The 144179-nt window shown below is 38.3% G+C and overlaps 1 protein-coding gene across 7 annotated transcripts; it reads right to left on the reverse strand.

Moving 5' to 3' along the window:
* Nucleotides 1-6234: 6234 nt before the first annotated feature.
* SCEL (sciellin) lies at nt 6235-111895 on the reverse strand. Of its 7 annotated transcripts, none has more exons than XM_021697946.1 (33): nt 111751-111895; nt 95653-95714; nt 94827-94944; nt 91789-91848; nt 88323-88391; nt 83181-83249; nt 82337-82375; nt 81038-81118; nt 78754-78819; nt 61013-61093; nt 58487-58552; nt 56722-56781; nt 52735-52779; nt 51706-51765; nt 51346-51405; nt 47221-47280; nt 46632-46688; nt 46190-46249; nt 45023-45082; nt 40430-40489; nt 39725-39784; nt 38778-38837; nt 36432-36494; nt 32378-32437; nt 32175-32234; nt 31970-32026; nt 23700-23762; nt 17612-17704; nt 16850-16921; nt 14919-14990; nt 11174-11282; nt 8832-8934; nt 6235-7410 (listed from the first exon to the last, which is right to left on the reverse strand). In XM_021697946.1, the coding sequence occupies exons 2-33, from the start codon at nt 95693-95695 to the stop codon at nt 7394-7396; spliced, it is 2103 nt and encodes a 700-aa protein (XP_021553621.1). In that variant the 5' UTR covers nt 95696-95714; nt 111751-111895; the 3' UTR covers nt 6235-7393. The 7 variants fall into 7 exon arrangements, with proteins under 7 accessions (XP_021553621.1, XP_021553622.1, XP_021553620.1 ...); XM_021697947.1 differs by having other exon boundaries at nt 36432-36491; nt 46632-46691; XM_021697945.1 differs by having other exon boundaries at nt 46632-46691.
* Between the last annotated feature and the right edge of the window lie 32284 nt (nt 111896-144179).

Below are 144179 nucleotides of genomic sequence, written 5' to 3' on the forward strand. Positions count from 1 at the left end.
TCATGAATTCCTTTTCTCTTGGGAAAGGAGGTAAAATTAACAAACTGTGACTGCCAAGAAAGTTATACCAAGATCTGAATGTTTCTTTCCCCCAGATACATTATTCATATCGCAACAAGGGAAGAGAACATGTAATGTTTACAAAATTCCTATGAGAAGCCTTTCCTAGATCAGAAATGATGCTGGCTGTTTTATGTTTTCACTTGGAAAACGGAAAGGGACTTAATCCTTAGTGCCTCAAATGAAGTGAAGAAAGGTCATACCCAGCTCATGGTTTCCACCCCATTTGCGGGCTGGTTCAGACCTCCCTCTCTCCCATCACCACCTTGGGCACAGTCACCAGAACATGCCTATTGGCTCCTTTATCCAAGTGAGCACTTCAGCCTGAGGTCCAGGATTTCAGGAGCCATTTGGTGTAATCCACCCCTTGCAGAGACTTTTTGAAAGCTATCTGAGTAATATTTGAATATTCTTTTGTATGAGGAATAGAGGAAGCTTAAAAAGTTTTGGCTGGTCTTTGCCTCCTGACATCTTTGAACTTCCATCTTATTATGTTTAAAAGGGGAAAATGCTCTGACTTTGGCCAATACTAAAACCTAATCAGTGTTTTATTTCCTTCATGGGTCTTATTGGTTTCAGAAATTACTGTGTTTATTTTCCATCTTTCAAACTGCTCCTTTAGAATATAAGTACCATGAGGGCAGGAGCCTTTGGCTGTATTGGTCATCTCTAAGATCTGGAACATAGGATCGAAATGAAGATTTTTAAGTTTATTGAATAAAAGAACAAATGAATGAATGGATGGATGGTAGCAGATTATAAGCCATGCATTTTTTTATACAGCACCTAGAACAATTCAGCAATTCAGTGTTATAAGGAGAAGAACGTATCAAAGAAACTACAGAGGCAATGATGTGAAAACATCCTTCTCGTATCATTCATAAGGCAATCATGATATTTAGTTTCCTCTCTTCTAGTGAAAAACTGAAACCATTACCCAACTCACGTATTTGAACATTTCAGTAATATCTCTCAGAGACATACTTCTCAAATGACAGGACAAAGATCCAGTAAATAAGGTTCAGATGGTGCCAAACCTTTGTACTGTGACAAAGCCAACATGCAATTCTAAAGTATAAGAAGATATAACATGTGTAAATATTCATGCAACCAACATGGGAGCACCAAAATATATAAAGCAAATATTAACAGACCTACAGTAAGAAATAGAAAGCAATTCGGTAACAGCAGGGGACTTTAATAGCCCACTTACATCAATGGATAGATCATCCAGACAGAAAATCAATAAGGAAACATCTGCCTTAAATGGCATGTTAGACCAGAAGGACTTAACAGATATATACAGAGCATTTCACTCAAAAGCAATAGAATACCCATTCTTTCTAAGTGTACATGGAACATTTTCTAGTTGAGATTATATATTAGGCAACAAAATAAGGCTTATAAGTTTGAGAGGATGAAAATCATATCAACCATTTTTTTCCAAGCACAATGATATGAAACTAAAAATTAATTACATGAAGAAAACTGGAAAATTCACAAATATGTGGAGATTAAGCAACATGCTACTGAAAAACAAATGGGTCAAAGAGAAATCGAAAGAAATTAAAAAATATTTTGAGAAAAACAAAAATAGAAATGTAGCATACATACCAAAATTTGTGGGATGCAGCAAAAAATTTCTAACAGGGAGGTTCATAGCAACAAATGCCTACCTTAAGAAACAAGAAAAGTCTCAGATAAACAACCCAACATTACAGCTCACGGAACTAGAAAAAAGAACAAAGTCCAAAGTTAGTAGAAGAAAGGAAACAACAAGGATTAGAGCAAAAGTAAATGAAATGGGACTAAAAGGACAATAGAAAAAAAATCAATAAAATTAGGAGCTGATTCTTTGAAAAGATAAACAAAATTGAAAAGCCTTTAGCTAGACTCACCAAGAAGGAGGACTCAAATAAATTAAATCAGAAATGAAAGAGGATATGTTGCACTGATACCACAGGAGTACAAAGAATCATAAGAGACGACTAGGAACAATAATATGCCAACAAATTGCACTACCTAGAAGAAATGGATAAATTCCTAGAAACACACAACCTAACAAGACTGAATCATGATTCAGCAGGGAGCCTGCTTCTCCTTCTCCCTCTGCTGCTCCCCCTGCTCGTGCTCTCTCGCTCTCTCTGTCAAATAAATAAATAAAATCTTTATAAAAAAGACTGAATCATGATGAAATAAAAAATCTGAACAGACTGATTACTAGTAAGAAGATTAAATCTGTATTCAAAAACCCTCTAAGAACCAAAAGTCCAGGACCAGATGACTTCACTGGTGAATTCTACCAAACATTTGAAGAATTAATACCAATCGTTCTCAAACTCTTCCAAAAAAATAGAAGAGGAGAGAACTCTTCCAAACTCATTTATGAGGCCAGTATTACCCTGATACCAAACCAGACAAGAATGTTACAAATTATATGCCAATATCCCTGCTGGACATAGATGCAAAATCCTCAACAAAATATTAGCAAAATGAATTCAACAATAGATTAAAAGGATCATACATGATCATACCATGATCAAGTGGGATCTATTCCAGGGACACAAGGATGGTTCAACATCCACAAATCGATGTGTTTATACCACCTTAACAAAATGAAAGATAAAAATCATATGATCATTTCAATAGATACAGGAAAGCATTTGACACATTCAGCATCCATTTATGATAAAAACTTTCAACAAAGTGGCTATAGAGGGAATGTAATAAAGGCCATATATGATGAGTGCACAGATAACATCATACTCAACAGTAAAAGCTGAGAGCTTTTCCTCTAAAATAAGGAACAGGACAAGGATGCCCATGCTCACCAATTTCATTCAACACAGTAATGGAAGTCCTAGCCAGAGCAATTCGGCAAGAAAAAGAAATAACAGGCATCCAAATTGGAAAAAAGTGTCACTATTTGCAGATGACATATTATATATAGAAAACCCTAGAGACTCCATCAAAAAAATGTTAGAACTAAAAAAACAAACAAACAAAACAACTCCCCAAAAAACTGTTCGAACTAATAAACTCATTCAGTAAAGTCATAGGATACAGAATTGATACAAAAAAATCTTCTGCTTTTCTATATACCAGATAACCACAATGAGATATCACCTCATACCTGGTAGAATGACTATTATCAGGAAGAAAAGAAATAATGAGTATTGGTGAGGCTGTGGAGAAAACACCCCTGTTGGTGGGAATGTAAATTGGGGTAGCCACTGTGGAAAACAGTATGGAGGCGCCTCAAAAAATTAAAAATAGGAGCACCTGAATGGTGCAGTTGGTTAAGTGTCCAACTCTTGGTTTCAGCTCAAGTTGTGATCTCAGCAATGAGATCAAACCCTATGGCAGGCTCCACACTCAGCATGGAGTCTGCTTGAGTTTCTTTTTCCCTCTCCTTCTATCTCTCTCCCACTGCTTGCTCTCTCTCTCTCTCTCAAATAAATAAATAAAATCTTCTAAAAAAATAAAAATAAAACTACCCTGTAGGGGCACCTGGGTGGCTCAGTTGGTTAAGCATCTGACTCTTGGTTTCAGCTCAGGTCATGATCTCAGCGTCATAAGATCGAGCCCTGCATCAGCCTCTGTGCTCAGTGTAGAGTCTGCTTGAGATTCTCTCTCCCTCTCCCTTTGCCCCTCCCCTACTCACACTCCCTCTCTCTAAAATAGTAAACAAATAAACGAACAAACAAACAAATAAATAAATAAGTAAAAATAGAGCTACTCTATAATCCAGCAATTCCACTTCTTGGTGTTTATTCAAAGAAAATGAAAATGTGATTTGCAACAACACAGATGAAACTTAAGGTCCATGCTAAGTGTAGTAAGTCAGATAGAGAACGACACAGTATGATCTCTTTTATATATGGAGTCTTAAAAAAACAAAAACAAGGAGTGCCTGGGTGACTCAATCTCTTAAGTGTCCAAACCTTGGTTTTGGCTCAGGTCATGATCTCAAGGTTGTGGAATCGAGCCCCACATTGGCTCTGTGTTCAGTGAGGAATCTGCTTCAGATTCTCTCTCCCTCTTCCTCTCACCTGCCTTCTCTCTCTCTCAAATAAATAAATAAAATCTAAAAAAAAAAAAACCTAACAAAAAACACCCAAAACCACCACCACCAACACAAAAACAAGTTCATAGATACGGAGAACAGATTCGTGGTTATCATAGGCAAGGGTTGGGGTGGGGGTGGGAGATATGTGTGTAGAGGGTCAAAAGGCAAAAGGAAAAAATAAAAACATAAAACATTCAACAACCCCTAGGTATCTAAAGAAAGAGATCATCTCAGAATGGGGTAAGCAGCAGGAATAGATTCACAGATCCGTGCAATGTTGGAGCTGGTGGGTACATGTTGTAAGCATTCTAAATCTCACACTTTATTTTTATTAAAAAAAATTTTTTTTTATTAGGTAAACTCTATCTCCAATGTAGGGCTTGAACTCACAAACCCAAGATCAAGAATCAAATGATCCACTGACTCGGCCAGCCAGGCACCCCTAAATCTCATATTTTAAGTAGTGACTAGGCCCACGGGGGAAAGGGCATGCCCCAAGTTAACAGAGAAATTTATGGGTGCCCCTGGGGAATGCTGAGTACTTAAGAATAGGTGGAACTCTAATACCAGCTTATTTACTTTGTTACAAAATAACCAGTAAATTCAGTAGGACACACACACAAAAATAAAAACCAACATCGGCATTGTTAGTTTGCCATAATGTAGACCAAACAGTCGCTTGTTTTGGTAGAGCTCTGAATCAAGCTGAATAGGAAAACATTCCAACCACTCATGATTTTCTATAGTAGTAAACAAGTCAGAGACCGCAGTGACAGTGAGCGTTGGACCATATCTCAGCACCCTTATCTAAGGACAGGAGTGGGTGCAGTCAATTAGGGTGTACAAATTACTTCTTGACTACATTTTTATTTCTTAGCCTTATTAAAAGAAAGAATACTATCTTAACAAATCCGATTTCTGAGATGATTGTATTTCTTCCATTTTTCTTTTTTAGAAGGATATTGTCATGTTGCAGCCATTCTTTTTAGAGGTATCTCTTAATTAGCAATAGAATTCAGGACCTGGTATTCTGAGATTTAGGCGATTGTGCCCAGGAAAAGTATGCCAGTAATAACATAATTAATTGGCTGCAAAAAAAAAAAAAAATGTGATCTTCCAAATTGTCTTAGAAATCTGTATTCTGATGGTACAAATAAACCCAGACATAATGAAGTGGTCTTAGTGAATTGGAAGCCCTGCTTTCCCACTCTGTATTTATTCCATTTTTACAACAGCTTTTGGTTTAATTTAATACATTATTATAGAAGAAAGGGTCCATTAAACAGCTACAGAAAAGTGAGAAATATGTTCCTTTTAAATTTTTTTAAATGAAGCATTAAAAAGTAGAATACTTCTAAAATGATATTCAAATGATTTTTAATTACTACAAATGCATTGAGATGTTAATACACTTCATATAAAAGGGAGGGATACTCTTCCATCAGTCCTTTTCTGCCACAAATTCCAACCCTAAGAAAATTCTTTCTTTTGATCCACTCTGTTAGCATGTAATAAAAGAACAATAAAACATATGGCTCAATTACCACTGCTTCTCATCAGGCATGAATTAATGAATATCCAATTATTATTAATTGTTTTTTCTGGCTTCCCCTCCATAGGACAATTATACATTGCTGTATTTTGATAAGCGTTTTGTACTTAACGCTTTGCAGACCAGTCTCTAAAAGGAACAGATTCTTGAAATCATTACACACAAGAATAATTCTTTAAATTTATCAACATTTGGAAAATACATGATGATCATTTAATCTCCCTAGTTGATGTCAGTTTTTCACAACTACCTTAAGCTTCCCTAAAATTCCGCCCTCTCTTCAATATTCTGTACGCCTTCCTTTGAGAAAGCAGTTGCTATGTGCATATAAAATAGTTTATATTCAATTTCTCACAATAATACTAGTTCCTCATATATGATTATTGAATTTTCAATTCCTCAAGAAAAAGCTCTTTAAAAATAAAAGCTATATGGTGCCTGGGTGGCTCAGTCAGTTAAACAACCCACCCTTGATTTTGGCTCAGGTCATGGTCTCAGAGTCTTGAGATGGAGCTCTGTGTCGGGATCTGCACTGGCCGTGGAACCTGCTTGGGATTCTCTCTCTCCCCCCTGCCCCTCCCCCACTACTCTTCTCTCTCAAAAAAATAATAATAAAATAAAAGCTATAGCTAAAGTAGTTAAAGAATTACATTAACCAGCATGGCATAGAATACACAAAATTATGATCTCTGTAACTGACAACATTGATATCAGTGAATGATATTTATAGACACTCCACAAAAAGGTTCTGTGTAACTGGTAGTTCATTTTATTTTTATTTATAAGCTGTCTGCAACTGTAAAGTGCTATGTAATATGAATAGATGCGACAAGCAAAAGAACATGTCTTTGTAATCCACAACCATTATTTCTCAGAGATTATTCATATACTTGGATTTTGAAATGCATGCAAAGAAAATCTAACAACTTATAATATGTAAACTATACACATCATGTATAATTTTACCCATTACTCATAAATCCATGTTTCTGTTTTTAAAACATTCTATAAAAATTATATCTGTGGCAAACTGAAGGATAACATTAAATTGGTTAGATGTACTATTTAGTTCAATATGCTTAACAAACACATATTCAAATATGCTTTTAAAGAGAAAACAACACTTGCTTTAGAATCAGAAAATCTGGGGAGCAGAAAGGGACCAATCATTTTGTATGGAAGGGTCAAGTGATCCTCTAAGGTTCATACAACTTTATATGAAACATCTTTCTGCCAAACTTCATAAAAAAATTTCTATCAACATTTCTTTTGAGCATAAAAGAAATATATCTTGCTTTTTTGACAGTTTGTCAGGATGTCAATAGTATCTGTAAATACAAATCCTTAGGGAAACAAAGATGGGAGAAAAGGAAACTTGTCTATAACGGCAACCACGATGTACAGCCCACTTATGGAGCAGAGATGGACCTAGTTAGGGTTGACACAGCTCACTGCCATCAGAAGCATCATCCCTTCGACATTGGTAACTGGAACCACTTGAATTTTTCATGGCTAAATCTAGCCAGATACCAGATGGCTTCCTTTATGTATATGACCTTATTGAAGGCAATTAGACTATTTATGCAATAGCAGAATTGTTAGTTGTATACAAGGGTCAATCTTCAGTGTAAAAGCTTTTTTAGATGACATATTCTTAAAATAAAATTTAACTTCCTAATGAACACTTTTCTCTTGATTTCCATGTGCCAGAATTATTGAATCCACTTTGCTGAAAATTTTAAAGAAAATAACAGTTAGAAATACAACTTCAGTACAAACATAAGCCTGTAATTAAACAATTTTAAATAACTATTCATCGACGGGGTAGTGGTAGGTGAAGCATTTTACTTTTTCTTTCTACTGCATTCATCACTATGGCTTTGGGTCAGATGCCATAAACACAAAGTTACCAATGCCTGGTACTTGTACTTATGAGATGCCTGAGAGTCGAGTCTTGCCAACCAATATGTACTATAAAATAGGCAATGCATACGGAGTGCACCTAGACAGGGAGGAAGACACAAAGATCTCTGAGTCTTTTGGTAATCATATCTCCTAAGCTGTTTCATGGATTTCTAGAAGACTGAAAGCTTGAGAGTGCCACCATGCACACCAAGGCCTTTGATATAATACTGGATCATAATAAGGCTGCTAAATTAGGAAGAAAATGGAATATGGGAACTGGCTGGGGAAAGCAGAAAATAGAAAGCCAAGTATGAATATAATTAGGTTTGTTCTTGTAATTGATACTGCAGCCTGATGGAACGTAGGTTTCTGCGTATTTCTCAGAGCATTTTCCAGATGCAGCCTCCCAGTACCTCATTAATGTCACACATTTGTCATTAAATTCCGTATTTTGGATCCCATGTAAGAACTGCACATGCTCCTCTTTTATTTGCCACGCCAGTAAGACATCAGGGAACTTGCCCTCTCATAGTACTGTTGACCTGCTATCCAATATCATCTCGGTTATTCTATCTACGTATCATTAAATTAAAAATAAAATCCTGATACTGGCTATTAAAAACTAATCAAGTTTCATAGGATTTTATTTTGCTAACTTAGTGTACTTTGTGCATAACTTTTAGATCAACTTTTGAAGTTTTTACACTGCTTAAAGAAAATGAGTTAAAAATGCAAGTCCTTAGTGCTTTCTTCTCATATCATTTATGTCAATTAAGAGCTCATAAAAAATACTTAGATGCTATACTTAATATAGAATTATATAGAACTAGCTTTAAACTTTCCATTTAAAGATAACATTGAAAAGCATTTAGCGTAGTAACCAAATTAGATACAAAAGTATACTTCAGTGCAAAAATAAAAGGTCATTCACAGAAATGGACTTCAAACAATTATTTGAGCAAAGAAGATCTTTTTTTTTGTTTAGAAAAAATAAAAAACTTTCCAAAATAAGTGACCTGTTTACTTAGTTGTATTATGCCTGGCCTGATATCAGGAGACAATCATATCTGTTGACTGATTTTATACCTTAAAATACTATGATAGTATAACTACCTTCAGCTGAATTCTTAACTAAGTGTAATTAATAAAATATTTTTAACTTTATTGAAATCCTTCATTTCAACAATATTAAGTGCTCATTAATATTAGTAAAAGTGATCATTTCTTAAAGAGCTTAACACTTACCCATTACTTTAGAGTAGCAAGGTTCACAGTGTATTGTCTGTCTATAAATCCAAATACTGTCACCTGCCTGTAGGTTTTCCAAAGGCCGCTTGCATATTTCACACTAAAGAAAAAAACAGTATATGAAGTTTATACACATTATATATGAAGTCTAGATTCTTAGTGTAACAGGATAGAAAAGCCCTTTCGATTCATTCAGTACCATCCTACATAGCAACACTCAGGTGAAAGAGAACCCACAGGGAAAGCGAGAATGTACTTGTCCAGGACCCTAATGTTGAACTTTTCAAATAAATTCTCACAACATCTCTCTACTCTGAAAATGTGCATTTCAGGGCATATATAGCACTGAAGCTTCTACTTAACTCACAATAGAGTAGATATAAATTTTCAAAAATTGGTTATGCCAAGGATAAGATCACTACTCGATATCGCAAACAAAAACACAAAGCATATTTGTTTGCTTACTAAGGGGGAGTTATGTTGTCCAATTACAGTCTGACTGGACAAAACAGACCTCTGCTATTACATAGGCTTTAGGGAACAGTTTGTTTTGTGTTGTGTTTGTTATGGAGGCAGAAAAGGGTTGACCTATGTTCTTTGGAAACAAGTTCACTGCTGAATGGCTGACTTCCAAGCATGAGGCTGTCACTGGATGGCTTTCAGAGGTGAGTTCATTGAAGCAAATTGTCACTGATCAATTCAATACGTTTAAACAAGTCCAGGTGGTTCTCTATTATCATGACTATAAGAGTAATACATCTTTTCCGAGGACTGTGGGGACATTTTTATCCTCAGTAGTATTTTATAATTAAATCGAAAATGGAAATAAATCATCCAAAATATAATAAATGGAAATTATTGTTATTTACCAAAAGAAATAATTGGGAGAATGATCTTATTTTAAAAAGTTTTCTGGGGTGCCTGGGTGGCTCAGTCGTTAAGCGTCTGCCTTCGGCTCAGGTCATGATCCCAGGGTCCTGGGATCGAGCCCCGCATCAGGCTCCCTGCTCCGCGGGAAGCCTGCTTCTCCCTCTCCCACTCCCCCTGCTTGTGTTCCCTCTCTGGCTGTCTTTCTCTCTGTCAAATAAATAGAACCTTTTTTTTAAAAAAAAGTTTTCTGCATAATAACTTTAAATAAAGAGCTATGGACTAACTTTTGTTTTATTGAGTAAATTTTCATAACTAAAAGGAAATTTCATTTTCTTATAAGTAATTGTGCAATTTTCACATTTATTTTATATGGAATTCTATAAATTATGGCCTAAAATTGAATTTTTTTCTCAAAACGAGGCATCATATATCTGATTGCTGTGTGTCACTGTCTGAAGCTAATTGAAGGAGAAGCAATCAGTTGTCAAAGTATTACATGTACTTGACTGCATTAGGTAATTTATATCAACCACAGAATGTCAGCACAGAAAGGACCCTTGGATTTAAGCAAATGATTCTTAAATTGGTTGCCCTTAGAGCTTATCTAAGGAGCTTTTAAAAATACCAATGCCCAGGAATCATCTTTGAGATTTTTTTATTTAATCAGGGCCGGTCCCAAGCATTCTGTTTTTCTCCTAATTGCTCCCAGATGATTATAACGTACAGCCAAGAGTTGAGAACCACTAGTCTAGTCAGCTACCTCATTTTACAGAGAAGGAAACTGAAGCCAAGCTAACTGGTCCAAAATGAGCCACAGTTAGTGGAAGTTAGAACTCGTACTCAGGCCTTCAGATTCCCAGTTCAGTGCTCAACCAGTTACACCAACAACTGTCATGTTAACCTATTCAATATTACTGTGAGAAGTAAGAGAAATGGCGTATGACCACAAACTGAAGCATTCTACTATGTAAGCTTTATTTTTATTATACTACAGCCACAGTTAGTTATAACTAATCATGTTCTCAAAAGCAGACTGACTTTCAACTATTGTTAAAGCCTATCAGTCCTGATTTCACGCCTCATGTAAAAAGCTGCTAGCTTTCTTCTCAACAATTTCTTTTTCTTTTTGGATTTCACGATTTTTTTATGCAATGCATGATTCATTACAATGTTACAAAAACTTTTATAAAGAGAACAAGTATTTATATTTTTACAGATTTAAATCTCTAGGGTAAGAGTAATAAAATGTGTCAGTAATCAACTCTAAGCCCAAAGCCAAGATAGTAATTATAAACCTTTGAGGTTCAGGCTGAACTCTGAGAAATATTTAAGTAGTATATTATTAATGTGGATTAGATTATTTCTGAAGGCTTTAACTTCATCTCATGTATTTCATTAAACAATTATTTTTATTCTAGTCATCATTACGCAGGTCTATATTTCATTAACTGCAATATACATATCCTTACCTTGAAGCAAGTGGAATGGCAGCATATTTGTAATTCATCTAAAATCATTTTTGTTTCTGTGCCCAAAGGTTTCCGGCAATAAGTACACATATCTCTTTCAATGACAGACCTATAGGGATGTAAGCAATTACAAATAAATTTGTCATCATGCAAGTGATGGATGTATTCCCCATAAAGTCATGTGGAAATGACATGTTAATTTTGTTGATACTTTAGGAAATCGTATGAAAATCAAGGAAAGTTGGGGACTTACTTATTCTATTAATAGAATTGATTCTTCTAGTTACCTCAAAATAATATCAAAGAATTAACATGAAGGAAAGTCTCAAATTATTAATTCATTAGCAATCAAGGGTGCATCTGGGCAGGGCAAAGATGTTCACAGTTTCCTAATTGAACTAGGTCATGAGTACCCCTTGAAGCTAGAAGAGGGTTTTGAATTATTAATTTGCATATATCATAGAAAAATTATGCTGTAGATTAATATAAAATTTTAGCTCTCAAAACATTCAATAGGACAACAATACAAATCCACTCAAAAGTGTTTTGGTAAGTTCACAAATGGTGGGGCCGTGGTACCCCAGACTCTAGGGTCTAGAGTCCCCAGAATGCTCCCCTATAACTGCGTATAATCTCTTGGTGTCTTTTAAGACTCAGAATTACAGGGCTAGCTTTCATGACAAAATTTATGTTCTCCAACAAGATATAACCCCTCCACAAATTTGATGAGGAAAAGAGAGTTTTGTTTTTTATTTTGGAAAAATAATGTTCAATAACAAATGAACCACAGATATGATCAGCAAGTCCAAAAAGTCACACTATCACCCCATGAACGGCCAACAGCTCTGTGATTCTTTTCCTTTGGGAAGGTATTAGAACTGTCTTAAGTAGCACCTTGCAAAGTTTATTAGTTTCAGGGTGTGAGCAGCAGGCCTGAAATTTCCACAGTAGGGCACACAATGGGGTGGTAAAAGAAAAATACCCAATACTGGGGCGCCTGGGTGGCTCGGGCGGTTAAACATCCGACTCTTGGTGTTGGCTCATGCCATGATCTCAGGGTCATGAGATTGAGCCCCACATCAGGCTCCATTCTCAGCGTGGAGTCTGCCTGACTCCCTCTGTCGCTCCCCTTCACCCCTCCCCCTCTCGTGCGTGCTCTCTCTAAAATAAATAAATATTTTTTTAAAATAGCCAATGCTTATATAGTGCTAATATACTTTATACAGGCAGTGTGCTTTCTACGCACATGGCTCATATAAACTCATTTATTTTTCACAACATGTCTGAGAAGCAGGTACGACTATTTTTACATCATTTTACAGAAGAAGAAACTGAGGCTTAGAAGGATAAGAAATTTGCTAGGTCATGCAGACAATTGAGTGGCAGGGGCAGGATTTGAGTGAGGCAGTGTGGACCCAGAGTCCCTGGGCTACCCTAGGCCTGCCCATGAAGACTACTGGGCTCCCTGTGGGAAAGTGAACTAGTCGTGCCCAGGAGCCTTGATCCTAGGATCAAGCCCAGGACTAGAAGCAGAGAGGAGAGAAAAACAGATGGAAGGAGGAGGTAGATGAGATTCAAGCAGATGAAACTTGTCTGGTTTTATACTTTCAGTCATTCTAACACCCTCTTCCAAGTCCTTATATATATATATCAATAAATATTTTCCTCTTTCAATTAACTCTAAAGGTACTTCCTTACATATTCCTGGCAAATACTTTCCTATGCATAATTCATATATATACATGCATGTGTGCACACACACTTAAATTTCCCATGTAAGACTGTAAGCGCTTCAAGAGTAGAAAACAGGCACTCTCTACTCTGCTTCCATTGTAGAGGCACTGAGGGAAGAGCTGGGAATATAAAGAAGAGTGAGACGGTCTCCTTCCTTCCATGAGGGCAGCCAAGTGTATGATTCGATGATCACAGCATATTACGGATACATGGAGAGAATTAGGAGAGCATGGCCAACGAAGCAACTCTTCCCCGGCGTGGAGTCAGGGAGGCCTTGTTGGAAAAAGTGCCACATGAGTTAAAGCTTGAAGACAGAGGGGCTTTCAAGGTGAGCTCGGTGAGGTGCAGAGGGGCAGGGGAGAGGAATTCCATGCAGAGTGAACAGGATGTACCCAAGAGAGTATCTGGAGTGATTAAACACCAGTCAATATTCAGCAGGAGCAGGTTTTAAAGGCCCATAAATAATTGTGCAAAGGAATTAGTCTTTATCCTGTAAAATGTGAAGCCACTTTAAATGGGATTGAAATGCTTAGATAAAAACTCTGGGAATTTAGTTAATTTTACACAATAATCAACAAAAAAAAGTTGCTTGACTGGTCTTACAGAGAATTGACTTTTGCTCTGATGACTAAGAAAAATTTCAAGGACCACTTGAGTAACAGAACTGAAATTCTTCATATTAAGAGCAATACTTCTGTGAAGAATGTTTTCCTTCCTTAAGTTAACAGTAACAACATGAGCCCAGGGACAGCTCTGATGTTGGTGTTGTCCTTATTAAGATCATACTGTTAATCAAAGACCTTTTTCAAAGCATTATGAAAAAAAGCTCTGTTTTTTATTTGTTAGTTTGTTTTTAGTTATCTAGACAGTATTTGCAGCTTTAATGCTTGCACAGATGACTTTATCCCTCAAGGAAGTGTAACTTAAAGGCAAGATACTCGGAAGATCCCTGGTACTACAAGATCTTATAAAATTGACAGAAAGAGGATATAATTTTGATGCCTGGCCCATCCGTGTTTTTCTTAGCAAACAGAGCATTAGTTTATTTTTTCTGAAAACATTTACTGAGTACCTGTTAGTTGCCAAACACTGCATTACAAGCTGAGGCTGTGCATAAAAATAAGATATGCCCTCACCTTCAATAAGTCATATGTCCCGCCTCTGTTATAAAGAAACACCATCCATAAAACGTTGTACCTTTGCATTACAGCTTGTTTCCAGTGGTTGGGTTGAAATGCTAATTATTTTCATTTTGTCCACTGGAAATCTGCAGGCTATATTCTCATGAGCATCACCTATGTGCCTCACTGAACATTAAATGGTAAAAAAGGATCACCAACAGCAAGAGCCTGGTGTCCGTTTCCCAGAACTAACTTGATATGCATTATAACCCCTGTCTTGAGAAGTGAGTGTGGGCCCAGAGTGCATCATAGCAGCATATCCATGCAGCTGTTTGTAAGGTAAGCTGGCTCTGGAAAACCACAAGGAGGGAGGGTTGAGGGCACAGTCAAGTGATGCAATGGAGCCTAGACACTAAAAATGTGGCATTAACAGGGACTCCTGGGAATCAGCAACAGCAGAGGAGCTGGTCTGGGAGATAGCTGGAAAGCATGCAAAACTCTACTGGAATGAAGTACATCAAGTACATCAAAATCAGAGAGCAGCAACACACAGGAAGCCAAAGAATTAATTCCTGGATGCAGAGGTTGTTGTACGTTGTTCCATTCGTACACATATATAACAATCACCTTCAGGACGCCGTCTCTAAGTACAATGGACAACAAGAATCACATATTTCAATGTTATATATATAATAAAAATATATCAGATGTGGATATAAAATATATATTATATGTGAAAGTATATATATGCATATATACATATACACTAAAATACATAAAATATATATCATAATGGAAGTATATATACACACATATGTATATATAAGTGTACATATGTGCATGTATGTGTGTATATATACTTTTAGGTGTGGAAATATAGACATACTTACCTATCTGAAGTCGAATAAACAGTTTGTATGTATTTTCCAGAGATATTCTGATATCCATCCTTCAGTGATTTTCTAGAAACAAACATATATGGATGTGTGAGAATTGGACTATTTCCCTAGTCTTGTTGTACACACCCGTATGCAGGTGACAAAGCACACACGGCTCCTCATGCAGCCTTATTATTCTTCTCTGTGACTGTTACAAACATCATGTACTAACGTCTTTTTTTTTTTTTTAATATAGAGATGAGCTAATACACAAGCCACCTCCAAGGTGACATAAGTTGACATATCTACTGAAGTAAATGGAGAATAGGGCGAGGAGCACAGGAACAAGTATGAACAGGAAAAGAAGTTACCATTTCTCATGAAATTTATACTTGCCCCTCCCTCATTCATTTACTAAAAGAAAGCCACATGTAATCTAACAGAGAAAAGGAAATACACAAAGCATAAGCCAGTCTAAGCACATACAAAAATCACCATTCAGGTAGAGAAGCAGAGACTCTTGAACTTTTAGAGAAAGCTATAGAAATGTTTATTTTTATTTGAAAACATCCAAGAAAAAATAGTCCAGAATGAAAGCAAAAAAAAAAAAAAAAAGTAATTTTAAGTCCTCTTTGTTCCATTTCTCAGACTGCTCCAGTTTGTAAATGTCAGTCTTTCCCAGAGACAAATGAAATCTGCAATGCACTAACCAGCTAGCAGCTCATAATTGCTTCCCAAGACTTATGCTACCTGGGAATATATTAAGGCTGGAAGCAATACATTCCTATTATTTCATACAGTGAGTGGTAATTCCACAACCTTCACCTGGGATTTTTAAATAGGAAATCTCTCTCTCCCTCCAAACTACCCACAGGCAGACTGTTGTCAGAATCTATTTGGAATATGTAACCCATAATGCTAAGTAAGAGTATGTACACATTTGTGCAGGATAAATATATTATTACTCCCATTTTATTGATGAGGAAACTGAGATGTGAACAAATTAAGTTGCTTTTGCCAAGACCACATGGTTAGCAAATGACATAGATTCAATCCCAGATCTGATGCCAGGATCTCTACGCTATACTGCAACATCAGCATACAGTTTAGGGAGAATTAGATTCAGCAGAAAAATCAAACTTGAAGCTGAATTTTACAAGGAAAATGATGTGTGGTTTTGAGAAACCTTTTTTTGGAAAATTGTCCACCTTCTGACATATAATGATGCCCCTAGAGTCCTTTCAGGGACTCCTCTCCAGAGATGTTCTCCCTTCTTTGAAACGGGCTCTGATGGACACATATGTCACATAGATCACATTTGCATTCCCCATCAGTATATTACCCCACAGTTAGGCTAATTCTTGTTTTTGTACTCCCTGAAATGGAATGGGTTGTTTGACATTTTCCTCAGCACCCATTTTCCTCAACACCCATCACTCCAAGCAGCAGATTTTTGGGGATATCAATTCTCTGTAATTTGGGCCAGAGCATATCTACTAAAGGTAATACCCCTTATTTCAGAATAAAGGCAAACAATAAAAGAACCAGAGTAGTATATAGAACTATTTAAGTGGGACTTGAAGTCAGTAAAGGAGTATTTGTGTAATTTTGTGTATTTTTGTATTGTGTAATTTTATAAAGCTTGTTATAAACATACAGTTACATACGATTATGTGAGAACTGACAAATGGTTATCCTATTATGTATACACTTGTTATATTCAAGTATTCGGTTCATCCAATCACTGTATATGATTATTTGCCAACTACTTGATATTGGAAACATTATAAAGAATTATATACCTAGAACTTAATATACTCCTAAATGGTCTTCTATTTGAAAAAAACCAAGCTTACGCCAAAATAATAGCATCTCTTCTTACATACAGATTATTTCAAAATTACAATAAGTGTAGCAAAATATTTTAAATAAATTTCCAGTACCTGTTCTCCACATACGTCCTTGTATACACAAAGGTATCCTTTGGTCCTGCATGCCTGGTTTCAGCATTGAAGCTGAAATTCAAACCATTTACTTAATGTTTAAAATTTAGTTACAAGGCTAATGAAAACAATAAGGCTATTATCCAATTCAATGCAAACAGATAGTGCTTATCTATTCCTTTTAAATTATAACTTTTGAAATGTAATTGTTAAAGGGGTGTTAAACCACTTCTGCAAAATGTCTTCCTATCTCCTATTTTGTTCTTAGCTTCCACTGTCTTGGCCTACTTCCAGAATGCTGCTATGAAAATTGGTCACTCAGAATATCTGCTGTAGAGCATGAAGATTATTTGGAATATTTGTATAATACATTTTACTATTTGTTTCCCTGGTGTCTCATTCATATTTCCAAACCATAACTTTCCCCATAAATCTCAAAAAGTTGACCTTAATGAACTAACATGATAACATGTAATTTAATGAAACCTTTAAATCTACCTAAAGAATATCAACACCAATGTCACAAACAGGCTCGTAAAAAAAAAAAGTAAAATTTTCAGGGAAAAATCACATTTACACTTTCCTATGCAGGTATCAAAACTTCCCAGTGACTAAGCTGTTAATGCCTTTGTGTGAAGCGGTTTACATATAGTCACGGATAAAATTAGAAATTTCAAAGGAGGGGTCAGATTTCATATAAGATGATTTTTAAAAACAGAAGGAGAATAGTCCTGTCATTTGTTTTATAATTGGCTACAGTACCTGAGATTTCTCCTGGCTTCATACAAATGGGCAGGAGTTCTAGTGAGCTGGGTGTTTAAAGCATCCGTGGATCCATCGACTTGGCCATCTAGCCTGGGAAAGCAAACACAAATATTTGGCATTTCTAAGGCCACTTAGAAGTTTTTTGTTTTATTAAAATTCTGTTCAATTGACATTCTTTACATACATGAACCTCTTTATGTTTGTCTTGTTTCTGTGCAGATACAGAAATAGAATACATACACTGTTTCACTCTCCACAGCGACCACTGTCTTACCTTTAAGAATAATCTACAGGCATGTGTCATATTATCTACAGCTGGGCCACTGTAGAAAGCTTCTCATGTATAATATATAATAATAATATATAATGTAGAATATATCTTGAGAGTTTATCAATTTGATGAAAATTATCCAGGGGTTGCTTTTGGAAATTACAGTTTCCATCTTGTTTTTAATGGAAAGGAATATTTTGAAGATTACAGAATCCTGACCTAGATTTCTGCTAACTAAAAAAAATATCACTACGCTTAGAAAAGTGTAGGCATATTTTATTTTTCCTCTGGAACAAAGGAAAATTTTAACGCAGGAATTGTAAAAATTTTAGCCACATTTCTCCCTCCAGGTTAGTAAACTCTGATATAGAAGAGATGTGAAAACCAAGAGGACAGTTTAGATCTTAATCAAGCCTTATCATTTTTAAACACGCTGTTCCTTCCATTCCCTGATAGCTCTTAAAGAAGAGGAAAACATTTGTTCACATATTATCTCTGGCATACAGAAAATCATCTTCTAGTTTTAAGACAGATGTTTCACAAAACATACAGCCACATTAAAATGATACTAAGTAATGAGAAAGTAGAATTAACATCAGGTTTTCTAACGTGATTATTAGAATATGTCATTCTAGGAATTATAAACCTAACTAGCAGTTTTGGAAATATTCAAATCATATCATATACAATACAAAAACCCAATTTTAACAGATAAACAGCTTCAAAGAACAAGGGTTGTCAGTGAGTCTGAAATGTGCTTGCACCATCCTCAGCAGTATAAAATCAAATATCACCAGTTAGCAAAATTGGCAAATAGAAAAAGGAAATAATTTTCAAATAGTACTGTTATGGACTGAAGTGTCTCCCCCCAAAATTCATATGTTGAAACCCTAACCCTCAATGTGATTTGCAGACAGAGCCTATAAGAAGGTGAAAAAGGTTAAGTGAGGTCATGGGTGGGGCCATAGGACTTGTGTCCTTTTAAGAAGAGGAAGTGACACGAGAGATCTGCATGTGTTCTTGCAAATACAAAGGAGAGGCCATGCAAGGCCACAGTGAGAACATGGCCATCTGCAAGCCAAGGAGAAAGGCCCCAGGAGAAGCCAAACCTGCCAACACCTTGATCTTGGACTGGCAGCCTCCAGAGTTGTGAGAAAATAAGCTTCTGTTGTTTAAGCCACTCGGTCTGTGGTATTTTGCAATGGCAGCCCAGACGGAGTGATAATACAAGTAGCATTTCCTAGTTGTGTTTATAATGAGATTAATGACTATGCCTTCATGAAGATTTAACTTGTATAATTGTGAATAAAAACCAAATATTAGTAAACAAATTTGAAATGTGGAACAATAAATTCTTTGATGGATTTTACTCCACCAGTAGGTTTGGAAGATGACAGATTAAAAAAATATAGATCTTTTAGGGCGCCTGGGTGGCTCAGTTGGTTAAGTGACTGCCTTCGGCTCAGGTCATGATCCTGGAGTCCCTGGATCGAGTCCCGCATTGGGCTCCCTGCTCAGCAGGCAGTTGTCTTCGCCCTCTGACTCTCCCCCCTCTCATGTGCTCTCTCTCATCCTCTCTCAAATAAATAAATAAAATCTTAAAATATATATATATATATATATAGATCTTTTAGACCTTTTATTTTGGAGTAATTTTAAATGTATGGAAAAATTGCAAAGACAGTGTGGACAAGCCGTGTCTACCCTTCACCCAGCCTCTCCTAATACTGATATGATACATAACCATGGTACATTTGTCAAAACTAAAGAATCAACGTTGGTACAATACTGTTAACTAAACTACAGACTTCATTTGTATTTCATCAGTTTTTCCACTGATGTCCTTTCTCAGTTCCAGAATCAGAACCAGGGTGTATCTTCCACAAAATCATCATGTCTCTTTAGTTTCCTAGGGTCTGTGATCATTGCCAAGTCTTTCTTTGCTCTTCATGAGATAGTGATGATGTTACACAGGAAATTCTATCTTGATGCCAACAAGTGATCTATTTTTTATTATTATTTAGAACCATAGAAATAGTTAGAAAATACTTTGGCAGTGAAATCACCTGTAGTGCTTTTTATAATGCTACAGGGTCCCACATCCATATATTCTGGTTTAATTAGTTTGAATTACAGCTTGGGCACTGGGCTTCTTTTAAGCCTCTCCAGTGAGTCTCACGTGGAATTTAAGGTTAAGAACCACCACCTTAGAGGTTGGGCAGTCCAACATCTTACCCAAAAGAGCACTGGTTCTTAAAGTATGATCCCTGGGTCAGCAGGTGGTTGTAATGTACAGTAAAGTTTGGGAACTGGTGCAATCAAAGAATTCTGCCCAAGCATTCCTCTCAAATGCCTTAAATAATCCTCATAAAGGAGAACTCTAACTCACAATGTTTGTTGTTTAACAGTTTTATGGTTAAGAAGTTATTCTTCATTGAAACAAATTGTTAAATTACAACTTCCAATTAATGGTCATGGTTTTGTTTCTTAATTAAATAACAACTCTACAAAATATAAACTCAAACACTGTATATAGGACCTTACAGAATTCCTAATGGAATTACTCTTGAGAAAATGTTTCCTGCAGTAGAAATTCACCTTGAAAATTTACCTATCTGCAACCCTCATACATTGCCAAAGTATAAAATGGTACAGCTGATCTGAAAAACAGTCTGGTGGTTCCTTAGATGGTTAAACGTAGAGTTACTACACAATCCAGGAATTCTACTCCTAGGTATATACCCAAGAGAAATGAAAACATATCCCAAATAAAAAGTTATATATACAGCATTGTTCACAATAGTTAAATACAATCCAAAAGTCAAAAACAATTCAAACGCCCATCAATTAATGAATGAACAAAATGCTGTTTAGCCATACAATGGAAAAAATACTATTTGGGGATAAAAAGAAATAAAATACTGATACATGCTATAATATGGATGAATCTTGAACACCTTACACGAAGTGAAAGAAGCCAGTCATAAAGGACCACATATTGTATGATTCCATTTATATGAAATGTTCAGTATAGGCAATTCATAGAGACAGAAAGTAGATTAGCAGTCGCCTAGGACGAGGGGTTGGGGAGAAAATGATGTGTGACTGCTAATGGTATGGGGTTCCTTTTTGAGGTGATAAATATGTTCTAAAACGGATTGTGGTGATGGTTGCACAACCACATGAATATACTGATTAGGAACATATATTTACTTGGATATCCAATTACTATACAAAGTGAATGCGTTCATAAAGTGAATCAAGTTTCAGTTTAGCAGATTGGTCCAGGACTCTTACTTGGATTTCCATCATCTTACTAACCTAGCCTTAGCAGCCTGACATTAAAAACCATAAAACAATTTCAACTGATAAATATCTATACCCCTGCAAACTTTATAAATCTCTTTTGCAAAAAGAATAAAATCTTATTAAGAGCCCACTGTTTTGTATCATATGTGTTAGGGTTTACTTCTATAAAATGTCAAGGTCTTAAGCTCTTATACAAATTTCAAATTTTAAGTATTTTTTAAAAAAGTACTCTACTGTTGGGGCGCCTGGGTGGCTCAGTTGTTAAGCGTCTGCCTTCCGCTTGGGTTGTGATCCCGGGGTCCTGGGATCGAGCCCCGCATCGGGCTCCCTGCTCCGTGGGAGGCCTGCTTCTCCCTCTCCCACTGCCCCTGCTTGTGTTCTCTCTCTTGCTGTGTCTCTCTCTGTCGATTAAATAAATAAAATCTTAAAAAAAAAAAAAGTACTCTACTGTAAAAAAATAAGAGAGGATTTGCCGCCAGAACACATAGGTTCATCCCACCTCTCTAACTTACTAACCTTCCGCACTTGGTCAAGTCTTACTCTCTGTGAATTTTCTCTATTTTCTTTCTGTTCCAGATTTATCCATTGACCCATTTTGACAGTCCTTTTCGCAGCCAGAATCCATGGGCACAGAAGTTTGGCCCAGAGATTTCTTCTTTCCACTCTTCTCCAGGTGAAAATTTTTATTATGATTGCTGTGTCAGTGCTAGGGTGGTGGTGACATTTTCCATTTAATTTTTAGATAGCAGAACCATGGGAAATCGTACATCTATAGGACTGTGATAGAACTGAAGGAGAATAAACACCACCTGAAAACAACTCAGGGATCAACAAACGGTCTTGCAGTGGTGGTAGTTAAGGCCTCGAGATGTAGTCACCGAATGTGCTGATTCCTGTCTCCCTGGGGAGAGAGTGGGTGTGTTTGTGCATGTTTCTGTCATTGTTGGATTATGTCAGGCAGGAGACACAGATGAAACTGCAGGAAGGGGAAGGAGACTGTGTGAACCTTATTGTCAACCATGGTGTTTTCCATCTACACACCATCTTCAATGCAGATGGCCACACCCACACTGCCTTGTTTAGAAAGCCAGACAGACCACGGAAAGCTAGAGTAAACTCCAGGTATGAGGAGGCAGAAACTGGGAGGCAGCAAAGAATCTTGGTTATCAAAGAGATATAGAGTAGAGAATAAGGAGGCCAACAGGCAGAAGGAAGAGTGGGAGGAACATGGGGAGGAGCCAAAATTCAGGGAGTAGCTGAGTTATAGCAATGACAAAGAACCAGGGTTAATGTTCACGGATTCCTGATGGAATGTTCTCTGGCCAAGAAGGAACAACCTTCCAGTTCAGGCCTCTATGAGGCCTGGCCAGGCTACCATTCCTGCTCTTGAATTTCCATAAAATTTCATTTCTTCTTTAATCCTTCCAATAAAACCCATTTCATGAAAAAGCCATACTGAAATTGGAACACCTGTCAAGTCATATTAAATGAGAAGTTCCTTAATCATACATGATCACTGACTTGAAAATTTTTTTACCTTGATCACTTCCAAATAATACTTGAATTATCTGGAAGACTGATTCTGTAAGCCCGGTCCTATTCCCAAAGTAGTGGATGTTTTTCTAAGATAAGCAGATCCTATTGAAAATTTACCCTCCCTCATTTTATCAAAGGCTTTTTGTGATACAAGAAGAAAAGGCAGAAGATGATTTAAGGAATTAAGGTAACAGAAAGAAACTACCCATTAGATGCAAATCTTTTGTAGACATTATGGGGAAGAAGTGACCCAGATCTCTTCCTGCTTTTCCACTCTCCACACACAATGTTGACAATATCATTTCTTCGCATAAAAAAAATTAATAGAAAGGACAACTGCACCTTACGAAGGTAAAAAATAGGAACCTATTGGTTTTGGGTCTCCCATATGTGGGGAGGGGGGATTGCAAAACATGCTTTCTTAAACAGTCTGTAACAACAATGAAGTATAGCTTCTTTAAGCTATACTTTCCTTGTAAACAAACAAACAAACAAACAAACAAAAAAACAAAGTACAACAGTTTAATGCTATTATACTCTGTGGTGTAAAGAAATTTCAAAACTAGGTCCTGTCTTATAGCTGTGATGAACCCGTGCATTCTTTTAGAACTAGGTATCCAAGGAAGAAAGTCCCAGAGTGCTTTCTGCACCACTGAAGAACTACCAAGCAACAATAAGTAAAAATAAATTTTCACAGCCCAAGTGCAGAGCTTTGAATTTCCATGATGCCTTTTACACGAAGCAGTTGAATAGAAGCCCCTTTGTCCAAAATTCCAATAGAATTTGAATTTTGTTCACTTTTTTCCATATCAACTATTAAGTACCCTGTATATTGATTTTTGTATTTCAGTAGTATTTATATCTATACCATAATACAATTCAACTCCTCAGCAAATCTTCTAAGGTTATATAATTTATGTAGGCTTATATGGGATTGATAACAAAAAAGTAAATTGTAATAAGTCTTACCTTCCATTTTTGTTTTTAGGCACATTAGAATTTACTTCAATTACATTTTTCAGGTCTTGGTCTCTATAGGAGAAAAATATATATAATTAATATGTATAATATAAATATGTATAAATATAATATATATATTATACGGGACATTGGAAATCTGACACTGAGCTAACTGACCTATACAACTCAAATATAAGAGTGTGGATTATGTGTGAGAGAGAAAGAACTAATGTTCTATAAGTTTTAAGAAATCTGAAAATAAACAACCGATTTATAGTCCCATTCAGTTAACATTTAATGATTACTAACTTTGTGTCACAAAGTACTAACTATGTATTTTCACATGGATGATTTCATTCAGATCTCACAAAATCCTGTAGGACAGCATCTAGGGCTCAGGAAGGCTAAGTGAATTTTCCAAGGTCAATTAACTAATTTGTTAAAGAGTCAAGATTTGAGGCCAAGCCACCTGCCCATCTGAAATCAATTCTTGGATATTTAATTAGAGACTTCATTCCAGCTTTGTAGATCACAGAACACAAAAACCAAAATTTGAGTAAACAATTCATAATGTGGAGGATAAACGAGACAATTAGATTCTTGAATAGAGTTGCAGTAATGATTAGATACACTTTCATGATATACAATATCCCCTGGTATGTTATTCATACATTAGTTATTTATATATTTGGTTGTAACACTGGTGGCTCTTGATTTTTTTTTCCCGTGAGTTTAGAAAAGCCTTTGCCATGAACCCGATTAATTGGGAGCCTTGTTTAGGAGTCAAAACAATGAAGTCATCTCTTTCCCTATTTCCTTGTTAATCAACCTTCCTAATCTTCCTTTTGTAAACTAGACTAATCATATTTAATTTCATAAGGTTGCGGTGAGGATGAATGAGCTAATGTAAATAAAATTCATGGCACAATGCCCCCAGTCATGCGTGAACTGAATAAGCGTAAGTAAATGATAATTACTAGAAGTTCAGTGACACAGCAGTAGGCACTATTGATTCCAATATTTTGATGGACTACCTTTTCATTTTTATTTCTGCTCTAATTTTTTTCACCTTGGGAATTAGCTCTAGTTTTCAGAAATCTCCCTTCTCGTGATTGTGAATAGTAGATTTAAATAAGGTTCTTATACATGGAATCAGAGTATGGACTCTTACTTATGAAATTAATATTGATAAGGATGAAAAATACTATAAAAAAGTTCTTGTAGGGGCGCCTGAGTGGCTCAGTCGTTGGGCGTCTGCCTTCGGCTCAGGTCATGGTCCCGGGGTCCTGGGATCGAGCCCCGCATCAGGCTCCCTGCTCCTCGGGAAGCCTGCTTCTCCCTCTCCCACTCCCCCTGCTTGTGTTCCCTCTTTCACTGTGTCTCTCTCTGTCAAATAAATAAATAAAATCTTTAAAAAAAAAAAAAAAGTTCTTGTAGTATAACAAGGCTTAATACTCTTTTTATATAACATCCAAACCATCAATAATTGCTAAATCTGCAAATTAGGCAGCATTCCATAGCCACACTTAAACTTCACATTTAAAAAACTAGCTGCATAATTTTGAAAATGTAGAAATTAGATCATTTTTTAATGTGAGTTATAGTCAGGAAAATATGCTAATTAATACATGTCAAAAGCACAAGATTTCAGAAGTAGCTCAGAAGTGTAGCAATCATTTGATTCTGTAGGCTGGATGATGTAAAATTCAGAACTGACTCCCCCAACGACATAAATGCTAGAACTATGTAAGGAAACCTCCCAGATCACATCGTTCAAATTTAGAAATGGAGACAGAAGGCTTTTGCTGAACCCCTGATGGTCCTTCGCTAATTATTAGAGCTACCTTCTTGGCTGCAGGGGCCACTGTACTATTTTAATAACCTGGCATTAAGTGATCCTCCTTTTATCATTTTAAAATAATACTTCACTAAATACTCGGGGATAATGAAATAAAATGAAGAGATGTATCATGATGTTACATAATCCAGTTTCCTAGGATGGTTGGCAGTAGTAAATAGTGAGAGATCACCAGAACTGTGAATCTTGGGGGAATTAAAATTTTGTCCCACAAATGATTCTCCTTCCACTGTTAACCTAGGATGAACTGAGTGCCATTATTTAAGGACACTGGTGGTTTTCACTACAACTTGAGAGTAGAGTCTCATTACCATGGCCTTACATGACCTCGTACACAGAAGCTGCTCCAAACATATTTGGGAAATTAAGTTTAAATTCTCTTTTTCGACACCTCCAGGGGAAATCTTTAACTACCTTAGCTAGCTCTGGGAAAAGATATTAAAGGGGAAGACATTAGACCCTGAACCCTTAAGGCAGTCAGCTCTACCCACATCTAGGCACACAGTGTGCACCATGACCCTGTAGAAAAAGATCAGTAAAGGCAGTGATGGATATTTCATCTCCCTTGGTGTCAGTCACCCAGAGCCTGCCTTACTTCACCCCTGAATTACATATATTTCTTTTTTTATACAGCTCTCAACTCTGGCTTTGTTTCCTTGTTCTGGGGAGGTTGTTACAGGTCAAATGGTGTTCCCCCACCAAATTCATGTGTTGAGGTCCTAATCAGAATGAGACCTGATTTAGAGATAGGGTCTTCACACCGGTCATCAAGTTCAAATGTGGTCATTGGGGTGGGCCCTACTCCAGTATGGCTGGTGTCTTTACAAGGAGAGGAAATTTGGATGAAGACACACACAGATGTAAGACAATGTGAAGATGCAGGGTGAAGGCAACCCTCTACAAGCCAAGGAGAGAAACCTTGGAATGGACTCTTCTTTCTCGATCTTCAGAAGGACCCAACCTTACAGACGTCTTATTCTTGGACTTCCAGCCTCTAGCACTGTGAGAAAATAAATTTCTATTTTAAGCCATTCAGTCTGTGGTACGTGTTATGACAGCCCTAGAAAACTAATAGAGATCTGCTTCTGCCCTCACAGCACAATTACATTTAGTTTGTGAGTCTGGTCCTGCACCGCCTCGCTTCTGCTGGTACCTTCCATTCGATCCTGGCTGCTGCACATACTGGATCTTTGCATGTCGTCCCACCCTTGCCTCGGGACCCAAGCCTTTTTGGATCCCAGCTATCATGAGGGAGAACAGGAATGAGCTTTGGCCTGAGGAAGAAGAAGAAGCCCGAATCTAACAAATCCAGTAATTACAAGTAGGTAACTCAAAGTTGGAACCTATGCCATACATGCCTTCAAAGGAACATACCCCCAACACGATAGAACCATGAATCATCGGCTAAGCCGTATTCTTAGTGGTTTTTTAGAATTTTTGGTGTTTTTATTAAACAGCATCACATATCAAGTTTGATAGAGTGGATTATAAGATTTTATTCTGAATAATCTATACTAATATTTAAAGCAAAATGAAAAGTTCCAGATTATGAAGAGCACAACATGTGTATTTGCTTTGGTTGTTCACCCTGATTGATGTCATCAGCTAGATCTGAAGATCCAATAAAAGAAGTTCAGATTGCCCATAAACTTCCCAAGTTGAAGGATATAAAAATAAATTTTCACTCTTTATTATGAGCACATCTATTACATCATGTCTTCTACACTGTGGTGGAAAATGAAACACCTTGAGCCAAAGTGTGACACGTAGATTTTTCTAGAAGCCCAGCTCCATGCAGCAGGGTGGAGCAAAGGCTGGATTCCAAACCCTTTCCATGGCAGTTGCAGTGGAAGGAAGACTTGTGTACATTTATGAGTAGTTGGAATTAGCTCCAAGGAAAGTTCTCCGTGGACACAGTGAGAAATGCTAAAAAGAAATTTTAACCTTTGCGACCAAAAATGCTTTTTTAAATGTAGATTTCAAAATTTGGGGAAGGGAGAATGAGTCATCTGTTATGTAGAGTCATAGCACAACTTTTGAATATAAGCTATTTATCCAATAAGCCAATAAATGTAATTTAAGCCAATAAATATACAATATAAGCCAATAAATGTAATTTATTTTCCACTGTCCCATTAAGGAATATAACACTCCCTTACAGAGCAGATTAAGAAAAAAAATAGGTATTACTATGTCTGCTATTATGTAACTTTTCTCAAGGTAAGTGCTGCATGAGAGAAAGTTAACAGATCACTCACCATTGCTCTTCCTCTCTCATGAGGGTGTGGGAGGTATTTATTAAAAGCTGCAATATGTTTCTCTCTCTACAGCTTACTTAAATTGCTTTTGTAGAGTATCAAACACATTTGCAAAATTAAGAGCCTCCATATAAAAAGTTTACTGTGGCACTTCTTTTGTGCCAAGAACTAAATCTTAGGCATTAAGCTTTAGTTCAAAAGGAGTATTTGGCTCTCTGAAAGTACAGAATACAGTGAGATAACTGGTATTAATTCTTCAGCCCTGTTGACATGGCAAAATGGGCCCAGATTTGTATATCTTTATAGTTCTTTTCAATGAGAGAGTCTTAAATATTTTCTATTAAATAAATTAACAGGTCCATAGAGAAATTGGACAATGTAGGTATTTTAAATATAAGATGTAACCAAGGATTTTAGTGGCTCTAATTCACCATGGTTGATTGAGATTCTGTCATGAGCAAGAGATAGTCATTGGCTTAAGCAAGCAGACCAGTCATAAAATATCAGATTTCTTCAATCTGGTTTCACTCCTGGGGGCTCAGAATGTTAGAGCTGGAAAGCAGTAAACTTTACTAGCTGGATGATCAAAGGTCCTTGATTAGTTTGAGATTTTAGCCTTTGATTCACAAAGTATTTGTTAAGCACCTAATATGGGCCAGGCATTATGTTCTACATTGTAAATAAAGAAGTGAATAAAACAGACCCAATCCTTACCCTCAAAAATCTTACATTTGGGGAAAGATGATTAAATAATAATTCCCCCTATGAGACAAATGCTATGGGACAGGATCAGAGAGCTTGAGAATGTCTAGAAGAAGCACCTGATGCAGATGTGGTGGGTCCAGGGGACCTCCTAGAGCTAAGTAAGAGACAGCTATTTTGAGACCTAAGGGATAAGTAGAAGTTATCAATGCAATACAGATGAAAGATGGGTGGGTTTGCTTGTGGGGGGAGCATCATGGGAGGTGGGAGGGGAAGCCTGTGGAGGCAGAATAAGGTAGGCTTTGGAAACCATGTTAAGGAGTATGGTCATTGTCCAATGGCAATGGAAAGCCACAGGAAGATTTGTTCAGAATGACGTGATCAGATTTCTGTTTGAGGAAGGTCACTCTATACTGTGGCTGATGGACTGAAGAACAGGAGGCAAGACTGGCAGCAGAGGGACCAATTAGAAGATGGAACTATAGGGGCTCCTGGGTGGTTCAGTAGTTAAGCGTCTGCCTTCCGCTCAGGTCATGATCCCAGAGTCCTGGGATCAAGCCCCGCATCCAGGCTCCCTGCTCCGCAGGAAGCCTGCTTCTCCCTCTCCCACTCCCCCTGCTTGTGTTCCCTCTCTCGCTGTGTCTCTCTCTGTCAAATAAATAAGTAAAATCTTAAAAAAAAAGAAGACAATTATAATCCAGTTACGGTAGTATCGGGGAAGATGAAATGTCTTAGTTCCTGAGATAGAAGCCTCCAAAGTGACCTACTGATTATGTGAGGAATGAAGCACTGGAAAGAGTCAAGGTTACCCCTCCCCCCAGCTTTCTTTCTTGAGTAGAAATATGAGCAATCTGCATCAGGAAGATAGGAAGAACCTCTTGTCTTGTTGGAATACTAGAACTTGGAGGTGTATGTCTTAGCCAATAGGAAGTCCTTAAAATTATGGAAGTATAATAATGTAAATAGTTCAGAATATTTTTTCTACTTCAGATGAAGGATGCCTTTTCTAACTGTACAGGTCTAAGTGGCACGAGCTATTTTTCAATCTTCAATTGGGAGCAGCAGTTTATGGGCTGCAGATAATTGAACGTCTTCCTTTTATATTGGTTCGTGAAAATGTGAAACTGTCACTGCTAAAAGCCATGCAGTTTCTCCCTGAATAAATGAAAATTCTGTGCACATCTGCATTTGTTCAGGTTGTTGTGTTCCTAGAAGGAGCTCAGGGACACCTGCTTACATTCTGATCGATGACCAAAGTTTATTCTGCCTCTAACTGTGAATTAAATATACAGCTGCTAGAAATGTCAGCAAAGTCACATAAAAAGGATTCTGATTCACTGCTGTTCTACTATTAAATAATCAGTGCTCCTGTCACATTGAATTGAATGTAAAACAGCCTGTGGCTGTTATTCCTCTGGGAAATCCTTTAAAATGCCCCCTCTTTATCCCCCATTAAAATCAAGTGGACAGGGTAGATACATTATATTACAGGTGGCTGAACCAATTGAATGAAGTCACTTTTTTCAAATAAGCAGCTTTCCTGTTTGTTCTGCTCTAGTTCTTGAACAACCTGGCTGATTAAATCTAGTGTCACCCCTAAAGAACAATCAGACACTGCCTAGGTTTAGATTCATGGATCAAGCTGCTGTCTAAAAGCAACATGATGGCCAATGTTTTTAAATTTCCTTTTTTTAGGAATCTCACCCATATAAGGAAAATGTCTTCTTTCTATAGAAATTGTTTTAGAAGTTGCCAAAATACAAACTACCTTTTTATAAAATTAGCGTCTTCTAATAAACAAAAGGCAGAAAAGTTGCCATCCTCTGTCAACAAAGCACATTTGCCAGAGAGAAGGAGGGAAGGAAGGGAAAGTGAGAAAAAGGGGAAAGTGTGAGTGTGCATGCTCACATGTGTGTGTGTGTGTGTGTGAGAAAGAGAGAGAGAGACAGACAGAAATGCATTTTGTGGAATCAGCCATGGAGGGAAGAGTTGGCCACAGTAACCACTGTTAGTGATTCCACATGTGGTTTGTAAACCTAACCCTTCCTACATGGTAGGGAAACTCCTCATACTGCTACTAATGAAAAGAAAAATCTGTCCCCACCAAAACCACTATGAAGAAATGGTTTTACTTAACAAAGATATTTCCATACAATTCTCAGTGGCAGGGTCGACAGCAAAAGTGTGTTGTCATTTCAGCTATTAGGAAATCTCTAGGAAACAACTACTTTTCTCCCCTCCCTGTCACTTTAGTGATAATTTTCTAGAATAAATGTTTCTAATTGTAGTCCTTTGGCTGCAGGGTGGGAGGGGGCCTTAGAAGGGAGGAGACTGTGGGGAGTATGAAGGGTGGGAAGAAGAGGGGAGTCTGAACTGTTTTAGCCACAGATTTTTTGTTTTTCTTCTATTTAGTGACATCAGAAGGGCTTCAGTTTAGATCTGGGATGGGTTTTCTTTCTTAATAAGGTCACTGAATGTCTTTGAGCTATAGTTTCCTCTTCTATAAGACAGGGTGTGTGAATATATTTCGCCTGGGGTAGCTGTAAGGATTAAATGTATAGAAATTGCCAGTCACACCAGAGGTGTTGATAAATGCTACTCTCAGTAGGACGGCTCTTCAAGCGCCTTTGTGCCCGGCTGCTCCAAAGACCCCAGCCGCACAGTGATAAAAACATACAAACAGAAACAGCAAAATCATGCACTAATGTAGACAACAAACTAGGAGATATAAGAGCTGGGCCAATGAGTGTACTACACGGTCTTCTTTCTCCTAGCGGGTCCGTAGCACTTCTCCATATGTTAACTTGCTTTCTTGATCTTAGAATATTGAGACTATGGTTCTCAGCTCTATGTTTATCATGATAACATTGCAGGTCAACAGGACAATTTGAATTGCTAATATAATGCACTCTGGTGCATTATCTATTATTACCTTATTGTTTATTAATAAAGCCCTTTAGGCAAAAGGTATCACATAAAGATAGTAAATCATAAGATATTTGCAGAACTCAAAATGGAAGTTCAGGGGTAAAATCAGCTGTAATATTTTGTGAGCCCACACAAGCTGTGGATCTGTGATTTTGAGGACCCTACATATCCTCTTTGCTGCTCTACAGTCATCTATATAAGCCACCAGTTTGGTTCAATTTCTTGAGATACTTTTTCTTCTTATTTGATTGCACTCAGTTTTCATGTCAGCCCTAACACTCCATTTGCTACAGACAATGAACACTAAGTTGTCTTACTGCAAATAAAAAGTACAGAACTGAGTCAATAGTGCTTTGGTTGTTGATTCCAGAAGAATGCAACATGTTTCCTTGCTGACAGGAGACCCATGAGTTATACTTGCGTCTTCATTTGAACACTAAAGAAGAAGAAAAGACTTCTTTGAGAGAGAAGGAAACAAAATTCCTAACTAGAACCTTGAGACCACATCAAGATAGTTAGGCAAAGTCATTTACCGCTCAGGGTTTCTGAGAGCTGAAGATTTCACTTTAACGAGATTGTCCAAGCCTTCACTGTTCGAAAGAGGAGAAAAAAAAAAAAAAGTTCAGATTAGGGATAGGTTTTTGGTTGGGCTAGGTCAATAAAGCGACATTATAAATCCACTCCACCCAGGGGCGACAGGCAGATGAAAACATGAAATGACTGCTTTTATCTGATTACCCCTGACTGCTTCTGGTCACTGCAGGATTCACTTTGATGAGGTTATCCAGATCCTGGTTTCTTTAAATAGAAAAATAAAAGGAGAGTAGGTTAATGATAAAGTTCTTTTGGCAGGAGGATTCAGGTTACAAATCTGCTTGAAATAATAATAAAACAAAACGTTCTCCCTGACCAAAGCACAAAAATGAATATAGTTCTATTACCTCTGGTTGTTGGTGAGAGTTTCAGGATTCACTCTGATGAGCTTATCAAGATCTTGATTTCTTTAAGTGAAAAAAAAATTAGAAATTTGTTAATTTGTGTTAGAGATAAGGCAGGTTCAAGTTGGTTGGAATTAGAAGAAAGGATTAGCTACCTTATCACTTAGTATGATACACACTGGTTGGGCACAGAACAGCCTTGAAATAAGTTTCCTAGCTTTAGGGGGGACAAATTTTGCTGGATTGGAAGAGAAGCTGCTCTGACTTAACATACTTCAAAGCCAGAGCACATCCACGGGGCCACACCGGCAGGCATTCACAGCAAACATCTGGTGATTAACAGCTTTGCACTCTGCAGTGTTTTAACATTATGGACATACACTCTGATTTTCATGTCCTTTTCCTTGTTATTTTTAAGATCATATTCACCAACTGAAGATATTTTTTTTAATAAGCTCTAAAATTGGAATTATACTTAGCCTAAGGCTTGGCATGGAGAATTCCAGCAATCCATTAAATTGGTGACTTTTCTTTCCTTTACAATAAATAAAAAGCTGAATTAAACGCAGCTGTTCATGGTCAAATGACTTACAGACTCTGAAGACTTCCTATTGGAAGCCCCACCAGTTTCTTTTTTCAGTCACAAACAGTATTTCTTCCCACATAGTTTGCTGCCATTCACTGCCTCAGTGTAATACCTTGTTTTAAGGGCTAGCAAGTGATGATTCTTCAAAGTGTTCCTTTAAACCCCTTTTTAATATTTATTTAGAGAAATAAGATAGTCTGTCATGGCAAGAAATTACAGGACTGAGAACACCTGCTTTTCAGTACCATCTTGGACAACAACCTGCCTGTCTTCCCTACACCCCAACAGCAGTCCTTTTTCCTTATAGAAAAGTAAGAGACATTTTGCCTGTCAAAAAGATTGAAACAAGGTTAAGGACTGAAGGGGAGCCATTTAGAGCTTCATCACCAAAAAGTTCTAAGAAAAGGTCTGCATTTCCCTCGCCCAGTCCTAATATTCCATAGAATGTGCTTCCCAGCTTCTGGCTTCACTCAGTTCCTTCTTTCCATCATCATTCTCAGATTTTCATGGTAGACAGAAAGCCGCTAATTGAATTTTCACTGTTTTGAATTATCTCCAATAATAGTATTCGCAATTAAAGATAATCAATTGATGTCTCCAATACCATTAAAGGAATGATTAACATATGACAGCTATCCAAAATATAATTTCCTTGCATGAACTGATTGCAAATCTGTTATAAAGCTCAACTGTGCCTAAAAGACAATAATCTCTAAAGTGAGGTTATTGTACACCTTAAACTAATGTAAGACTGTATGTTAACTACACTGGAATTAAAATAAAATAAAATTAAATTAAATTAAATTAAATTAAAGTGAGGTTAATTTTACATATTAGAGGAAAAATACAAAGAATAAAACTTTGTAGAGGAGATAATAAATTCAAAGGCCACAGTCTTTTAACGTATAAATTAATCACAATATTTCTTAGTGTAACTACATATAATATTTGTGTACCAGCATAATTAGAGTAAGCTGCACACACAACCATGAGAACTTGCATTTTTCACTGTTCTGATGAGCACAGAAAATCTGATTTATCCAATAGCCTAGAACAGTGATATTCAAATTACTGTTTCATAAAGCCCATTAAGAAATACATTTTGTATCACAGCCCAATACTCTCTTTCCAGACAGACAGACATACATAAGCAAACACAAATTTCATTAAATAATACCTTTACTACATAAGAACTCTCATATTTTCCATTCTAATTAATTTTATTTAATTGGGAAAAATACTGATTGCCACTCACTACATTAATTACAAGACCCTTTAACGGGTTTTGACCCACAGTTTGAGAAATCCTAGCTTAGAAAATATAGAAATGTATGCTATATTCTACCACTACTCCTAAAAAGACAGCACGGTGTTTTTAACAAAACAAGGATCTTGGTATCAGTTCTGAATTGCCTTGATTGATAGCATCATGCAGTTTATCTCAATGAATTGAAACTAACAAATTTATACACCTTTTTTTTAGGCCCTGGATCCCTGCACACACAGGAATCTTATATCTAAAGTTTATCCAGGAAAAATGTAACTCTTCCTACTCAAGTGACTGCTTTCATTTGCTTTTGCTTTAAGGATGTAGGAAAGAGATGTATTAGAATATTTAGCTATTATTACCTCCATGTAGTTGAAGAGCTATAAAGTTTTGCAGTCATTTGCACATTTGTGCCATTGTCATCTATGAAGTCATATTTCAAGGGACCCTGTGGAGCAGTAAAGGACACTTCCTGGCTGTTCCATGGCAAAAGCAACAATCCTAGCTTTATAAGCCTCCACTATTTCTGGAGGTACTTAATTAACTTTCATTTACTTTTATTTTTTTAAATTTTTTTATTGAAGTATAGTTGACCTATTAGTTTCAGGTATACAACAGTGATTTGACAATTCTATACATTATGAAATGCTCACCACAATAAGTATAGTTACCATCTGTCACCATGCAAAGTAATAATCTTATTAAAAATGAACAGAGGACCTAAAAGGCTATTTTTCCAAAGACGACATCAAGATAACTTTCATTTAAGATCAAAGTTCGTGTGCTGTGATTTCAAGAACAGGAGTTGGTCTGGGAGTTAGAAAAAGTCACAGGAGACTATGAGATTTTTGCCCCTGGCCTCAACATTCTCATCTGTAAAATGAGGAGACTGGACCATTTCTAAGAATCTGCCTATCCCTAACATCTTCTACTCCTAGGAATCTATGAATATGAACTTGATTGCCTGTCATGTTTATTAAATTAGCTAGTCAATGTCTCTTTTTCTTTTTAAATGCAATGTCCTGACAATGCATTCTACATTCAGCAAGCAGAACATGAGTGTTCCAAAATGTAATATATTAAATTGACAACCTATTATTCTCTTGGAGTAACATCTCTGTGCCCCCAGTACATAATTAGCTTTAATCTATGATAATTGCCTGCTGTTAATAAGATTAAGTATGTCTACTGAATTCTCTTTTTGGCCTCCATGGCCTATAATTATACCTAATGTGCAACTAATGATACCTGGTTGTAAGCTTCAAACCCAGTAGGTGCTCAGTAATTATTCACTGCCTAGCAGATCAAGAACTACTACCGGTCTTCTACCAGTTTTCTCTGTGATCCTGGTCAGATCACTCAATCTTTGTGAGTCTGTTTCCTCTTCTGGAAATGGAATAGGTTTGACTGGAACAGTGGTTTTCAAAATTATTCAAACTAACAGGTCTGGGAGTTCTCTCAGGTTCCTTCCTTCATCTCTAAGATTTTGCACTTTTATATGTACCAACTAAATTCAATAAGGGAAATCATGAGAACATTCTTAAGAGATATGTGTGTGTGTGTGTGTGTAATCCCTTATATATAACATATATAATTCCCATATAAATGGGAGTAGTGTGTAACAGTATAAAAATCCTCATATAACCAGAGGCAAAGGTGAGTTTGATCATCTTACAGATACTACCTAAAGAAATAACAAATTTTAGGTCCCTAACTTTGCTGGGAGCATCAAACCATCTAAGAAACAATATACCTCATAAAATTTCCACTGACTACCAGAGAACACTCTTTAAAAATGAAGTACATGGTATTGCTGATGATGAATCTAATAAAGCATTCTAGGTCTTTTTAAAAACTATTATTAATACATTTTCATCAGTTCCAGAGAAAAGGTATTAACATCAATACTACAAAGAAAAAACAAATATAGCACATAGACCAGCTATGTTCCTACGCCAGTCACTCCCTTCAATTGCTTTACTTGAGGCCAAAAGAAGTGAAGTCACTACCAAATTATTTTCTCCAGCTATTGCTCTTTCTTGCTAGTAACAGATAGACATTTATTTCCGGGAACATATAAAAATTGTGACGGCTTTTCAAGACCTATATTCAGTTTGCCCACAGAATGACTGTAAACCATTTATGTTTGTATTGTACTTAAAGAGGAAAAAAACAAAACAGAACAAATAACATCTTTCTCTTACCCAGCCATGTTTTTGACAGCTTTGGGGCGCACATTAATAAGTTCATCAAGACCTTCTTTCCTGCTAAAACGAAATAAAATAAAAGTTCAAATTCAGCTGGAAATCTGCAAATTTTATGGCTGACATTTTTTTCTTTTGACACATGTGGATCATACAATGGGATCCTAGATAAAAAGTAATGTTTACCAAGTTTCTACTTTACAAAGTTTTTAAAAATCCTCAAAACAACCTACTGAGGTAGATATTACCATCCTCTCCTTACAAATAAGAAATAGAGCTTCATGGAAGTTAAGCCTCTCTTTGGGGGCAGGTAGGAAGAAATAACAGAGGATGAACCAGGTTCAGAACCATAGCAACTGGACCCTCACGCTCCTTCCCACTATCATCCTCCCTCTATGTTCACGGTAATTCCTTATATCTGCACCATGCTTTTTACCATCATCACAGTAATCCTGAGAGAGGTACCTTGGAGTTACTCTCTCATGCTTTTCTTGACCTTTGACCCCAGATATAATGAGTCTTAACTACTCAAGAAGACAGAAATATATTCAATGTCATGCGAAAATATTATGGTCAAGTATAAGAATGCTATGTCACCAATTTTCTCGAGTCATTTAAAAACTAATCCTTGGGTTTGTGAAGGAGTAGAAAGTCAATATTCTTTGTTTTATTCAGTTTTATGAACTAACGATTAACTATAAATTTATAGTAATGACCTAGTTATGCTATGATTGTATCAAAATGGATTTCTCAAGTAGTAATTATACAGAATTCGCTTCAATATTGTAATGAAATAAATTGAAACAATGAAAAAAGAAGAGTCTATCCAGCATCACTACACATCAACAAATCAATTTGTTCTCATTTTTTTCATGTCCCCTTTCAGAATGCCCTTAGCCAAATGATTAGTCTTATTTTTTGGCAGAAATTGGAGACTTGCTCAGGAGTCTTCAATAATCTTGATAAATCTACCTTGTGTTTGCTGAGGGAATGTGTTTGGATCCTAAAAAAATTATTCAAGTTGCAACAACTGGTAAAATAAATTAAAATCAATAATAATCTGTACATTTTTTTCAACTTTAATATTACATTAAGAAATTATTGCTAACTTAAAACTTTATCAGGGATGCCTGGGTGGTTCAGTGGTTAAGCATCTGCCTTCAGCTTAGGTCATGATCCCAGGGTGCTGGGATCGAGCCCTGCATCGGGTTCCCTGCTCAGCGGAGAGCCTGCTTCTCCCTCTGCCTGCTGCTCCCCCTGCTTGTGCTCGCTCACTCTCTCTCTCTCTCTGACAAACAAATAAATAAAATCTTTAAAAAAAAAAACCTTCATCATTACTTGAATTCTTTTTAGCCCTATGTAAAAGCAGATGGCTATGAATTCATATCTTATACAATTATGTATATATGAGAATTTAATTTAGTTTTATTCTTGTTTCTTTCAAGACAACCTCAAATTTAAATTGCTCTTAAGCTTTTTATTCTCCATATCACATTTTGTAGTAGAATTAGCATTTAGGATATTTTGGGAGGTTGTAACAAACAAGAGAAAAATATAAAATTGTTTGTCATTTCCAGGTATTCCTTGCTTCTCTCCCCTCCAAAAAATAACAAAAACAAAAGCAAGCAAACAAAACAACAAAACCTGGGACTTTTAAAAAACAGAGTATTTCCTGATTCCAAGGTATACAGGTAATATACATAACGTGAATGTGTAACATTGAGGCTACTCTAAGGTATTAATTAAATCACTTCAGAATTGCACTTCATGCAAGGCTAAATCAGAATAAGGAAGACTTTTGGTTTACATAAATTGTTTTTATTCTAAACACCCAAATAGGCAATCATAGCTCTAAAGAGACATTTCTATTACCACGCAATGGGCTCTCATACCAGCACTAACCCCTAAGGCCTAAACAAGTTGCCTAATTTGATATACATTATCATTGGGCACTATGTTATATATCCTGAAGGGAAAAAGGCCAGAAAGGTTTGTATCACTTAAGGAATGTTTAGAATTAACTTGTAAACTAATTTTATCATGTATGTATCCTTTCATGTAAATTATTGCATCCTATTATGTTGAACTATTATGCTGAAATAGAATTATGTTGAAATCCCAAGCATGGAACACAAACCCCATACTGATAAGAGATATTTTAAGAAATTCTTTATCCTCCATTAAAGCCCACAGCCCGGGAGCCCTGAGCAAGGACTTGAACACTAGGTTTATGACACAAAGCTGTTGGTTTTGCGTCCCATCACTGGTTGTCTTGATGGTAGAACAATGAATTACATTTTTTTTTAAGTTAAATAGAAAAAAACAGAAGAGTTCCATGAACCTCACCTTTGGTTAGTTCTGTTTGTTTCAGGAGACACTTTGATGAGGCTGTCAAGACTTTGGCCCCTTTAAAACATGGAAGAAATGATCAGATCAGTGGTTGATTTACATCATGTGGCTGCAAATATTAAAACCGAGAAACATTTTTTGTTATAAAAATATTTTGTTAGAAAATATTTATGAATACAGAGATCATCTCAAAGGATTGGAGTTTTCCAGTGCTGTGAATATGTATTTTTGGACCTACCTACTGCTGCATAGAAATAATAAACAATAACCACCGGTTTTAGAAAATTCATGATGTGCCAGGCACTGTTCAAGTGATTTACGTGATTTATATAAGTGAATCCTCACATCAATTATTCAATATAGGAAGTATTACCATCCCATTTTCTCAAAGGGAAAAACTGAAACAGAAAGATTAAGTGAAAGCACAGTACTCTAACTCAAGAGCGCTTGGCTCTTTCCATGATACCAACCATCGTGTTGGCACTTAGTAATTGCATTAGCACTGAAGTGACTAGACAGCACCTGGTCCAATTTCCTTACTGTGAGGACAAGGAAACAAGCCCTCAAAGGGGAAGTGGCCAATCGCATTTTGCACAGTTAGTGAGGGCAGAGCTAAGGCCTAGGCCCACATCTATGGTCTCCCATCTAGTCTCTTTCCCCCCTCCTGTGCCATCCTCTGCTTAAGAAGAATAACAAATCAATGAACATAAGTGTCTTGTCCATTCTTGGAAATCAACTGTGCATCTAATTAATCAAAGGTTATCTCCATTACATTAAGAATTAGTTGACCAAAATCTTCAACATTTTAGATATGAGGTCATGGAAGTCACATGACTTTTCTTGAGCTATTATTGAGCTGTCAATCTGCTAAAATGTTAATTTAATTATATTTTTAAGCATTGGTATGTATGAAACAAAAAAACCAGAAGCTTATTAAATCTTACCCTTGCATGCTTTTTCCTGTTCTTGGAACCACTTTGATGAGGTTATCAAGATCTTTGGAACTTAAAAACAAAAGACAAAAATGATAAGTAAAAATGGAATTAAATCAACTAAGTATTTATTTAAAAGATATATGTGCTCAAGATGAATTTTACTATTAAGTTTTGAGAAAAATCATACCAGTCTTTGTCCTTAATTTTTAAAGTACATATTTTGACCTCCATACAAATCATCAATATATGGCTCAGATTCCTATTTACCCCCAAAATAAAACCATAACTTTAGGGCAATATTGAGTTTTTAAAAAATCAATTAGCAACTATGTAATGATTTACCAAAAACTTTCACCTGCCCCCCCAACAAGTATTCCATCTAACACTGTAGCTGTTACTAAACTGTATTTTGTTAATAATTTCCATTTATAGTGCCTTCTTGCTTTAAAGGGATTTTATATCCATTATTTCACTTGATGCTTACAACAACCAAGTGACAAAGGTAGACCAGACAGTTATAAATGATCCTCATTTTATAACTAAAGAAGCCTCAGCTCAGAGTGTTCTAGGGACTTGCTCAAAGGCAAGTAATGGGAAGTAATGGATTTCAAGCTTTCTGATTCCAACCCAAAGATTTTTTCCACACAGCTTTTCTGATGAGGGACACAAATTGATGCAGGCGGGGAAGGAAGAAAGATAAGACATAATCTTCACCTTGCGTTACTTCTGTTTACTTCAAGAGTCACTTTAATGAGATTGTCAAGGCTCTGGCCCCTTTAAACATTGAAGAAAAATGATGAGGTTAATGATAGATTAATACCAAATGAATAAAGCTATTTATTAAAACTCGGAAACAGGACAAACACTGAGATCATGCCAAAGAATGGAAGATTGTTAAAAGCGATGATGCAGAAGTATGTAGGGAATTATACATCTCTGAGACTCAATGAGACAGTATTTTAATCTTAGAGCCTTTAGGTCAGTTGCAAACACTGTACTGGGACTCTGTCTCTATTATGACTCATTTAACGCTATGCTCTAAACCTTTGATAGGTGCACTGAACATTTTGTAGTAGTCTATATACGCAACTCATGGAACATTCCAGAAAGCATATCCTCTCTTAATATCAACCTCCAACATGCTGTGGGAATTTAAAATCAACTTTGGAGAATCCATATTTTGTAAAATTTACATTCATTAGCAGATTTTCTATTCACAACACTGGCTTAAGAATAATATACCAATTTGTTGAGGTCCATGTTATACAACCTGGTATCTGTGTCTGGTACTTATGTGTTCAAACTACAAATTTGGACTAGTTTTGTTGGCAACAAACAATAGGAAGATTAAAATCTATAGAGTTCTGGAATGTAAGCTATATTTACTATAATAAAAAAAACTCCATGTAGTCACTAAAAACATGTCAGTATTTTGTTGTTACCCTTGAATATATTGTTTCTGATCTTAATGGAATTTTGTTTTTCATATTGTTTCTATGTGTTTTCCATGAACACAGCACAAGCCAATGCCCCTCTGATCTACAGAGGATGCTACATGGGCAAAGGACATCTATAGAAGGTACACCCTGTTTCTCCATGCCCTGTGGTCCTACTAAGATTGTATCACAAAGTCTCTGAGGTTGCATCTATACAACATCAAAGATACAGATATTTGGAAGCAACCAGATGTTGACCCAAGTTTTTACTTGTATCCAGATGTCTGAGAATGTATATACCCAGGCTAAAAGCAGCAATAAAAAAATGCAGACCTTTTCCATGCAAAATGAAACAATTAACCCAACAGAGGCAACTATTCTATCCCAGAATACTCCTTGTTGATTTTTTTTTTTAAGGTTTTATTTATTTGACAGAGAGAAACACAGCGAGAGAGGGAACACAAGCAGGGGGAGGGGGAGAGGGAGAAGCAGGCTTCCCGCCAAGCCCGATGCGGGGCTCGATCCCAGGACCCTGGGATCATGATCCCAGGACCCTGGGATCATGACCTGAGCCAAAGGCAGACGCCTAACGACTGAGCCACCTAGGCGCCCCCCCCCTTGTTGATGTTTTTTTTACCTCTTGTTAATTTTTGCCTAAATGAAGTATGTGAGATTTGAATGCCAGAGTCTGAGAAAAAAATTCCCAGAATTCTATTTCCAGATTTGAGTACTTAAAAAAAAATAACACAACAGTTAAGTATTTTACCCCCTCCCTTGTCATACTTGTGTTGATTCTGGAGTTCACTTTGATTATATTGCCAAGAACTTGATCTCTTTAAATATATTAAAGAATATATAAGTGGAAGGTTATTTAAATCTCAAAGTAAATAAAATCAATAAAGTGGAGTGTGCTAATTAATGTAGTCATTTAAACTAGTATTTTGAGCTAAACTGTGAATTAATGCCTCATAGTATATATATCCTCAGTATTCATTCATTCTTTCAATCCACAAATATTTATGGAAACCTGTGAATAATACAGACATAGGCTTTGCCCTCATGAGGCTTCTATTCTAACTTGGAAAGAGGCAGGCAACATATAATCAAATATATAAATGAATGTCACAATTCCAGATAACAATACATGCTCTGAAGAAAAGAAGGACTGCCTGGTGCCTGTGGTGCTGGGGTTGGAGGAGGGGGTGGTGACAATTACAGTCAATGGTCAGAAATGACAAGATGGGGGTAAAGCCAGTCCCAAAGTGGGAATAGCATATGCAGAACTCGTAAGGTAAGAATGAGCCAGGAATAGAAAAAAAGATTAATGGGGCGCCTGGGTGGCCCATTTGGTTAAGCGACTGCCTTCAGCTCAGGTCATGATCCTGGAGTCCCAGGATCGAGTCCCGCATCAGGCTCCCTGCTCAGCGGGGAGTCTGCTTCTCCCTCTGATCCTTTTCCCTCTCATGCTCTCTGTTTCTCATTCTTTCTCTCTCAAATAAATAAATAAAAATTTTTTTTAAAAATAATTAAAAAAAAAAGAAAGAAAAAAAAGATTAATTTGGCTGGACTGTATTGAACAAGTAAGAGACCATTGCTGAGGGTTAGAATTGTAATCTACCTGAAACGGAAAAACACTGTAATTTTTTAATAAGAGAGGGAAGATGATATAGTTTTGCTTTTAAAAGATCGACAGAACTTAATTACGTGTAGTGAAAGAAAAAGACAACTACTGTCCCTAAAAGCTCTCATGAAGCGCGTGGGCGTGCACACACACACACACACAGTGCATACTCCCAAATACATGAACACAGATGCACACACATAGACATCCATGTACACATAAACTCATATACACACAAAAGCATACAGATATACATATATTTATGCACATGTAAGCATGTGTGCACTTTTACGCCATCACACACGGGACATTTGCAAAGACACGCACACCCATATGCATGTACACTGACATACACAGAAAGGCACACCCATACATATACACACACTCATGCAAACACAGGCACACACACATAAAACATTTGCATGTATACACATGTACACACATAGACATGCACACAGAAACACACCGACATATGAAAAACAATAGGTGATGATTTAAACTACTCTTTTAAATAAAAATTAGAAAGGAAAACATGGATTTTTCTTGGAGAATCAAAGTAAATTAAATATTTGAACAGTATGTAAATCATTAACAGAATATAATTCACCTAAATCTTTATTGTTAACAATTACTTATACCTACTCTGTGCCAGGCATGAGTGTTATGATCCCTATTTTGTGGATAAGTAAGTTGAAGCATGAGGACACAGCTAGCAAGTGACCAAGCCAAAATTTGAACCCAGAATTTGGACTTCCTGCTCTGGTTACCTTCCAGGACCACCCAAGTAGCCAAGGAAATCGATGCTTTCTTCTCAGTCTATTGGGAGTCTCTAACTCAACTCCCTGGGTCGCTGGGCCTCTGACCATGTCATGCTGCTGAGATCAGGACAGCCAGACTGTGTACACACCAGCTTTTCAGCTAGCTGAGCCCTTGCTCTGCTGACTGGGCCTGCAGGCATCAGTGACACATTTTAGAATCAACTAATAATATTATGTACTGAGTTAACTGAATGGAAAGAAATTCAAAGAAAACCACATGGAATTATTTGGTGCGCTGTTTGTGGCAACATACCAACAAGCTCAGTTTCAAATATATTCCGTCTGCTCTTTAAAAAATAAAAAGCAGGAGGACATAAGCTTTCCAGATTTACTTGACAGTTCATGGGTAGTGGAACTCTTTTAATGAAGTACCCTTTGTTAAGCTCTTCATCTTTAAACATACACTACACTATGTAGACATACATATGTTACACACAAATACACTAGACATGCACACATCATTCACACGTGAACACATCCACATATATACACACACACTACTTATACATCCACATACATACACTTATATATATTTATATTGTGTATACGCACACATACACTATATATATACACACATTTTGATGGCTAATTTCATATGTTAACTTGACTGGGCCACAGGGTGCCTAGGTTTGGTCAAACTTTGTTTTGGGTTTGTCTGGGAGGGTGTTTTGGGGTGAGATTAACATTTAAATCTATAGACTGAGTAAAGTAGATGGTCCTCCCGAACATAGTGGGCCACAACCAATCAGTTGAGGACTGGAATAGAGCAAAAAGGCTAAGTTTGAAGGGAGTTTGCCTGCCTGACTGCTTGACCTAAGACATCTTCTTCTGGTGTTGGAAGTTAAACCATCAGCTCTCGTGATCCTTAGGCATTTGGATTTAGACAGGATCTGCATCACTGGCTGTCCTAGGTGTCCAGCTTGCAAATTACAAATCTTGGGACTTCTCAGCTTCTGTAAGAGCATGAGCCAATTCCTTATAATAAATTTCTTTCTCTCTCTCTCTCTCTATTTATACATATCCTATTGTTTCAGTTTCTCTGGAAACCCTGATCAGTACACGTACATACTCTTATACCCAAACCCTTATACATACACACTATTTATATATACACAAATACAATAATAAAAACACACACTGCTTACACATACACACTTATACACACACACACACGCAAAGAAATCATTTAACTCAGCAGAGAAACTCAAATTCCTGTTTAATTTCTCAAAATCTACCTGATAGTTAGCTTCACCCAAAAATAAAATGTAAAAGATCACTTCTGGGTATCACTTGTATAAAACTGCTTAATATGATATGTTTGGGGAAAAGACAACTGGGTTTGAATTTCAATTTACTCTCCTGAATACAAACACTCAGGATTCCAATGTGCTTATGAATGCCAAACGGAAGGGGGAAGCTTTAAATGTCTTACCTCTTGATATTTTTATTTGTTTCAGGATTCACTTTAATAAATCCATTGAGATCTTGTTTGCTTTGAATAAAAAAGTGAGTTTTAAAGAATGTTATTAAGTAAAACACTAATCAAGTGAACAATGACTGGAGAAGTAATGTGAGTCAGATAAAGTTCTGTACTGGATCCAGACAGAATATAAATTTCAACTCAACAACAAATCAGATATAATTGCCTATTCTGTTTTTAAATAATAAGAACAGTGTCAATAATAATAATAATCATATTTTTTAAATAAGAATATATGTTTTCATATAAAGTCAACCATTTCCCTAACCCAAGCTTTTTAAAAATATAATTAGATTATGATAAATACAAAGAGCAAGAAAAAATACCTTACATGGTAGGAAAATTGACTCATTTCTTGGCGGGGGGGGCAAGTCACCCTCATTAAAATGCACTGAGTAGTATTAAAGGGGATAACCTGAACCCCAAAAAGAGAATACTGTGAGGTTGGCAGAAGTATCATGACTTCACGCCCCTGCCACGTTGACAGAGCCGTGAAGAGGAGAAAAAATGGCAGAATTTCCTTACTCCCAGTGGATACACCTGCCCAGCCCTCCCTTGGGCTGTCTTCTGAGACCAACATCCTTAGGGAAGCTGATTCACAAGAGTTTTAGTCAAGCCTCACTTTTGGCTATCTTTGTTATTTTATTTTTTTTAAAACATTTTGTATTTATTTGACAGAGTGAGATAGCGAGAGCAGGAACACAAGCAGGGGTAATGGGAGAGGGAGAAGCAGGCCTCCCACAGGGCAGGGAGCCCAATGTAGGGCTTGATCCCAGGACCCTGGGATCATTAAGGCAGACACTTAACCATTGAGCCTCACAGGCACCCCAGTAACTTTGTTATTTTAGAGATCCACCTTGAAAATGTTGTCAAGATCATGCATTCTTTAGAGGCAAAGAAACTCATCTGGGATAAAAGGCAACTTACTATGAAATGCTAGGACAGTTCTTCAAAAAATAAGTGATTTTATTAGGAATAAGAAGGGAAGGTCATGTGGCCCACTGTCATTGTCTATCTCCATGCTAATAAAATATGGTTATGAAGTTAAAATGCCAAATCATTTTATCTTATTGATTGTTACTTACAGAAATCAGACTTAAAGACACTAATAATTCTTACCCAGTGGCGTTTTCACTTCCTTTGGGCTTTGCTTTGATAAGATTATCAAGGTCTTCACCTCTTTAAAAAAAAGTTTAGATCTGTTTCAAAGTATTATATATAAATAGTATTATATATTATATATAAATAAACATTCCATATTATTGATGATTAATTAAAAGCTTTTGGAGAAAATTATTGTACAGGAATTATATTAATTTTATTATAAAAATTGTCTATCAATAACATAGTTAAATTAATCTCTGGGATTTTATATTAGCCAAATGTAAATTTATAGAAACTGTTGTAGAGCCTCTGAAGTGAAAATCAGGGTGGTAGGGATCAGACACAGAAGACAGAAGGCAAACTCAGAGATGTGACCCCCTCAATGTCACTGAGAATATCACACAGTGAAATTTGGGAGAAAACAACCAAGATTCAGAAACATCAAAACAGTTCTCACCCTCTCCTAGTTTTATCTGTCCTGGCATTCACTTTGATAATCGTTTCGAGATCTTGGCTTCTTTGGAAAAACAAACAAACAAACATGAAAACCTTGTGTTACTTAGGTTACACTCAGTTTTCTCTGAAATTTGTATAAACAAGAATGTCCCTGAAAGGATATCAGATGTTTCCAAGCCAAATGGCCAGAAAAACTTGGATGTAATTATTCTCAACTGAGCTCTGTTAATTTCCCCAGCAGTACTTAGTTTAAATCTGTTTAGAAGAACTTCCCAACATACCTCTCACTTTGCAATTTTGTCCTTTATATTTCTTAGTTTAAATATAAGACTTGGCTCATGTTTTAATTGTTTAAGAAAATACAGAATAAGAGATTATGTAGCAGATTTCCTGCACTTACTTCAATGTAACTCAAACATGTGGTCCTATGGAAACAGCATTCATCATATTCCTTTGTTTACTCTCTGATAGGCCTATAAAGTGCAACAGTTCATCTGTGACCAAGGAAAGCATAACACTCCCATTTCTAACGAGGTGTGAAAAACTAACTTGAAAAAAGAGAGCCGCAGCAAGGTAGGACTTTTACTTACCCTTTCTCATTTTTGTCAGTCCTTTGATTAACTTTAATAAGACTTCCAAGGCCTTGGTTTCTTCATAACATTGGAGCAGGGAGGACAGCAGAGCAACAGAAAGAGAGGAGAGAGAGTAATTCAATCTCTTATGGCAACAGCAGATTTCTCAGCACAAGAGAAAGATGTTACCAGTACTTAAAGCCTCAGAAGTCTTTAAAAATGTTTAATACAAGTGACTCTTCTTATGCAAAATGCTGAAGAGATATGCCAACTATTCTTATATTAAGGTCCCAGTCATTACTCCATTGTGATTAAATCACTTTAATGGAATAATTTTTAATAAAATAATAAACATTCCTGCTATTTAGAACTGAGTTGTTATGTTGACAGTTTATACAATGTTATAATCTTTAGGTTACTTTTATTACTATGCATCATAGCACCAGAGCCCAGTATCAGTATAAGGAGATCTGGATTCAAATCTTAGTTCTGATTTTAATGGGGTTTGTGACCATGTTCTTTCACTTCTCTGCACCAAGTTTCCTCACTATAAGGGAATTAGACTATGCTATTATTTATATTAATATATTTATATATTTTATATTTATATATTAATAATAATATTAAATATTATTTTAATATTTTATCCTTCATATTCTCAAAAGACCTAATGGTTAAAGAGCCTGACCTGTGGATTGAGGCCAAGTTAGTGCAAACCCTTTATTTTTTTACTTTTTATTTTTTTTGGTAAAGATTTTATTTATTTATTTGACAGAGAGAGAGAGCGGCAGGCAGAGGGAGAGTGAGAAGCAGGCTCCCCACTGAGCAGGGAGCGCGACATGGGGCTTGATCCCAGGACCCTGGGATCATGACCTGAGCTGAAGGCAGACGCTTAACTGACTGAGCCACTCAGGTGTCTCTTATTTTTTTATTTTTAAAGTAAATATAATGGTTTTATTTTAAGATTTATTTATTTATTTTAGAGAGAGAGCACGCAAGTGAGAGCATGTGCAAGTGGGGAGGAGGGGCAGAGGGAAAGGGAGAGAATCTCAAGCAGACTCCTTGCTGAGCGTGGAGCCCAATGTGGGGCTCCATCTCACGAACCTGAGATCATGACATGAGCTGAAACCAAGAGTCCCACACTCAACCAACTGAGCCACCCAGGTGCCCCAGTAAATTTAATGTTTTTAATTGAAATAGAGTTGAGGGGCACCAGGATGGCTATCGGTTAAGCGTCTGCTTTTAGTTCAGGTCATGATCCCAGGGTTCTGGGATCAAGCCCCACATCAGGCTACCCGCTGAATGGGGAGCCTGTTTCTCCCTCTCCCTCTGCCTGCCGCTCCCCTTGCTTGTGCTCTCTCTCTCTCTGTCAAATAGATAAACAAAATCTTTGAAATAGAGTTGACATACAATGTTCACATTAGTTGCAGGTGTACAACATAGTGATTCAACAACTCTATACATGATACGATGTAGCTACCATCTGTCACCATATAATGCTATTTTAATTTTAATACCATTGACTATATTCCCTACACTGTACCTTTTATCCCCGTGACTTACTCATTCCATAACTAGAAGCCTGTATCTCCACTTTCCTTCACCCATTTTGTCCATCCCTACACCACACTCCCCTCCGGCAACCATCAGTTGGTTCTCTGTATTTATGTGCCTATTTCTGCTTTTTCTTTGTTTTTTTAGGTTTCATATATAAGTGAAATCATATGGTATTTGTCTTTCTCTGTCTGACTTATTTCACTTAGCATAACTCCCTCTAGGTCAATCTATGTTGTCACAAATGGCAAGATCTCATTTTTTATGGCTAAGTAATATTCCTGTGTGTATGTGTGTGTGTATATAAATACACACCACATTTCCTTTATCATTAAACCATTTTAAAAATAAAAGTTCCCTTCAGGTCTCAGTTTGTGCTTTCTTTGTCCTTCCAGGGATGGCTGGTGGGAAGCTAACTTCAATACATTTGTTGATATACTGCCTTCTTTAAACATGAAAATCATTCATACAAGGGGTAGAAATTAGATGGTCAACATTTTAAATCTAAACCCTTTGGAAATTTTTTTTTAAAGATTTTATTTATTTACTTGAGAGAGAGTGAGGGAGAGAGTGAGAGAGAGCACAGAGGGAGAGGGAGAAGCAGACTCCCTGTTGAGCAGGGAGCCCGATGCGGGGCTCAATCCCAGGACCCTGAGATCATGACCTGGCCGAAGGCAGATGCTCAACCAACTGAGCCACCCAGGTGCCTCAACCCTTCGGAGATTTACACATGTCATTTTTAGCAAAAAGTTCAAGGTTCTGAAGTACCCTTGGAAAAGTAGAAATAAGTCTATGACGGCTCCAGTTCCTTATATAAATTGACTACAAACAATAAACCTTTTCCATGCAGATAGTTTAAAGCTATTAGGGAACATCAAAGTTAATCCCTCTAAATCCCCCAATTGTCCAGGGGTTGCCCTTTGTCATTTTCATCTGTCTCTGATTTTACTGTGATAAGACTATTAACATTTTAGTTTCTTTCAATATAAGAAAGAAGGCAGAGAGGGAGGGCTGGAAGAAGGACAAAGCTCTATGGACTGACTCAACCACATCAGTGAGTTTGGTCATTCCTGCATCAGAAAGCCAGTTGCTGTCAAATTATCCCACATTACAAATCACATCTCTTTTCTCCTCCTTACCAGCCCAGAAATGATTTACTTGAGAATTTCATCCTAATTTTTCTATTTTCTACCACTTTGGTGGACCCTTCCCAATTTCATTTTTTAAATATCTGAAATCTCATCTTTTCCTATAAAGCTCATATAACCACTCACAGAGAACTGACAGTTTTCTCACTTCATCTGTTCTCCATGAGAAGAAAACTTTTTACCTGTAATAATACTTGGACATGGACATTATAATAATATATTGTTAATAAGGATTCAGTATCTGTGAAACCATTATTGCCAATTATTTTCACATTATTATCACATAGACTTTAAGTGTTCTACATCAGAGACAGTTGAGAATGCATCTGCCAAGATTGACTTGGAAAGCTAGAATATCATTCTGGGCACAGACTGGCACAGATGAATGGCTTTAAAAGATAAGAGAATAGAAATAATTATCACGTTAGGAAGGCAAATCTGATGACTAACCAAGTACAAGGTAAACAGCCAATCTGGGGGAAAAAGAGTAGTGACCTCCGAAATCCTTACCCTTTGTCATTCTTGACCATTCTGGGATTTTCTTTCTTTCTTTTTTTTAAGATTTTATTTATTTATTTATTTGTGAGAGAGAGAGAGAACAAGCAGGGGGAGTGGCAGGCAGAGGGAGAAGCAGGCTCCCCACTGCACAAGGAGTCTGCCTCGGGGCTTGATCCCAGGATCCTGAGATCATGACCTTAGCTGAAGGCAGACGCTTAACCAACTGAGCTACCCAGGCATCCCTTTTCTGGGATTTTCTTTAATAAAACTGTCAAGAATTTGATTTCTTTCCATATAAAAAATAATATCAGTCATGTAAGTCAATTTTCTAGGATTTCAGTATCAGTCTAGAAATATAAAACAACATCTTTAATGTTATCAGTTCAGTTACTAATCATTCACTAACCCTTTTTATGATATAAAATAGGTAAAGGCATTACTCTTGACCCTGAGATATTTACAAATATATGTGAGATATACATATGAAGTGACTCAACCAAGATTCTAACTGAAAAGTGTCTTAGAGCATTATAAAGACCTCAGTGGGGAGAAACTATGCTCCCAGGATCAAAATGTCTTAGAGTAAATATATTTAGTTCATAAACCAGGCTATTGTCCACTACTTGTAACAGCCAGCTAGAGTTCCTTCATATTTAAATACAAAAGGGAACCTGGAGATCATCTAGGTCATGCTCTTCATTTTATGGGATGAGGAAACAGCAGTCTGCAGAGGTTAAGTGACTTGCCCAGGGTCATCCAGATTGATGTGGGTGGCAGAGCCAGCACTAAGATATCCACTTATTTCCTGACCTCCACCCCAACCCCCCATCCAAGTCCTGTCCCACCAGCCTCCCTGCCCCTTGTCCTGAGCAGGAGGTCACACGCTAGAAATGGCATATAGTCTAGGACTCAATCAAAAAGGCCTGTAAGAGTCAAATCTTACCCTTTTCCGTCTTTGTCTGTTCGAGTATTCATAAAAATGAGATTTTCAAGGCTTTTGGCTCTGTAAACACAAAGAAATTCAAATAAAAGGCTACATATTGAAATAAAATTGTGTGGTATCTTGAGAGGTCAGATACAATAAACATTCTTCATGAATTGCTCATTTACTCTTATTGAATGGAAGAGCAGAAATCCTTCCGGGCAATTATATCTGAGCTAAATGTACAATTCTGAGAGTACTTCTCCATCTGCTAGTACATTTCCATGCCAGAGGATACAACCCCCTTCTGGCGAACGTCTGAAAGAATAAAGCAAGCAATCTGGGAGATCAGATTTTCAGGTTAGGGACAGATGCACTTACCTTTTCTCTGTTTGCTCTGCCTTAGGATTTGCTCTGAAGAGACCATCAAGACCTTGATTTCTTTAAATGCATTGAACAAAAAAACCTCATCAGTGGTAATAATATATACTTAACTCTATAGAAATATAGACCAGTTTATATTTCTATAGATAGACAGGAAATAGAAGCTGAGTGGAAAAGATGAGCGACAATTCTTGAAATTGCTTTATTCCAAATAAGTATTTTCATAAACTCAAAATTTAAATTGCAGTGGACCGCAGAGAAAATAAGATAGAAAATACAAACTGGGGATCCACACACAACCAATAGGCACTGTATGGATTTCACAGAGTGTTTTGTTTTAATGTGAGCCAATGTTGACCCTCTGTCTTTATAGATGAAGAAACTGAAAAGCAGCTCATTTAAATGAGTTGTTGATAGTCAATCATATGATCACTGTTGTCAGAACAGGGTATGAACACCACACTTCTGGATGCTCGGAGCAATGAGGTCATTTGACATTTGCCTTGTTTCTCTGTCTCTCTGGTCCCTACCCATTTAGTATATTGGTAGGCAAAGTAACAGAGAGATAGCAAAAACTGCACACACTTCCAACACAGACCTCAATTACTATAATCTTTAAATTGTGCAATTATAAATGATTCAAAATTAAGGAGGTAAGGTTAACTAAGATAGTAAGTGGCTTTTGTAAAGTGTAAAACTGAAAGCATTCAGTGACCAAACTAAACTCTGACCACATACTAACATGTTAATATTTCAGGAAGAGAACTGTGGTTATTTATATAACTGCCTTACTAAATAGAGTGTGAAAATCAAAGATACTTTAATATTAGTATCTTTAGGTTGTAATAAACATTTATAGCAGTGATGAAATGATGATGATTCCTGCAAGCTTTTTATTCAAGACTTGTAGGCTATTTTTAACTCACCCAGTATGTGGGTCCTCATGCTCAAGTACTAAAAAGACATAAGAAGTCACAATGTGCAACTCAATAATAAAGCAAAAAAATGGATGTTTTCAAATCTTACCTATTCAAGCTTTTGTTCATTTTGATGAGATTATCCAATTCTTCACTTTTGGAAGAAAAAAACAAAAAACAAAAATCTCACATCATTAAAAGCCTGCCCCGAGTCAAAGGGCAGGTCCACCTTAAACCACTGTTTCTGAGTTCCCTGGAATACAACACATGCCACCAAAATCTTGCTTATCCTTCAAGGCTCTCTTCAAAAGCCTCTTTCTCCAACACATAGTTCCCAGTCCTTCAACGGCATAGAGTCCTCTACATTTTTGGAAACCTTGCTGCATTTTGTTTTTTTCCATCTCCTTTATGGCACTAACACTACTATATTCTGTAATATAGCAACTACATACTTGTCTCGTGTTCATGTCCCTGCTCCTACATCTCTCTCTTTCACACAGACACACACACACACACACACACACACCACTTAAAATTTAGAACTGTGTTTTACATTGGGTCCTCTTCAGTCTTTAATACCGTATTCTTTAAACAGTAAATATTTAATATAGGTTTTTATTTGAATCAACAAATATGGGTACTTTGACTAATTGTAGATTCTATCTTTATGCAATGTACCTGCACAAAGTAGCTATAGGAAAACACCTGTTCATCAGTAAGTCTGGCTGCTTTCTTAAATTGTGATCCTACTTCATTCTAACTACGCTAAATTTGCGATCTTGTGTCTGTATTTGAGAACTGCAACTTTCTGGCTGCTTCCCATGGAGCAACCTGTTTAGGCTAAACCCCTGGGTTCCAGAATATCCCTTAGTGTCACCTGAGTGCAGGTCTCTTCCCCAAGAAGGCAGCCTCAGTGGGTTTGTGGTTCCTGTTTGCTCCTCACAGCATTGTCTCTCTTCAACATTTCTGCCATCCCTTTGCCCCCATTTCTCTTGCCTTCCTAGTTCAGTTTTTAGATCACCAATCATGGTTTTCCCTTCTTCCTGCTCTAGAATCACACGTTTTCCACACCGTCTCAATGTTCCTCTTTCTTCTGCGTCATCCCTGGAGCTGACCAGGAGGCCATGAGGCCACGTCACTCAGTAGTTACATATTCAGTGTCTCAGGTCAGGGATACATGGATCCCAACCCAGGATTCACCACTTATTATCTGGTGACTCTGGGTGAGTTACCGAACCTCTTGCTGCCTCAACTTTTCCATCTGTCCGACAAGAATACCAATTGTACCCACCTGAGAAAACAATCAATAAGCTAGTGAGTATAAAGTGTGTAGCATTATGTCTGGCAAGTCATAAACTCTCAATTAATTTTGGCCATTACAGGAAACAGTTCCGAGTCTACTAAAGTTTTCATTTAATAAATGCTTGCTATGCTTATTTTTTAAATGCTTTTAGAGACATCAAGACTTTGGCTCCAGCTAGACAGGTATAGTTGCTGAGTCACTTATGTGCTTTGAAGATGCCTGGCACAATGCATTACCATAATAGCTTAGAGACCCTAAAAACATTTAAATTAACAGCCATCACATAGATGAATCCTTTCAAGTAATGTTACATATTCAGTGGTAGGATAAATACTGAAATATAAATGTTGCTGACCCTGACAAAAAATTGATTAACGTACTATCTAGTCCCTTGACACAATGCCCCATTGTTGTTTCTTGCTTGAAATTCCACTGTCCAGCTCTGAGAGTATGAATCTGTCTGTGTCTCCAAGGAAAAGAGCAAACCTAAGAATCCTGTAAAATTGTAGTCCCAGGCCTTTCTGACTAGTGTGAGTCACAGTGATGTGATGATCAGGATTTGGGGTTGCTCATGTTTATCACAAACAAATGCGCATAACTCATGAGATGATACTCTGTGGTAAATTAAATAAAATGGAGACAATATTCTGACTAAAGAAGTTGGACTTTTAAAATGACCTTACATTGAGGAAAGCTTTGGATATTAAATTTCACCATTCCATGTGCAGTAAATTAAATGTTCTTAATCAGGTAGGAGTCCACTTCACACTGGAATATCAGCAAGAGCAGCTCAGGTGAATAAAACTATTTCTAATCCCCACACAAGGCCCACAGTAATGGTAGTTGGGTATGTCGATCTCACAGACATTTCCCCCGGCCACAGCCAGAGCAGTAACTTTTCCCTGTGAAGAACACATCTCGTTGTGGAATTTGTGCATCATGCCTACAGAGAGGGGACAGGACTAACTGTAGTTCTCATTGTTTTTGTTGGATTTGTGCCAAACCATAATTTCCCATCAGCATCACTCACCCGTCTCTCCTTCAAACACCCCCATCACTCACAAAAAAACTGTTCAATCCCTCTTAAAAACAAAATATTAGGGGTGCCTGCGTGGCTCAGTCGTTAAACATCTGCCTTAGGCTCAGGTCATGACCCCAGGGTCCTGGGATCGAGCCCCACATCGGGCTCCCTGCTCCGCGGGAAGCCTGCTTCTCCTTCTCCCACTCCCCCTGCTTGTGTTCCCTCTCTCGCTATGTCTCTCTCTGTCAAATAAATAAATAAAATCTTAAAAAAAAAATATGACCTCAAAAAAGTAAATAGATAAAATTAGAGATCCAGGCACTTAGATAAGAGAAATGGAAATGAAACATTCAGGCTACTTTCTGGAGTCCCCGTCTAGATTCAGAGCTCCAATCAGTTTCGTTTGTACAGAAGAGCTACCTGTTGCTTCTGTTTCTTCTCTTTAGTTCTTTTGATTGAGACTGCAATCCCTAATCACACTTAGCATTGCTAAATTCCACTGAGCAAGGAGTATTTTTGTAGGAACTGGATTTAAACTATGGAATGTTTATACTCCAGGTTTCTGCTGTTCATCATTCTTTACCATAATCTATTATATAAGCACATACTTTGCACAAAGCAGCATGTCAGACTCTGCAAATGACTTATGGTCAATAGGTCAACAAAATATTTGCTCTAAGAGATTAAAGAGATGATAGAGAAGATGAGGTATTTACATAGATACCATGAAATAACAAATATGATTAGTTGTTATAACACATAAATAGTGGGGCTCTAATAGCTTACAGAAAAGAAGTCACATCTCACTGAATCATTCTGGGAAGACTTCACAGAGGAGGTGATATCTGATATAGATCTTGAAAAATTAGGTAGGACTTGAATGAATTGATACGGTGGCCTTGAGGCTAGGAAAGGCTGCCATATGGGTGGCATGCCATAAACAAAGGCAAAGTGTCTGGAAACTGTAGGAAGAAAGTGGTTTAATTTGGTATTGCATGTAGGGTAAATGTAAGGGTGAAGTCAGAAATAACTCTGGAGTGTTAGGTTGGAGCCAAGTTAACAAAGGTTAAATGTAATTGAACAGGCAATGGGGAGCCAGTGAAGCAGTTGTTCAAGGAGAATTTTAGGAAGAAAGCTCTGGCAGTGATGGGTAGTAATGGTTTAGGGGAGAAGAGACTGAGGGAATGTAAGTAAATCTGGATAGCTACTCTAATAACCTATGATGGAGTCGATGAGAGTTTGAACTGGGGTGAGGCCATGTGGGCAAGAAGAGAATTTTAGACATTTTATGCATATATGCCCGATACTACATTGAGGGGAAAGACATGGAAGAATCAAGAATGATTCCAGAAAGGTGAGGTTGGCTGAAGGAAAGAACAGAAAGAAGTGAGGAAATAGAGCATTTAGGAAGGAAAATAAATATGGCCGAGGACATTCTAAATGAGGGTTCTGGAAAGACAGATAAGTTGAGATCTGAGCCAGCAACATAAATACAGGACAAGGACTTGGAACAAAGTCAAAACCACAGAAAGCTGAGGTGACAAAGATGAGTACAATCACCAAAAGACAAAGCAGAGGAAGAAGAATATGGGTAAATGTCAGTCTCACCCATTTTTCAGGGACACTTATCTAGAGAGATTGATTCTTTCTTCTTTTAAATTATATATAGTAAACAGCATTGGGATTTTGTTTATATCTGGAACTTTTAAAAGTACTGGTTAAGCTTTTTTGAAACATAAAGAAAGGAAAAACGCAAGCTCAAAAGCTCTTACCCCTTGTTAGTTTTCTGAAGTGAAGTGGCCACTTTGACAATGTTCTCGAGATCCTGACTCCTTCAAAGGATGAAAAAGAAACACAAGTCAATGACAGCAGAGCTATCTTTGAAGTAGCTAGAAATTCTTATGTTTTCAGTAAAGAAAACAATAGTCCATGTGTTCAGGAATTATTGAGTTTAACTGCATAATGAAATTATTCTATCATATCAGCTTATGGGGTGTGTAGGTGGGGGTGTGTGTGCGCGTGCACACACACACACACACACACAAACACCAGTCATTTCACTGGGCATTGGCTGTGCCATCTAGTGCTCACTGAAATAATACAGTTTCTCCTAAACACACTGGCTTCTCCCTAGTTCTATACTTAAAGGATATGGAAAAGAAAGCAGAGTTAACTACATGAGTAAATACAGACGTGTGTTCAGAGGTTTTTTGACCAGAGCCAAAGAGCATTAAGCAACATGTCCAGATGATTAATTCATCCCTCACATGTGGTAAAAGTTTCTGTCTTCTTAGGCTTCCAAAGGGAAAGAAAGTACATTTTAAACTACAGGGTAGGTGGAAGCACCTGACACAGAGGGCTTGAATCCACACTAATCCCCCTAGATCATGGAAAGGAGTAATTGGGAAAATCCTTATTGGTGTCCCTGTAATTAAGACCTGTGTTTCACAAACAATGTCTCATAGAAGGTTAATAGGGTTCCATGAAGAAAGAATTTTGCAGTCAAGTAAATTTGGGAAATAAAACCAACTTTTGGGATTCTGAATGTATATAAGCACATTGAAGGTTCTAAGAAGTCCTGTGGTAGAGAACTCTATTTTATTGTGTCTCCTAAATGGGCTGGCCATTAAACTCTTCTTTCACAGAACATGCATTGAAATCTGTGGCACATGGGACACAGCTTGGGAAATGCTGAGATACAGTGGCACTTGAAGTTACTAAGTACAAGGGAAAGATGATTCTCCCCAAAGTAAGGTATCCATGTGATGTATGTTTCAAACTCAGACTTTTCTGAGAGTCAAGGGAAAACCCAAAAAGTATGTAAGTTTTGAATTTTGAAAAACCAGTTGGTCAAAATGGATAAGATGGTATATTTATTGTTATGTTTTTACCATAATAATTAAAAACTGCTTTATCATATTGATAAACCTGTAGAATATCATCATTTAAAACTAATTTCAAAGATAGGGGAGTTTTTCTAAAAAAAATAATAAAACCAAGATATAACCAAAATACATACTAAACCAGATGGGATGAGCAAGACAACAGGCATAAATCAGGACTGTTATGGGGAAACCTTACCCAAAGATCAATAGTATTTGTGAGCCTTTTTCTGATGATGTGGGTGGAGCTGGATATGGCCTTATTATACAGCCAATTCTAGCAAAGCTTTTGCAGAACAAATTCAATAAAATGACTATATTTACGCCTATTCATTTAAACATCAACACAACTCTATCAGACCTTGGAACAAGTGCTGGGAATAAAGAGGTATTTTCCTTTCTTAAGGGGTTTATTTTATTCTGTTATCATGTTCAGACAATTCTGGTTGTTTCTTAATGTAAAGCTAAGAATAGAAATAAAAGGAATAAAATTCTGTAGGTACATATAAAAATATTAATTACCCACTATATTGAAGCCAGCTGGAGAACTGATTTTGTCTATTTTATTATTAATTGTCTTGTATTTTTAAGTATTCTAATAAGGCAAACATTATCATTTCTACAATTACATAGATATAAATAGAGATCATTGTACCTTATATTTCTTTCAGCAGATCTGTTGGTTTCTGTATATACACCTGGTTTAGGTGGACATATCTGCCTATATTTTCAAAGTTAAGGATAATGTCTGTTAGGTAAGAAAACACTTCTCTGTTAAATATAAATTTTTAAGGAAACATTCATGTTCAAAAAGATCACAGTGTGTTGGATCAATAGCACTACTTGAGATAACAAACTTTAGCTCTTTTGGTTGGCTAGAACTCAACCATTTCTTTTTATTTTTTTAAAAGATTTTATTTATTTATTTGACAGAGAGAGAGAGGTAGTGAGAGCAGGAACACAAGCAGGGGGAGTGGGAGAGAGAGAAGCAGGCTTCCGGAGGAGGAGGGAGCCCGATGTGGGGCTCGATACCAGGATCCTGGGATCATGACCCCCGCCGAAGGCAGCCGCTTAACAACTGAGCCACCCAGGCGCCCCTCAACCATTTCTTATTTGAAAATCTGGAGTCCAATGTAATAATTTTGTAATTTGGCCTATCTCTTTAAATATATTTTTAACTACTAGATATATCTAGAAATATCTGTCCCAAATGTGTTTATGTTCATTTTATTTTAGTCTCCAGTCATCAATAAAGCATTTTCATACTTATCTCTTAAGACTCTTTTTATGTTATTAGGCATCAAATGGATGATTTTATTTTTCTTAAAGACTTATCTCATTTGAATACAATCCAGAAATATCTTTGCTCAGATAAGATGGGAAATATTTTAAATTTCCAACATACCCACCACATTGAGAATTACCACACTGAGTTGACAGAACAAGTTTATGATGTTAGGTTCTGTCACAATTTATGGTATGAGGTTTTTCTCTGTTATTTTCCTAAGTATCTGACTGACCTACTTATATATTCTTGCTTGTTCTCAAAAAACTATATTCAACTATTTTTTGTCCTCCTGAGGACATGTGTTAATTACATAGGAAACACTTCCCTTTCATATTCTTTCATTAAAATCATCTTGCTGTGATTAAAGTAATCAGGGTTTAAAACATGCAAGTTGTCCTAATTTTATTTTTATGATCACTGGTAGAAGAAAGAAATTAAAGTAGGAAAAATGGATTAAACCAATTCCCGTGAAATTTAGCTTTTTTTTTTTGACTCTACACAAGCTCACTGCTCTAGAGTCGCTGATTTTGGACTAGAATTTAGATAATACTAAAGCCAGTTTTTTTAAGCCCTCTAAAAATTCCTATTCAAATTAAGATTTAATGGCTCAATACTATAAAAGGAAAAATAATGTAAGATAGTAAGCTTAAATTATTTTAAGAGTATAATTATAACCATTGCACAAATAAAAAGTTATAACTTTGGTCTATATTTTTCATTAATTCAGTGAAGAAGTATATTCTTGGCTCATTAAAGGGAGAAAAAATATCTTCTCATCCTAAGGACAAAATTTCAAAGATCCTGCAAAGTTTCATTGAATAGAAATTCAGACCTCGGTTTTTAACTTAATAGGCTGAGTACCTAATGCTTCATAGCCCTGCTGCACACTCAGCATTTTCTAGCTGAAGTTACCCTCTTCCTGAAGAATATTTCTAGAATTTTCTTTCATGTTGTCAACAAAAATCACCATCAAAATGCAAAAATACAAAAGAATCAAAGGCAGGTAATCAAGTGGATCTAATATATTCAGTCTTTAATGAGATATCATTTTTTAAATCTCATAATAATAATGGAAATGTGCAATGTACGTCTCGAAAAACAGCTCGAGATTATTGAACGGTTTAACAGAAACGCATGGAAAATTTTTCAGATCTTTGAATTTGTTTCTAAGTATTAATTATAGAGTATCAGAGATTCAAAATGAAAAAGCAAGTCTCTTTTTTTTCTTAATTCAGAAACAAATTAATTAGAACATTTTTTAACTGTAATAGTTTTGAAATAAGTTGCAAATTCCTTAGCTAAAACAAGACTAAAGAGCTACCCAAAAGTATTTCTAACATAAGGAGAGTTTGAGCAGTAACACAAAGTTTTAAGAACATTTTTCATCAGAAAACGTAGCTTTTAATGGGAAACTTAACTAGGAGTAAATATACACCAAATGTGTGTGTATATATACATATGTGTGTGTGTGCATGTGTATACACACACATATATAGTTTCTATCTAGATTACATATGTCAAATACTATATATGTATACATATATATTTATGTATTTATATACACAGGGACAGAAAGCGATTCCTTATATAATGCTTCCTCATACATAAATTAGAAGAAACCAGAGGATGAATACTTCCTGGACATGAATACTGTTCAGTTTCTATCTTGAAGGTGTATTTCCATAAGACGGGACATGGCCATAAGTATTCAAAGGCAAACATAAATACGCATTTGTGTTGGTAATTAGAATTAGAAAAGCTTTAAAAGTGCTTCTTCTGTGAATGTGTGCACAAAACATACCCATGCTTTGCACAAAACAGGTCACAATTCATTTGCTTTCATTTCTTTAACTTCTTCATTTGAGCAAGAGATTCTGGAATGCCAGGTCTCACCTATTCTCCCGTCTCAGCTGGTTAGGAGATGAAACAGGAGAACTGGGCTTTGGAGGTATGGGAGGGTGAACAGTTCGTTCCCTTTAAAACAGAAAACATCAGTTCATTTCACCATGGAAACATGGCAAATTTTAGCATCTATTAACTGAATGTACTTATGGCCTATATGGAAATAACTCATGCGTCTTAAACCCCCCCCAACCACACCCCAGCCCCCTGGCAGGAGGTAGCTGAAAGGCCAGAATCTATACAGGACTAAACTTTAGAGGAGTCATATATTTAAATTACTGGTATTTTCAAAGTTCATTTAAGCAGGTTTTTGGAAACCCTATCCTCTTTCACTATAGTTTGAAATATAATGTGTCCTTTTAAAAGCTTAATATTTTGCTAGACTATCTAGCTCAAGCTGTGGCATTTTGGGTCAGCAGCACGTGAGAGTAGTAAATGGTTCTTGGGCATTAACATATAATCTTCTTTAAGAATTATATCAACCATCAGGCTGCTATGGAAACAGCAAGAAAGGTTTTCAGTTTTACAGACCTCCAGATAAAGTTGATTTGAAGCTCTTAACTAAATCTGACTTAAATATTGGCAGCACAGGCCAGTTTGCTGCTTGCAAAGCATGTATATGCTGTCAGCCTAAACTTTCCAACCAAGAGCCAAGGCAGCCTCTGAGCCAGCGTGATTTGATAACCTAGGAACGGCAGACAGGCATCATTTGGATGTCCATCATTTGGATGGAGTCAACACCTTACCTGGGGCATGTCAGCCCTCCACTCCCACCACTACCACCCCAGTGGCTCCTTATGAAACTCCATACCTAGTAAAAGGACACTTGTGGTCTAGACTCCAGGTACCCCTCTGGCTTCTGCAGCACACTAGGTGAGCATGGAAGCTCTGGAGTCCAGCTGTCTGAACTGCGAGCTGTGTGATAATGGGTCAGCCTGATACCATCTCTTTGTCTCTAATGACCTTTCTCATAGGATTGCTGGGGTGTTGTCAGGACTGAATTAGACCATGCTTTTTTTTTTTTTAGATTTTTAAAAAAATTTATTTATTTGACAGAGAGATAGAGAGCACAAGTAGGCAGAGCCGCAGGCAGAGGGAAAGGGAGAAGCAGGCTGTCTGCTGAGCAGGGAGCCCGATGCGGGGCTCGATCCCAGGACCCTGGGATCATGACTTGAGCCGAAGGCAGCCACTTAACCGACTGAGGCACTCTACAAGGCACTCTACAAAGTAGATAATCTGGGCTCCATAAGCCACCCCCTGCATGTTTTGCTAGGAATTCTTGGGCAGCACCAGTGGCTCAGTTGAGGTTTGTGGTCACGGAATTAAAATAAAGCTAGCTGCCATTGTTTTCTCTTGCCACATTCAGCTGCTTAGGGGGCAGAAACAGGCAAAACAGAGAGTTGGATTTAACTAAGTTTATAATTCAGACAAGTGAGTGCAACGGAGAGAATGGTGGCGAAGGAGGGGAAGGGGGATGTGAGGAAGTGATGATAAGGAGGGACCATGGGATCTGAGATGGAGAGGGAACAGAGGATATGAGGGAAGAGGGAATGTGAAAAGTCAGTGGATTGGTGGTTGGCAGGGGCAAAGCTGAGAAACTTCTGGAATCAGAGGACTGGAGAGAGTCGGCTAAATGCAGTAGATAGAGAGTGGAAGCAGAATGGGAAGATTTTGAAATTTTGAAAATTTATGGTTACTCACAAGGGCAAGATCTATGGGTGGCTGAGGTAGGGCAAAGGATGAGATCATTGGAGAGAAGATCAAGAAAGTGAGAAAGTCAGGGTGGGGAAGGATCTTCCACATGGATTTGGAAATCACCAAGCATTATGACAGGAGACGCGTGTGAGACAGACAATGAGCTTGGTGCCAGAGTCTTCAAAGAGTGCAAGTGAGTGACTCCGAGACCTGCAGATGACTGCAATGAGGAAAAGAAGTTCCTGATGCCACGATTTCAAGGAAGATGGGGAAGTTTTAGGGAGGAGAAAGCTAAAATTGATAAGTGGTAGCAAAGAGGAGCAAACAGGACCTTTCCTCCTCCTCTGGACTCGTGGAAGCCAAGTCCTCTGGGAGAGCCCAACAGAGGTGAGTGCCATTGAGTCGAAGAGGAGACTGCACAGCAGCTAGTTGTGATGATAATAGATGACACATCCAGGGAGTTACTGTGGAAGGTTTGAGTGGTTAGGCTACTGTTAGGTTGGGTCAAGCTCAGTGATAGACAGAGCTCTGTGGGGCTAGTCCAGGTGACAAGCAATGATCAGACTGGGCTTCTCCTGGGAGATCCGTGGCCATAAGGATGGAGGACATGATGCAATTAGTTCTAAATCTTTCTCCGCAGAGTGTGGTAGTGATTGGGTGATGGGCAGGCAGCGGAGCAGGGAGCATGGCGAATCTCCTGGCTCCTGTGTGGACGGTGGCACCGAAGCCAGGAGAAGGGCCTCCAGAGCATTCAAGCTCTGCCTGGCTCACAGTAAGTGCTCCCTCTATGTCTAGTGCTGCAGCTGGTGTTCCCCCACATGAGCCCCAATACTGGAGCTGTGCCAAAACGCTTGCACTCCTAACCACCCTCACCACCATATGCTCTCTGCTCTCTGGCCTACATGCTTCTCCCTTTCCCCTGGAATAATTCCTCCTTGGTTACTTCCTCCTTGCCCTTCAGACCTGGCTTGGGTGTTACTGTCTGTGGTGGTAACCAAAGCTGTGTTCGATACATCCCTATGTCTCCCCATAGCACACCCTCTTTATGGACCGTATCACACTGTTCTGGATTACACATAATTTTCTGTCTCCATACTGGGCTGAAAGCTCCTAGAAGGATAGTTATATCCCAAGTATTAGGACTGTGTATAATTTTGGTGCCCAATAAAGATGTGTTGAAAGAGGGAGTGACTGGCTGGATTTCTACTTGGTGGGGAAGGAAATGAGTACTGAAGAGGGGCCTGAAACTTATAAAATCTGTTCAAATCTAGCTGTCCCACTGGAGAACTTTACTGTTAATTCCACTACTGAATACTGAGTAGGTGCCAGGAGCTCAGATGAGTTATGGTGTTACATGATATGCCTGGAAAACAATTTACATAAGAACAGTCTCCCCGTTCTGGTTTAGTGTTAGATTTTACAACTAAATATTATTTTATTGGAAATACCATCATCTTCTCTTCTCAAAAAATATCTCTGTGTTGGGGATAATGGGAAATCACAAGTGATAATGTGTCTTTCGTGTATCTGGGTGGATTAGCTGGGTGGATTATTCTTCCAGGGATAGAGGAAAGGGGTAAGAAGGTGGTCAGTCCTGGCTAGTAGGTCTGCACAGGGCACTGGATATCTGAGAATAGGCAGGAGAGAGGTAACAAGATGGAAAGGAGGACTACAAAAATGAGAAATAGGATGGTGCCAAACTTTGCTTATGCCAGAATCACATTGATGAAAAGCTACATTTCTTCCATGTTACAATGGCTAAGCCCTCAGAGAGGTGGGTAAATATTGACTGGGTGTATCTGGGAAAGAGGTATGGGTAGAGAAGTAGATCTGGGTACATGGTGTCGATATGGTTTGGGACGACCCAGAAAGTAAAGGTGGGCATGCAGTTGTGCAGGCCAAGAGAAGCAGAGGAGCATATTTATTTCCGAGGGTGCTGCATTTAGACCCCCGCTGGGCCAGGGCTAGGCAATGCCACATTGACTTCAATTCACCTCAAAGGAGCTTTCATTTGCATCTCTGCAATGACAGCCACAGATGACAGAAGCCAAGCCCTTAGGGGCAATGAGAGAAGTCATTCATGCCATGCCAGGAGCTTGATGAGATGCCAAGCAGGGGGATTAAAATGCAAGAGCGAGGCAGGAAGCTGTGGCCTGGAATGTTTTGAAGAGAAGGAAACAAGGGACATGGATGTGGAATGATCCTGTTTGAATACCACTTTGAGATGCAATGTTTAAGCTTGGCTAAGTTGACCCCTGGCTCTACCCTCTGTCTTTCCCTCAAGCCCCCAAGACCTTTGCAGGATCGACACCACCACATTAGTGACTATGATTATAAAGAATAACTTTCAGGAATAAAAAGGCAGCTTTCACAAGAAATGGGAAAACTTGTAGATAATAGCCCAAAGGCCAGAGCTAATAGAAATAACCCTGTGAAGTGGTTTATGTTACTTTATTTTCACATGCTGCTACAAAGATCACTTCTTTCCATCATAGCTTTTTTGCACAACATGCCCGGCTCTGTAAATTCTGTTTGACTGCCTTTGTGAAGAGCATTTCATTACTGCAGCACACGCCCAGGTTGAAACAAGAATAATTGACTCTAATATTTAACTCTGAGTTTTGTTTTCACTTTCCATCACACTTAGCCCTTGTTTCCCACACACAGAATTTTTAACAACAACGACAAAGGAGATGGAACTTACATTTTTTTAGTTTCAGTACCATGCTAACTTTGCCAAGCTCTCACAAACATTATTTTAGTCCATCCATCCATCTCTCCCATGGAGATGCTTTTTTCAATGAGTCAAAAAGGTTGAGTAATTTTCCCTGCATCATGGTGCCTAGTAAGTAGCTCAGCCAGGGTTTCAACTTAGTTTTTTTGATGTTGAATCTCATGTGCTTTTCTCTATATCCTACTGCATCAAACCAATACTCTTCCCGGTATTCCCAGTGAAAATCTAATAATGATAGGTTGTCCTGGATTGCTTCCTTGCCCAAGGACTGCGTCATTAGCTCAACGGGCACTTATACCACAAATGCCCCAGGTATAATGTTAGGACACGTAGCAATGCAGAGCAAAATTGGGTGTTCAAAAACTAGAAAAGATGTGGTCTCTGCTCTCAAAGAGCTTATTGAATGCAAGGCATATGTTCAAAAGAATGATTACTGTAATGAAGTCTCACTTCATAGTGGCCATTTCAATAAACCATAACACAACAATAGAGCATGCACTGGACTCCAATTCCAGAGACCTAGGTTCTAGACTAGCTTTGCCACTAACTAGAAAGAGAGCTGATTCTCTGAACCTCTGCTTCTTTATAAAAGGAGAAGATCGGTCCAGGTCTGTGGCTGGCAAACCATTACATGACTGTGGGAAGGCAGCATTATTGCAAGGCATCTTCAACTCACAGAGCCCCGAGCACTTGCTGTAGACTAAGCACCTTGCACATTTATATACTGCACTTTCCAAATGTATGTAGATGCAACTGTGGTTAATACAATTTAAATTAACATAATTCATGTCAGTTTTATAAGAAAATATGTCAATATTTTCTGGCCAATAAACACAAGTGACACAAAATCTTAAGTATTGCTGACTCATAGCAGCTTTTGATCCTTAGATATTTTCTCAAAGACATAATAAAAACAGTCCAATTATTATCAGGTGAAGTTGTAGAAACTTTTAGCATTAAAAAGGAGTCTACCTTAGACCTATATATAAAACATACAAATACAAAACTTTTAGAAAAAAAATCTTTGTGGTCACGGGTTAGGGAGAGGGTTCTCAGATATGACACCAACAGTACAATTAACTAAAAAAAATAATAGTAACGTGGTAAGTTGGACTTCACTAAATTAAAAACTTTTGCTTTGTAAAATGCATCGTTAAGAGAATGAAAATACAAGCCAGACTGGGAGAAAAATATTTGCAAATCACGTATCTGACAAAGGACTTTTAAGCAGTACATGATTATTTAAAACTCAAAAGTCAACAGTAAGAAAATAAACCACAAGTGAAAAAATAGGCCAACGATTTGAACAGATACTTCACCAAAGAAGATGTACAGGTAACAAATAAGCGTATGAAAAGATGCCTGACATCATTAGTCTCTAGGGAAATGCAAATTAAAAACAGGATGAGCTACACTACACACCTATTAGAATGGTTAAAATAATTCTTTTAAAAGCTGACAGTACTAAGTGATGTTAAGGAAATGGGACAACTTGAACTCTCATGCATTGCTGGTGGGGTACAAAATAGTACAGCCATTTTACAAACTGGCAGTTTCTTATAAAGTTAAACGTATGCTTACCATATGACCTAGCAATCCCACATGTAGGCATTTATTCAAGAGAAATGATCATACCAAGAAACATGTATGCACTAAAACCTGTATGTGAATGTTTAAAGCCCATACAAACAACCCACATTTCCATCACCAGGTGAATGGATAAATAAACTATGTAGCTCCATATAATAGAATACTACTCAGCAATGAAAAGGAATAAGCTATTCATGCACACAAGAGCATGGATGAATCCCACATGAATTACGCTAAGTGAAAGAAGCCAGATTCAAAAGGCTATATATACTGTGTGACTCCATGTATCTAATATTCTGTATATTCCTGACAGAGGAAGAAGAAAGACCAGAAGACAAAGAAGTGCCACCAAATGTGCAGACACTCCTAAGTACAGTGTGTGTCTTTGCACCCCCTACGCACTTTTCCCTCCTCCTAGGCTCTTAGAAGCCCAGTTCCTATGTCACAGAATGCTCCTGTCACCCACACTACACCCTACCCGGGATGCCCCATCTTCTTGCTCCAAAGCCATCCCCTATTCATGAAATTCAAGCCACCATACCTCAGCATGTCTCAATTCTGCCCAGTTCTAGCAGAAAAGAAACATGATTTAGGTCATTGACACTAAGATTTGGATGACCAGAGACAGCCCCTTTAACCTCTTGGAATTTTCATGCTTTTTGCTGAGGTGAGATTTATCATCTCTAGTTGATAGACCTTCAACCAATACTACTAAAGGGTGAAATACACTTTTTAAAAAAATCAAACTGTTTGCTTTTTATGGTTGGGGCAGAGGGAGCTGTAACTTGGCAGGGCACTTGCCCCCAGGTATCCTGGTTCTCATAGCTTCTTCCTTGCCCCTGCTTCTGAACCTGAAGATGCCCCACTTCATCATACTTTGAGGGGCTCCCCCAGCAGCAGGAGAGGCAACGGGGGCTCTAAGGGAATAGGACTGGTGGAATCTGGATTGGGGGGGAGCAGGGATGCCTTTGTTGGTTGTGTTTGAATGTATGAATTACTTAAAACCAGTGTTATGAAATCAGAAACTATGTTGACCTCATAGGACTGAAAAAGCAACTAACTCGAGGCTAAAGGTTAAGCCCTTCATTGACACATTTTGAATAAGCTTTCTCCTCATTCTATTCAAACAACACTATTCAAAAATAACGTTATTCAAAACCTTATTTTAGGTTAACGTTTTAATTATTTTGAATGTCTAGAATGGGTATTTCTTTCTTTTCTTTCCTTCTTTCTTTTTTTTCTTTTTTTTTGAGAGAGAGTGTACTTGAGTGCATGTTTGAGCAGGAGAAGGGGCAGAGGGAGACAGAGAATCCTAAGAAGGCTTCACACTCAGCCTGGAGCCAAGGTGGGGCTGGATCTCAACGACACTGAGATCATGACCTGAACCAAAATCAAGAGGCAGACGCTTAGCTGGCTGAGCCATCTAGGAGCCCCTACAATGGGTATTTCTAGGCATTCGGATAAAATTTTAAAGTCACTGTACTTTGACATTTTACTAAGATTTTTATCTTAGTTTTTATAAAACAGATTCTAGTTAATATAAAGAATTTGGTTGAGTTAAAAATAAAATACATTGATTTAATTTACCATGACAACAAACTTCGCAGAGTGTTTGGTACCAATAGCGTTAAAAATGTAGCAGTATAATTAGAAAGGTTACATTTTACCATTTATAGTTACAGACAGAAAAATATAACTAGTGTAAAGTTGCCATGGCAACTCACATTTCAATCAGGATTTTCTTTCCTCCTTCAACTCTACCAATCAGCTAACTGAAAGTGAAATCCACTGAAGAGGAAGAGGTTGAAACAAATATGGATGAGAAATTATAAAAGTACATAGCAAGCATTTAACTATATGGTAATTTCCTAGGGAAATTTCTTAGGTGTGTTTCCACTATTTTAATTTTATCAAAAGCTATGTATTTTCTTGTCTGTCTTCAGAAATGATTCCAGAAAAAACCACATTGGTGTTTTGGTAGCAGTGGTGGTGGGAATGGCTTCATTGCTGGTCTTGAATCACCATAATGGGTAACACCATAAACATTTATATTGGCTGTTAAGCAACTACCTTATTTCAGCTTCTGTGAGTTTCTTAAATGAGCTCCACATGCCATTTAACCACTGAATCTCTAAGTCACCTAAACACATAGTTAGAAGCACTTGAATGTATCATAAACAGAATACACTGAATGGTCGATTCTGAAATCAGAAACAACTTCAACATCAACTTCCTAGAAATGCTGTGTCCACCTTTCATTGTGATGTGACTGAATATTTCTCATGAATGGCACTTATTATCCATGCCCTGTCTCAAGCTTGGCAAATGTCATCACTCTTTTGAAGCACTCAAAAATGAGGAAAAGTTTAAGAAGTTGGAAACTGAAGACATACACTAGATACTGCTAACAAACAGTTTTGCATCAAGCTTTCTGATACATCTTAAAGTGAAAGAAGTGGGAAAAGCAGCCTTCACTGACTCTTACCTAACAATTACCCATAGTGATGACATTTGCGCTTTCTTTTATATATTTCATGATCTCTAGCACATACCCAGAGCTCAAATTACATAACAGCAAAGCACTAACTCTTAAAAAAGAAACATGATATTCTGAAAAGGTACCTAACTTATCACAAATGATAGATTACAAATGGATATCTAGACATTTTTCCATATGACATTGAATTTGCAATTACTAGATTTCCTGCTACCACTAAGCATAACGGATAGAGGATGAATGCAGAGAATGCCTCTTGGATAGAAGTCCCATAGTTCCACACATGTAGATACATGGGTGTGGGTGTGCATGTGCGTGCATGTACACGTGCACATGCACACACACACACACACACCATGCTCTCTGGCATTAGAACCTTTGCTCCTCCACTCCTTTCTTCTTGGAATGGCTCCATCCCCATGTCGTCTTTATACCTGGCTTACTCTTGCTTATCCCACTGTACCTCAGACACATCCTCTATTGCCTCCCTCTCCATGCCTCCACATATTTTTGTGGCTATTGCAACATTTGTGTTTATCATACACTCAAGGACTCACTCTCAATTGGGGCCAATCTTCGTGTTTAGCAATCCTGGCTCAAACTGACTCCCTGATACACTTTGACTTTCTTGAAATTCAGACTAGGTCTCACACATCTCTGTATTCCTGGCTTCTAGCAAAGTGCTTTCCTAGCACATAGTCAGAGTTCAGTAATTGTTTGGAAAGACAGAGAGACAGACACAGACAGAGGAAGGGAGAGAGAGGGGGGGGGAGGGAGCTATTTAAACAGTCATCAGAGCTTGAGCACACAGAATAAAGCCTAACTACAAAAAGACAAATATCATAATGGGTTGAGGGAATTCCCTATCTTGTAGTTGCTAAGAAATATTATAATTCATTGATAAATTGATATTAATATGTACCTATTAACAAATTACTATGGATAAAGTCATATGGATGATTCAAAGAATTATAAGATTATGCCATCTAGTCAATGAGTATACCATGAAAATAAATAATGTTCTACAGTAATGGACAATTAATTGCCAAGTGAGGATTGTAGACAATGAGTTTTTTTTAGTTCAGATGACAAAAACAACCTCTTGGGCTGAGAAAGCTGTGGTGGAAGTGAGATTCATACTAGACTTTGAAGGATGGGCTGGTTTGGGATGTGGAATGCATCCACTTACTCTGCCTCCCCACTACCAACCTCGTATTACACTTCACCTTTACCATGCAATTGTACCAGTTACAGTCTCATTTTCTGGTGCCTCCTTCACCACTTGATGTGTAGACACACATCAAGGTTCAACTTTCATTCTCTTCTTGTTTAATATTTTCTCAATTTCTGAAGATACCATATTTAAATCTCTGGTATCGGGCACCTGGGTGGCTCAGTTGGTTAAGCAACTGCCTTCGGCTCAGGTCATGATCCTGGAGTCCTGGGATCGAGTCCTGCATCGGGTTCCCTGCTTGGCAGGGAGTCTGCTTCTCCCTCTGACCCTCCTCCCTCTCATGCTCTCTGTCTCTCATTCTCTCTCTCTCAAATAAATAAATAAAATCTTTAAATCAATCAATCAATCAATCAATCAATCAATCTCTGGTATCATTCCAAAACCTGGATCTGTGGCACCAACCTCTTCCCTGAGCAGCTCCCCCATTTCCCACTGTTTGGTAGTTACCTTCACAAATATATCTTTTCAGTAACCCAGACTCTACCTGCTCAAATCAATGCACAGCCTCTTAAAACCAATTGTGTATTCTCCATTCTGCTCCAGTTTCTTCCTGTACTGATAGGTAGCATCACTAGGCTTAAAATCACCCTGGGCTTGAAAACCTAGTATTATGTAATCCCTCTCTTCCCCCCAAATGCCACACCTCTTTCAGGACCTTTTTCCTGAATCCCTCATTAGAAGCTCTCCCTACCACATCAGAGTTCCCAGAGAATGTTGATGTTTTTCTCATGATCCCACAGCTGATCTTGCATTAGGATTTCTTTTGCATCCATACTACCCAAGTATGGGAGTCATAAAAGACCCCAAACCACTGCTGCCTATCAGAGTTCTCTGACCAAGGAACTGCCTGCCATGCTGCTTAGTGGCATCACCTAGATATGAAAGCCCCCTCCATGAATCTCCCTTTCCTTCAGGAGTTCCCTTGTCCTCTTCCCATTCTGGGTGGTGGCTCCTGTGCAGTTGTTTTTGGAAAGTCTTATGTGGGAGCAATTCCCTCCCCGGGCAAACCTATCAAAGCACCATCCAAATAAGGCTCGGAGTGCGCAACTATCCCCCAGTGGTCATATCCTTTTTCTTGAGTGGCACCCAAGTCCCTCACACTCACTACAATGACTATTGAAAAAGAAAAAGGAGACAGAGAGGTCAATGACAATTTTGCTGTTTAAGTGTGGGTGACTGGATGTTTATATGATTGTGACACAAGAAAATAATTTTATTTTAAAAGGTAGCATAGAGTGCCTCCCAAAGAGAGAATAGATCATCATGTTTGGTTATGGGGATGGGATTTTCTGAGAAGAGCCTGGCACAGCAAAGAACGAACTAAACTGCCCACATAAAGAATTAATAGAAATTGGATGGGTGGAGGGAAGAGGGTAGAGGAGAAGGAGGGGTAACGGGAGAGAAAAAGAGAGATGGAAGAAAGAAGGAGTGAGGGGCTACTGAGCAAAATAGCAACAAGATCAGGCCTGTAGAGAAATGTCAGCCAAGAAGAAATAACCAATAACAAGTGTGGCCAAAGAACTAACAAACAGGAATTTCTAATATTACACTTGACCTTGTTTGGGCTGGGCTTCTACAATGTATTGCTAGCACTTTCATCATCCCATGTTTTTATTAAAATCTTATGCAAGTGGTATTTGGACAAATCAAGGGGGGGAAGCTGCCGTCTTCTATACCTGAGTGAGTATGAAGCAGAGAGAACAGAACAGACGTGAGTCAGAAGTGATATTTTGAAGAGAAACCAGATGAAAACATGACCACAAGATTGTAAGTGCCTCCAAATTGGGGAGAAGACAGGATTCTAAGCAGAGAGGACCTTATATACTAAGGGTCTACAGAAGGTGGGATATGGTGCCTTTAAAACAGATTACATGACCAGAACAGAGAGCAAAGGGGACTTAAAAGGGATGGAAGCCAGGTAAGGGCAGGCAGTCAGTGCTAAGGATTTGGATCTTTATTCTAAGAAAAATGGAAAGTCATATTTTTATTTAGGAGGGTGATATGTTCTAATTATCCTTTCATAAATATCACTTGAGCAGCTGTGTAGAGAAGAGATTCGGGGAGTGGGTATCAGGGTGGATGAAGGGAGAATATCTAGGTAGCTACTACTGTAGTCCAGAAAAGATATGATGATAGAATTGGAAGGAGGCATATGGATTCAAGTGGCATCTTGCAGATAAATTGATAGGATTTGCTAAATGGATTGGATATTGGTGATTAAGGAAAGAAAAGTGTAAAAAATAAATTCAAGTTTTCAAGTGTCAATGGGCTGAAGGATGGTATTTTTTTTTAATTTTTTTATTAACATATAATGTATTATTTGTTTCAGGGGTAAAGGTCTGTGATTCATCAGTCTTACACAATTCACAGCGCTCACCATAGCACATACCCTCTCCAATGTCCATCATTCAGCCACCCCATCCCTCCCACCCCCCTCCACTCCAGCAACCCTCAGTTTGTTTCCTGAGATTGTCTTATGGTTTGTCTCCCTCTCTGGTTTCGTCTTGTTTCATTTTTCCCTCCCTTCCCCTATGATCCTCTGTCTTGTTTCTCAAATTCCTCATATCAGTGAGATCATATGATACTTGTCTTTCTCTGATTGACTTATTTCACTTAGCATAATACCCTCTAGTTCCATCCACGTCATTGCAAATGGCAAGATTCTGTGTGGGTTTTTTTGATGGCTGTATAATATTTCAGTGTGTGTGTGTGTGTGTGTGTGTGTGTGTGTATCATATCTTCTTTAGAAGGATGGTACTATTAATTGCGATAGAGCACCAGGTTAGTGTGGAAAATTAGGAATTTCATTCTGAACATGTTAGGTTTGCAATGCTTTTGAGAAATATAAGGGAAAGTGTTGAGCAAGCAGTTGGCTGTCCACAGTCACTCAGAGAAGAGGTATGGAGTAGATATAAGTGGAGTCAAGAGCACACACGTGGTCATTGAGGCCATGGGCATGGATAACCCGTGGAGGGGCAGAATACAGAATGAGAAGAGGGGAGGAACTTTGAGGCTTTAGGACCATCAACAATTAATGGCTGGTATAGGATGATGAAGTGGCAAAGGAGTCTGATAAAGAATGGCTAGAGGAAGGAAACCCAGGAGTATGTCTGGGGTGGGGAGGGGGAGGGGCAAGGGGGTTTCTCAAAAGATAAGGAGAGAGATTTCCTAAAGGCATGAATAGCCAGTGATGTCTTTTGAAAGGTCAAGTAATCATAGGGACTGAAATGTCAACAAGAATTTATCAGCAAGGTCATCTGTGACCTTGAGGAGAGCTGTTTCTATGAATTAATGGTGGTGGGAACCAGAAAATAAAGATGGCAAGTATCATCAACTTTTCTGAAAACTTTGGTTGCAGTGGAGAGATAAGGTGCCAGTCGAACGGATTTGTGTGATTAGGCTATGAACTGTTTTTTTTGTTTCTGTTTTTGTTTCTGTTTTTGTTTCTTTTAAGTAGGCTCCATACCCAGCAGGGAGCCCAAGGCAGGGCTTGAACTTAGGACCATGAGATCAAGAGTCAGATGCTTAACCAAATGAGCCACCCAGGCGCCCCTAGGCTATTCATTTTTTTTTTTTTGAGAGAGAGAGAGACCAATTGCACATGGCGGGTGGGGGAAGAGGGAGAGGGAAAGAGAGAATCTTAAACAGGCTCCACACTCAGTGCAGAGCCTACGTGAGGCTCGATCTCAAAACTCTGAGATCATGACCCCAGCCAAAATTAAGAGTCCGACACTTAACCGACTGAGCCACCCAGGCCTCCCTGGGCTATTAATTTTTTTTTTTTAAAGATTTTATTTATTTATTCGACAGAGAGAGAGACAGCGAGAGCAGGAACACAGCAGGGAGAGTGGGAGGGCGAGAAGCAGGCTTCCCGCTGAGCAGGGAGCCCGATGTGGGACTCGATCCCAGGACCCTGGGATCATGACCTGAGCCGAAGGCAGACGCTTAACGACTGAGCCACCCAGGCACCCTGGGCTATTAATTTTTAAGAAGCTTATTTTTTAAGATGAAAGGGGTTTGAACATGGAAAGGAGGGGAAACCAGTGAAGCAGGGATTTGATCACAGAGGTAGGAGGAGAGACAGATGACAGTAACAGGGAACAGCAATTATAAAAGTTAAATCTTGATTCAGTCTTAATTAAAATGAAAAGAAATAGGTTCTGGGGCATTTGATAAGAAGATTTCAAAAGAAATAACCTTGTTGACATAGGTTGGTCATTCAAAATACTATCCTGGTTGTTTCCCTTATCAGCAAGAAAAGGAAGAGAAGGTCGGAGAATATTTCCATTCCAATGACCAAGGAACTGCCTTAGCGACCATCTAGAAAAGGTTTTTTTAAGTTTCAAACTTTACACGCTATGTCTTGTTACCATAAATCACAGCTTCTCTCTTTAATCTTGTTTTATTAAAAAAAAAAAAAGGCAAGAGGCTTTCAAAGACATTTAACAATTAACTCCAAAATTCTGTTTGATCACCCAGATCTTAACCTCTCGTCATAAGACTAATGTATATCATACATAAAAGGATACCTGTTTTAAGAAATTGCTTTTTTTCTTTAGGCTATATGATACGGTTATTTTAGAAAATTAATTTTCTCATTTAATCTCTAGTTGAACTCACCAGCCTTATGTTAATTGTACACAGAATTACATGTAGGTATAGTTATAGGTGTAGATACAGAAAGAGATAAAGACGTAAACACAGTCCTATATAGTCATAGGTATAGGTATACATTTATGTATAAATATAGATAAAGCTATGATAGCATATGGGTTCCTCTGCTGGTAAAAGAGCTTGAGACCCTTTGTAAGGCCACTTACATCATGCCTGTAATAGATTTTATTTATTAATTTTTTATTTTTTTTTTTTAAGATTTTTTTTATTTATTTGAGAGAGAGAGAGAATGAGATAGAGAGAGCATGAGAGGGGTGAGGGTCAGAGGGAGAAGCAGACCCCCTACTGAGCAGGGAGCCTGATGCGGTACTTGATCCCAGGAGTCCAGGATCATGACCCGAGCTGAAGGCAGTTGCTTAACCAACTGAGCCACCCAGGCGCCCCGCCTGTAATAGATTTTAATCTAAACAGGATGTCAACACAAGTTTTCAATCCAAACACAACTAAGTTTGATTTTTCCATATTTTATAAGAAAGGAAACAACTGAGGGATGGTGTGATGCATGGTGTCAAAGGCCATGGAGAGGTCAAGGGGGAGGAAAGTTGAAGAAAAGGATCCACTCCGACAATGGCTGGGAAGTCTGGTGGTCTTTTCAAATGTGTTGCACAGACAGGGGTGTGTGAGAGAAAATGAAATCTCTGGAAAAGATCAGGTGATGGGAGAAATGAAGGTTCACAAAATGAAGAACAGGAAGGAGAGCAAGAGTGTCATTATTAAGGGGAAATTCTCTTGCAGGAGCATGGGAAAAGAGAGAAGATGACCAACATATAAGTGAGGGATGGGGGAAATATTCTTAGCATTGAGCTATTAGCTAGTATTAAAAATCATAGTCCCCCATTTTTATATTTTTTGACCTATTTTCATTTTCTTTGTGTTCTTCTGGGAACAAAGATCTCTTTTTGAAGCCTTTGCTTCCTCTTATCATTTAATAATTGCTCTTTTTCAGTCCTAGGAATGCACTGGCATTAAAGGTAAGAAACAGAAGCTGTACTCTGAGCTCTTCCAAAGAAAAGCACTTTAGAAATCAAAGGCATTGCTATATTGTTATTATTCCCTTCTTTCCCTGAAAGCTTGGCATGACATTAGCTCTGATACTCAAAGAGGAGTCTTTCAGTTTAGCCATTATATTAATAATCTGTGCCTCTAAAAAAGGAAAGGATATCTAAACTGATCAACCTAGTCCAATAATCGTCTCTTTCCTTTAGTTCTGGTGCTATGGATCTGATCCAGGAACCAGAAATAGGAGCACTGTGACTCATTTTATCTTCCACGTAAATTACATCCAACAATGCATAAATTGTAAGGGCATATAGCCAAGCTCTACCAGTTCTGCAGAAACAGAGATGCACAAGCTCAATGGGCATTGAAAGCATGAGATATTAACTCATGAATAATCCTTCTATATTCTTACACAGTTATATAACCAGTTGTTTATTGTAATGATAATTTACATCAATATTGGAATAATAAATAGAAGATGAACAAAAGATTTTAGAAATAAGTAATAAATATTCCTAAGTACAAGTTATTATCTATCAAGACAAATTGGGTGGATCTTAAAATCCTCAGGAAACAATAGTAACTAGCAAAACTCCTAGATAATATTTTCCCCAATAGGTAGCTCCATGAAAGGTGTCACTCATAGAGACATATCTAAATACTGCCTGAGGGGAAAGAAGGTTTTAAACTAGAAACATAATCCATACTTGGCAGTTCATATAATTGGAAGTCATCTATAGATGAGGAGGTTTAAAAAGAAAATTTTTTAACAGAAGGTGGGTGTAATTCCAAGTTGTAATTGTTCAATGTGTTTAATAACTATACATATATAAATAATATATAATATATAAATATATATAGAGAGAGAGATGCAACATGTGTGAAAAAAGCAACTTGAGCTCTTTGTGTCTATTAATCAACTGAATTTATTTACATCCTTATAAGCCAACCTAAATTGTAATAAAGGACATTTATTTTCAAATATTTCCATTATTTGGAAATAAAAGAGACATTAAAAGCCTATACAACAGATGACAATTTTAGGAAATAAAACAATCTAATGCTAAACAAGCACATTGTTTAATAACTCTTTTTTCCAATGGTTAAATTGGGAAAATAAGTCCCATTGGAACATGGAAATATTTGGTGAAGATATTCTGAGGATTGAAAACAACAACAGTTTTGGATACCTTAAAGCAAAACCAAATCAGAGACTTATTTTTCTTTGTGTGTTAGAGATGGCATAGATTATAGGAGTTCTGCACATATGTCTGCTTCTTTGAAGGTCAGAGTGTAGGCTCCATGTTTTGTTCACTGATACATCCCAAGATATTAGAACAATATCTGGCACACAATAATCACATATTAAGTTAAATGGTTGTTGACATTCCCAGCATGGATTTGGTAGAACAAGGTGCCCTGCACATGGTCTATAATTTTAGTTATAATTATTGATCTCAACAACAAAAATATAAAAGTAGAAAACACCCACTTATCCCTTAAAGTTTACAAAGAACTTGCAACTCATATTCCCATCCAGTCATTTGGGTTCATCACTGCCTGGAAGCAGTGGTTTACCAGGAGCCCACAGTGGAGCCCTGCCTGTTGCTTCATTCCATTTTCTCCTCTGCCACTTGTGGGTTGAACTGTGTGCCCCCCAAACTCAGATGCTGAAGCCCTAACCCACAGGGCCTCAGATGTGACCTTACTTGGAAAGAGGGTCATTACAGATGTAATTAGATATGTTAGGATGAGGTCATACAGGATGGAGTCGGATGGGCCGCATATCCAATATGACTGGTGTCCCCTTAAGAAGGGCAAATGTGGACACAGACATGCACTCAGGGAGGACATCACATCAAGATAAAGGGAGAGATCTGGATGATGCTTATACAGACTTGGAAATGCCAAATGGTGCCTGGAAACCACCAGAAACCAGGAGAGAATGTGGAACAGAGTCTCCCTCCCAACCCAAAGAGAGAACCAACCCTGCTGACACCTTGATCTTGGACTTCTAACCTTTGAAACTGTGAGAAGCATTTTTGTTAAACCACCCAGTTTATGGACTTTTTGTTACAGCAGCCTTTAGCAAACTAACACAACTACCTACTCCTCGCACCTTGTCAGATTTCCTTCCGGAGGCACTGGTAGCCTGACCTCACTCCCACTGAGCACTGTCTTGTTTAGCTCTCAGAATTCACAAGATCTCCTCCAATTTATTCCAAAGCTCCCGCAATGATACATTGTCAATATCCAATGCATTCTTCCATGACGTTACATAGCAATTACATCTGATACATTTCCCTTACCTTCTGCTTGCTCCCTTGCTTGGGGTGGTGCTGTAACCTGGAGGAGGTGGTGGAAACCAGGACTGTCTGTTAAGAAACAACATCAGTTATAAACATGGTGCTTGAAAGACCTGATCCCACCCACATGTCTACCAGGAAAAGCTGAAAATAATTTGACAGCTAAACGGTACTGAGATGACTTTTCTACAAGCCTTGGAAATAAAATTAAGACTATTTCATAAACTCAATAGGAAATAACTAAAATAACTATACTACAGTCTAGGCTCTCTGCTCCCCAAGTAAGCTCCTTTCCCCGTTTTCTTGACACTAAAATGTGGACATTTCATTAAAAAGAAATGTGAAGAGAATCTGGAAAATAATATTTGTTAACTCTAGCTCGTGGGTTGATGGGTGTTTATCATCAACATACTTCTTTTTCTATTTTCTGCATACCTGAAATATTTTATAATCAAAACCAATCATATGCTCTATTTTATATTTAGAGTTTTTTAAAAGCTCCATGATAATGGGGTGCCTGGGTGGCTCAGTTGTTAAGCGTCTGCCTTCAGCTCAGATCATGATCCCAGGGTCTTGGGATCAAGCCCCCCGTCGGGCTCCCTGCTCTGCGGGAAGCCTGCTTCTCCCTCTCCCACTCCCCCTGCTTGTGTTCCCTCTCTCGCTGTCTCTCTTTCTGTCAAATAAATAAATAAAATATTTTTTTAAAAAAAAGCTCCATGATAAAAAGAAAATTCTGAAAGTAAGAGTATTGAAAACATAAGTGAACACCCCACTAATGCTAACCTCAATTATGTAAACATATATATGTATTAATGCATATATACAAACACATATATATCCAATTAGAAAGATGTCTTCACATTACCAGGACTTAATTTTAATTGATAGAGATAGCTTAGGGGCTATGTCAGAAAGACTTAGATATGGACCAAAAATGAAGATGTTTAGAGGAGAGTGACATGTCAGAGGAAAGTCCAGGGAAGGAAAGGCTAGGATAAAGAAGCCAGGATAGCTGGCTTTAAATTCTTGAAGCAGGTCTATTCTCTGAGGCACCACAGGACTGAACTAAGAAGAGATGGGCATAAATTTCAACTCAATGTAAGTAGTCGATTCTACTCACAAGAGCTAGTACAATGTATATCACAAAAGTAGAGTCTTATTGCTGGCTTCAATGATCCTGAATTATGCTTAGCCTGTCAGAGGAAAGATTCTTGCTGTGGGGAGGAGATGTGAAATTTGGGTCCAAGAGAAAGGTGATCACATTTTCTGAGACTCCGCAGACACAACCAGAATTCCAACTGCAGGAGCGTTTTGGCAATCAGCCAGTCCATCAACAAACATTGAGCACCTACCCAAACTAGGCATGGTCTTAGGTGCAGGCAAAGAAAATAAAAACATTTTAAAAAGCACTGAGATTCATGAATGCTTGTTTTCCATTTGATCATGATTCACTAGCACTGTGTTCTCTCCAACAAGCAAAAATTGCTTCGCCCATCTACATTCTGTCTCATGAAGAATATTCTGCCACCACAGGTCTAGCTACTTCTCCATGCCTACTAGATAAATAGAAGTGTCAAGATGGGGACTTTGACTCTGTACTTGGAAGTAGGGTCAACCCAATCAACAGAGCAGAGAAGGCTGCAAGGATGCAGGCAGATTTCAGGAGCGTGGCAACATTTGGCTACCCCACAGTCGTAATTATTTCAGGGTTAGGCATTCCCTGTAGTAGGACTCTACTAAAGGTGTTACCTGAAGTAGCTTATTCTTTGCTGAGCTCTGTCATCGAAAACATTACTTAGATATTCTAGACCCCAAGGGACCTAGAGAAAAGACTGCATATTTGTTTGTTTGTTTTATTAAGATTTTATTTATTTATTTATTTATTTATTTATTTGAGTGTGAGCAGGGAGAGGAGCAGAGGCAGAGGGAGAGAGAATCCACAAGCAGACTCTACACTGAGCAAGCACAGAGCCCCTCTTGGGGCTGGATCTCACAACCCTGAGATCATGACCTGAGCCGAAATTAAGAGTCAGACGCTTAACTGACTGAGCCACCCAGGCACCCCAAGACTGCACATTTGAAATGGAAATGAGGAAGCAAAGGAACAAAGTTTGAAGACAGCAGAATCCAGTGGCTCTGGATCCCTGGAAAGGGAGGAGGGAACAAGATGAGAGACCAATTTCTGAATGCCACCGGGGGTCTTGGTGGATGGTTTGGTTCAGAAATTAATAAAGGACAGTCCTCTACAGAATGCCATCACAAAACAGATGCAACCAGCCCATCATACCTCTTTTTCTTTACAGGAGTTGTAGCAGAGGTGGGAGCCGGGGTGCTGGTGGTATTGGCATTGAACGAAACTCCAGGCTGCCTGTTTAATCACAGCCAAAAATCACATTCTTGAAATTTTTTATGCTGTCCCACCTTTGAAAGGTCTTATCATCTACTCATATTCCCACCTGCTCTTCACCTACCACAACATATTTCAATAGACAAAAGAAGAAGAGAAAACAAGTCCTTCCTTAATTTACCATTTTATAAATCGTCAGGTCTTCATCTAAGTAACTAGAACTGAAGGAAGTGAATGAAATCATTCATTATATGACATTGTGTGTCTGAAATCCAGACCAATAAATTCTGATGTGCTCTGGATTCATATTATATATTTAATCCTGTGTATATTATGACTAACAGAATTATATTGCAATTTTTTTTGCATTAAAAGCATTAGATTGTTTAAGAAAACATTTTAAAAATCACACCATTTAAAATCTCTATTTAGCATTTATTAATATACATAGACCTCCAAAGGGAAAAAAAAAGGACGTAACCAAGCCTGTTTCAATGACTGAGAGGTGTGGTCCAAGGTGAAAATTACTTTATTTGTAAATACAAATTTAAAAACCAATTCTGTTTTCAAAAATCCACCTAGTTTGGCTGTTTATAATCACCAGTAGTACGTTTCAGAAAAATGTACTTCATCTGAATTGATTGCTAGCAAACCTATGATTTCATGACTCAGTTGAATTGTAATGTGATGGGGGTTTTGAAAGACAAGTGATACAGGGGAAAAAAGTTAGTGGCCATAAGAACAGGGAAAAATAAAGGTCTCTGGGGGGAAAAAAATTAAAAATCAAATGGGTGATGGGCATTAAGGAAAGTACTTGTTATGATGAGCCTGAGTGCTGTATGTAAGTGATGAATCACTAAATTCTACTCCTGAAACCAATATTATACTGTATCTTAACTAACTGGAAATTAAATAAAAATTTGGAGAAAGAAAAAATAAAAAGAAAAAGTAAGACAAAAAATAAAAAGAAAGAAAGAAAAGAAGAAAAGAATGACTTAAGTTCAGGTGTTTGGTTAGAGCAGAGGTTGATAAACTTTTTCTGTTAAAATCCAGATGGTAAATATTTAAAGCTTCATGGACCATTTTCTTATTTCTACTAAACTCTGCCTAAGCAACAGGAGTGTGGTTTTATTATAATGAAACTTTGGCCTGAGGGGCATATACCCTGATTTTTCTTGAATGCAAACAAAGAAATACACTTTATTCTTAAAATGTAACTTCAGTCAGAAAAATACATACATCTTTGTTACTTCTGGTGATCTAAACGTGGACATGTTTCTGGTAAAAAGAAAAAAAGGTAAAAGTTTGAGCAGCAACAAAGAATGAATACTTGCATCGATATGCAATTGTCCATGAATTTAGAGTTGTTATTTAAAGTTAGACATTATTTGAGAGAAAGAGAAAGAAAGCATCAGTATTTGAATAAATTTGATAGGGTGATTTCATGATTTTTTTGTCTTGTGCTAGATTCTAAAGGAAATCATTTTATTTCAGAAAATTCAGTTATCGTTTAAGTTCAACATTTTTATTTGTTGAGTTCAGTAATTTTCTTTAGCAATAAGAATGTAAAATTGGCATTTACATGTATTTCATACTCTTGCCACCAGGATAACTTAAAACAAAAACATGAATGTGGTGAGAATGATGACCTGAAGCAATGAACTCTCCCAATTTTTAAGCAAGGCAACAGGGATGCCTGGGTGGCTCAGTTGGTTAAGCATCTGCCTTGGGTTAGATCGTGATCCCAGGGTCCTGGGATTGAGTCCCGCATTGCATTGGGCTACTTGCTCGGCGGGGAGCCTGCTTCTCTCTCTACATGCCCCTCCCCCTGCTGGTGCCCCCTCTCTCTGACAAATAAATAAATAAAATCTTTTAAAAAAATTAAGCAAGGCAACAAAGATTTTCTAGTTCTCTAACCATGAGGAGGAATAAAGGTATATACTCTAGCATTTTTGTGTTTAAAAAATGGAGGAAAAGAATTTACAGATAGATATCAAGTAGGACAGAAGAATTGTAAGCAAATAAGTTATGCTTAGAAAAATACTGTACTTGGGTCTTTCCCAAAGTCAATAGATACTGGTACCTATTGGTCAGTCGGTTATCCAAGGTATTGGCCTTATGTGTTTTAGCAGCATCATTTCTGTCTGAGATCCTTTATGAAGAAACAAGACACAAGTTTGGGTGAACATTTAGATCATTAAAGTCCTTTCAGACCTCTTTCATGAAAGAATAACTCCACAATATAACCTTTTGCTGGTAAAGAGATTTGTTTTCAGGTGTTACATTTTAGATATTTTGCAATTAAAAAAAAAACTACTTAAGACAAAATCTATTTATGAGGCTATTCTGACACAGTTTGGAATTTTTAAGATTTATGCCTTTCTACTAGATGCTCTGATTCATTGAGCATTTAACCCACTATTTTATATTCATTATTGTTAATAACACAGTTGACCCTTGAACCAGATGGATTTGAACTGCACAGGTTCACTTACATGCAGATTTTTTCGATAAATACAGTATGGTACTGTAAATGTATGTTCTCTTCTTTATGATTTTCTTAATAACCATTTTCTTTTTCCTAGCTCACTTTATTGTAAGAATTCAGTTATGTATAACATACAAAATACGTGTTAATCAACTGTTTATGTTATCGGAAGGCTTCCAATCAATTGTGGGTTATAGTAGTTAAGTATTGGGGAGTCAAAAGTTATATGTGAATTTTCGATTGCACAGCACCCATAAACCCTGTATTGTCAACTGTACATGCAGTCAATGACAGTGTGCTTGCCAAGTCCGTAAAAAGCATCAATGAGAGACAAGTATTTTTTAGATATTTTGTGGCATAGACAATGCTATATGTTTGCCAAACTAATTTTCTTTTCCTTCTGAGCACACAGGAAGACCACATTTCCCATTCTTCACTGCAATTAAGTTGGGACCATGTGATTGAATTCTAGACTAAAGAATGTGGGCAGAAATGTTTGCTACTTTCAGACCCATCATAAAACCTCTTGTGTGATCCTCCTTGCTCTTTCTTCCTCTTCCCACTATGGTTTTGTTGTTCATGGGTTGAAGATGGTAGCATCAAAACATGAACTTAGGTCCCTGAGACACTTCATGGAGCTGAGACATCCCCTATTTTCCAGCCCATCCCACTGGACCCTGAAGAGAGTGAACAGTAATCCTTTATTGTGCTAAACTATAATAGATTTGGGGGCAAGAGAGGGAACTTGTTAAAAGAGTTCTCTACCCTGGTGAATTAGTTTACTTTGACTAACACATTTGGTTAATAGCCTCTACTGGCCATCAGAGGTTTTAATCCCTCAAATATCAGGTCTCCTCAAGGAGGTCACATCTGGAAAAGGTGTATTTGTCCCCTGTGTCAGAAAAGACAAATCCTGTGGTCTCCATGCCAATGGTGGGTTCTCATGACTGCAGACCCTCCTTCCCTTCCTTCCCTCACATCAGAGAGGAAGGTTCTTCCTAAGACATGGGACTATCCCCTAGAGCATTCTGCAGGCTTGCACAACATGAGGATGTAGCAAAATTAGGCTCAGGAAAACAAAAGGTCAGCAAAACCTTTCTGTTGATCCAACACTATGGGCCTACTATAACTTTCTCTAAACTTTTAATTTTACCATCAGCTTTAGTACATGGCTTTATATAAACTATTCCTGCAAAGATGGGCACTAACTTTTCCTCACTCTAAAAAAAAATTAATGTGGGGAAAACATACGACTTAACTGTCATAAGTTTAAAATGATTTCAATTCCTAATGTCATCTTGATATGTGTAACTAAAACATTGGGTAAATAACTCTAATACATTAAAAGGCTATAAGTCAACTCCAAACATGTTTTTGTTTATAGCACATAATGCCACAAACTGATAACACTTGAATGGAAAAAGGAAGACTGAAATCTTCCAGAACTCCATATTCTCGACAAACCATTCACAATCCAGGCATTAACTTGTACAAGCTTCTAGAAGCCATGTATAAAAAACTCATGTCTAAGGTGATGATCAGGCCAAGGACCATGACTATATCACCAGCGCTAACTGCTACTGAGCCTCTGAAATGTTTATATTTAAAGGGCTCTGCAGTAAACCACTCTGAGTACCTTAAGTAAGAGGTCAGGTAACCCTAAATCTTTAATCTTAAATGTTCCTTGGAAACTCTCCTCAGACTTTATAGCTGTCATGAGACCCTAACATGAGATAAAAATAATCTTGGGGAATTGTTACTCTGGTTTGCTGAAAACAACGATCTGTCTAAAGCAAACAGAACCTTAATACCAAACATTCTTGAGGTTCACATTAAGGCAAGTTCTGATGTTAAAATTAAATGAAGTTAATAAAAACTCTACAGTGTAAGCCTATGTGGACAATACTGCATGTAATAATAAAAACAGCTACCTACCCTTTGCCGCTTATTATATACATTTTCCTCTACACTTTAAAATATCCTTACAAGGGAGGCGTAATTATTTTCATTTTATAGATGAAAAAGTGGAGTCTCAGAGAAGACTTTCTCTTGGCCAACCAGCTAAGAAGTAGGGTATCTCCAAAGTCTCCCCAGTAGGGCCCAACGTCAGACATCTGAGTCTGTAGTGTGATTGTTTCAACACTCATATATTAGGTCAACAGGTCTTCCTGCACTTACTAGTTTTCACCTTCACTATCTCTTCTGTGCTACTAGGGGCATCAATCTATGAGTAATAATGGAGGGAACTCTAACCTACCATTCCAATACATATGTCAATTTCTTCTTACTTAGGGAGATTAGCTTTGTATTTCTCTTGAAAATCAAGTTTCTGCCAACTTGTGATGTGAAATAGGTTGTTTTGATACATGTCAGTCTCAGAGACAGGAAATACTCAAAGACAGTCATTTAGCAGTATGATCAAAAGAACCAGAGGAAAAGCTACACTTCCACAAGAGAACACTAGAGGGCACCACAACGTAGGTTTTCCAAATTAGTCATTAGCCTTGAGGATTTGGGCCCTGTTGAATGCTACATACATTAGTATTTACTTATGTTTCTTTAGAACACCTCACACTTTTACCTACATATATATTTTAAAAAGAACTTCAAATATAAAGTCAGTACTTTTCTTATATTCATTTAAAAATAAATGCATTATTATGGGGCACCTGGCTGGCTCAGTTGGTGGAGCATGTTGCTCTTGATCTCAGGGTTATGGGTTCAAGCCCTACGTTGGGTGTAGAGACCATTTAAAAATAAAATCTTCAAAAAAATAAAAATTAAAAATAAAACAATTGCATTATTGAAATACATACATACGTGCATACCAGATATATTTGGTCATCTTCCTCCTAAAATTATGTCCTATCTCACATTTGGAGTGGCCAGCATTATGAAAAGTCTGACTCCTGATAGGACTTGCCTTTCTTTACTGATTCCTGAGTTCTCTCCCTCACATCTGTTTCCACACTTAGAGAGATGTGGCATACTGTTGGGACTCAGGACTGCCTCGGGAATGAGCTGACCAAACACGCCACTAAACCTCTGTGTAAATAAAGCAGGTCACCTCTGGCCTCATTTTCTAGGGTATAAAATGAAGAAGGATTTGGGCTAGATTGGTGGTTCTGAACTTTGGCTGCACACTAGAATCACTTCATAAGCTTTAAAAATGTCCGAGTCCCACCTCAGACTAATTAAATCAGAATTTTAAGGGTGAGAGGTGGTGGGACCAAGTTATCGGTAAAGTTTAAAAGCTCTCTTAGTGATTCTAATTTGCAGCCGAGGCTGAGAATGACTCATCTTGTTAGCCTGTGAAGTCTGGTCTAGTTCATTGCTAATGTTCCAAGGCTCTGTCTTGACTGGCCCAACATAGACCTTCAGATACACAGCCTACAAAGGCTTAGGTCTCCCACATATTTACCTTTCTTGAGGCATAATTATCTCCCTTTCAGATTCATTCCTAGAAATAGGGTTTCTGTCTTTAATTAACGGTGCAACAGGACAGCCCACAAGGCCAACATGAATGGACTTATTTTGACTCCTCTCTCCACTCAGTGCTGTGGAGATGAGATCCTGTACATATACTTCTACAAACTCATTTTTTGCGAGGCTATTAATTATAAGAGAGAAATTAACTACTTAGGCATACCAGTGAGGATTAGCCTCTATTAAGGGAGACTGGCTTGAAAACCTATGAATAGTACATAAGTGTGTACATTTCCTACATGAATTAATACTGGCAAATACTGAATATAGAATCCACTAGATACCATAAATTCCAGCATGTCTACTTAAAATGCAGCAGGTGGCATTTTTGTCTACAATAGCAGCATATCTTTAGCTACAGGGAGTGACCTCAACGGTCAGTGGCCTCAGGTGTCCATTGCCTAGACTCCAACTAAAAATGTTAACTTTGCACTTTATATATGCTTATTAAGTATCTCTACCAAATATAAGATAAAAATGTGATTTGTAGCATTTACATTTCAATCTAAATAGACATTTCTCGGGGTGCCTGGGTGGCTCAGTCAGTTAAGCATCTGACTCTTGATTTCAGCTCAGGTCTTGATCTCATGGTTGTGAGTTCAAGCCCTGCACTGGGCTTCATGCTGGGTATGGAGCCTACTTTAAAAAAAATAGACATTTCTCAATTTTCTCCATAAAGATGAGCCCTTTTCCTCTGTGTAGGAAGGAACTAACAACAGGCACAACACCATGGACCCATTCTACAGGCCATACGGTGACTCTAGTACCACCCACAAGAGTAATTTCACTTTCTAAAGTAAAGAGCCTTTATACTACAGTGGATCAAAACTATGTTATTATTAAAACTTATAGTCTCTCTATAAAAATAGAAACTGTCGTTTTTCCACCAGTGGGATGGAAAGCCCAAAAGTTAGAATAAGAACTGACTACTCATTCACAAAAATAACTAGATTCTCCAGTTAAAACTGAACAGATTCCATGTAGTGTCCACCCTACCTATACTCAAACCAGTTTCTTCAAAATTGTTCTTATCAATCTACTATTGGCAGGATTTTGGGAAAATAGCATGTTGAGTCAAGATTTTGTGAATTTTGAAGATGATTCAATCTGAATAGCCCTTCTGTCCCTGGGGATAAAATGTCATGGCTCAAAACTTACCTTGGCAAACATTTAAATACCTCATGGTTGATTTAAAAAATGGGATTTCATATACATTTTGCATCCTGCTTACATGGTTCAAAAACACCTTACCTGTCTAAAGTGTCATCAGATCTGTACCGACTAATCGTAGCTTTTGGCTCATCTCTGTCATTTGCTTTCCTGTAGCAAAAAATAATTACAGAAAGTCAAATAAATTACCAAAAAAAGTTTATAAAATCTATCATGTCTTTGGTAAAATTTTGGCCTATTTAGGTAGGAGTTGTACATGTTACCAAGGAAAGACAGATTCAGAGTATCTAAATCTTCCAAAGTTTTGACTTGGATAGAATAAATTACGGTGAACCCAACTCCCCCCTGCTAATAAAGGAATTCTTCTCTAGGTCCAATTATTTCTAACTACAATGTAACATATTCAAATTGGGGATAAAGGATAGGCAAAACAAACAACATGACATGCAAAGTGGTTACCAATTAATGTGTACTCTTATCAATACTGTTGACTTCTACATCATAGGAACTCAATCCCTTAAAATCAGATATGTTTTGTTTGCAGAACTTTAGTAACACCGTAAACTAGCTCAACAAGCTGAATACAAATAGCTTTATTTAAAGTTCAGCACCGTGGACAGGGTTGAAAAAAAGAACTTGCTGAACTGAAGGGAGAGGGAAGAAAGGAAAAGAAGAAAACAGGAAAAGCTAGAAAGAAAGAAATGAAAAAAAGAGAGTGCGAGAAGAGAGAAAGGAGAGATGTAGGGATGAGGGAGAAGAAAAAGGAGATAAGGAGAAGTAGGGAGAAGAGAGACAGAAGGCAAAGAAAGTTGAGGAAGATAGGTGAGCAGAACAAAGGGGAGAGGGAAGAAGACAAGAAAAGAAGGGAAGACAGGATAGGAGTTTCAATAGTAGGAATCAAGATCATCAAAGCAAATGGGAATATCTTGATCAGACTGATCATTCAGCAAAAACAGGCTGTTTAAAGCCTTATATAACCCTGTGATACAGGAAAAGCAAGCTCTTTGATGAATTATATCATGATTTACTGTGTTTGCATTTCAAAGCATCATTTGAAGCTGACAGATCAAAGATACTGAATCTGAAAAAGCACTAAAGCAGTATATGCACTTACAATTTAATTTTTAACTTGATATAGTGTACTTTTATTAAGCAAATATTTGAAGTTAAACAATATATAATTTACTGTGCTGATGACTATGAGGAAGTCAAGAATAAAAAACTATGGAATCTACTCACACAGAGCTAGGGAGATAAATTAGATATGTACACCCAAAGGCAGATAGTGGCCACTGTCATAAAAGACGTTCAGGGAAAGGGAAGGAAGTTCTAAGGTGAGAAAGTTTATTTCTAGGTAAAAGAATCAAAAAGGGCTTCATGGATAAGGCACAGTTTGAGCTGGGCCTTGGAGGATAAATAGCTGTGAACATTTTCAAATGGAAGCAGAAGGAACAGTGTCCGTTGATGGGAGAAAAAAGTAATGAAAATTGCCTAATGCGATTCCCTCAGTTTTAAAGGAACCTCAGAGTGAAATCATGGTCTAGTCCAGCATTGTGTTGAATGCATGAATGCAAACAGACACTGAAGGGCCATCTGACGCCCTTCTCAGCATCACTTTATGTCTCATTAGTTGGCTTTATTCTTCCTAGCACTTATGGCAACATATCATATTATATTGTGTTTATTTATTTTCAGTCTCTCCCCCCCGCTCCACCTTCAACTAGGAGGCAGGTTCTATGGAAGCAGGGACTTTGTTTTATTCCCAGTCCTCAGGCCAGTATCTGGTTCACAGTAGGCATCTCTGCAAGTATTTGTGCTGCCAGGCTTATTTGACTGTTTTAAATGATCTGGCAGAGAAGTACACAGTGGAAGTTCTTAGTTCATGCCTACTATGAAGCTGTTATCTAGGTGAGGAGACTATATTGTTTACCTTCCCTTTCCTTTAGCCTTTTCAGTCTCTGCTCACATGGAGCTTTTTGCACACATAGCCATTTGTAATGGAAGCACTTCTCTCCTGCTTCATGCCCACCAGCCGCCCTTCCTGACTCAGAAACCCCTCCTCATCCTCCTTAGCCGACATGGAAGACACTTTCTGGGTGCCATCTCTGATTAATTCAGGCAGAGTTAGGCTCTCTCGTCTACTCCCAAGGCGCTGTCGCACACTTCTACAATAGCGCTTCCATGGTAAATTTTAGTCTTGTAGTCTATGGATCCATGTTTTTCCAGAATGTAAAGGCTCCCTAAGGTCAAGGGTGGTATCATATGCATCTTCGTATTCCCAGCACTTAGCACTATGGCAGCACATAGCAGATGCTCCAAAATGGTGTTAAGTGTCCACCAAAGTGGGTACAGCCTCTGTGAAAGGGCAGAAAATGGCAAAGTAGGCATCCATCTGAGCAAGTGCAAGGAGGAAAATCATCTGCACTACCCTTCTAGGAACATGTATTTTGAGACGCTAGTTATGGGTTAAGGGGAAAACATCTCGGGCTCACACACTTTTGTTACTGAAGATAAAAGTTCAATGTACTGTTTAGCCAGTATATGGAGGGGAGTTAGCCAGTAAAATGGAGGGAGTAATTTCCATGGGTAGCTGGACTAAAATGATCAGACTCCCTTTGGGGGTGAGAGCCACCTGAGAACCAGGTTGTAATCTTCAAAATCATGACGGCCAAGGAGAGGGCAAAGGTAGTCACAGAATAATCAGTCAGATGAACTAAGGCTGAGAACCAGAAAACCAAACAGATACTTTGTGTAGAGAGTTCTAAGCTCAGTACCTTTAGAACAGGTCAAAATTATGAACAGGTTTAGAAGGGTTTAGAAAAATTCATAAATAAAAGTTTCTAAAAAACTCAAGGTGTCTACTTTTTAAAGTCCATGCCATAAAAGACAATCACACTCCCTTACTAAATACATCTTGGTGACAGACAGACACAGGCTACTAGACCAGATAAAACTTGTGTCTGATAAATACTTAGGTTCTTCTGATGGATGTGGTTATTTGTATGTGTGTGAGCATAAATGTGGTTTAACAAGAGTATTATCTACTTGTTTGATCAATCTTAGATTGTTTACATTATTGTGATTATGAGTTTTGTCTGAATTTTTCTACTAATTTGCCTCAGTCTTTTTGCCACTCAGTATCATTTAATTGTTTTTCACAAACCTAGGAGTTTCTAAAAAGAAGTGTACTGCCTGTAAAGCAAGTGAACTCTGGGGCTGTTATTTCTATATTTTAGGGTTACTTTTCCTAAGGTTCTGAGATATCTTATCTGGTCACATTTCTGTGGCAGCCCTTTCTTTTTCCCATCCAGAGGGCTACCTCCATGGATTGGTTATTCTATACCCCCAAGCTGTGGTTCTAGAGCATGAAGCTGGAGAAGCACAGACTTTGCTCTGTGGAAACTCCTAATGATATCACAGAGTCTTCCAGAATGCCAGGGAGAGCCTGAGGCTAGCCACAAATATTCAGCCTGTCTTGAACAAGCCTTCTCTCAAAACTATTGTCTTTGTGTTTCTGCTAATGATGTAACTTGTCTGAAACACCCACCTGTCCAAGGCATCATGGGAGTTACATCGGTTGAGCACCACCCTACCATAATTTTCATCTCTGTAAAGAAAGAACAAAACAAAGTCACATGGAAAGTTACCACAGTATTTGGTAAGCACTAAATAAGGGAGACTGGAAAGAGCTCACAATTTAGAGCAAGATTAATTCATCTTATTTCAGGCATAAGAACACAACAATACATTTATTTTTACCAGTCTCCCCTTGAAAGAGCATGGTGAAAAGAAACAGGTTTGTCAGTACAAATGATCATTATTCTCATATATCCCATGAGATTTCCATATGATTCAACAATGGAATGAGTGTTACTTTTTTTTCTATCAGAGTGTGGGAACATGTATGTGGACATCTACTTTGTGTACATTATGAGTCCTTTTCTGCAGGAAGGTAAAAGCTTTCACAAACATGTCTTAAATATAACTAAGTCTTTTATATGTAGACATTTTCATCTGATGGACTTGATAGTTTTCCTTGACAAAAAGCAGGAAAATAAGTACCAATATTTATGGTTAAGAAGGTGGATCATTCACAGGATATTTGGCCCATTTTTGAACCATGAGAACTGTTTGGTCCTTAAAATAATCCTATGACTTAGGCAAAGAAGACCTTGTCATACCCAATTCACAGAAGAAGAAACTGATCAGAGATTTTGAAATGATCAGAGAAAAAAATCAGAGATTTCCTAAGACCAAAAGGTTAGTAAGTGACAGGCATGGATCTAGGACCCAGATCTTGAAATAATCAAACCTTTGCTTTTCCTCCTAGTTAACCCTTCATACATAACCCTTTCTACATACATAGACCTTCATACATAAAATCCCAAACAATGTCTTTCTTACTTTGTACAGCAGACCTGAAAGTACAGGCAACTAGGAAATGTCAAAACATGTAGTAGAGCTTTTGGTCTTGAACCAAGTACCTGAACCTTTTTCATGTCAACCCAACCAAACCTGAAATACCAGATTGCTCCTGGTTCTGCTCCCCTAATGTTACTCAACACTCTGGAACTATTCATAATAAAGCTATACAAGAAACTGTGGTAGATAATTAAAAAGAAAGATGAACAGCGAAACTGAAACAATTCCAGCAAATTTACACCCTCAAAAATCCCAAGAGAACTTTTCCATCTCTCTTGGTATCCAGTTCCCTAAACTCGTGAGAGAGTAGCAGACACCAGATGCATTCTGACCTGAAGAAGAATCATAACACACAGCCCAGACCTGGGCCAGTAGGAGTGGGGGAAACATTGGAGCCCATTTTCCCTTCATTCAACAGCTGCCATGCCATCCAAACTGGCTTCCCTGGGCCTTTATAAAGGAGGCATGCCTGGCATAAAACCATCATTCCTACCAATTATAATTTGTCTTAGACATCTCTATCCTCATCCATCTGTGCAAATATTTGCAACACAGAATTTATGATTCACATTTGACATCACTCAACCACTATAGAAAAATAGAAGTGCCATATTAGGGCTCTGACAGAAGTAGTAAATGTGTGTTACTAAAGGAAATGATGATTGTCCAAGAATGTTAACTCCAAAAGTCAATGTGAGTCCCTAAATACCTCTATATTACCTTAAAATAATAAGATTTAATAACAGAAATTAATAGACATCTTTATTTAACACTTATAAATATGTTCCTCAAATAACTATATATGGGCACTTTAGTAGTAAGTATCCTGCTTAGTTGAGAGTAAGTATCCTGTAACGTAGAGCTTCTCAACTTCAGCACTATGAGACTATGGGCTTGATAATTTTGTATCATGCAGCAGCAGCATCCATGGCCTCTACCCACTAGATGTCAGGAGTACTCCCTAATTTTGATACCCGGGCATGTCTCCAGATCTTACCAAACATCCCCTGGGGATAAAATTGCCCCTGAATGAGAACCGTTGGTGTAATAGACAATGGGTCATGTTAAAATTTCAACTCCATCACTTAATAGCTGTGTGGATTGGACAAGTTACTTAACTTTTCTGAATCTCAGATCCCTCTTCTATAAAATAGAGGATGTAATACCTACCTTGTGTGATTTGTGAGATTTAAAGATGCCTTATATGTAAAGTATGTACCTGTACACAAGAGGGAATCAAAAAACATATGCATATTGGGGTGCCTGGGTGGCTCAGTCGTTAGGCGCCTGCCTTCGGCTCAGGTCATGACCCCAGGGTCCTGGGATCGAGCCCCGCATCGGGCTCCCTGCTCAGCAGGAAGCCTGCTTCTCCCTCTCCCACTCCCCCTGCTTGTGTTCCCTCTCTCGCTGTCTCTCTCTCTGTCAAATAAATAAATAAAATCTTTAAAAAAATACGCATATTTATATATGTAATTTATCATAATATATCTGGGCTAGACAAACGTCTATTATAAATCTATGTTGGCCATGAGGCAATATGCCTACAACTGTAGTTTTCAGATCTATAACATAGAGCTAGTAGAAGCAATGCTCAAAACAGACAAAACGTTCTTGAGGGTAAATGTTTTCCCTTGCAAAGTAATACCACATTTAGCACCCACCCAATACTTAGAGATGTATGACCACTGTGACTAAAATGAGGTGAGAATGTATTGATTTCACTTGCACATATAGAAATTTTAGATAAATTATTATTAAATTTGTAAATTAGGAATCATACTATTATTTGTTTATTTCAACTGACATGATGAACATGCATGAGGAGTCTCCCTACTGTGGATTAAATATTACCTTTTGGGAAACTGCTAAGTCATGTTCTTTTCAGTTTATCAAAAAGACACAAACGTCCGTTCTAGTTGTAACAATGAAACTCTGCTTTTTCTCCCTAATGACTCGCATGCTCTTCGTTACAGGGATAATAAAAACGGTAGAAATAGTCTTGAAAATCTTAAAACCAATGAAAATCTTAAATCTTAGCAAACATTAGGCCATGCAACAAAGTGTTTTAAGGAAAGCACCTGCTTTCCAGATGGCCACTGGCTTCCCAGCTAGAGAACAGCTCTTTGTACTCGTCCACCCACCCCCCTCTCCACACCCTCTTACTTTTCTTCTTTGGGACATTTCTTTATCCAGCTGTTGTCTTGTAAGAAAGTCCTTCTTTTGTTCACCTCATGAAAACCCTGTTGCCTCAGTGTGGTCCCCTGAGTGGTACTCTTCATATCTATCAACAGAAAAAATGAAAAAAAAACAAACAAACTGGGAGATGCAACCTCATGGGGTCAAGTGTGAGTTGTTAACCTGGGTGTCTTGAGAGGCACATCTGATTGGCTAGCATCCATCTTGTAGGCTCACAAGTTCAGCACTGTTTCAAAACAGGATGCGCTGCTAAGAGAGAAAAATCCCATACCCCAGAGATAACATATAAAACTGCTCAGGTGCCAAGTGAAACTGCCGGGACAGCTCACGAGGTCCTGTATGGCACCTGGGAATACAGAACCACAGGCGTGGGATAAACCAAGCCATGCTTTGGTGGTTGACCATTTTATCTAAAAAATATATATGCTTCGGAAGTACATACAAGAGAAAAAAAAAACAAAAGAAGTACACACAAGACTGCTTTACAAGCACCTAGTAAATGATAGTCAAGAAGTTCTGGTGCTTTTGATTATAAGTAACTGAATTCTTTAATCTCAGGGGAGTCAGAAGCACAGAATGTCCCACACACAAAAGAACATTTTTATTGATTTTTAAAAAAATCTTTGCATTGCAATTACATGAATAAAAGCTATAGCACTCCTACTTTTTCCTTAAGCCTAACGTTGGCAGTTCCTTCTAAGCATTCTGTATCTATATAAAAGAATTAAGAGCCATGAGCTGTTTCTCTCAGATTTTTAAGTTTTCTGAGTAATGAAAATATTATCTACATTACCATTTCTTGTGGGAGACATTTTTCGCAAGGTAGAATTGGACATGCTGCCTTCCAGTAAGGATCTAAAAGAAAAATACGGAGGGGAAAAAACACAACAATGACTCTAAGAATTTACAAGTGATTCTTTCATTGGTAATGACATTTTTCTTTTTTTTAATTTAATTTTATTATGTTATGTTAGTCACCATACAATACATCATTAGTTTTTTTTTTTAATTAATTAATTTATTTATTTGAGAGAGAGAGAATGAGAGACAGAGAGCATGAGAGGGAGGAGGGTCAGAGGGAGAAGCAGACTCCCTGCCGAGCAGGGAGCCCGATGCGGGACTCGATCCCGGGACTCCAGGATCATGACCTGAGCCGAAGGCAGTCGCCCAACCAACTGAGCCACCCAGGCGCCCATACATCATTAGTTTTTGATGTAGTGATCCACGATTCATTGTTTTCGTATAACACCCATGCTCCAGGTGCAGTATGTGCCCTCTTTAATACCCATCACCGGGCTAACCCATCCCCTCACTCCCTCCCCTCTAAAACCCTCAGTTTGTTTCTCAGAGTCCGTAGTCTCTCAAGGTTCATCTCTCCCTCCAATTCCCCCCCCATGTTTCCCTTCCTTCTCCTAATATCCTCCAAGCTATTCCTTATGTTCCACAAATAAGTGAAACCATATGATAATTGACATTTTTCAATGACATTAAGAAAGTCCCATGACCTGGTATCACAAATATATGACATCAAGTGCCCCCTAAGAACCTGAGAGTTCTATTCCAATGTATTTATTTTACAGATGTAGAAATTGAGGCCAAGAGCAGTGAATGTCCCCAGTGTTATCAAGCAATCGGCTGAATGAGGCCATCAATTAACTCATTTATTCAATCAATAAATAGGCATTGGGTGTGTATAGTGTGCTGGGCGCTAAGCTAGGAGCTGGAGACAAAAAGATGAGTAAGAGAAATGTCTGGTCAGGTCAGTAGGGAGACAGAGACATGGAATTCACAGCACAATACGCAGAGTGCCTCTGGGGAAGCCAAAGTGAACTCAGGGCTGCATTATGACTTTGTGAGTCCTAGGCACTTTTGCTTTCATAGGCTTCTTCCTTCACATTCACACAGAGACACAGACACAGACACAGACACACATACACACACACACACACACGCATGCATGCACATGCCCACACAGTTAAAAAGTATATTTACGGTTGTTAATATAAAGATTAAAAGTTATCCAGGCTGGCTTAATTAGCATACTTTCATTATTATTATAATATTCATATGTTTTCTTCCATTGTTAAAAGGTATTAAAATTAGAACCTTTTTGTAGGGCTCTAAAGGTATCATAGGCCCTAGGCACTGCTATTTCTGTTTAACGGTTAAGTAGGCCCTGGGTTTCCCTGAATGTGGGATTTTCAGTTTTAAAACTGAAAAAGTCCTGAGCAAATGGGGATGGCTGGTCCCCTAGGTGGGGCATGAGGTTTTTTGCAGAATCCATCCAACGGTACAATGGATGAAATGAAGGAGGGACATTAGATCTCAAGTCAGAGGCAAGTCGTAGGCCCAGCCTTATCACATCAAAGTTCTGTAATTGAGGGGCACCTGGGTGGCTCAGTAGGTTAAGCATCTGCCTTCCGCTCAGGGGCTCAAGTCATGATCCAGAGGTGGGCCTCCCTGCTCAGCGGGGCGTCTGCTTCTCCCTCTCTCCCAGCCCCTCCCCCATGCTTGTACACATGCACTCTCTCTCTCTCTCAAAAAAAAACTAAATAAATAAAACCTTAAAAAAAATTTTCTGTAATTGAACCACATAATCTCCCTGTAAAATGGGCTAATGAAACCTGCCATCATAGGTTTGTGATGATTAAATGGATAACGTACACAAACATCAATCGTTAAACTATAAGTGCTATTCCAATTTAAGACCATACTATCAGGCAGCTGTTCATAGGTTTAACTCAGGGGTTCTAAAAGCCCTGTCTCTCACCTTCTGGTGCAAAAGTATCTCCTACAATAACTTGCCGTAGGACCTGAAGTGGTAAAGACACATTCCTTTGGATGACATCATCGTTTTCCTTGGGGCCTTCTTTTAGAATGTCCATACCCCAACCCTAGTGTAGGTGAGAAGTGGAATGTGCTGGTGCCCAGACCAGGTCCCCTCTACCTATCTCAGAGTTGGCACTATGGGCTCATGACTCCTGGTGGGGCTACCTGGTTACACACCCTCCCCACACGCTACAACTTACAGCCAATGGTAGAATGACCCAGGGCAAAAATGACCGTTTGCCTCAAGGTAGAGCCAGTTCTGCAGGTGATTTATGCTTCAGAGGTCACTATGGGATCAGGCCGAAGCTAGACTAACAGAGAGCATATCCTTGCTCAGCCCTTCCCCCTGCCTCTACTCCCTGCTTCCCTTTCTCCTTCCTCCTGAGAGCCTACCCTCAGTAAGTCACAGGCACCCACATTCCTCTCAGGCACTGCTTCTAGGAACCCAACCTAAGACTAACCACCAATGTAGTCAATCATGGCATTATCGTCACAGAGATCAACAGCTGTTCACATCACTAATAGCTGAGAGTCTGAAGGTCTTAGTGAAGTTAGAAAGATCTGCATTTAAAGGATGCTATTTACTGTTACCTTGAGTGTGTTGTAGTTCAGCTCCCTCATCTATCAAATGAGGTGAAACAGCTGTTTTGAAGATCAAATTAGATGACATTTGTAAAGTGTCTGATTATTGCCCGACACACTGAAAGTACTCAAATTTTTAAAATATTTTATTTATTTGAGACAGAACACGAGTGGGGTGGGGCAGAAGGAGAGGGAGAAGCACACACCCTGCTGAAAGGGAGCTCCCCCAATGTGGGGCTCCATCCCAGGACCCCAGGATCATGACCTGAGCTGAAGGCAGATGCTTAACCAACTGAGCCACCCAGGCGCCCCATGAAAGTGCTCAGGTTTTAGCCTCATGCCTCTATCAGCTTGGAAATTAGAGAACAAAGACATAAGGCAGGTGTGGTTGTGTGTGGGGAGGGGATGGAACAGCCTTAAATTTGGGACACTGGGCATGCAGTGTGGGCAGCCTCTGGCTGGCTGTGTTTGAAGGTCACTAAAATTTGGCAGAAAGGGGTGGAAAAGAGGCATGTGAAGACAAATTTCAATCTCAACTATTTGTTCATTTCCCCTGCGTCTGGCCCAGCTTATCTGGGCTCTTGGTTAACCTTCTCCTGTTTCTCAATGGGCTCTGATAAATTCTCTTCCTGAGTTGGTGAAGACCTGGAGAGTTCATAGCTGATTGAATTGAGATTCTGCAGTGGGCAAAACGCTGAATGTATATTTGATGATTCATTTGCAAAGACTGAAAATTACATTTAAGACACAGGGCAAAGTAAATGGAGAAAGGCATTTTTATAATTGTCTATTTGTCTATCTCTCCCAAAAGACTGAGTGTCCCAGGGGCAAGACCTAAGTCTTTCCCTTCTATATTTCCCATGCCTAGAACAGAGTAGATGCTCCTTAGGTGCTTATTATGGGCTGAATATATCTTCCCCAAAGTTTATATGTCGAAGCCCAGTACCCAGTACCTAAGGATATTACTGTATTTGGAGACAGAGCCTTTAAAGAGATGATTAAGTTAGAATGAGGCCATTAGGTAAGTCCTCATCCAACCTGTCTCATGAACATATAAGAGGACGAATTTTGGACACACAAAGAGACACCGGGGATATATGTGCACAGAGAAAAGGCCATTTGAGGACACAGAAAGTGGCCATCTGCAAGACACAGAGAGAGGCCACAGGAGAAAGCGAACCTGACAGCACCCCAATCTTGGACTTCTAGCCTCCAGAATTGTGAAACAATACATTTCTGTTGTTTAAGTCAACTGGTCTGTGGTATTTTGTTATGGTAGCCCTAGCAAATAAATAGAGTACTTATGGGAAAAGTGATTTAAATATTCCTAAAATAGGTCATTCAAAGGGCTCTGTGTCACGCTGTCTCTGACTTGTGCCCTCTGTGTCTTCAACTGTCCTACTGCCCGGGGCCACAACAGCACCTGCTCTGAATGGGGTGGCCCCGGACATTGTCTCATCCTCGTCCTACACTCTGTGAGGTACCTATTATTACCTCCACCTCCCAGACAAGACACCTGAAGTTCAGGGAGAGGATGCAACACACCTAAGGTGGGAAGAGGCAGAAACTGCCTTCTAAACCAAACCACCTCTTTCCATGGCAACCGGCAATAAAGCTCATCCTGAGTCATTGCAAGACTGGACCAGTACCCTGACATTACGGTGAGAGGAAAGGGAGACCCAGCGGTCCCCACCTGACTCCTGACATCTCAGGCTTTGGAAGTGCCATGAGCTCTGCCCCCAGTGCCTGGCAAGATGAGAACCCGGACAGCGTCTGCAGCAGACAAGCCCTCACAGAGCAGGCTTCTCTGTGTGCTCTCTGATATTCTCTTAGTTATGGACAGATGTCTTCGCAAAAACTTGTACAGGGACGGTCATAGCAGCATTATTCAAAACAGCCAAAAAGTGGAAACAACACAAATATCCACGGATGGATGAATGGGCACAGAGCATGTGAGATACAACATGAAAGTGCTACACTCACACATTTTACTCGGCAGTTTTTAAAAAATGACGTTTTGATACATACTACAACATGAATGAAGCTTGACGTATGTTAATGAGAGAAGTCAGACATAAAAGACCACATGTGTATGATTCTACATGGATGTTGTTTTTTAGATTTTCTTTGCTATTCTACCCACATCCCACCTCAATTCTCCTCCCAAGCAAGGCTTCTGCTGCCCCTTTAAGTTCTACTGGGTAAGGAGGAGCATTCAGACAAGAATAATACTTTAGATGATCTTATAGTAATTTATAATTTATCTCATTTGGTTTCCACAACAACATTTAAGAGTGATATAATTCCACGACAATATGGAAGGACCTAGAGGGTATTATGCTAAGCGAAATAAGTCAGAGAGAAAGACAAATACCATATGATTTCACTTACATGTGGAATCTAAAAAAACAAAACAAACAAAACAGAAACAGACTCATAAACACAGAGAACAAACTGGTGGTTGCCAGAAGGGAGGGGGGGTGGAGGGATGGACAAAATAGGTGAAGGTGAATAAGAAGTACAAACTTCCAGTTATAAAATAAATAATAAGTCATTAAGATGAAAGGTACAGCATAGGAATTTTGTCCATAATATTGTAACAACATTGTATGATGACAGATGGTGATGGCACTTACCATAGCGAGCCCTAATACAAAGAATTGTCAAAATCACTATGTTCTATACCTGAAAGTAATATAACATTGTATGACAACTATACCTCAGTTAAAAAAAAAATTAGAGTGATACAATCCCTACCTTGCAGAGACAGAAGCAAAGACTCAGCTCGAGTAGCTAATGAGTGGCAAAGCTGGGACTCAACCTGAAGCTTTCTAGCTGGAGGCTCATCATTTTTTCCTCTATGCCAGGGACTCCCACACTTTCTGCAAAGTTGTACAGAGAAAAGCAAGTATCTCCTCTTTACCTTATATTTAGAGAATGGCTCTAATCAGATCCAACATTCTGCTAGAGGGTCTGACATTTTCATGCTTTCCGTAGCTAGGCATTCTCCAGAAGTCCTAGTTAAATGGAGTCAAATGAGATAAGAAACCATGAAGCTCATGGCCCTTAAACTCATTCTCCCTGACAATGACTAGCCTCAGCTGTCCTGTAAACATCTCTCTGGCTCCACCCCAGAGTCTCTGTAATACTTTCGAGGAAAGTTTCCAACAAACCCACTTGCTTTCTCTAGGACACCCCAGTTCTATCTTGTTGCCTCTTTCATGAAACTCCCCGGGAAGAACTTAGCCTTTTGTGCTTCACCCTCCCTCTTCTCTCAAATTAGGATGCATGCAGAAGGTAGGAACAGCCATCTTGGGGCCAGGGACTAACCATGAAGACTGAAGTCACATACTAAGAATAGCAGAGCAGGAAGTTGAAGGAGCCTGGTGCCTTGACAGTATCACAAAGCTGCCACAATAGCCCTGGATTATCTATCTCTTGACTTCTGCTTGCAAGAAGAAAAATAAACCTCCTAGTTTGTTCAGAAGATGGTTTTCCATATTTTTATTACACAAGCTTAATGCTCTTCCTACCACCTGTTATGAGGCCACTGTGGAGCAAATAGAAGGTGTAAGGTGTAAAAAGCCCATGGTGGTCTACAAAATATCAGTAACTCTTGGGGCGCCTGGGTGGCTCAGTCAGTTATGTGTCTGCCTTTGACTCAGGTCCTGGGATGGAGTTTCACATCAGGCTCCCTGCTCAGTGAGGACTCTGCTTCTCCCTCTCCCTCTGCACCCCTGCCCCACTTGTGCTCTCTCTCTAATAAATAAATAAAATCTTTTAAAAAGATATCAGTGACTCTTTATTAGTAAACCACTATTCCTTGCAATATGTCTATGTGTTCAATGTTCCTAGCAAGAAGGATCACTTGTTGAGTCCCTATTATTGCTTCAGATTGTGCCACATGCTTTATGAATGTTATTTTATTTAACCCTTCCAAATGAGTTCTATTATCTCTAATTATAGGAATCCAAAACTCAGAGAGGTTAAGCAACTCGCCCAAGGTCACACAGTAAGTGGCGGAGCCTGGAACTGTAATTAGGTCCAGATGACAGCAGTGCCAAGGCTCTTTTGAGTACATGGTACTCCATGTCACTCAAAGTACCAGGTGATATAACCAACACCAGACACTCAAGGAAATGCCCTGGAGTTCTGAAAAATGGAAGATAATGGAAGAGGAGCTGGGAGGACCAGCAGTAATGAATGGCTGTTCCAACATCTCTGGACAGCTCAGCCTCGAGCCTCACTCCTGTTGCATCTACACTGAAGCCACGAGTAACCTGGGACTATTGCTGACCAGACTCCTTCCCCGGATCTATCTCCTTGCTAGACAACTTGATAATGTTTTATACTCTTTCTTAGCCCCAGGCTGTCCATTGACACAAAGTAATGAGAAAGGAACATGTAATATATTCCATTTTCAGGTGATAATAGTTTAATAAGTATGCAAGAGTTTTTTTCTTATGAAAGTGACTAATATTGGGAGAAAATAAATTTTTCTCATTAAATCTACATGTGTCCCTATTTTTAAAGATTTTATTTGTTTGTTTGTTCATTTATTTGTTTGAAAGCGTGCATAAGAGCAGGGGTGGGGGAGGAGCAGAGGGAGAGGGACAGACAAGCAGACTCCATGCTGAGTACAGCTTGATGCCATGATCCCAAATCACAACCCGAGCAGAAACCGAGAGTTGGCCGCTCAAGTGACTGAGGCACCCAGGTGCCCTGCATGTGTTCCTCTTATACCTCCCACACAATCTCCCTCATCCCCACCTTCTCCTTGTCCTCCTTAGGACCCATTGGCCATGTCACCCTAACCATCTCCCCACATCAGCCCATTTGGTGGCCCAGAACCATTCCTAGAAGCTCCGATCTAAAACCTCTAAGGTGCAAGCCCCTGTCTCATCCACCTTTCATGCCTCAGAAAGTTTATTGCAATGGAACTCTTTCCATCTTGCCCGGAATATAAAGCAATATTTTTTATATATGGATATTTCTTGTACTGTTATTAAAATGGATCAACAACATATCTTTGTGAATAATCCTTATTACTAATTAATATTAATTAAATACTAATTAAGTATCCTTTTGTCGAGTGAACCAGAGATAATAAACCTCTAAAATTGATAGTGTCAAAAATATATGCAGCCAAATTTTATTTTTATGGCGTTTTTAAAAGAAATTACTTATTTCAGAGACTGAGGTTATCCTGAGTTTCAAACCTACTCAGACACTTCTGTGTCTGTATGTGTCTACAAAGTGTCTAATAATGAGACCTTAGTAGCTTCAGTTCAGCCAGTTAGACTTATTTCTAAGTGCTGCCCTTGAGTTTCGTTCCAATTAAGTTTTTAAATTCTCAGGAGAAAGATAGACTCTAACATCACCTTCTCAAAAAGCTGTTATGAGTGCATATGCTTAACAGTGGCAGATAACCAGCCATCAAATGTGGAATTTTTATGGGAAAAGTTGTGGGAAATCTGTCTTCCTCTATTATACTGGACAAAACTACAAAAGTCTTTCCCTTTAAAGCATCGAATGCATAAGTTGAAAATTCTGATGTGAAATCATGACATCAAATCAATAAAGATAGAGGAAAAAAACTTTTCAACTTCTGGCCCCTCTTTCGTTTCCACCAGAAAGAGCTGGTTTTTACCCCATGCCTACAGCCTACACACGAAGACAGCTGTCTTTAGGTTTTAGATGAAATCACTCTGCTTAAGCTCTGAATCACAAAAGCAGTCGAGTTTCTTAGTTCTCTGTGGTGTATTTGAAACTGCCAAACATCTCCTATTTCTTAAATTTCGGTTTCCCTTCATCTCCTTACGGTCTTTCTCAATTTCCTTCAGTGTTTTCTATTTGTAATAATAGCACTTTCCTAAGAGCCCTTAGATCCATTAGGTTATACCCAATCTCAGTTCCATCACCTCCTGTCCCAACTCTAAAAATTTCCTGGACCCACCTCCTAACTAAGCTACAGTCTTTTCCTTCATCATTTGGGTCTTCTTGACAAAAAGCCTAGATCTCACTCTTCCCTTCCCGCACAAGGACAAAATGCCTCTTGGCTGACCTAACAAGGGCCTTACCACACTCTGCTAACTTTCTCTTCAGAAAGATTGGGTGAGCAAAGAAACTGGAATGGGGTGTTGCATAGAGGAAAGAGAATAGGAAAAGTGAGACAGGAAAGAGGAAAATAGGCTGACAAAATAGATGATGAGAGAAGAAAGGAGTAAAAAAAAATAAGGAAAAATCAATCTGACTGCTGGTATTTGGGTAATGTGATAGTGTTAGCTGTATGGAGCTCCGATTTTATATATATTATCTCATTTAAGACCCCCACACACAAGGCTTTAAGGTTGATGCTATTATCATCCTCATTCTACACATGAGTGAAACTTTGTGATGAATGACTTCAATGAAGTCAGAGTCTTTTTTCAGAAGGTGAGGCAGGAGTTGGAAATGTGGGCAGTGAGTGAAATTAGTTGTTTCGGGAAAGAGGTTTTAGGATGAATAGTTTGCCTGAGGCTACATAGCTGGTGCACAGTTGGGATTCGACCTGGCAACAAAGTTCCTGTCCCCAGAAGCCCAGGAAACAAAACGGAGCTGGCAGGTGGAAAGTGACAGGCTAAAAGAAAGGGGTGAGAAGAATGACATTTCCTCCACTGTAGATCCCTGATGGATCTCAACCGAGAGCGAGATTGGAGTAGGCTTTCTTGGATCATTTTACCGAAGTATAATGAGATCAGCATTGAGTCATAATTGGTTATTTTAACTGCTCCAAAATCTTCCAATTTACGAAGTTTCTAATCTACTCAGGTAAACTGATATCTTCATGAAAAAGAACAAATGTGAATACTCGCCTAAGGGACATCACTATAGTGATGGAAAGTATTAAAAAGCTAATGTAGAATAAGGAAATAAATACAGCAAAAAAAAAGGAAAAAAGAAATGGCTAAAAACTGGCAGATGTACATGCCCTGGTGGCATTCACCTTTGTGTATGAAAGTCTGGATGGTTTCATGGCCCAATGATAGTGCCATACCCACTAGTCCCTGTTTCCCAGAAATCACTGGTAACTGGGAAAAACCCCTAGAAACTGGAAAAGGATAAATGCCATCAAACTATTTTCTATAGAAGAGTAAGAGGAGCCTAGTAATTACAAACCAATAAACAGAAGCCTTAGCTTCTGGAAGATAAATAAAAACAAAGCACCAAACAACCAATTACCACCTAAAAGAACATGAAATAGTATGTAAGAAGAAAACAAACAGGTCTTCATGAAGTGCAAACATTAACAAGTCTATTTAAATTAATGGATTGTGTTTAGCCTTCACACGCAGTGTAGAAGCAAATCCAACAATTACCAGGCTGGTAAGAACTCATTTAGCCTGCTGCGATGGTTAGAAATTTGCTATTTCGGGCGCCTGGGTGGCTCAGTTGGTTAAGCAACTGCCTTCGGCTCGGGTCATGATCCTGGAGTCCCGGGATCGAGTCCCACATCGGGCTCGCTGCTCAGCAGGGGGTCTGCTTCTCCCTTTGACCCTCTTCCCTCTGGTGCTCTCTGTCTCTCATTCTCTCTCTCAAATAAATAAATAAAAATCTTTAAAAAATAAAAAAAAAAAGAAATTTGCTATTTCTTTAGTCATGCGATCTCACAGTCTGAGCTTAACACTGAGAAAGTTGCTCACTGGCAGTGAAAGAGTTCTGAACATAGTGTGAGTGAAATCTTTCAGCCAGCCAGATGTCTACATGCTACCAGTTTTCTGGTACCCACCATAACATTTTCTGTTTGTTCTATTTTTAGTGTGAGTCCCTCACCACCTATCTTTTCTGCAGAATGACAGCATCGAATTCTAGCATGAAGAGTTCTACTCTCTGGGACAATGATCTGTTTCACTCTATAAAAGACACTAATCTAATACTCATTAATAAAAACGCGATGGAACAAAAGTTATCTATCACCTGAGCCCTTTATGGGCTATTTTCAGTTCTGGCTGAAAACATTTATTAAAGGAGTGAAAACCCAAATTCTTAACCATGGACTATGAGCCAAAACCCCATTAGTTACCATAAGTACTTTACCATATTTCATATTCACAGTAGCTCTGTCATGAGGTCATTCTTTATTCCAGTCTTACACTGTACCATCTTTTTTATTATATCAGTAATACATGCTCAAAAGAAAATGTGAAAAGTCAAAGAAAGCACAAAGAAGAAAAAAATGAGACACCTTTCATCTATATCATTATTTTCTTCCAGGGTTTTCTTTGCCTATTAGATCCTACTGATCGACATTTTTCAATGTCATTAAAAACAATTAAATGATCATTTCTTCTGCAACTAAAATATATTTCATCTTATGTGTCTATGAATATAACGTAATTCCTCTGGTGTTTCCGACAAAACCATACTAAAATCTTTGACCACATCTCTGATTATTTTCTTTGGATGGATCCCTAGAAGTGAAATTACTTGCCAAGGGGTATAACTTCTAAAATGTTTTTGATCCCTATTGTCAAATCTCCTTCCTTAAACCCTGTATTAGCTTATAATGTACCAGCAGCATATAAATGTCCATACATTCACCAGCAATTAGAATTGTCACTTATTAATCCTTTAATAATTTAATAAATGAAAGTGGAATCACTTTACCTCAATTGCATATTTCCATAACTGTATCCATTATTTTATTTATTTTGTGAATTCTCCATTTATTTATATTATGTGTTTCTTATTGCTTTCTTATTCTCTTCATATATCAGTAATATTAATTTTTACTTTTCCAGTTTTCACTTGCCTTCTAATTCTGATTGTTTTTATCAGCAGCGATCACTTTTCTTTTCTTTTTTTTTTTTTTAAAGATTTTATTTATTTATTTGAGACAGAGAGAATGAGAGACAGAGAGCATGAGAGGGAAGAGGGTCAGAGGGAGAAGCAGACTCCCTGCCGAGCAGGGAGCCCAATGCGGGACTCGATCCCAGGACTCCAGGATCATGACCTGAGCCGAAGGCAGTCGCTTAATCAACTGAGCCACCCAGGCGCCCAGCAGCGATCACTTTTCTAATTATCTTTCCCCTTATGAATTCTTGAGACTCTTTAAAAATTCCTATAGACCATGCATGAAATTTCTTTCTGACCTCAAAATCCAAGCAATCACCAAGACCTACAACTCTGCTCCTACATATCTCTTATAGTATTTCTTTCCATATTCAAGCTACCAATTCAAGCTGCCATAATCTGCTTACTATTTTAACAGCTTCCTAGATATATTCCTGATCTCTAGACTTAATCTCTTCTAACCCATTCTCTGCCAAAGAGTTACCATCTTGCTTAAAACTTTTCAGTGGTGCTCCATTTCCGTCAGGCTAAAAGCCAAGTTGTTAACAAGGCTTACAAGTCCACACCCTCCTGCCTCATCTCTCCCCACTCCCCATTCCTCACTCAAGCTCTAGTTTCAGCCACACTAAATCACCCTAATTCCCTGAAGGCTTCATCCATTTTATCACCTTTAGGCTGTTGCTTACTCTATGCACTAGGCCCCAAACAGTCTTCGTTCTGAGCCTTTCCTCACCCCTTACTCTCTTTTCAGGAAAGACTTCTATTCATTCTTCAGGTCACATAACCTCCCAGAAGCATTCAGTGACACCATTGCAACCTGGCCCCCCACCTCCCCAGGATGAGTTATGGGCCCTACTAAGTGTTCCAATAGCGAAGAGTATCTCTCCATAAAAACATTTACCAAACAGACTGCCTGTTTGTGTGACTGACTATTCTTCTATCCCCAGGGCACGCACGTGCGTGCGTGTGCACACACACACACACACACAGTATACCTTGAGAATAAACAAGACCATCTTCTCTACAGTTGTGTTTCCAGAAACTTTAATTAGAGTATCTGGCACATAATCAGTTCTAGAGGGATATTTATAAGACAAGTGAAATTAATTAAATGTTTATGAATGCTTTCTTAAAAATTTTTTTAAAAAATATTTTATTGTTACACGGAAACTCTAGTACATATGGATTTACTCTGGTAATGGTGGAATGAATCCCTTTCCTATTGATATGATTCTTCTTTTGTCACATATAAAATTCTTACATATTCTAGAATGCTTCATGGCTGTCTGTTTTGTTTTGTTCCAGAAACCTGTCTTTAGTTTCTTGCAATAGAAACAAACTTTTAATTACTGTCTTTTTATAATACATTTTAATACCAGTGCAAGCACCTCTCATTAATTTCCTTTGTAGAAATTCTATCAGCTATTCTTACCCACTTATTTCTTTCAGATAAACTTTAAAATTATTTCCTCTAGTTCCAAAATAAATATTTTATTGGAACTTTTTATCAGAATTGCATGAATCCTATAAAATGATTTCAGAAGAGCTGACATTTACGATATTCAGTCTGTCCATCTAGGGACAGTACTCAAAGAAGCTTTTACTCAAGAAATTCTTCATGTCTTACAATAAATTTTTGTGATTTTTTTTTTTAATTTGGGTCCCACATTTTTCTCATGGAGATTTTTTCTTGATGTTTTACATTTCTTGTGCTATTGTGAAAGAAATAGTAATACAGTATATATGTCATTAAGAATTCTAAATTTTCAGGGGCACCTGGGTGGCTCAGTCGTTAAGCGTCTGCCTTCGGCTCAGGTCGTGATCCCAGGGTCCTGGGATCAAGCCCCGCATCAGGCTCCCTGCTCTGTAGGAAGCCTGCTTCTCCCTCTCCCACTCCTCCTGCTTGTGTTCCTGCTCTCGCTATCTCTCTCTCTGTCAAATAAATAAATGAAATCTTAAAAAAAAAAATTCTAAATTTTCAGGGCACTGGGTGGCACAGTCAGTTAAGCGTCTGCCTTTGGCTCAGGTCATGATCTCAGGGTCCTGGGATGGAGTCCCACATCAGACTCCCTGCCGAGCAGGGAGTCTGCTTCTCCCTCTGCCTGCCACTCCCCCTGCTGGGTGCTTGCTCTCTCCCTCTCTCTCTCTCTCTCAAATAAATAAAATCTTTAAAAAATATATTTAAAAAAATTTAAAAAAAGAATTCTAAATTTTCTTTTTATCTACTGGTGCTGTGAGATATGCATGATCATACAAGTTACCCTTGGTTCAAAGTAGGATCACGATTCAATCCAAGTCTATCTGGATTCCAGCTTCCCACAGTTTTTTCTATACGAATTCCTTTCAAACTTTTACCTAATGACAAAAGTGAGAACACTGGGAAGGAATGGGGAAAAGGGCAGAGCTATAGGAGGGCATTTTTCTGAAAAACCTTTTAACTAAAATTAGCTCTCACTGTAGATGTACCATGTGGCATCTGTGCATTTTTTCGAATACCACCAGTCTCCCAGGATGTGTGTGTTCCAGTTTGAAAAGTATGGTCTACAGTTCACTACTTCCCCCCAGGAGGTTCCATAAAAGGAGACTTAATCACATTTTAGGCCAGGGAAACTTAGGTCTAGAAATGCAGAATAAATTATTTAGATGCTTAAGTTCTCAAGTATACAATTATGATGAGGATTCAGCACTATTGGTTCTCATGTTTAGAAGTAAGCTAGTTGTCATTTAATGGAGAGCCATAAAAGGCACTCTTCCAATTAATAATCACAGTAAAAGGATAACTTGTATCTTTAATAAGTTTAGCAACTGACATAAATTGCAACCTAATAAATATAGCTGTCATTTGAGAAAGCGTCCATTTGAAGAAGCGCCTCTCTCAAATTCTAAAATCACACGGATTTTTACAATGGTAAACTAGAAACACATAAACATATTTGATGAAGACTCGTGATTAAAAAGTAAACCCTGAGACACTAATGACAGTACACAGAAATTAATACATAAAACCCTTATTCTAAAATTCTCAGCAAGAGAAAAGGAAATCTGATCAACCAATGGCCTGGAAGCAGATAACATCAGCAGACAAGCTATGTGGGACAACAAAGATTTCCCTTGGACTGCTGGCCAAGGATTTTATTACTTTCTTCATAAAGAATGCTTCAAGTTAATGCCTGAATCACAGGGATACTCTCAATTAAATCATGTTTACTTAAGTTGACTGCTTAGTGAATTAGGTGCAGTTCATTCCACAGTCTGAGTTTGGTCATTCAAAACATATTCTCTTTGTTTGTTTATAGAAAAATGACTTTTTTAGGTATTTCAGTCAAAATTCCAGCGGTTAGGGAAGACATTGCAACTACAGAATGGTAGCTGAGGTGAGGATGTCACTGATGAGGAGCATGACAACCTCCAAACACATACCACATTGTCTTCTTGCAGAGGGGCTGACCACTCCTTGGATTAAAACCCTGGGCATACAATGAATAACAGGACTGACCCCATAAACCACAAATAAAAATGCATCTCATATGTCATAGTCATACCACACACACAAGTATTCCTGAATAAGGAAATTCTTATCTCCATATCATTTTAGCTCTTTTATAAAGCCAGAGGGAGGAAGTTCATTTATTACTCCTACATATTTTACGTGAAAGAAATTTGAAAAATTCAGTAAGATGAAAGTCAGCCTTCTCGTTCTGGTACTGTTAACCATGTCTTGGCAAGTTGTTCGACACTGATATGTTTTGTTGTCCTCATCTAAAAAACTTACAGGTTAGACCAGATAAGGCTATGCTCCATTCCAATCAGAAATTTATGTCAATCAGATCAAAGACTTACATGAAGCCAAAATTTTAATAAAAACCCTGGCCTGTTTATCTGCGTTCTGTCTAACCTGACATTTAAAATCAACCAAATGTTCTGCTCAAATTTTTACTGATAACATATCTCAGTTTTCTCAAACTGATTGTTCCAGTAAACACTGGAGTGCGACAAATAGACAAATATCAGAAAGACCTTATCTGCTTTATAAACTGTGAAAGCGAAAGCCAGTTTTAAATTTGCTCACCATTCATGAAAAGTAAACTTATAATCCACAAATGCTATACACCAGTGCAAGAAATATGATCTTTTTTATTTGGGGAAGATGGGGTAGAGGGGTATGGGCTTGGCATCTCCCCCTTAACAGCTCAGTGCTTGCAACGTTTTTAGCAGTCAAGAGAAACAGATCTATAAAATAATGGAGTATACTATAATAGCATCATCCGTGAAAACAGGGAGGTCCTTTTAAAAAATGTTTTTATAGTCGCTTGTGAAATAGAATTGCCCTGAAGAATTTACTATCCTTCCGGGAGATCGGATTCACCAGCTGACAGCTCCCACACAGAAACTCAAAGAGGCTCTCATTTCTCTGCTGTCCTTAACTGTGTTAAGTTGCAGAGAAGTTAAAAGGCAATGCCACGTCAAATCACAAGGATCAGCAGAGCTATTGACAAGCAGAACAGCCCCTTGGAAGCTGTGGAAATTTAACTGGAGAAAAGACAAAGTTAATACAGTAAGTTCTCATTGTAATCATTTGCAAAGAACACAGGGAAAGTTATACAAGTAAAGCAGATATATTTACGTTTGCAAATATCATTCAGCTTACCTCTCTTGAGCCAAAAACCAGGACTTTTTTGCCTAAACTTCCTGCAGCAATTTCCCAGGTGGATCCTGCTGAAACTGATGTGTCCCCGGAGTTAAATGATGTCCTTTCCCCCTCTACTTGACTGTGTTAATGAACAGTTCGGAGGCTTCTCCCTCAGTGGCTGAGTCACCCAGGGAGGAGGTGGGTGGTGTGAAAGAGGGTGTCACCTTGTATAAATACCAATTCAATTAAAACAGGCTCACTCACGGACCTACTGTCTCTGTTTGGTGAATTCTTGTTCTAAGTTATGGCCTCGTTAAGCCAAAAAGAATGTGCTCCTGTTATCGCCCTTTTAATTGATATCAACAATACACACAACTATATCACTGACAAGGAGGCATAGTACCCAAACCGTTTTGGAGTCTCGTAAAAAACAAAACAAAAACTTAAGGTAGGAAGAGTTTTTCTCTATCTACCCATAGTGGCTGCAAGGCTGGGGCACCAAGGCACAACACAGGACGTTCACTACATATGGGAACCATGTCCTTTAGGAGAGAAAAGTCCTTTGAAACTCGGAGATCAGAAAATAAGAAAGGACACAAATTCTACACAGGGGATATTTTATAAAACCATCAGAGGAAACATGCATTATGAAATATAAGAATTCTGATCCTTTTATTACTTCAACGTAGATAACAACGTGAAAGAGATGCTTGGAACGGCTTTTACATCTGAGGGCGGAAGTAGACTCCAGTGTCAACACCTTCTCTGGGGAGGAAGCAACAACACAGAAAAGCCATGCTTGGCGGTGGCTCCCATTACAGTGTCTGCATTGTACCTTCCAAGACAGCTCCTGAAAACTATAGTCCAGCTGAGCTGTAGTCACAGAAATGACCATAACAACAAGTAGAAAAATGTTCAGACTGGAAGGCACAGGCAATTGTGGTATGCAGTCTTATGCTCTGGGACATCACTTCCTCAATGGGCCCTTTTTCTGGGCTGAAGAATTTGAAAATCTAAAATGGAAAATGTTCTTTAAAAGTAACATACCGTTGGGGCGCCTGGGTGGCTCAGTCATTAAGCGTCTGCCTTCAGCTCAGGTCATGATCCCAGGGTCCTGGGATCTAGCCCCGCATTGGACTCTCTGCTCAACAAGGAGCCTGCTTCTCCCTCTCTCTCTGCCGCTCCCCCTGCTTGTGCTCTCTCTCTCTGTCAAATAAATAAATAAAATCTTTAAAAAAAATTAAATTAAAAGAAATAAAAGTAACATACATATACCTGTCTATTCAGTCCTTCTACAGAATTTTATAAATGCGAAATATTTTAGAAATATGTTCTAAATTTCTGTGATGCCTGTAAATGCTGGTTTGATTGAGGTTGGATATTAATACTACAGATGAGAAAGTTGAAAAAACATGTTTGGCTCAATTAAAAAAAAATTAGGAGTTATATTCAGCATTATGAAGAAGTTATAATCAGTAAAATAAATTAGAAGTTATATTCAGCATGATTCAGCATTCATTTAGCCAAATGAAGGGCTAAAACAGTTTCAGAGCCAGCTTGTAGGGACAGGTAGTAACTTACATTATAGAATGTTTAAATGTATGTTTTTGTCCTCATAAAATATAGAACCAGAAAAATAAGTTTTTAAATTTTAATGAAGTAAAATATACTGCTCAAGATACATCTTAGGCTTTTGAGCTTCCAAGCAATTATTTCTGCGTGTAATTGATGGTTCCTCTTATACAGCAGGAATCCATACCACTAAGCCACACCAGTGTCTTTTCATTTAGAACCAAATGTTTGACTCAAGAAGGGGCTAATTCTAAACACTTGGGCAAAATTCACACCTCCTCCTGGCTGAGAAGATATTCAGTGAAAAGACTGCTGAGAATTTAGAATCTCAAAGTTTGAAGAGGTCAGTCAGGAATGTGTTTGGGTGTGGAGGTGGCCAGATAGGTTTGGTCTTGGTTTCACTCAGGCCTTGAGCATGCTTGGAATACTTGGTTCCACCCGCCTATTTCGCTGTGAGTGTCTCAGTTCTTGAGGTCTCTTTAGAACATGAGCTCCTAGGCTGGGATGTTTTGTTGCAGATGCCCAATGCCAATTGCTTGGTCGTGGCTGCCTGGAGGGATATGATGAGGTCTGTAAAGCAACTTTGGACTTACACAGAAGAGTGCCATAGTTTTAACTAACAATATCTGCCACGGGTTTCAGAGGGGGAATTTTTTGCTGAATATATCTCCTAAAATAGAAGAGTATTTTTTTTGTTTGTTTTTCCCTTCTTTTTTTTTTTAAAGCAGTGCTTTTTCTATGTATTATAGAATGAAACCATCAGCCAAATGAGCTCTTATCACTACGTAATAATGAGAATAGCAAATACATAGCTCTGTTAATGTGTCAGGCATTGTTGTAAGTACTTTTCATACATTAATTTAATAATTGTTATTAAATGATGGTCACCTTCTGCTATGGTCTGAATGTTTGTGTCCCCCTGAAATTCATATGTGGAAATCCTAACCCCCGAAAAGGGTAATGCTGGGGCCTTTGAGAGGTGCTAGGGGGTGGAGCCCTCATGAATGGGATTGTGTTTTATAAGAGACCTCTCAGAATTTTCTAGCTTCTTCCTTCAGGTGAGGACACTGTGGGAAGGCACAGGCTATGAACCAGAAAGAGAAGCCCCCCGACCCCAACCATGCTGGCACCTTCATCTCAGACGCCCCAGCCTCCAGAATAGTGCAAATTAAATTTCTGTTGTTTATAAGCTGCCCAGTCTGTGGTATTTTGTTATAGCAGCCTGAACAGACTAAGTTACCTCCTCACCCCAGACAGATTCCAAAGTGATGTGGAAAATGCAAAAAAATGCAAACGGGACAAATCAGCATCTTGAAGTTCTCTAATCTATTACGCAGGGACTCTGGGGTGGAAAGATAAGAGGGTTCCCCTTTTTCCTCCCAGAGGAAAAAAATGTTATGTGCATGTTAAAACAAAGATATATCATTAGGATGATAATTACAGAGCCAATTTCTCCTTGGCTGGGAGTAGACAGATGTCAGAATTAATGACTTACTGTCAGCACTGCAAGAGCTGGTGCATTGCTTAATATACCCTCCTGGTGCCAGCAGAATGCGGACCAGTGGAGAGCTCAGCAGAGGGTGCGTGGGAGCCCGAGGACCCTTGTCTGTGCAGACTCCCTCTTCACTATGGGCAAATCACTTAACCCTGATGCCCACGTCTTGGTGCAGTGAGACTGATGAGATCTACCTCATTACCAACTGCGTAAAGGTCACCATGAAGATGTCAGGTTGTTTTTTTTTTAACCAGGACTCCAAACCTTTGGTCTATAGAAAACATCAGGAAGAACGAGGAAGACCCAGCTCTGAGTCCTTTCTTACTCTTCATGCTACAAACAGGCAATTCCCCCGCCCAAAGAAAACAGCAGAGATTCGGCATAGTTGATGGTGATTGTAATGATGATGATGAAAATAACAATAACAATAGCAACACCAACCGTTTAAATATGTGCCAATCACTGCTAAGTGCTTTACATGTATTATTTCATTTGATCTTCACAAAAACCCTACACAATAGGGAACTGCTGTTATATCCGTGATAGAGATAAGAAAACAAAAGCCTAAGATAAACACAGCTAGGAATTAGATGTGTCCAGAATTCCAGTTGAGGCAGACTGACTGCAGAGCCCACATTCTTGGATATGAAGCTCCACTGTCTCTCCAAAATGCCAGAAAGGAGCATGGGCACTCCTTGATCCAAGAGACTGTGGCTACACCACAGGATGAGCTAAATGTATAGCAGGCCTGAGCCCTGACTAATAAGTGACAGAAAAGTACAATGGCTTTTAGCAGGAAATGTATATATATATGCACTTATATCATCATAGCCCACATGTGTTGGATTGCAATGTTAGACCAGAGAATGGCCTTGAGTGGCTTCAGAATCCAGGGTCCTTTAATGATAGTGTAAATCTAACTCATCAGTTTTCTTTTTTCTTTATTTAAAGAATATTTATTTATTTGTTTAAGACTATTTTTATTTATTTTTTAAAGATTTTATTTATTTATTTGACACAGAGAGAGAGAGAGAGAGAGAGCACAAGCAGGGGGAGCAGCAGAGGGAGAGGGAGAAGCAGGCTCAGCACTGAGCAAGGAGGCTGATGTGGGACTCGATCCCAGTACCCTGGGATCATGACCTGAGCCGAAGGTTTAATGGACTGAGCCACCCAGGTGCCCCTGTTTAAGAATATTTTTAGAGCAATTTTAGGTTCATAGCAAAATGGAGAGTCATGTACAGTGAAATCCCATACACCCCCTCCCCCCACACGTATAGCCTCCTCTATTATAAACAACCCCCACCAGACACGTATATTTGTTAAATGAATGAATCTACACTGACACATCATTGTCACTCAAAGTCCATAATTTACATTAGGACATCACTGTTGGTACTGTATATTCTGTGGATTTGGATGAATGTATAATGACATGTATCTACCATTATAGTATCATACAGAATAGTTTCACTGCCCTAAAAAATCCTCTGTGCTCTGTCTAATCATCGTTCCCTCCCCACAACTCCTGGAAATGACTGACCTTATTACTGTCTACATAGTTCCGCCTTTCCAAAATGTCATCTTGTTGGAATCATATAGTATGTAGCCTTCAGATTGGCTTCTTTCACTTAGTAATATGCATTTAAGGTTCTTCCATGTCTCTTCATTGCTTGATAGCTCATTGCTTTTTAGCTATCCCACTGTCTATACCACAGTTTATTTTCATTCGCCTAATGAAAAACATCTTATTTGTTTCCAACTTTTGGCAGTTATGAACAAACTTGCTATAACCATTCACAGGCAGTTTTCTTTTTTAAAAAATATTTACACAATATATTTTGAACCAGCCATATATTTACATTTTTCAGAAATTAAAAGTATAGAAAGGAACATGATGAAAAGTCTTCCACTCCCCCCCCAAATTTTGATCTCCAAAAAAGGGCAGTTATTTAGTTTCTTCTGGGTCCTTCCATAGATATTTATACATATATGAGCAAATGTAAGATACAGATATTTCCTCCATTTTTTACAGAAATGTTTGCGTATTATACTATTCTGAATCTTTTTTTTAAATTTTGTACTTTAACATTATATCCTGAAGATCTTTCCACACTATGTTTTTTGTAGCTGCTTGGCCTTCCATCCTATGGATATGCCATAATCTATTTCATCAATCCACTATTAATGGACATTTCCATCATTTCTAAGCTTCTGCTAACAAACAATGCTGTAGCAAGTAACACTGTACATAAATATTTGGCACATGTGTGTATATACCTGTGGGATAAATGCTTATAGATGTAACTGCTGGTTCCAAGAATTTATACATTTTAATGTTGGTAGATAAATATTAGCAAATTGTCCTCTGTAATGGACTTACCAATTTATCCCTCTTCCCTCTTATTCTCATTTGTCTACTTCAATTATTTTCTCATTTAATGACTATTAAGTACTGCTTAATAGCACTTAATTAAGTAAGTGCTTCTAGGACTGTTCCAGTCTAAAGGACAGGAAAATTAATGAGATCCAGTGCTGGCTCTCCAGGAATTCACCATGTTTGGAGAGATGGACATTGAATTAAATAGCTACAATACACCAGGATAAAGTAATACACAGCAATTTTATGGGCATAGTTACATGGTAGAGAGACTGAAGAATTCTACCTGGGCCTAAGGGGCCAATGTTGATACTGAGTTTCGAAGTTTGTATGAATGTTGATTAGACGGTGGAAGGGGAGAAGAGCCATCCATCCACTTCGCCTTCCTAGATTTGCTTCTTAAGGTCTTCCAGATTCCTGCTTATGAATATAGTTCAGGATTTGACAGTCTGAGGCAATATGAGGCATGACTGGTCCAATTAATGAGGGAAGTAGGAGCAGAGATCTAACTGGGTAAGAAGGATTTGTAGCCAGATTCTCCTCAGTAGTGCCAAAGTCAAGAAAGCCTGCTTGAAAGTTTTGCTACTTTCCTGCTCGTTCCTGCACCCACCTAAAACAGCATTTCTGCAGCAGCAGAAACAGTTCCTCCAGGTGCTGTAAGTCTGTCCACATTTCCCCAGTCATACTGTCTCCTGTAGACAAATGTGAGCTACACTGCAAACACGGTGCAAGCCTCCTGCCATAGGCTGAAATAACCAATTCTTCAGGGATTAGAAGGAGGAATTGCTCTTCCTTCCATTGAAAACCCTAGAATGGCAAATCAGCTTTTTAAAAATTTTTATCTTTTTGCAAATCAACTTTTATAATTAAAGTTTTTACTTTTAGATTGTTATTACATAATTTCATGATCATCATGTCTGATTTTTTTCAATTCATAGTCAGTGCCTCCACTTTATACCAGTCTCTCCATTGCCAACTATCTCATGCTATTATATCACAAGCCCCTTGGGATCAAAGAGTAGGGCTTAAATGTGTCTATATTTTAAACATGTAACACAGTTCCTGACTCATAATAGCACTCACTAATTTTTGACTGAATAAATGAATAATGATCATAAACAATAAGTGGGCATACACAAGGGATATTCACCATTTGCCAAAAATCTGGTTTATCTGTCTTGTAAGTCTGATTTTCTTACCAGATTTTTCTATCCCTGGCTGAACTAAAGACTATAGCATCAGTTCTTCAACTCACTGGTAATACTCATTGTTCTCTTAAAGCAGGAAGATTTCTCTGCATTTTATAGAGATTGCTCAAACAATAATTATCAGAACTGAACTTACTGCCCAAGGTTGGAGCCTCCATGACCATTGTCTCCTCCCTTGCTCTCTCCTCATCCACATCCAATGAAATGGTCACTGACCCATCACTGTCAAGTCTACCACCTGCTTCACTCTAACCTTTCCCTTCTACTTGACTCCCACCACCCAGGCTTGAGTTGGGAACCTCATCGTCTTGAGGCAACATCATTTCAATCACTTGCTAACTAGCCTCTTCGGTGTTCAGACCTGTCCCCTACTGAGTCACTCAGGCTCTTTCAGGTTATAAAGATCAGAGATAAGCTCCAGAAATCTCAGTCAAAGGGAACACACTAACAGTGGCTATTAAACAGGGAAGAGACACCGTACCCCCAAATAATGATGCTCAGAAATCTACAGTTTAATACAGGAAAAAGATTCAGTGTAACAACCGCATTGAAGTAAAGATAGATAGGCATTATAGGTAAAGGCTGAAGGGTCAGAGAAGCCTGCTGCAAATTCCTGTTGTTCTCCCTCTGAAAAGGTCTTTGCAAGATCTGCTTTCTCTCCCATATAGAGAACCACTGATTTGTGAATGGATTATCCAAATGAGTCTCAGCTGGAATTTCTTATCCCTTGCTAGTCACGTAGGCATACTCCTACTATGTGACCAGGCCTTCTGGGGTCTCACGAGCTACAAATCATCAGTTTTACTGTTAACAAGAAACAATGCTGACTAGTTGGTACAAACCGTCCTGAAACTTTTAGGGCACATGGTTACAAAGTAATGCTATTAATTAATACATTTCAGATGAGTGCTGTGCATGCTTATTTCTTATTGTAGTAGAGTAACTCAGGCTAATCCCACCCTTGCTGGAATTAACCCTCATAGCACAGGAGGTTCCGTACAAAGATTTGGGAGGCTGAAAGGAAGACGGACAGTGTCAGCAGCTTCTTAGAAATTATACAGTATTTCCTGCTGGTTACTTTGCAAAAACAACACTGGTTCCTTTGGCACCCAATAGTAAATCTGTGAACCTCTCTACCATGACTCACTTCCCCTCCCTCGGATTCTCTTCTGGCTTCTTCTTTCTGCTACGTTACCAGTTTATCATAGTCTCTGCATGTATCAGTTTAAATTCTCTGAGAGAGAACTGCTTTGAGTTGGGGGCGGGGAGTCGCTAAATTCCTACAGATAGAGCCCTTGCACCAGTCCATCTCCTGGGCTTCTGGTGAGCCATAGAGGACAGTTTTGCTCGGACACCTACCCCATCTCAAGGTCATCAGCTGTGACCAACCCCAGCACTGCATGGTTCAGAGCACAGTTCCTCGCAACTGCTCAGAAGTGGGCTAAATGCATAGCACACACCAAGTTATTACTTTCTCCCCAGTAAAGACACATCACCCTTTAATATTATTTTTCCAAAACAGAGGCAATCATATCATTCTTCAGCCTCAAACATATCATAAGTTCCCATGTCCCATAAAATTCAAACTCCTTACATTCATATAGGACTGTGCTGTCCAACATAGCAGCCACTAGTCATCTGTGGCTATTTAAGTTTAAATTAATCAAAGTTAAATAAATTTAAAAATTCAGCTCTTCAGTTGCACTAGCCACCTTTCAAATACCATATTAGTACAAATAAGATAAACAGGAAGTTGGTCTGCCTTATTGAAGCCACTTTAAACAATTCTAGGCTCATCCCCCACCACTTACCCATGCACCCTAGGCTCTAACCACATCAAAATCCTTGCTGTTGTCCACACTACTATGCAGTTTAGGCCTTTAGTATTTGTTTTCATAGCACACCTGTGACCTAAAATATCCTTGCCTCTTGTGCACCTGTCAATGTCTTATTCACCTTTAAAGTCCTGGCAAACACACAGCCTACTCTGTGAAGATATTCCTACCATCCCACTCCCCAAACACAGGCGGGTACCCCCTTTTCTCTCTTGGAGCAATTGCCAGGTGCACATGTCTTATTCACCTTTAAAGTCCCGACAAACACACAGCCTACTCTGTGAAGATATTCCTACCATTTCACTCCCCAAACACAGGCGGGTACCCCCTTTTCTCTCTGCTCCAAGAGAACTCTGTATTTGCCTCTATTGTAGTACTTAACTATGTTATTTGGTGACCTAGTTGTACTCAGCATACCACATACATTCTAGACTTTAATAGTGGAGACAATATGGCTAGTACTTAAGGCTGGTGCCCGATGGCCTCTGCCAGTGATGAATTGTGTAACCTTGCAACACTCTTGTCTCAGTTTCCTCATCTGTGAAATGAGGATAATAAAATAATACTTCCCACATAGGGTCATAGTGATGATCAATTGTGTTCCTATTAACAAGCACTTAGAATGGGGCCTGGAACTTAGTCAGGGTGCTACCTAAAAATAAGCTATTAGTAAAATAGTAATGCATTTTGTTTATTTACATATAAAATATATCTGAGACGAACAAGAATGTACGTGCAATTAACAATTTCACTCAGCTAGACACATTTGTTGTGTCCAATAGTCCAACTCTTTAATGAGCAAGTATAATTAGTTATCTACGACAAAACATAGGTTTTGGATGGTGTATGACCATCCTCTCAAGAGTCAGTCCCTGGGACTTATTGATAAAGTATTGATGGATTTATAAAAGGCTTATCAACCAGAAAACTTTGAATGAGAAGGGATTATTTACAAACAATAGAATGAGAGGTTCCCATGTGTGTTCAGTGTCCACCATAGCATTTCACAATTCCTTCTCTTTGATGGCAGCCTGTTACTATGCACATTCTCTTCTTTATGGTTGGCTGGACACTTCTCTCTTCTCAACCCCAATCTCTCTCTTCTTCCTCAGTGTTCCCACATCCATCCACCATGGTAGAGTTTCATTTCTCTCAAAATCTATTTTCTCTCTCCTCTAATAATTCACTACTGTATTAGTTTCTTATCTCTGCTGTAACCAATTACCACAGTGGGTTTCCGTAGTGTAGTGGTTATCACGTTCGCCTCACACCAATTACCACAAACTTAGTGGCTTAAAACAATACAATGTTTTATCTTACAGTTCTGGAGATCAGCAGTCTAAGTTGGTTTCATTGGGCTAAGTCAGTTTCATTGGGCTAAAGTCTAAGTCGGTTTCATTGTGGTGGCAAGGCTGGCTCCTTTTGGAGGTTCAAAGAAAAAAAATGCATTTCTGCCTTTTTAGGATTCTAGACGCTGCCTATCCCTTGGTTCCTGACTCGTTGCCTCATTCCAGCCTCTTGCTCTGTCATCACATCCCCTCCTTCGGAATGATCCTCTGTCTCTATCTCAGAAGGACACTTGTGATTACATTGGACCCACCCAGATAATCCAGGATAATCTCCTCATCTCAAAACCCTTCATTTGATCATATCTGCCAAGTCCCTTTTGTCATGCAAGGTGACACATTCGCAGGTTCTGGGGATTAGGATGTGGACATCTTTGGGGAAACATTATTCGGTCTACTGCACCTATCATATTTTTACAATTTCTCGGCATTCTCTCTAGTTTCTTCTATTTTTACAATTTAAAAAACTAAACATTTCATTGAGTAAAGTTCAAAATGCGTGCAGTTCTTTGATTTAGTAAATAAATTTTAAAAATCTATACTCTTAAAAATAGTTGACATCCTTAGGATTGCATCTAAAGTTTTATACTTAAAAATCTTGTGAACAAATGTTAGAAACACATCCAATTTTTAAAACATTCTCTCCATTCCACTCATGAGTTATATAAACAATATTAACTTAACAGGCATGTTTTCAGATGGTCACTGGATGCTCGAGTACGGGTTGTAGTAATAAAGTGAAATCTATTCCCAGCTGAATTTGGGGGAAAACATACCTAAGTTGTATATATTATCTATGCTATGCAAACACATGTACATACCTCCATATATATATACCTCTTTATGTTCATATTTACACATACATAATGCATATTTTTTTTAAATTTTATTTATTTATTTGAGAGAGAGCACAAGCAGGGGGGAGCAGCAGAGGGAGAGGGAGAAACAGGCTCCCTGCTGAGCAGAGAGTGCTCCCAGGACCCCGGGATCATGAAGGCAGATGCTTAACTGACTGAGCCACCCAGGAGGCCCTGCATGTATTATATTTATAAACATATCATATATATTAAATTTATACATATATAGCACATATATATTAGATTTAAACATCTGCACACACACACACACATGTCAATAGTTCTATCTGTGTTTGTCTTCCCTATCTGGAAGTAAGTGTCTCCAGGGCATGAGGTTTACTTTCCCTCAAATTCGTAATGCTTACACTAGGCCTGACTTAGCCAGTTCTCAGTGATTATTTCTTAATTGAATACATTTGCATTACCATGTAGCACATGGGAAAATGGAATAGAAGCCACCTGACAAAAAAAATGAAATCATCAGACCCTTCCTTCTGTGTCTTCCTTCTCAATATCTCAGGCTTCAAAAGATTAGACCAAAGAACTGGGTTCAAACAGTCCCCTGCCTTCATGCTTACTTTTTTGCTGCTATTTTCCTTTACCTCCTACACATTCTGAGTGAATCTCTCAAGCCACTTGGTTTTCCCAAATTTTGTCCTTGCTCCCTCTCCACACACAATATCTGAAAAGCCCCCACTTCCTGCACCTTCAGCCCCTCCCACTCACCTTCTCCACCCGGGACTTTATTTCTTCTACCCACTTGTGTTTCTCCTCACAACTCATCTTTGTATTGTCTCCCATCCTTTACTTTATACAATCAAAGGATAAATTATCAGAAGAGAGCAGAGAATTCTAGAAAATCTTTAATTTCCAAACATTATTGTAAACTAATGGATAATCCTTTACTGAGGCAAATCTGTAAACATTTTAATGATGGCCCTAGAAAAGAGGGATCTGCAAGTATTTTGGAATTGGTATGCCTTATTACTTGCTTTGATTTTACAACAGTTCCTCTCCTCATCAAGTCATTTAAAATTATTAAAAAATAGTTGGCCTCAATAATTTGGGAGTGGGGTGTGTGTGAGAGAATGGGAGAGAGAAAAAAGCCTGAGGTCATTGAGAATACTACGAGGTAATTTGCTTTTTATGTTATGCATCTCATGCTCTTTTTAAATTTTTGATGTTTTTAATTTTTCTTTTTTTTTCTGCAGTTGGTTTGTTTTTTATTTTCCATTCTTTCTACTTAATATTCAGTCCTTTCAGGAAGAAAAAAATTATATATGTTTACATATTCAAATGTCTTCTATGAAAATAAATCTTGACTTTTCCCAGTTCTACTATTAATACCTAAAAAAGAAGAGTAAAGAAGGTGAGGAAATTTAAAGCTAACTAACAATCAAATTACCAAGGGTAACCCTAAAGACTTGATTAAATTCATATTTATATACTAAAGGCACAATACTGACCCATAATTCCAAAGCCAGTGTTTAAAATATGACAGTTACAAAAGTTCATCTTACAGAATATTTCTTCCCAATCAGGGAAAATTTCCAAGAAACCATCGAGACCAATTTTCACAAATTTTTCAATAGCAAATAAAATATGACACCCCTTGGCTCTGAATACAGATAGAGGCAAAGGTCATTGTGAAGGTATCAAGCAGAATACAAATGTTATAATAGCTTTTACTATTAACATAATTGATGCAATTCAGAATCAATCCTCCTTTTTGTTCTTTGTTCTATGGCCAGGGGTAAGCTATCTTTCTCTTTTTTTTTTTTTTCTGGGGGGGGGGGCAGATAGTAAATACTTTATTTTAGGCCTTGTGGGTCATATCCCAAAACTGAGCTCTGCTGTTGTAGCAGAACATAGCTGGAGACAGTCTGGTCAAGGAATGAGCATGGGCAGAGTGGTCTGCTGGATCCAGAGCTGGCAGTATGGGGCCAATCTCCGGTCCATGCTAACTGAATCCTACTGAGAAAAACATGCCTCCTCCTTTTCCTCCTCCCTGTGGAGGGGGAAAGCTAAATGAGAAAAAGATCACAACATCTACTGCAAACCTCATTTTCCCGACAAGAATACCGAGGTTCTGAATGGTCAGGTGACTTGCCAAACCTCCAACTCCATTTTTGTGGAAGTGAGACCAGAGCCCATTCAAAATTACGGAACATTCCTTGACCACTTACTCCCTCAGGTAAGTTTCAAAACACTTAAGCCTTCTCTGATTGCATCCTCACAACATCTTTCTAAAGTACTGTTATCATCTTCACTTCACAGATAAAGAAACTGAGATTCAGAGAGGTTAAGCAATAGGCATAGGGTTTCACAGCAGGGAAATGGTCCAGAGAAGAGCCAGGGCTTCTCACCCTCTGCTATTTGCCACTGCTGGTGCAACATGCCCACCACTCCACTTTCCACTGCGTACTATTCTATGTCCTCTGCAAAGCCAACACCAGACTTCCCATTGCCACATCGGATCCAAGATGCCATGGTTAGGATTTTCTCCCCCTCAGAAGCACTCCTGTAACCTGACTCGCCTATCCAGTCTAACTGTAATTCTGCAACACAAAAACAGGGAGTGGACCCTGACTTCACACACCCATGGCCAACCCCATGTAGAAAGGCTGGGAAATGTGAAGTGTTTGATCTTTGCTTGCACAACACCAACCCAAGGAGACTTGATGAGGAAGTCAACTTCATGCTCCCTCCCTCTCTTAGACCCCTGGAGCAGCTCCAGTGTCCACAGCCACCAGGAGTCCAGAGAAGGCCCCCAGAAAAACTGGATTGGAGTTCACTTTGATTTCACAGCTGACGTGTGTGACTCTTAGAAAGTTGGGCCTTTCCAGCACCTAACAGTGCCCCACAGTAGCCTCCGCCCACTTCCCCCACTTTGTTTCTCCATAAGCCCTGTAAAACAAGTAGGTGTAGAAAATGGAGGAATGGGTGAAGACAGGTGCAGTGCCCACTTCTTTTCTGAATAGACATGTTTCCTTATGAAGGTTTGGTGTGTCATACCTAAAGCCCCCACTGTTAAAAGAATAAGCCATCACAGGCTAAAAGGCAAGCTATGAGCAGAAGACAAAGTTTTCTAAGTTGATGTGTTCATGTTACAGAATCAAATATTATTCTTCACGTAGCCGATGCATGGATGTAAGCCACTGTTACTTGTCGTTTACTTAAGAAGTTACATGGTCTACACACTTATTTTTATTTCAGATTGTACAAAAAAGCATATATAAACTGTACTATCCTCAGATTACTGACACCTATAGGCATATATTCCCTCTCTGGCTCTCCTTTCCCAACCAAGTCCCATTTTGCCTCTGTAAAGAGAGAGAGGTTCAAATGAAAAAATTAAAAGGGAGCAAACTCTATCTTGCAGTAACAATAACTCCTAGTGGGTTTCTAATGAAGCTACTTGATAAGGTCTATGGTCCTTTACTCTTTCACCCAGATCTTTATTTCTCCAACAGTAAGAAAAAAAAATCTGGAGTCAAATTGGGTAAGGCGGTCCATAGTAAGACAAGACTGGGATAGCAAAGCAATGGGTCACATCATAAAACAGCTTCATTAAACACCTTCCTCTCTCTTTCACTCACTCAGCAGAGTCCACAGCAGAGAAAGAGAGCAGGGCTCCTTTAGAGACTTCCTGAGTTGCCTGCAAAGATTAGAAGGAAGGAAAGCCAACATAACTCACATAACTGTGATTTGCTCCAACAGCAGAGGCAAATCGAGAAATGTTAAAAATTATGTCACTGAAGGCATTTACTGAAGGTAAATAAAGTCATTAAAAACCAAAAACAAAAAATGACCATTGAGAGGACCTCACTGAGGCACTTGAGGTACCTCTGGGCAAATGCCTAACCACAGAAAAACATTCTACTCTTGCACCTGAAGTTCCCACTGCCCTGTGAGTGGCTGGGTAGCTTCCTGGGTCTCTCAGGGAAGGTATGCAGCCCGGCCTGTGGGCTCACCCGCCCTTCAAGCCAATCTGCCAAAGCCCAAGCAAATACACTCTCAAAAGCAAAGACATTCTTTAGGGATTGTGCAAGGAATTTCGCAGCTGCACCTTCCTCATGAGGTGTGGCATAAAGAGCAAGTTCCTCAGCCAGGGGCATAAGATTATTTACAGCTTCTTTAGAGGAAATCAATATTACATTGTCTTTATCTAAAAATTCACATTTACATTAAAATGCCTGTAGACTTCTTCTGCTACTGATCTCTTTAACATATTAAAACAGAAATCATAACAAAACAAAACTTAACCTGGCTAATATTACTTGTTATGAACCAAGGAAAGAATGGAACTCATACAGGACATTTTGCATAAATATAATTTCTACTTCTCTCTTTTCTTCCCTCCCTCCCTCCCTCCATGTGCTCCGGTGAAATAGCTCCTGACGTTCTTGGTGCATTCTGACAACCCAGGAAGGAGGAGGACTCCAGTACCCCTTACATCCCTGGAGGAACGAGAGGCCTCGGACCCAGAACAGACCCTCCAGAGGGTTCTTTTTCGGTCCTAAAGGGCACTGTGTGTGCAGAGAGATATTAATGTCTTTTAAACATAATCTTGTTTCCACAGGCCACATCAATCACGGGAAAAGTCAAAGGCTTGAGAGGAACTTGGTTCCTGCCCCCATGGTTTTATCTCAAGGGTTCCTACCAGACCCAGACTGATGTCACTATCTTTCTATTTTTGATGTGTGGTTCTGGTTTACTTTGGACAGAATACAATATCAGGTGATAAAGGTGCTGTTATTCTGTTGGCCTGCAAGGGGTAAAACTACTTCTCCACCGGAGGGGAGGAGTCTCACGCTGAGTGAGAGAATCAGGGAGACTGCAGCGGTGAGCTGAGCTGTCCCAGTGGGAGTCAATTGTCATGGCCCTGTGAATCATTTGTGAGCTAGGCATGACCCTTGTGAACACCAGCGTTGAGTGGGTGGGGCACTGAAGGATATTTGTTGTTGTTATTTTGGTTTTTGCACTAAGGAAGACTCTGACTTGTCCATGGGTAGGGCTAGATGAAATAATAGGTCAGTTTCCTGGAGGGCAGAAACAAAAACTGAAAGACAAGAGGATGCTGGGAGAAAGAAGTCCTACAAAACGTCTGTGGGATGTTATCAAGACCCTTTGGGGCTAGACCAGAGTTACTTCAGGGACAGAAAGCTGTACTGTCTGTGATCATTTCTGTTTGTGTGTGCTGAAGCAAAAATTATTCATGAATGGCAGTTTACAGACTTCCCCTCTCCCCAGCCATTATTAGAGCATTTGAGAATTACCCACTCAACATTACACGCTAATGCCTGTATTTCCCAGGTCCGTCTTCAGGAGGAAACTCCTCAGAGCCAAAGAACACCTGCATGCCATAGGTCCTGCCCAAGACAGAGGAGAAGGAAATTGATGTGTCTTATACGTTTATTGCACAGCAAAGAAGAAAGTGATCAAAAAGCAAGATGGCAGGGAAAAGGGTTGTGAATTAGAGAGACAGTAATTAAGAGAATGAGATACTCCTTAGAGTCACTGGGCACGAGGGAAGTACTATCTCAAAAAATTGACTGCATCTCCTTACCAGCATAAAAGCACTTTGAGCACATACCACTATCTAATATTTTACTTCTTTTTTTTGCACTTTTGTGTATTTTGTGTTGTGCAGATTATATATGGATAACCCAGCACTATCCACCTTCCAAGATGTCTTGTTCACTAAGGCTAGAAGACTGGGAAGTATATTTCTCAGAATCCCTGCCAGCAGGGTTTTGTGTTACATTCTGCCTACAAGAGAGACTCACACAAGCTTTGGACAGTGGGAGAGAAGCAGAAACCATAATATTGTCCCTTGCCACTGGCAGGCATGTCATGTGCTTTGGCAAACAGTAGATTTAAGATGCTTCCAGAAGCTTCTGGTATTCCTCCTGTGAATTATTTCATTTCAGTGGTGAACATGTAGCTGAATCAGGGTCAACCATTTCCTTCAGCTTGCGATCTTGATTTCCTGAAAGCCATCAGCAGCTTTGTTTAGGCCTTCATCCTCGAGGCCTTTCTGTTTCCTTAGCAGAAATTTGACTGACATATATTCCTTATAAAGCATAATATACATAGCAGAAATTTAGAAAGAATAACAAATACTAATTTAATTATTTTAGTTGATAAGTAAAATTTTTATTGATAAAAATATTAGTTTGTAATTAATTCTTTTCAATTAGCATATAATTCAAATGTCTGGTTCTAAAATCATTTTATTTCAACATTTAGCTTTAATAGCTATAAGAACTAAAAAAAGACACCCCACAAAAATATGTAGATAAAAATAGAAGATGTACCTCATTAGCTATGCTTATAAAATAATATGCAAGAAAATTATGTTATGCAGAAAATTATGAAACTTTCTAGAAGGAAATTAAGTAATACCTAAATAAAATGGAAACAGAACTTGTGTTCTTGGATAGGAAGGTTTAATATTATAAAGACTGTAATTTTCCCAAAAATAATCTACAGACGTAATGAGGTTCCAATCAAAACATCAGTAGAACTCTTCATGGAAATTGATGCATTGATTCTAAAACTTACATCAACGAGAGAGAATACCCAAGGACTTTCTGAATTACAAGGGAGTGGCAGGGTGCAGGACTTGTCTCACCAGATATAAAAACTTGTTATAAAGCTGTAGTAATTAATACAGTGGTGTATAGGGATAGATACATTGATTAATTGACTAATTGGACAAATACCGCAGAAGGAAATTCACACAAATGTTTAACTTTGATAGGTAACAGGGTTGTATGCATTAAGCCGCCCAATCCTTGGTACTTTGTTATGGCCACGCTAGCTAACTAATATGGTCTCTAAGCCAGAATTTCTAATAGCCACTCCTCCTCCATATTTCCAGGTCTACAAGAGAGTACAGCAAAGCCTGGAACACACTAACACCTTCTGCAGAATGACTTCTGTACGGAAGAGGAAAGAAACTGACAAACAGTATTAGAGTCCAAACTCTCTCACCAAATTTTGTTCTGACCTCATGATTATAAAATCAGATTTCACAGGATTGCCACAAATGTATGCACCAAGCCTGCGTTTTGCTTCTTTTTGGTGATTATCACATATAATCATTTATTATACTGACAACAGCCAACACATTCGTCATTATTAATAGCTAAATAAAATTCCTTCATGTCCATGAAATTTATCAAATGGCTGGCATGAAAAGGTTATGGTGCTGTTACTCAAAATGGGCACCAGGGAAATGACATGAATCACAAAACTAGGAGAGACACTGGAATCCATCTGAAAGCCACGCTTCCCATCAAAGCCAGCCCGCTCCAGGCTGCTACTCTCTCTTCCATTCAAAGCCAAGAGAAACTAACAGAGCAGAACTTCGAGGCAGCTAAGCAACAAGGACACACAGTCCCAGGCCATAGCTGCACAGCTGTGCTCAGAACAAGAGAAGCCATTTTCCAAGTAATGAGTAACTGGCACAAAATTTTGCTGAGGATCTTAGAGCAAATGGACTTCGATTTAACGTAGGTGATCAAAGATCACTATCCTGAAGATGCAAAGGAAGAGAATCTTTTGCCCTGACTACTACGGGCCCTAATACAAAGCATGACCCATCTGTCAGTGCTCCCTGAGCAGTGTCCCCCATGGCTGCAGAAAGATAATAAGACTGCGTGTCTTCCCAGATGTCTGCTCCTACACAGTTAGAGAACCAGGAGGCTCAAGAAAGGGTAGGCACCACCATGAAAGAACAATTTAGGAGTCTGCTAATCTGAACTCAGATTCAGGGGGTTGGCCACTGAGAACAGTCCAGAAAGTCTTCACAGCATTGTAATTGTCGGGGCGGGGGGTGCACAATGCAGAAGGAAACTAGGTAATTCCAATAGGATTTGCCTTAGTAGATCTCTGAGAGTTTATTTTACTGATGGCTTAAAGATCATTGAAAGCCAAATAAAATACAATTATTTTCGACCTTTAAAATTTTCCAAATTTATTATAAATCCTAAAAAGCAGGAAAAAAAACTGATCAAAGCCAACAATAACAAAAAGCCTTTGTCAATATTTAGGTCAGCTTCTTAGATGATAAATTAATTGACTGTGCTGGGTGTGTTCTAAAAGCTCACAATAACATATAAGCTCTCTGTTTGTCTTGTTAAGTTTTTTCTAGATTTGAAATTTGCTATTTTTTAAATAGACTATTTATTAGAGAGGTTTTAGGTTTACAGAAACATTGGGTGAAAGTAGAGAGATCCCAAATACCCCCTTGACCATCCCACCTTTCTAGTTTCCTCCATTATTAACCTCTTGCATTAGTATGGTCTAATGGTCTGTTCCTGGGATAGGTGCCATTAACAACACATGACAATGATACATGGATGTCCTTTGAAAGTGCCAGACAGTGTATACACATTTTGCTCTGTAATGAGCCAACACTGATAGATTATTATTAACTTTATTATTAAAGTCCATAGTAAAATTCCCAGTGCTTCACCTATTCCCTCTCCAAATCCCTGGCAACCACTGATCTTTTTTCTATCTCTATAGATTTGCCTCTTCCAAGTGACATATAGTTGGAATCATAATATATAGTTTTTTTCAAACAGGCTTCTTTCATTTAGCAGTATGAATTTAAGGTGCAACTTCTATTTTTCTGTAGAGAGTGATGAAAAATAGGAAAGGATAAAGCAAACAGAAGCAATTTTAAAAGAATACTCTTAGTGCTTTACCAATATTTAGTGTGCACAGGGCACGCACACACACACACACATCCCAGTCATTTAGGATTTACACTCAACGATATGAATGTGCCAAGTACAGGAACCACAGAACTTTAAAGACTGTTTCCACATTCAGTGTATAGTCTTGGGTCAATAGTAGATGGAAGTCTCACATTGGTGACATTAAAATTTGTTCTCGCATTAAAATACTATTTATGGGGTGGAAAGTGGGAATAGAGAATTTGCAACAAGTTCTGAAGTCTTTTTTGTAGATGTACTTGTTGTAGTGGAACGAGGGAAGTGATTCTGAAACAATTGAGATATTTTATAGGATTAAGCAATGAGTAAATGTGTTTATGCTATTGAGAGGCAGAGTTCTCACTAAGGAAGAAGGGATATAGAAATACACAATGGTGAGTGGCAAGAAAGAACCTCACGGGAGTGGATTGGAATTGGAAGTATTGATGTGGACTCTTAATTTCTAAAATATATGAGAATGTGTATATGCATGTGCTTGTGCATGTGTATATTGCATATGCATCTATATGTTTGTATGTATATATGTATACGTATACATACATATTCCTAACTTTGCATACTGAAAGAGCCAAGAAGCAAAGGCCATACCAAAGTAACCATAAGCATACATAATCCCAAAATTTGGCCTTTAATACTATTTCAACTAAAGGAAAGGAAACAAGGTGGTACTTTATGGAGATATGTTGAGCCAAATACTTGAAAATTAATATCAAATTTATCTGCACAAAGGCTTGCAATATCAATTAGGCTGAGGGTTCAAAGATACATATGTGCTATTCACTAATCACCTACAAGCTAGATTCTCTATAGTACAAAATGAATCAGGAATATATTGTTATGCCAGAAAGTGAACAAGTGCTTTTGAAAAAAAAAAAAAAAGCAATGGGGGCTTAAAACAAGAATAAGGAATCAACTTGAAAAGGGCCTTCAACTGTCAAGTCAAACTGGGGATAATATGAGCACCAAAATATTAAGTACAGTAATGACTTAAAAACCACTGAAAAATATGAACTAATGAATATGCTATTGATATAAATAAATAAGTAAATAAATAAATAAAAAGAAGACGGAGGTCTCATGCTTTTAAGGCAGAATGCTGAATGACAGGCTGGTTAATGTGGAGGGGGTGCTGGAGTTGAATTATTTGCAGCATTAGAGTAAAGACTAGATCAGGCAAGAATCATCAATGAATGATAATTAAATCCAAAGAAAATTTGGCTGAAAACCAGAAACTTGAACTGGACTTAAAGTGCCTTATCACAAACTGCCAATTAGTTTCAAGTGAAAAAAAAAGTTAATTATACAGAGTAGAAGCTAGGTATCACCTTCACTGGATGATTAATATTAATGTTACCAGTGAGGAGCAGATGGCCATTGTGTGCCTCCAGATGGGATACCTTGAGAAAGACACACATCACCTATGAAGTATGTGGGTGAGAATGTGTAACCTGACTCTAATCATGAGGAAACATCAAACCAATGAGGAATATTATGTTAAAAAGAGGGGAAGATTATAGTCTTCAAAAATATTATTGGCATAAAACATAAGGAACAGTTGTGGAAATGTTCCAGATTAAGGATGCAAGACAATTTGTATTAATATGTTCCAGGTTAAAGACACAAGACAACTAAATGCAATATCTGACCCTGGATTGGATTCTAAATTGGAGGGGGAAATGCTGTAAAGAACATTACTGGGGCAATTGAATAAGGACTTAGATAAAACTATTGCACTATTGCACTGAAGTTTAAATTTACTAAAGTTGATGAGTGAACTATGTTTATGAAAGAGAATATTCTGAGGAAATATACAGTGAAATACTTAGAAAAGTGGTACTGGGTCAAAGGGTCATGATGTATACAATTTAATATTGGTAATACAATGCAAGAGACATAAAGGGAGGCAGCAAATATAAGCAAATCAAATAAAATGTTAACCACAGGTAAATATGAGTAAAGGGTATAGAGATGTTCTTTGTATTATTCTTGTTCTTACAACTTTTTTGTAAGTTTGAAATTATTTTCAAACCCAACAACAACATTAAGGAGAACGGTCTCTAATGAAATAAACAGTGACAATGAATATTCTTCTACTGAAATCCTCATCTGCTATCACTTGTAAACTCCTATCCATCCTTTAAAATAATCTGCCATGGCATTTCTTTCCCTATGTTACCTTCCCCAACACCTTTGTCTCAAAACAAAACAAAACAAAACACTACACATTCCATATCAGCTAGAATTGCATTCAGATTCTAGTAACACAGTGAAAATAGAAGTAGCTTAAATAAGATGGAAAAGCATTTCCACCCCAAAACTGAAGGAGAGGCAGTCCACGTTTCATTCTGCTGTGTCATCAGTGATCAGACTCTTTCTCTCTTCCTTTCTTGTCATCCTTTTTTTTTTAGAGAGAGTGAGAGAGTTGGGGGGTGGGGGATGAGAAGGAGAAAGGAGAGAATCCCAAGCAGACTCCATGCTGAGCACAGAGCCCAATGTGGGGCTCAATCTCACGAACCCCTGAGATCATGACCTGAGCTGAAACAGAGTCAGACACTTAACTGACTGAGCCACCCAGGCGCTCCACTTGTCATCCCTTATACATGGCTTCCATTGTTAAGATCACATTATCCTCCAGTATTGTCCCTGGAGCTCCAGCCGTCACATCCACAATCCAGCCTGCAAGCCCCAGCCATTTGTCCCCCTGCTAAGGAGACCTCAGAAGTTCAATCCCAAATTGCTACTTGCATTACATTAGCCAAAACTTAGTCCCATGGCTACATCTCCTCAAGGGAGGATAGAAAATGGAGTCTTTAGCTGGGCATTTTGCCACCTGGTATAAAATTGAAGTGCTTTTATAAGAAAGAGGGGGAAATTAATATTGGATTGGCAATTATCAGTCTCTGAATATCATCCTGCTGTGAAATCTGCCATTATTTTGTACATATTCTATTATTACTTGTATCAGACCATATTTTGTTTGTATTTATGTCACTATCCTAAACTATAGCATATAATTTTTAGATATGAAATATCTATGTTGGCTTTTAAATGTCCCAATGCCTGGCTCAGAACCAGTCCCACAGTCATTGCTCATGTAAGGTTCATGAAATTAAATGAGTTGATAGGCAGCGATCTGAGATATTCAAGATACATATATTTGATATTCCACAGGATTAACCTGCCATTGTGGAGAGAACTTAAGGACCAGTACATTTTTTTAAATTTTATTTTATTATGTTATGTTAGTCACCATACAGTACATCATTAGTTTTTGATGTAGTGATCCACGATTCATTGTTTTCGTATAACACCCAGTGCTCCATGTAGTATGTGCCCTCCTTAATACCCATCAGCAGGCTAACCCATCCCCCTGCCCCCCTCCCTTCTAAAACCCTCAGATTGTTTCTCAGAGTCCATAGTCTCTCATGGTTCATCTCTCCCTCTGATTTCCCCCCCTTCATTTTTCCTTAAGGACCCAGTTCTTAAAGTTTGATGTGGTTATAAGACTCAGGTGCTGACAAAATTCACTGGTGATTACAGGCCATAGAATACAGAAGATAGTAATCAACTGAAAGTTTTAACAGTAAAATGCAATCATTTTTTCCTTAGTTTTGAGGATTTCTGCCTTCATATGTCCTTCATTTATTAAATATTTTAAAATGTAAATGTTATAAAACATTTATTATTAGATATATTTCTGATCTTATTTAACCAATCAATAAGGAAGTAGGTTTAGAAACAATTTTGTTAGCATGCTCAACAATAAGCAACATAATAGGAAACAGGAAGCAAGGAATGCCAGATTGCTGAGTGATATTTCATTTTCTCAAGCATATGAGATGCTGCAGAACCCAACTGATCCTAGAAAAGAGCAAAGAGGAGTCTTTTTATATAAAAACAGTAACTCAAAAAGAATTATGCATAGAAAAAAAAAAGCCCTTATCACTCATGTAGTCACCAAATATATTTGAGCTTTCACTATGTGTCAGGCAATTAGCTAGACATGAAACGCAGAATGGCATAAAAGAAAGAAAAAATTCTTAATTTTATGGAGTCTTTAACCTCAGAGTTCTCCCAGCTAGTAAGTGATGGAACATGTTTTCAGCTTCAAGGTTGTATACTTCCAAAATCCACACACTTGGCCACTGTATTTTCACATTAAGAATTAAGTCTTCAGGGGCACCTGGGTTGCTCTGTTGGTTAAGCATCTGCCTTAAGCTCAGGTCACAATCCCAGTGTCCTGGGATCAAGCCCCACATCAGGTTCCTTGCTCAGTGGGAAGTCTGCTTCTACTTCTCCCTCTGCCCTCCCACCTCCACTAATGCTCTCTTGCTTTCTCTCTCTCTCCCTCTCGAATAAATTAAAAAAAAAAAAAAAGAAAGAAAAAATAATTAACTCTTCTTGAAAACCTCTATCTTAAATTTTGGTCTACAGTCAAGAGATAGTTGAAGATCCTAAAATGTTGCCTTTATTACTTGTTATTTCCATTAAAAAGTGAAGCAGCTGGGGCGCCTGGGTGGCTCAGTGCGTTGAGCGTCTGCCTTCGGCTCAGGTCATGATCCCAGGGTCCTGGGATCGAGCCCTGCATCGGGCTCCCTGCTCTGCGGGGAGCCTGCTTCTCCCTGTCCCACTGCCCCCGCTTGTGTTCCCGCTCTTGCTGTGTGTCTCTCTGTCAAATAAATAAATAAAATCTGGGGCGCCTGGGTGGCTCAGTCGTTAAGCGTCTGCCTTCGGCTCAGGTCATGATCCCAGGGTCCTGGGATCGAGCCCCACATCGGGCTCCCTGCTCTGTGGGAAGCCTGCTTCTCCCTCTCCCACTCCCCCTGCTTGTGTTCCCTCTCTCACTGTGTCTCTCTCTGTCAAATAAATAAATAAAATCTTTAAAAAATAAATAAATAAATAAATAAATAAAATAATATAAAAAGTGAAGCAGCTGATGATGGGTAAGAGAACTAAAACAAATATCTTAAGTGAAGTAAAATGTTCATTGATATTTTAAATTTTTATAGTCTCACTTCACTGAGTTCTGTATAAATGAGTTGCCAAAATTTCGCAGTGTTCAGATTGATTTATGGTTGTCTCAACATAACAACCAATATTCTAAACTGCAAAGTGATAGTTTGGATAATAGTTTTCTAATTGATGCCATAAATGCAAATTACTGGAGTTTTTCCCTATATTGACCAGATAATTTGAAATTGTGAGCAGCCTCAGCACAGCTGCCAGGGATATCAGATAAAATATTACCCTAAATAAAAGGTGGGGCTCCAGAATGAGTAAAACAAAAGCCATGCCAAAAAAGATAAACACACACCCTCCTTTGAAGATTACTGCCAAGCGTCTTTAAAATCATGCCAAAGAAAACTTCTCATCCAGGTTTACTTCATCTCCCCCTTCCCTTTTCTAATTCGAAGTACCCAGGATGTTGCTTGCAGCTCAACAGTTCTATCTTGAGCTTTAAAAACGTATCAGGAAACTGACTGAAATCCAAGCGATGCTTTTATTGTGTCGCCTGATCATCATCTGATGGAGCATAGGCAAGGAGTGTGAAGTTGAGGTGTCTGGCCATATATTTGAGATCACAAAAGGTCACGGTTGGACAAGCTCATGGGACACCCATGTGCTTCCTTGCTAGCCTGTCCAGTACCTTCTTTTTTGAGAAGAGGACAAAGGCATCTCTGACTGGTTGTCACACCTAGATTCTCTGATTAATAGACCTGTCATTGTGGGAAGTTGTCCAGCCTGAACTGTGAGATCATCAAACCCTAGAAAAGCCTTAAAAATATCATTTGGCCATACATACTCTGCCTCCTGCCAAAAGGAATTTTAAGTGGCTCTGAATCACACTTCCAGAGCACCAGCCCAGAATGACCACAGAGCATTTTCTTCCTCATGTAGAGTATCAACATGAATTCTCTCCCAAAGTAACTCTTACTATGGTAGCAAGCTTTAATTACTGTTCTGTTTTTTTTTTTTTTTTTAAAGATTTTATTTATTTATTTGAGAGAGAGAGTGAGAGAGAGAAAGAGCACAAGAGGGGGGAGCGGGAGAGGGAGAAGCAGACTCCCCGCCGAGCAGGGAGCCTGATGTGGGACTCGATCCCGGGACTCCAGGATCATGACCTGAGCCGAAGGCAGTCGCTTAACCAACTGAGCCACCCAGGTGCCCTACTGTTCTGTTTTTTAAGACCAGGGGAAAGACAGACAATTACTGACTCAGATGCTCAAGAATGACCACAAATATGACCAGGATGATGTCTCTGGTTCAAATGGAGCACTTGACACCTGAAATCCAAATATTAATTCCATTCCTCCTTTTAAAAAAAATTACTGTGTTATAGCATAATAAAGTTAAAGTTTGATTGTATTAAGCCTATAAGCTAATTTGATTGTATTAACCTACTGGCTAAAAATGGTTCCAACTTAAGCCTAAAACCTGCACATCATCACACTTGCAGAATTATTAAATTTAGGAAATACCAGATCCAGGCAGAAGACACAGAAACAAACATAAACATGGGCTTTGTTCCTTTAAATCTGAGTATTATCCAAAAGAAGAGGTGTTCAGTGGTGCTGGTGGGTTCAGGAGGGAGAGGGGAATCAGAGCTCTGGGCCACACATGGTTCTAAAAGGGCAACAGCACCAGGTTCTAAAAGAAACCATAAGAGTAAACTTCCCAGGTTTTTTTAATGAACAAATTCCTTTGAGTTGCACATGTCTCCATATAAAATACCCAGGCACATTTCACTTTGGGGCATTAGAGGGAAACAAAACAAGAAAGTAAGAAAGATGATGAACACTATTCTTTTCACTTCATTAATGTATTCTTCTATTACTTTACAGGGGGGAAGGCTTTCACATGGTAGCTAGTTTCAAAATATATACAGTTTGGATTTTTTTCCACAATACTTCAATCCCACTTCTCAGGAACAAATCTATAGCTGGAAACTCAGAGAATCATCATCTCCCATGGAGGCAGAAAACAATAGTGAAGCAGTGAGTCAGGTTTGAGAAGGGTTTGGGTTACACTTGCCTATTATCAAGGCCTATTTAAATTCTTTTTAGGAAATTACTTTCCCAATTACAGGTAGGAGCACATTTTTCACTGTCATTATGAACAGGAAGCAACAGCCCCTTTCTGACTTCAGCTTCCTTTTTAAGGACACCAGTAGGAAGGTCATGGCTTTCAGAAATAAAAGAAAAAGAAGTACTGTAATTGAGTGCACACACTTCATCACCACTTTTCCATAAAGAAAATATGTCGGGGATTTTTGTTGTTGGTAACAGGTGTGATTAAAACCTTCTGGGAGTTCCTAGTCTTTAACCCCTTATCTGCTGTCCATTTCCACCTTCAAATGGAGCAAAATTTCAGGTGAAGGAAACCTCATCTTCCAAGTGCTACGCCATGATTATATTTAATCTTATTTTACATATGGATTATCTTGATATTGAGATGATAATGTTTGAACTTGAACTTCTAACTGGCCTCATATAACCATACTTCAAACTTAGGGATTATTCTTACTGAGAAAAAAAAAAAAAAAAGCAAGAAACAACCATTGTGTCCTAGTACATTTACTCAAAGTATTTGGTGAGGTAATACCTGATTTTAAAATACATACATGCAATATTATAGTTTATTAAGAGCCAGCCATTGTTAGACTAACAAAGTGACAAATGCCAATTTGACTTATTGGAATTACCTTTGTAAAATCAAAATATATGTATTTTGAGGGGTGCCTGGGTGGCTCAGCTGTTAAGCATCTGCCTTCGGCTCAGGTCGTGATCCCAGGGTCCTGGGATCAAGCCCTGCATCAGGCTCCCTGCTCCGCAGGAAGCCTGCTTCTCCCTCTCCCACTCGCCCCTTGTATTCCCTCTAGCTCTGTCTCTCTCTGTCAGATAAGTAAAAATCTTAAAAAAAATGTATTGTGAGTGCTGGTGTATATTTGGTCTTTATTTGCAAGGATGAATGAGTATAAATTTAGTTCTTAATCTCTTCTTGGTCCTTAAAATCTGGGGGTTTATAAATTAAGTGCTGTTTGATGCCTCTAAATTTTCCATATAATAATGAGTCTGAAGAAGTAACATTACACCTGTCTTTCACTTATTCCTAAGTTCCAAAACTTAACAGCTCTTATAAATCCTATAGGTTATTAGAACTAAAATAATGATAATAATGAAGATGATGATTATAATGGCCACATTTTTTTGACTTTCATCTTTAGTTTTGTATTTGCAATACTCAAATAATTGTTCTAGAAATGCAGTAAGCCGTGCCCTAAAAAAAAATTTGTCTGAAACAGAAAGGGAAAGTAAATGTTGTAATAAGATATTGTAAACACATTTAAAGTTTGTACAGTTATTACTAGAAGGTATGCCCCACGAGAGAAGCAGCTTTCTTTGCCTTGCTCAGTATGATGTCCCCAGCAATGGATAGTGCTGAGCATAGGGAGTCTTACTTGAATGCATGTAAGGCTTGAGCAATGGGGATGAAAAATTTGTCCTCACCTTGAGACAGAAATCACCACTAAAAACTAAACAAAATCAACAGGGGAATTTAAATTGCAAAAATTCTAAATAGTCTGACTCATTTACTGGTTAGTCTGAGCTAACCAATCAGAGTTCCCAAGAAAATGGGACTGATCATACAGAGCCTCTTCTCTGACCCTATAAGCTGTGGGAGTCACTAAAAAATTAAGCGGGAAAAGAACCATTACTCTCATGCCCATTTTATAGATGAGAAAACTGATTTACTCTAGTCTTCATAGCAGTAACTGGCAGAGATGAAACAATCTCTGTCTCTCTGAACTCAAAGCTTGGGGGCTTTACCACAATTCTAGCTCAAGAACATTTATGCCAAGGTGAGGAACAAAATATGGGGTATAGTAATTTAAATAGTGATCACCCATGTTACTTTCTCATGCCAAGACCAAAGGTCATGACTAGTGGATGGAAGAAAAGACAATTAGGGAACATGCAATTTTTAACAAATTAATTGAAACAGAGTAAGATCCATCACTCCAATATAACAATGTCGAAATTGTAAATGAAATACATGATGTCAAATATTCTTCACATCAGTGCTTCTCTGAGCATCTTATAGAGCAGATTCTGATTCAGCTGATTCGAGGTGGGGCCCAAGATTCTGCATTTCTAACAGGTTCCTGGATGATACTGATGTACTGATCCACAGACAGCTCTGTAAGTAGGGAAGCTATTTACCTGATATTTGTTTGAAATACGAGGTGAGAACTGCATCTCTCTGCTTTGTCAAATGAAACAAGACCTTTTCAGGTTCCACCAGCTTGAAACAGGTATGGTAATAGCTAGTTGTACCAGAAATCATAGCAATCACAACAGCTTAAAGTGAGATTTTGGAGATTAAAAGGTTTAGGTGGAGTAATAATTATGCAAAGATTCTAGAACACCTCCCTTTTGGTTTCCTTATTAAATTTGTTGTATTCCCTGAACTTCTCATCACTCATAAAACTAGAATATAAACACCACAGTAATGGAGTTTAGTATAGCATAATGGTAGAACATGCTAAGAATCATGATTTTTTCCAAGAGATCAGATTTGTGGCTCCCAGAAGCAGAGAGTGGGGATAAAGGGGATTGGAGGAAGGTAGTCAAAATGTACAAACTTCTAGTTATAAGAGAAATAAGTTCTAGGGATGTAATGTACCACATGATGACTAGAGTTAACTTTGCTGTATGATATATATAAAAGTTAAGAAAGAAGATCCTAAAAGTTCTCATCACAAGGAAAAATTTTTCTTTTTTCTTTTTTGTATCTATATAAGATGATAGATACTAACTAAATTTACTGTGGTAATCATTTCATGGTGTATTTAAGTCAAATCATTATGCTCTATACCTTAAACTTACACAGTGCTGTATGCCAATTATATCTCAATGAAACGGGAAGAAAAATAATAATGAGTTTTCCATAGCATTTAGAGTACTATGGAGGATCATACTAGGTTTTTCCCCACCTGCTTATTTTAAAGATAGCAAAGAAGTTATAGTTACAGTAATATTTTTCTTGCTTTTATGATGGTATTTATTAAGGACCTACAATGTGTAGATAGCAGAAATGAATTATTTCCCTCTTCTTCACAATATTCTTATAAGTGCTGTTATTATACCCATTTTAAAGATGAAAAAACTGAGTTTTAAGGAGATGATGCAGTTTTCCCAAGGTTACCTAGCTGAGAAGAGGGAGTTGGGGTTTCCTGAGATCTGCCAGAATCCAGAGTCAAAGCTTTTATCCACTATCCTGATAGTTCCTTTTCCGAAAGAAAGGAGTAAATTTTCTTTTGAGTATTTGCGAAGAGGAAGTTTGAGGATCCTTTCTACAAGTAAAATATTTTCAAGCCAAGAAGGCATTTTTGGCTTACTGGGGGAAGTCCTGCTACTTGTTTTAGACTGGATTACCAAAAATCTCAAGTGTACCTGATTTTGATTTACACCATGATGGATTCTGACAGTGGGCATATTTGTTCTTCAGGGGTCCTTTGGTTTGTTCTTGTGAGGAATCCTTTATATCGTGCATCTATCAGCTCCAAGTTTAATATGTAACTGCAGCTACCATAAGCAATGTCCTCCCACTGCTAACTAGTCCATTCTGGACTGCGTCTCTACAATGGTAAGTATGTAAGTACATAGGGGTTTGTTTTTGTTTTTGTTTGTTTGTTTCTTCATCATGCAAATCCAGACTTCTCATTTGGATCATCAGACATATGAGGTCATAGGCTTCTAGAATGGGCTGGATAGAGAAGCAGAAACACAGAAAATAAAGACACCTCGGTAGAAATTCCAGAAAGCCCAGGCAGTGCCCAGAAGCCCAGAGTGGCATAAGGATTCAGCAGTGGGTAGCAAATGGGTGTCTCAACACCAGGGACAAAGCAACAGGAGACTCCAGTGAACGTAAAGTTGGATGTGGTTGACATCAGAGGCAGATGCTACAGGACCTCAGAGGAAGGGTTAGGCACTGTCCTTCAGAGGAATGAAAAGAACTTGGGTCCTGGAGGACCTATTAATGAAGTTCAAGACAAGAGCTTATTTATTAAAAAAAAAAAAATCAAAGTTTAGAATCAAGTAAAGTGTCTGAGAGGGAAATCATGGCATGTGAGCCTTCAAGCCATAGATGTAAATTTTCTGAAATTTCTTCCAGCTCAGAATGGAATTACTCTTCCAGTCAAGCATGCACCTGACCCTGTGGGGAATCTGCTCTGGGAATTTAACAAATACGGGTTTAGGAAGCCAAGCAGATCACTAAAATTATACCTTCTTTTCTTGAACTTCTAATTCACTACTTGAAATAAATGAGCTCCTTTGTGATAAATAAGTACTATATTTTAAGAAACTGAGCAAATGGAGATGGCTTTGAAATACCTAGATAAACATTTAAGTGCATTTTTCAGTGTATCTCATTTTACAGGTTGATTAATAGTTACCCTGGACCTAAGATGGCAAAGGCTACTATTTTTCACAAAAGAGCTCATCTCCCTTCTTCCTGGGCACATGACTGTATGGAATAAAGAGTACAGCTCTCGGTTTCCTTTACAGCTAGGCATAGCCCTGTGACTAAGTTCTGGCCAATGGACTGTGAGTAGAGTGTTGGGTGAAGCACCATGATGGGTCCTGAAATGGCGGGAACATGCCCTTCTCCCTTTCTTCATTTCCAATGTCTGGATGGAGATATGCTGGCTTGACTTGAGAAATGGAGGCCATGGGATGGAGGAGCACAAAGATAGAAGTTTGGATCCTTGAGCACTTCAAGAAGCAGAGCTGTCTGCCATTAGAGCCATAGAATGCCTACACCCAGGCATTAATGGGAGAGAAATGAATTTTGTTGATTCAAGTGTTGTCATTGAGTTTTACTGAAAGTCACAAACAAATGCAATTCTAAATAATTCACAGAGCCATGTTCTTTGCAAAAGTCACATCAAGGCTAAGTGGTCATAGTGGCTATCAATGTCCAAAGTAGTGAGATGAGGATTATCAGTTCTTAGCTTATTTAACATTCCACTTAATGCAACATACAATAGAGCAGTAATATTAACATTCCCAGAATAGATATGTTTACTTCCATCACTATTTCTTGAGAAATTTTCACAGTCACCAAATTTTCTTACATAAATATAAGATTTACCTTGAGCAACCATTATACTCCTATTGCTTACTACAAAAAGCTTTGTTAAAATAAATGGAACTGAAGGGAAAAAAATACCTACCTAGAGAATGATGAACAAAAGGATTAGTGGGCTATAAGATGAGAGAGAAGGTTGTATACTAATCTTTCTCTGGCAGCCACAGTAGTAAAGGTTTTTATCAGTAGCTGGATGGATGATTCTCTGCAAAGCTGTGAAAAAACGGAAAATTAATAATTGATGCCCACTGGCCTTCTGGGTGGGCTCTTCACATTATTTTCTAGCACTCCCAACTGTTTTTGTTTGTTTTGTTTTTTTAATTTTATTTATTTATTTGAGAGAGAGAGAAAGAGTAAGCTCATAGTGGGGAAGGGCAGAGGGAGAGGAAGAGAATCTCAAGCAGACTCCACACTGAGCACACAGCCTGATGCTGGGCTCGATCTCACAACCCTGAGATCATGGTCTGAGCCAAAACCAAGAGTTAGAGGCTTAACTGACTGAGCCACCCAGGTGCTCCACTACCAACTGTTTTTAGCCCTAACATTCTTTATGATGTTCCTTGGCTGCCCCCTACACACACACTAACACACACACACACACACACACACACACCTTTCACTAAGGCATGATTCTGTTTTCCAGAATTTTCCTCTCATCTACATTAATATAATAGGACTTGATACTTACACAGTCCTTAAATATAGTTCATTCAACCCTATGAAGTACGTAACTGTGAGGTACCCTTATTATCCCATTTTAAAGATGAGAGTGTGAGCCATTAACCTAGTAAACTGTGGAGTTGGAATCCAAACACAGGCAGTCTGGCTCGAAGTGAGTCTGTTCTACAAGCACA

This window comes from Neomonachus schauinslandi, chromosome 3 (genome assembly GCF_002201575.2).
Source record: "Neomonachus schauinslandi chromosome 3, ASM220157v2, whole genome shotgun sequence".
NCBI classification, from domain to species: Eukaryota; Metazoa; Chordata; class Mammalia; order Carnivora; family Phocidae; genus Neomonachus; species Neomonachus schauinslandi.

Excerpts from the sequence above, each read along its gene's own strand:
- SCEL (XM_021697945.1), bottom strand. The coding sequence starts at position 95,695 with ATGTCCAATTCTACCTTGCGAAAAATGTCTCCCACAAGAAATG. Across the intron at positions 32,438-36,431 it reads GCTGTCAAAAACATGGCTGG|AAATCAAGATCTTGATAAGC; the intron begins GTAAGAGAAAGA and ends TTTCACTTAAAG. Across the intron at positions 17,705-23,699 it reads CCTAAAAACAAAAATGGAAG|GCTAGATGGCCAAGTCGATG; the intron begins GTAAGACTTATT and ends TTGCTTTCCCAG.